Genomic DNA, 101,708 nt, shown 5'->3' on the forward strand with positions numbered 1-101,708 from the left:
TGACAGCAGTAGCCACTTTGCAGTGAGGTGGGAATTTAGGGGCCAGAGAACTGGACTGGGACCCATGAGACCTTGGGAAAGTCACTTCAGCCCAGATCCTCCATGATCTATTTAGGTGCCTAAATCTCATTGTCATCAGTGGGAGTTAGGTACCTAAATATCTTTGAGGATCTGGGCCTCGCCCCAACGGGCCTCAGTTTCCCCATCTGAAAAATGGAGATAATGATACTGACCTCCTCTGTAAAGCGCTTTGAGAGCTATGGATGAGAAGAGCTAGAGGATAGTGAAGAACAAAAAAGTTCTGTGTGGGCCAGACCTTCTAGCAAGCTCATTTCCCTATGGCAAAGAAAAGCAGAAGGGTAGTCAAGAACATGTACGCTCATTGGCTAGCCAATTTTTTCCTATTATTCACGTGGGCCTTTAACACAGAGACAGACCTGTTGCTGGTGTAAATCAGTGTAGAGCCATTGACCTCGATGGAGCTATGCAGGTTTACACCAGCTGGGGTTCTGGCCCATGGCTTCAAACACAAGGGAGATAGAACACCTGTAAAAATAGGAAAATGTGACCTTAAAGCCACAAATTTTGGCAGATGGACTGAGAGAGAAAGATGGGGGACAGGGCCTGGGACTATTTTTGGCCTCCTCCCTCTCTGGGGTTTTGGTTTTTTTTTTGTATTGACTAGATTTCAAGTTGATGGCACCTCTTAAATTATCTTTGGTTGTTTTTTAATTGGTGTAAAATTCCTGGGACCTGATCTTAGTGATCCACCTCTGTGCTTGGGGCATGGACAAGTTTGGGTGTACGGGGGAATTTAAGGAGGCTTTAGGCCATCTGGAAAGGCCTCATTATCTGGAGACAAGCAGGGGTTTTCTCTGGCCCCCCCATGTCAATTACAAAAGACTGAGGCCCCCTCCATGGGGGGGATCCTCACGGGCTCCTTCCTCCCACTTTAAGGCCCCTTAAATCTGTCAGAGCAGGGCAAAAATATTTTAGTTTAACTGGCCATCAGCCTTCTGAAGTGATGGCCAGGTGCTGAAAGAGGGCAGGCTTTGCCAAAGCCCGAGCAAGTAAGGCCATGTCTACACTACAAAATTAAATCGATCTAACTTATATCAGCATACAGCTACCATGGTAATTACACTTTGCTCCTTGTATCAGTGGTGTTTGTTCTCACCAGAAGCACTTGTATCAATTGTACTGTCAGTGTGGGGCATTGAAAGGCTCCTGAAAGCCAGTACCAGTCGACATAAGCAAGGCAGTGCCTTCTACACTAACACTGCATTGATCTAACTACAGCAGACTTGACTCTCTGCCACTCGTGGAGGTGGCGTTATTAAGTCAGTGGTAGCGAAATTTAACTGTAGTTAAATAACTTTACTTATGCCGACGTAAGCTGCCATACATTGATGTAACTCTAGTGTAAACCAGGCCTTAGGAACACAAATCTCACTGAAAGTCACTTGGAGGTGGAGTGAGGTAGGAAAATCACTTGGAAGACAAAGGCCAGGTCTATACTACAGTCTTCCACCAGTCAAAGAATCACATCTCTTCACATCCTGGACTGACAGAGCAGGGGCAGCAGCGTCTGCAGGGCCGGTGCAATGATATTTTGCACCCTAGGCAAAACTTCCACCTTGCGCCCCCCCCAGGCCCCCGTAACATCGGTTAATTGAGGGGCAAATCCCAACAAGCCTTTGTAGACCCCAGGGGCCAGTCATGCCCAGGGACTGCTCCCCAGACCAGGTTCCCCCCTCCCCGCCCCCTGAACTCCCCTGGAGGGTGCACAGCCCCCCCCAGCCCTCCCCACCCCAACCCAGCAGCCCCCACCCCGAGTCCACTCACTGGCTTTGCCGGGCTTGGGCTGCTGCAGCAGCTCTTCAGGTAGGAAACACCTTCTGGGGGCTCCTGCAGCAGATGCATGCGGGCAGAGGCCCCCGTGCGCCCCCCCCCCGGCTCCTCCCTCGCCACTCTCGGGCTCTCTCTGCGGCTCCCAGGAGTGTGAGCCGCTGCCGCCGCTGCCCCTACCAGAGCAGGCTCAGGGCCCTGTGCCCCAACAGCAGCTCACTTGCCCAGGAGCCGCAGAGCCCAAGTGGGGGGGCACATGGGGGCCTCTGCCCGCATGCATCTGCTGCAGCCTGCAGGAACCCCCCCAGGGAAGCACCTGGCCACAGCCTGGGCAGGAGAGGTGGGGGGCACGGCTGCTCCCCGCAGGCGCTACCACCGCCTTTGCAGGGCTCCTGCCCCCCTGCACCGCGCCGGCTCCTCCATGGCTGCGGTTCACAGCCCCCGCAAGCAGGACACTCTGGCTCTCCGGTGCCTCCAGAAAGCGGCTCCTCCCTGCTGAGTCAGGGCACTGCTTGTTGGTGCCCTCAGGGCCGTCCTTAGGATTTATGGGGCCCAATGCAGTATTATTAAACTGGTGTCCCTATGCCTGACGGCAGGGGCAGGAGCGGAGGGACAAGGCAGAAAGAATAACAAGATGCCCGGTGTGCCTCACGGTGGCAGAAAGTCACAGTTTCCCGCAGAGACCCCTGTACCCTCTCCCTCACGCAGAATAGACATGCAGAAGGTACCTAATTAAAAGCACTAAGAACATAAGAACGGCCATACCGGGTCAGACCAAAGGTCCATCTAGCCTAGTTCGCCTAGTGGTTGCACCGACCCTGAGCGTCTGTAAAATAGCCAGTTACACCAGCAAAACTGTGCTTGTTTTATACAGACACAAAGCACAGCTTTGTCAGCATAGCTGCATCCAGACTAGGAGCACTTTGCCAGGACAGTAGACCAGTAACGCACTCTGTGAGTACAATCATGGTCAGAGGTGATTTTTGAAAACTGTTTCCAAAATACAGAGACCTTGTCCCTCCTAGGAAGGGTGTGTCAGCATAACTAAGGTGGCAACCACCCCAGGGGAGATGCAGTTTATACCTGTTCTCAAGCCGCTATAAATCTAGAAAAAGGACTTTTTTTGGCCAGTGTAATTGCATCTACACTAGGGTTTTTGCAACACAGCTATGTGAACAGAGGGTGTGAATCCCCCCTGCCCCAAACACACACACTCCATCCTCACCAATATAGCTATGAGAGCACAATTTTCATGTGCAGAGAAGCCTTTGGTTTAAACTCAGGCAAAACTCCCAGAAACATCATCTAGAGTTGGATCCAGTAAAGACATCAGGGTGCAACCCTTTGTGAGCAAATCAACTGGGAATTTCTGACAGCGGCCTTCTGATGGGGACCTCTAGCTGTGCTGTGCAAAGGAACGTACACAGCACCCTTGGGGAACGGCACAAAGGCGCCGCTCTTGTGAAAGCCACAGAATTGAAAAATCAATTATTCGGTTACCTCTAATCCCTCTCTCTTCGCTGCCCTACATTCCTTTTAGAGCAATGCCCCACCAGCTGAGACCCCTCCTCCTTTCTAGGGTGACACCCCCACCTCAACCAGCCCAAGCCCCCTAATTCAGTCCCCACCTCCAGGGTGAACCCCCATCCCAGGCCCCTCCTCCCTCCTGGGGGGACACTCCCTAGCTTAGTCTCAGCCCCTCTCATACCAGCACCCCCTATCCCAAGGCCCTCCTCTCTCCTGGGGGGACACCCCCTAGCCCAGCCCCTCTCATAGCAACTCCCCACCCAGGCCCCGCCTCCCTCCTGGGGGGACACCCCCTAGCCCAGCCCCTCTCATAGCAACCCCCCCTCCCAGGCCCCGCCTCTCTCCTGGGGGGACACCCCCTAGCCCAGCCCCTCTCATAGCAACCCCCCCATCCCAGGCCCCGCCTCCCTCCTGGGGGGACACCCCCTAGCCCAGCCCCTCTCATAGCAACCCCCCATCCCAGGCCCCGCCTCCCTCCTGGGGGGGGACACCCCCTAGCCCAGCCCCTCTCATAGCAACCCCCCATCCCAGGCCCCGCCTCCCTCCTGGGGGGGGACACCCCCTAGCCCAGCCCCTCTCATAGCAACCCCCCATCCCAGGCCCCGCCTCCCTCCTGGGGGGGGACACCCCCTAGCCCAGCCCCTCTCATAGCAACCCCCTATCCCAGGCCCCGCCTCCCTCCGGGGGTGACACCCTCCAGCCCCGCCCCCCCGGGCCACGCGCTGTGTTACGGCCCTGTTGCCATGGCGGCAGGACCGGATATAGCCCCGCCCCCTCCTTGCTGCGCAGCACGCGCGCCCTCGGACGCACGGGGGGGTCTAAGCGTAACGACGCACGCGTCGCCTTGCGTGCGGCCGTGGCGCGGCGCGTGTCACGTGAGAGGGGAGCCAGCCCGGCGCTGGGGCGGGCGAGGGGCGATGCCGAAGTACTGCCGGGCGCCGAACTGCTCCAACTCGGCCGGGCAGCGCCGGCCGGGCGGCGAGCGCCTCAGCTTCTATAGGTCAGTTCCGCCTGCGCGCGGCGTGACGTCAGGACACGTCACGCGCCGGTCCGTGATGTCACGCGCGGGGCGCGCTCGCCCCCCCCCCCGAACAACGCGGGCTGGCGACGGGAGGGGAGCGGCCGAGCCCGCGGGGGAGGGGCTATGAGGGGACAAGAGGCGTTAGAGGGAGGCGGGGGGCAGGAGGCAGCAAGGTGGGGGAGGATTGTGGAGGGGGCAGGAGGCAGTTTGGTGAGGGGGCGGGACACTGGGGGGCAGGAGGCAGTGGGATGAAGGGATGGGACACTGGGGGGCAGTCTGGGGGGCAGGAGGCAGTGGGGTGAGGGGGCGGGACAGGGGGGCAGTCGGGGGCAGGAGGCAGTGGGGTGAGGGGGCGGGACAGGGGGGCAGTCGGGGGCAGGAGGCAGTGGGGTGAGGGGGCGGGACACTGGGGGGCAGTCGGGGCAGGAGGCAGTGGGGTGAGGGGGCGGGACACTGGGGGGCAGTCTGGGGGGCAGGAGGCAGTGGGGTGAGGGGGCGGGACACTGGGGGGCAGTCTGGGGGGCAGGAGGCAGTGGGGTGAGGGGGCGGGGCAGTGGGGAGCAGTCTGGGGGGCAGGAGGCAGTGGGGTGAGGGGAAAGACCGTGGAAGGGGCAGGAGTTGGCAGTGGGGTGAGGGGGCTGGACATAGGTGTTCTGAGGGGCAGGAGTTGGCAGTGGGGTGAGGGGGTGGGACATAGTGGGGAGCAGTCTGGGGGGCAGGAGTCAGTGAGGTGAGAGGGTGGGACACAGTGGGCGGTAGTCTAGGGGGCAGGAGGCAGTGGGGTAAGGGGGAGCACCATGGAAGGGGCAGGAGGAGGCAGTGGGGTGAGAGGGCTGGACATGGGCAGTCTAGGGGGCAGTGGGATGAGGGGGAGCACCGTGGGGGAGTAGGAAGCAGCAGGGGAGCAGGAGGCAATGGGGGATGGTCTGGGGGCAGGAGGCAGTGGGGTAAGGGGGAGCACCATGGAAGGGGCAGGAGGAGGCAGTGGGGTAAGAGGGCTGGACATGGGCGATCTGGGGGGCAGGAAGCAGTGGGGTGAAGGGTAGCACTGTTGGGGAGGGGAATGGGCCGTTCATGGAGCAGGTCATGGGCTGTATTAGAGTGGGGTGTTTGTCCGATGTGATCATAACAGTGAGCACCATGTGACATATGTTAATGGAGGGAGTGGAATTCCCCTCCCCCAGTAACAGGATGGTGCTGTCATATAGGTATGGGCCATGTGGTGGGTGTTGCCAGGTGCTGTATGTTACTTACAGGGAAGGCGGGTCCTTTATGTAACAGCAGTGAGTGACAGGTGTCATATGGTTACAGGGATGCTTACAACACTGGGTGTAGCCATGGTTAATAGGTGCTAGGCACTGTACTGTATGGGGCAGGGAAATGCGATATGTAAGGAATGGGGCAGGGAAATGCGCTGGGGAGCAGACTCTGTCACTGCATCTGTTTTTATTGGTGTCTGGCTGAGCCCATGCACCTGCTCGCCTGGGGTGCAGGGGAGGAAGAGCTGGGTGTCAAACATTTGGAATGTAGTACTACCCTGGGGTTGATATTCAGGCCCTGCCACCGAGTCCTGATGTCTGCTGGCACTTCTTTAGTCACTGGTATCTGTTTGGATATTTGATAGAATGTGAGCCAAGAGCAGGAGTCAGAATTTTTAGGTCATGTTCCTAGCTATGCTGGTGACTCACTGCTTGAATTTGGGCACGTCTCTTCGTCTCTGTCCCTCAGTTTCCTCATCTGTAAAATGGGAATCATAACACGGACCTGTCTCAAAGGGGGCTGTGAAGCTAAATCGGTAAATGTTTGTGGGTTCCTTGGTGATCAGAGGCTGAATGTGGCCATGACAGCATGAGGTTTGATTGTCACTGAAGACCTCTTCTGATGTCCATGCAGGTTTCCCTTGCATAACCCAGAACGACTCCAACAATGGCTCTCTCAGATGAACCAAGAGAAGTGGGTACCCACCAGATACCAGCATTTATGCAGTGAGCACTTTGCTCCGTCATGTTTTGAATACAGGTGGGGGGTTCGCTATCTAAAGCCTGATGCTGTCCCCACTATCTTTCAACTGTCCGAAAAACCCCTGGTAAGTCTCTGGTCATCAATTGATGTGGGGACTTTCCAGTGTGAATTCAGTGGGGGATGCTTGGGACAGGGTTTTACAAAATAGCTGACTTGGGGGGGAGCATGGCTGAGTAGCTAGTGTCGAGGACTGAGCTCTCTTCCTTACTCTGGGAAGGAATTATCCCCATTTTTATAGTTGGGGAAACAGAGACACAGAAGTATGCTGGGACTAAAAGTAAGGGTTTCTGAGTTATATTCCCAGCCCTGGGAATGGGGTCTAATGGCTAGAGCAGGAGGGACAGGAGCTCAGCTCCTGGGTTCTATTCTCAACCCTGGGAGTGGGGTCCAGTGGTTAGAACATGGGGGACTCAAGGCTCCCAACTTCGTTACTGAATCTGTGTGACCTTGGACAAGTTTCTCCCCCTCTCTGTAGCCTAGTTGTCCCATCTGTAAAATAAGAAGAATGATATTGACTGCTTCCTGAGGGGACTGTGAAGCTTTGAGCCCCTTGGGGCTAGCTTAAGGCACCGTGTTTATTTCTTGTGCAGATCTGGCAAGATGATCAGAAACCGGCCTAGTCACTGCCAGGTTGCCTGCCTATACCTGCCTGCTGGTTCAGGAGGCTATTGACAGTCTGTCACTCCCAGAGCAAACAGCTTGAGAGTAAACAGCTCTGTCATGTGACTTAACGAAGGCTAATAGCAATGGAGGAAATAATTGCCTAATTGGAACGTAGGAGGGGGAGGGGAGGAGCATGTGGGTCTGTCTGTCTATGCATGCTTGTGCAAGATGTTGGAGAGGGGGCTGGACTGACGATTGAGGGACAGGCCTTTGATAGCACTTTAAATCTGGGCAGTCCCTGCAAATCCTGGGGAATGGGGCCTGGGCATCAGGCCTGTTGGAAAACCTAAAGCCACTTTGCACTGTTCTGGAGTGCAAAGGGGCCCGAACGTGAACAGAAACATTGGCTTGAGCCTCCCTCTTGTGTCAGAGGCTTTCCCAGCTGGCATAGAGCAGGTGTAAGGGCCCTGCTTGTAACACCTTGCATGGGGGTAGATCAGGGTATGGCCAGAGCACACAGTAGAGTGTGGGGGGAGGGTCAGAGGGGCAGCTAGAGTGCGCTGTGCTGTGTCCATCCTCTGCTCCCCAGGGCCCATAAAAAAAGAGCATAGCTTAGAGCAGCCCTGAGGCTGCCATAATTTACCCTGGAAGCCAGCTCTCCTGCAGCATAGGTGAATGCAAAGAGAACTTATAGCCACCTCTTCCCCCTGCCCCAAGCAGGGCAGGTAATTGAGCCCCCTCACCTCTGCATTGTCTTTCAGAGGCAAATACATGTTGTTTCTTTGGTGGCTTGCAGAAAAGGGAGAATCCTGCCAGGCCTCCATGTGAAACACAGGCCAAGAAGCTAATTGTTGAGAACAGCATGGACAGGACCTCGCAGGGGCCACAAACCGTGGCAGCCCACCCCACTCCGGACACACTGGAAGCTCTCGCCATAGCTATCGACCCGGGTCTGTCCTCAGCCCCGATCTATGTGGAAGCCCAGCCCTCTATCTCGGATCTGGACCTCCATGCCCTCTCCTCCCCTCTGGTCGGGGCAGTGAACCTGATGCCTCTTGTTCAGATCATGGAGCCACTCAACGCTGTGGCACTGGCCATGGCCTCGCCCACGGAGGGTGTAGAGTCCATCCCCATCCATCTCCCAGGCCAACCGTTCCCTCCTGCCATGGACCAGCGTGTGGATTTCTCCGTGGAGGCCTCTCCGGACTCTTTTGTGACGGACGTGCCCGAGCAGTTTGCCACAGAGATCATGGTCTCTTGTGAGGACGCTGCTGTAGTGGACCAGCCTGAGGGCACCTTCACTGCTGATCAGCCGCATACCCTAGTGGCCACGGTGGACCCACAGGAGATTGCAGACCAGGGCACCCTCTTCATTGAGAACGTGTCCATCCAGCCCCTTCTGGAAACTGACCCTTCCACCGCAGCTGTCCTCAGCTCCCTGCAGGTGTCGACCACCCAGATGGTGGCGTATTTTGAAACCATCCCCACTGCGCCGGTGGTGTCCTCCAGCACCACGGGGCCGCTGACGTCCAGTGCGTCTCCTCCCGAGACCGTGTTGTCCTCGGCCTTGACGGTGCCCATAGTCTCAACGGTGCCCATAGTGTCGAACTATGCTGCCGGCTCCCTGGATGATGACGACTCCTCCACCATCGAGGTGGAGCTCTGTGCTGAAACCCTGGAGGAGCAGCTCGAGGAGCACCGCTACCACAAGAACGAGCTGACCACCCAGCAGCTGGTCGACCTAGTGATGGGCCTGCAGAAGAAGGTCAAGGTGCTGCAGCAGCGACACCGGCGTCACTGCACCAAACTGGAAGCCATGGAGGGCGTGGTGGAGCAGCTGAGGAAGGAGAGCCTGGTGTCGGATGAGAAGCTCAAGCTGCTGGAGATGGTAGGTTGGGCGTGTCTAAGCTCTGTGTGGCTGTTTAAGGGTACGTTCTGATGCTTGCCGGGTCCCTCACCACTAGTTGCGCTTAGCATGAGGGGGTCTTGTCTGTCCCTGCTGTGGGTCGACTTCCTTAAACTACCAGCCTCTGGGAGCACAAGCACTGCCTTCCAGGCCTCTGGAGGCCCCACTCTCTCTGTACAGGAAAGCGATAGGCTCATGCCCCCCGCCAAGTCCTTGCCGCATGTCTAGCCCTGTTCCACTGAACACTGACAGAACTTGTACATCTGTTGTTCCTAAGGGAACAGTATACTCCAGCTTGTAAGATTCAACTCTGGGTCACCACTTTAGCGTACACACACGCGCACCACACTTAGGTATCTATATAGTGAAAACAAGAACAGGTTCAGCATCCAAGGACAGGAGTTCCGGTGATAGTGGGTAAGAATATTGGGAACGGTTACATATGAAACAAAATCATAACACGCTTTCTAGAGCTGATATTTAATAACACAAGACATTCCCGTATCTCCTACAACAGGGGTTCTCAACCTTCTTCTTTACGAGGCTCCCACAACATGCTATAAAAACTCCATGGGATAGCTGTCCCAGAACAGCTGTTTTTCTGTGTATAAAAGCCAGGGCTGATGTTAGGGGATACCAAGGAGGGTAATTGCCCGGGGCCACCACCAGGTGAAGTTGATCAGGCTTTGGCTTCAGCCATGGGTGGTAGGACTTGAGGACTCGTTCTGCAGTCCCACATGGCAGGGCTTTGGCTTTCTGCCCTGGGCCCTAGTGAGTCTAATGCCAGCCATGTTTGGTGGACCCCCTGAAACCTGCATATGACACCCCAAGGGGACCTGGATCCCTAGCTGAGAATTACTGTCCTACAAGATAGCCTAACCCAAGTCCTTTCCCCCGCATTTTCAGCCAGTAAGGTTGAGCCTCCTTCTCATAAAATCAAGCCCACTGACTGCTTGTTCTTACAGATTGAAGGAATAATGGTGGTTCATAGACACCCCCTAGAAATAGTCCTCCAAACCATTGTTTGCAAACAGGATAAACCCCGTGTGGCTTGTTTTTTCCTGTGTGCTGCTTTCTCTTTGATGTCACATCCCGCCATTGGTATTCGACAAGCCAGACCAGAGAGAGGAATGTGTCTTAGCTCCTATCTAGTGGAACTAAGGCAGGTCACCTTATACATTGCTTTTAAGAACATAATTTTTCTACAGAAACAACTCCTCAAATATCCCCTATACATCCATCTTCAGTGCTCAAGAGGACCAGTATATGACACACTTTCAGTAGACCCTAAAATGGACCTTTGGTGAACTAGAATGTAAATACCAGACTCGGGAGATCCCTGTAACCCTTATACCCTCTGTCAGTTGTCACCATGAGGTCCCTGGGGCACACGTGTATGCATACATGGGGGTGATTTGCAGTTCGTGTGGATGTACCTGTGCTAGTTGCACTTTAGAAGTCAGGATGTGGCACTGCGGGTAGCTGGAGTACGTCTCCAAGACAAACCCCTGGCTGCAGTGTAGACATAGCTGTAAGTACTGTCATGGTGGTATCTCTGCACTACACAATCTTTAAAATCCTGTGGGGCAGGGCTCTTATCCCTGTTGTACAGATGGGGAGTTGAGGCTCTGAGAGGCTTAGTGACTTGCCCGAGGTGTCGCAGGAAGCCTGTGGCAGAGCCAGAAATTGAGCCTGGGTCTCCCAAGCCCCAAGCTAGTGCTCTAGCCACCAGAACACCCCTACCTAGTGGCTGTGCCCCATAGAGAGTGCAGATATGGGCCTTTAGCTCAAGCAGTAGCAACTCATGCAGTTAGAGCTAGGGGCTCTCATATTCGATACCTACAAACAGCCTGAGCAGGATGCTATGAGTGCCTTGTGTGGGGATACAAGGGGTGAGATTTTTTCCTGCTTTGGTGGGTGGGGAACATATTGTATAGCCTATTTGTTCCCTACTCTGTACCATATGTGGGGCCAGATTCATCCAGCTGGCTTCACTCTGCTCTGTGGAACAGCTCCAGGGAAGGATGTGGCCTAGTATGCTGTCCTGAGGACTGGATGGCCCAGTGTCTTGTGGGTGCCTGTTCCTAATGGTGGTGTTGCTGCTATGGGAATCAAGGCTACAACAACTGTTGGAAGGTTGTTTCCTTCTGCCAGCCTGTCTGGCTCTCCCTGTGTGAGGAGAAGCGGGGGAGAGGTCTTTTGCAGCGAGGCTGTGTGTCAAGCTGAACCACTAACTCCCACGTCATCTTAGTCCAGAATCCATCGGGCCATTGGGACCAAGCACCTTCTCTTCCCTGCTGGGGTGATGATGGAGGCACCTTGGTAGGAGGAGCTGTGACACTTTTCAGCATTACCCAGGATGACTGGGGTTAATACTACCACCTGCTTACAGCAGGAGGACACCCTGTCTGTGCCATACCAGGGGAAACTCTCCCCAGCCACCAGCTGCTGGCAACACAGGTGCACTGATCTGAGCTCCAGGAGCCCTCTCTTTCCCAATGCAGGCTAGCAGTTTAAACACCCCACTTTGTCACGTGCAATTGCCCAGTCCCCTATCTTCTGGATGCCTGCAGTGTGTGCCAACTTGCTGCCTGTGTGGAAGCAGTTGCACCGCAGTTCACTGGCTTCTCAGTTCAGCGCTCTCCTTACACACGTGCCACAATAAAAATAAAAAAAAAGGTCTGGAATCGACCATTCGGTATCTTGCTAATAGGGATGTAGTTGGTGAAAGGGTCATATCTTGCCGGGGGTGGGGGTGAGGAGAATCAAAGCCTGTGACTTCACCCTCATTGACTTCAGTGAGGGCAGAGTCTGGCCTTGAGTTTGTCCCCGTTTGGAAGCAAAGAAGCTTTCCTGATGGAGCTGCTGCAGTCCTGGTAGTGCTCCCCCTGCTGGACACTCAGGTTGTTTGAGTCCCACCACCCTGGGCTTTGTCGTCTTTAAAATTCCAGGCTGGGTGGTCCCCGACTCTTGTCTTTTGCTTCTCGGGCGCACTCCTTGGGCACAGGCAGAAATGGCACCCCATGGTCCAGCTGCCCTAGGCCCCTAAGAACAGTGCTGACCCCTCACAAGGCACATCCCTGTTGCCCAAGCCCACCCTCTCCCAGAGCGCCAACCTGGTGGCCTCTCTGCTGCTGAACTCCTCGGGGACATGTCACCGTTGACATGCACCATACAGAGGCTTTGCAAATAGAGATTCTAAAACAATCACTCTCTGCTTGAGACGGCCCAAGAAATACACAGATCCAGACAAAACATGCACACCTCCTCACATTCCTTGCATCAGTTTCCTTACCTCTCTGAAACGTTCTTTGGACTTAGATCAGAGTAGAAAAGTAAGTGGCACCTTTTATTGACTTCTGGGGCAGGGACACGAAATAAAATAAAAATCAGGTGTCGAGGACCCTCCTCCTGCAATTCATGGGCTTCTCTTCTGAACACTAGTCTCACTCTCTTTCCTCTCCAGCAAGCTTCTCTGACCTCAAGTGGTGCTGCACTCAGAAAAGCTGTCCTCTGCTATGAAAGTATGTCCCTTTTTCTCCTCTCTGTAGTCTTAGGGCTTGTCTACATCACAAAGTTGCAGCGCTGGTGAGGGGGTTACAGCGCTGCAACTTAGGAGGTGTACACATCTGCAGGGCATCACCAGCGCTGCAACTCCCTGTTTGCAGCGCTGGCCGTACTCCCGTTTTGTCTCGGGTGTAGAGGATCCAGCGCTGGTGATCCAGCGCTGGTAATCAAGTGTAGACACTTACCAGTGCTTTTCTTGACCTCCGTGGAATAAGCAGGTATCCCAGCATACCTGAGGAAGCCTCTGGTAATCAAGCTGGTCTCCTTCCCCGGTTTGCTCTCGCGTTCCCCGAACCCCGAGCAAGCAGGTCTCCTTCCCTGCCGTTTGCAGGGGGGTTCGGGGAACGCGAGAGCAAACCGCGGCGAAGCTGGTCTCCTTCCGCGGTTTGCTCTCGCGTTCCCCGAACCCCCGAGCAAGCAGGTCTCCTTCCTTGCGGTTTGCAGGGTGGTTCGGGGAACGTGAGAGCAAACCGCGGCGAAGCTGGTCTCCTTCCCCGGTTTGCTCTCGCGTTCCCCGAACCCCCCTGCAAACCGCAGGGAAGGAGACCTGCTTGCTCGGGGGTTCGGGGAACGCGAGAGCAAACCGCGGGCAAGCTGGTCTCCTTCCCCGGTTTGCTCTCGCGTTCCCCGAACCCCCCTTGAAGCCGCCCAACAGCGCTGCAGTGTGGCCACATCTAACACCACTTGCAGCGCTGGTTGCTGTAAGTGTGGCCACTCTGCAGCGCTGGCCCTATACAGCTGTACTAATACAGCTGTAACAACCAGCGCTGCAAAATTGTAGATGTAGACATACCCTGAGTTCATATGGCTTAGCAGTAACATCCAGCTTCTTTGTTTCTCCCCTTCTGGGAAATTCCAGTGCTCCAAACCCAAGGCCCTGCAGAGGTGCTGGAGAAAGCCAGTCCTTCTAGCTTCAGCCAGCGCCTGGTCCTGAGGCGCGCTTCTATTTGAGTGAGAGCCATTCAGGTTAATGACTCTCCATTGTCCCTGGCCTGGAAGAGATGTGCTACAGCCCTGAGAGCAAATGGTGGATCCCACATACACTGACATTCAGTGATACAGCAGTTTCATAAAACCAGCCAATACGTAGCTGCCTCGCCCTCATAGGAGCCAGTTCTTGCAAATAGCCCTAGCAAGACAGCATGATGGCCCAGCGGTTAGGATGCCAGCATGGGATATGGGAGACCCAAGTTCAATTCTCTGTGCTGCTACAGACCCCCATATGACCCGGTATCTGACAAGCTTCACAGCTCTGTATCTTTCCCCAGCCCCATGAGAGGCTGTTAATACCTTGTGCCATGGAGATAGGGTTGCTCAGAGCCGCTGCTGCAAACCTAAGGAAGATGGTCTTTTCATTGACTAGTACCATAACCTTCCATGCCTAATAATCTTTTGTGGGAGTGGCTTGTGTCAGTCCATAAGTGCCAAATTAGCTATGGTGTTGGGTTCTTTGTTAGCACATCTGTTCCAAGGTCTGTTCGGTCAGCCACCAGGCTCGGATGCAAAAAGATTCACACACAGCTCTTGTTTTAGAAGGATTTTAATTGTTAACTTTGAACTTTCCCTTCCTTCTTAATTGGAATTCACTCAGCCGGTTTATTGTTCTTGATCATTGTAATTGAACTGGATAAATGCGCGTGGATGGAATGTATCCCGCAGTCCTCTTCAGATCGTAGCTTGAAATTGGATCTTTTCCTGCCGCTCGCTCATGCTGGTCTTGCAACCAGAGGCTTTGATTTAATTTATTGCCTAGACAGTATTGTGGGGGTGGGAAGTTGAGGGCCTGGCAGAGTTGGCTCTGTTAGGATGAGAAATTGATTATACGAGTCAGGTAGACTTATGATGTCATCTTGTCTACATACAACCATCTCTGCCAAGTGCTGTTTCCCTGAATGCAGTACAAACAAAACAGGCGTCTTCCTTGCTCATCAATCTTCATGTCTGTCCCTCCAGAGCAGTCTGTCCCCAAGAAACTCCATCCCTCTGCTTCCTGTTAGGGTCACACAGCTCCTTCCCCTGGCTCTCTTGCCTAGCCTCTGTGTCTGCAGCCAGGGCCATTCCTCCGTTTACGTGGCATAGCTCTGATACGCCATGCAGCCTGTTTCCTTGGGCAGTCCGTATTCTTTGTCTGCAGCTGCCATCGCTACATCAAGTGGCTTGATTGCTCCTTTTGTTTAGCCTAAAAGAGTGCTTGGTCACACCAATTGGCTATAGTGAGGCCTGTGATTGTGTTTGGATCCAGGATTTGCTTGCTGGCAGCCTGTAGCCCTTTCAGCATGACAGTGTCTTTATACCCCCACTCTTTCCTGGAGCATTTTGGAATAGGGATATGGGAGAGGCAGCTGAAGCAAAATTATGTCGCATGAAACACGGTCTGCTTTACCCAGGCCTGACTAAGATAATGTGGTAGTCCCTTCTAACCTTAAAAAAAAAACAAAACCTACTGATCTGTGGACCTGCAGGTTTTTCTACCAGGGGAAACTGATCAGAATAGCTTCCCGTATGGATACTCTTATTCCAGAATAGCTATAGGACTTGAAATCCATACCCTGCCTTGTTCTGGAATGACTTTGCATGTTGATGAGCCCTAAAGTAGCTTAGGCGGGGTCTGAATGACTTGTGGGCTTGACTAGGGGGGAGGCAGCATCTTTCACATCTAGGTCATCAGTTCAAGTGGAGGATTCTGACCTCTGCCTGCAATTCCCATCACAAACCAGGCCTCTTCCCAGCGGAGAGGCCAGGGAATGCACAGGCCACTGAGACTGAACTCCTGTGTCGCCCCCTTTTTCTGTGATCTGCAGGACCCTCTCTAGGGCTGAGGGGGGAGAGTTCAGCCCCCCAGGGTCTTGGCTTCTCTGCTGAGGCGGGCCCTAATTGCACCTCTGTCTCCTGCACCCTTGTTCAATAGCTACCAAACTTGTTTTATCCAGGGGCCACCAAACAGCTGTCAGACAGGAACTACTCGTTTGCTGTTCCCCGGGGCTGGATCTAACGAGCAATCTGTAGCTAGATTCAGAGAGCTATGGCCAGACAAGTCCACCAGACCATCTAGACTTATCCACTGTATCTTACAGGCTACCATCAGCATCTGTGTGCTTAACTCAGCTACTGAAATTAGACCAAGTATTGCAGCTTTCAGGAGACTAAACTATCAAGTACCGCAGGCAGTGAATAGGAGGGACCGAGGGGCCCCAGACCCCAGCAGTGACAGGGGAATGATGAAATGAGAGAGACCCAGATCATCACGCTAAGTGACCTGCTCCCCCACGCTGGTGAAAAACCCCTGAGGTCCCTGCCAATGTGACCTAGAGGGGGAAATTCCTTGTCAATCCCACATATGGTGACCAGTTCGACCCTGAGCAGCAAGAACCAGCCAGCCAAACACCAGAGGGTACGTCTCCACTGCAAGGCAAAAACGCACTGCACAGAGGCTTGGAGCACAGGTCAGTTGACTTGGGCTGCGGGGCTAAAAATGGCAGTGCAGGTGCTCAGGCTGGAGCCCAGGCTCTGAGACCAACCGCTCGCTGGGTTTGAATCTGGGCTCCAGCCCAAGCTTGGCCATCTACACTGCAGTTTTGAGCCCCGCAAGCCAAGTCAGCTGCCCTGGGCGAGCCCTGGCTCTGCGGCGGGTCTTTTATCGCAATGTTAGACATACACAGAGAGAGCAAATGGTCAGTGCCGCCTCTGAGCCCTGGCCCCTCCCGTCCTTTAAGCAGCACTGCCTGAAAACCTCCCCAGGCAAACTTTGTAACCTCCCATCTTGCTCTCCCTCAGGCTTGCCTGCAGTCCAGCGCGGTGATGCCAGAAAGCGGCAGCACAGTTGCCATCATCTGCCAGGAGGAAGACCGGGCTCTAGTGTACGCTGTTCCCCAGCTCCCAGAGGAGGGGAATGAGACAATCATCCACGTGGAAGAGCAGTAACCAAGAGACCCATGCTCTGGAGCCCTCCGCTCCCTGCTTCACTGAGCTGCACGGTCAGGGATCACCCAGGTCCTTCTCTCCCCAGCAACGGGAGCAGCAATTCCCGTGCTGCTGGCAATGATGCAGCCGCTGCGTATTCAATGGCCTTCATGCTATGGCACTTTACTTTGGTGGGGAGTGGAGCGGTGGGTTTGTTTCAAGTTGGAATGATTGTTTATAAAGGGTCTTTTCATGGGGGGATCGAGTTACTGGCTTGTCCACGTATCCACCTCCCTGAGCTGCAGGGTCCTGCTGTCACCGGGTTAATAACCTCCGATTAAAAGCTGTATGTACTCGTGTACGTGCTCTGCCTGCTGCACATAAGCTGGCTGCCTGCTTGAGTGCCAACAAAAATGAGCAGGGTGTGTATAAGCCAAGCCAACTCACCCCTTCCTAAGCTCCTGAAAACGCCTGTCAGCTTTGTTGCTGGCCCTGAGTTTTCTGCCTCTCTGGCACTGTTGGGGCAGTTAACCTAATTGTTCCTCTGGGTCATCCTGTGTATGAGCCCTCCCCGGCTGCTGCCTTGGAAGCCTACCACAAATTTCTCGGCCTGTGCACAAGTATCTGTGCGAATGGGAAATGGACTGAGCAGACTGAACCGGCAAAATTGGGCTGGAAATCTTGAGGATAGCAGTGCTTGTCCAAGATCTGGGCTGCAGAGGTTCTGGAGGGATGTGTGACTGTGTCTCAGTTAACACTGACCAGCTGCGGTGTCGCCCAAAACGCTGTCATTACAGGGCTCACCGTTGATCCCCAGGGTGCCACGCATCCTGCGTGTGCACAGTTTGCCGTGATATTTAAACGGCTTGTTCTAGGCAGTAGCGCCAACTCCAAATGTTCAAAACATCACCAAAAAATCATGAGATGATGTAAACATAATGGCTTTGGTGTTCCTTTTATTTACCTTCTGCTTTTTGAGCCTTTAGGGTGCCCAGGGCTCACAATTGGAAGCTTTCTCTACAGCCAGGAGGGCTAGAAACTTACTTTTTCTTTGAGAATGAAGGCTGCAGTCATCACATCTCCAGGAGCTGGGGCTTTAAGGAAAACAATAATTATCATGAGACTCATGACAAAATCATGGGAGTTGGCAATGCTGTGTAGGAGGCTTGTAATGCTGTAGGCTTAGCAGCTGGGGAAACGGGCAGGGCCAGTCACTTCAGGGAACATGGACACGTGCCCTAGCTCAGGGGAGAGGTTTGGGGCTGCCAGGAGCTGGGGTCATCAGAAAGCTTGATGAAGGCAGAGGAGTTGGGCACCTGGGATTTTTTTTTTTTTTGAGAGATGTGTGGAAAGATGGGGGTGTCTCCTGCCTCCCATGACTCCTGCTTTTTTCTGATCCCAGCCCATGAATGTTTAGAGCCTGATTCATGACCCCAGTGGGGGCTTTCGTGCTGGGTACCCTACCATTGCAGCCAGCTCTTGTCTCCAGCTTCCTGCTGTCAGGTTCCCTGTTTCAAAACACTGCAACTAAACAATTCTGCTGCTGTTGAGGATGATGACAAAGCTCCCACTGACTTGAGTGGGTGCAGGATTGGTCCCTGAATTGCAAAGTTATCAGTAGAGGAAAAAGCTTTGTTAGATCTAAGGAGAAGTCATCCTCCAAAGGCTTTAAAGCCAGGCTACTCACCCCACCACCACCATGTTCTCCCGTTACCGTTGGCTTTCCCTGACTAGCTGTGTACTTGATTCTTTCCTGAGGGTGTGAATAAATTCTCTTCCACTTTATTTTTTTATTTAAGTTTATTTTTAATACAGTTGTTTGCAAATGAAACAGCCGGAATCAAAGGTTGACTGGCAGCGCCACGATTGTTAAATGTGTTGAGGGGAAGGACGGAGACCTCATCGTGTTTAAATCTTGATTTGTCTCTCCACTGGAGAGATTGTGTTTGTACCTAGTAAAAAATGCTTTAATAAAAATGAATGATGATGACAAAGAAGTGGAGGTTTCCACAGTGAAAAATTCTTCCCTGGAGTGTGTCCTGCCAGCCTTTTGGGTGTATTAAAATCAGGGGTCTGATTTATTTATTTTTCCCCCCTCACGCTCTCCCAGTGTAAATCAGGAATAAGTCCACTGCTGTCAGCATGTGGAGCTGGGGCGCCAGTCCTGGGTCCTCATGACGTCTGTACTAGAGCAGGGTCTCTGAGGGCACGTTTGTGCTGCGGTTTTTGGAGCCTGCCAGCCTGGCTTGACTGACTTGGGCTGGTGAGGCTTGCTCTGGCTTTCCAGAAAGGGCTGTGTAGACAATGCTCTGAAGTTGCATCTTGGGCTGGAGATCACATCTTCAAAGCGTTCCTGCTACCCTGAGTCTGGCAGATTTGAGCTAGCGGATCTGGGCTGGGGAGCATTGCTGCTGCAGGCACCAATATGCAGTGTAGACACACCCTGAACCACTGAGCAATCCAGCCCCTCTAGGTACCTTTGGATGGCTAAGTCTCCTGCAGCAAACTCCTGCTTTTTCCCTTCCGTTTTTTATTTGAGCTAATGCCATTCCTTGCCAAAGGAACGTTCCCTAAAGCCCATTATAAATCACACCCTGAGGCCAGGTGTGTCCTGGACGTTTGAAAGTTGAGCTCCCTGTAAGGAAAACACAATCCTACCCACAAGCATATCGGTCACAACTAGTCCTTCATGTGTCTCCTTGCCACCTTGCCTGCTCTCTGCAAAATGCTGTGTGAATCTCCTTAATTTGAGCCTGCCTCTCCTTTCTGACCTGCGTTAATGAGCAGGGGAATGGTTAATAATTAAGGGAGGCCTAGTGGATAATGCACTGGCTTGGGTCTCAGGAGATGTTGGTTGGATTCCCAACTCTGCTCACTGGGTGAGCTTGGGTAAGCCAACCCCTCTTCTCTGTGCTTCAGTTTGGGGATGATGATACCTGCCTCCTTTGTAAATCTCCTTGGGATCTACTGATAAGTACCACATGAGAGCTAACAATGCCCCCCCCTCCCCCGGGTGGCCCTGCAAGTGGGACAGTTTGCCCCAGGCCCCGCAGGCACCCCCAAAAGAATATAGTATTCTATGGTATTGCAACTTTTTCTTATGGAAGGGGCCCCCGAAATTGCTTTGCTCCAGGCCCCCTGAATCCTCTGGGCGGCCCTGAACAATGGGGACATTTGGGCTTTGCCTTCACTAAGGAAAGTAGCTGAGTTTAGGGCTGGCTTTGCTAAAGTGCCAACTAAGCCTGACTTAAGTGTGTCCGCTTTTCTGAGGCAGGATAAAGCCTTGAAAACATAATTGGCTTAGCAGCCGTCGAAACCAGTGAGGCAGTCTCCACATCAGAACTATCAGCAGTCTCCACACCAGAGCTATCGTTACAGGCTCTCTGCAAACTCAGGCTCTTCTGAATTGGTAACACTCGGGGCAGCTCTCCCCTCTCAGATTGATCTTAGTGCTGGTCTAAACTTAAAAATGAGGTCAACCTAGCTATGTCACTCGGCTGTGAAAAATCTCCTGTCCTGAGTGCTCTCGTTAGTTCAACCTAACCCCAGAGTAGGCACGGCTAGGTCAATGGAAGAATTCTAGCTACCTCCTCTTGGAGAGGTGGATTAGCAACATCAATAGAAACCCCACTTCCGTCAATGTGGGAAACATCTACCCCAGGGGTAGGCAACCTGTGGCACGCCTGCACACAAGCTGATTTTCAGTGGCACTCACACTGCCCGGGTCCTGGCCACCGGTCCGGGAGACTCTCCATTTTAATTTAGTTTTAAATGAAGCTTCTTAAACATTTTAAAAACCTTATTTACTTTACATACCATGATAGTTTAGTTATATATTATAGACTTATCGAAAGAGACCTTTATTACTGGCACACAAAACCTTAAATTAGAGTGAATAAGTGAAGACTTGGCACAGCACTTCTGAAAGGTTGCCGACCCCTGATCTACACTATGGCACTACAGCAACATCAGTTACGCTCAGAACAGTTACCCTTTCTCTACCAGTGTGTCAGGCTCTCTGCAAACTCAGGGAGTCTCTGCGTCAATCTCACTCTTCACATTTTGAAGATTTCCTTTGTAAGCGTAACAGCCAAAGTCGTCTTTTTTTCCATTTATACAAAAGCTGAGGCTCTGAGGAACAACCGGGAGGTCTGGCTACACCTCCCGCCCCCAACAGCTGTTCAAGGGCACATCCTGTTCTTTGTGAAACCTGGTCCTAACAGGAACGCAGCCCTAGCTCTGAGTTGTTAGCGTGGTGCTGCTAGGTTTTTCCAGCACGCAGCGGCAGGGTGCAGCATTGCACTTCTGCAGTATGCGCTCCCACGAGAGCTGCGTATGTGCAAATTGATCCTCGCGTTGCAGAATGTCTGCGTAGAAAAGCTAACCTAACCCCAGAACAATCGGATGCTTGACTAGCATCCACTGTATGTACTTTAAACATAAATCTCCCAGGGGCATTGCAGCTTCCAAGGCACCAAACTCCATTTTGTCCAGAGTGTGTGGAAGGAAATCAGCTGATGGTGGGATGGAGTTTTACAGACGCTTTTAAGATGATTTGTAGTAATGGACGCTCGGTTTTCTGCTAGCTCCATGCCAACTCCCTCCCCTGAATTACCGGCAAAATCTTTCACGCTTGACACAGAGGATCACACACACACACACTGCGGAAATGGGCCTTCTCCAGTGAAAAGCTTTTCTCTAAAACTGGGATTGAATTTATTACCCTCTCCCCACCCTGACCTCTGAGCTTCTAATCTGATTTTGCAGATGACTCATGCCTTTATCATGGGGGGGGCAGGAGGTCAAGCTGGAGGGCGGAGGAATAAAAAGCAGCAGTGCTTCAGCAACAACCTGTAACCCCCCTACTCTGCCCACAATGTGGAGTGTGGGGGTAGTTGCCATTTTTACTGTAGATGGTCATCATTAGGTTCCAGAGTTATCATTCATTTGCGATGAATGGGACCAGCTGCCTTCCCAAATAGAGGAGACTGTTGTCGATGCAGCGGTTATATAACAGGCCTGTATTGGGTCAAACATGCTCGGAAGGTGTTCGCCGTTAGAAACTTTAACGAGCTGTTAAGGGCCATCTGTGGCAGGCAATGCCCGTGGATGGGACGGAAGCTTCAGGCCCCGCCCCACAGAACTCATGGGGTGTTTGGAATCTGGTCTGGGTATCCCATCCTGGGTCCAGAAAAGATCTTCTGCTAACAACTGAACTCTTCACCCCCTCCCTCGCCCCCAAATGATTCATAAGGGGGTGGTTCTGTTCAAAACCCCCGGCACAGCAGGGCCTCAAGCACTGAACTCAGGTCTCAGGAGCTCTAGGATTGCTTTGTCACTCCCTGTCCCAGCCAGTGCAGGATGGCCCTGTGCTGGTAGAAGAGCCACCAGAACCCCACCCCGGGGCAGCCGCATTTCGGAGGACAGGGAGTGCACCCACAGTCCACTGGGCACTTTGAGGGCCCATTATTGGAGGGGAGGCATCTCTCTCACTCAGTCACCCCCAGGACTATCCCACTCCCTTCTCTATGCCTCTCTAGCTATGCTCCCCCTTATCTTACCCCACAGCCCCAGCTCTCCTCTAATCCCTATTCCCCCTTATCTTACCCCACAGCCCCCTTCTTCCCCTATAGCCCCTATAGCACCAGCTCCCCTCTCAACCTCCTGCTCCCCCTTATCTTACCCACAGCCCCAGCTCTCCTCTAATCCCTATTCCCCCTTATCTTACCCCACAGCCCCCTACTTCCCCTATAGCCCCATAGCACCAGCTTCTCTTTCAACCCTCTGTTCACACCTTATTTTACCCCTCAGCCCCCTACTTCCCCTATAGCATGCACTCCCCTCTCAACCCCTGCTCCCCCATATCTTACCCACAGCCCCTGACTTCCCTTATAGCCCCAGCTCCCCTCTACATCCCTATTTCCCTTATCTTACCCCACAGCATCCTACTTCCCCTATAGCCCCAGCTCCCCTCTTAACCCCCTGTTCCCCCTTATCTTACCCCACAGCACCCCACTTCCCCTATAGCTCCAGCTTTCTCTAATCCCTGTTCCCCCTTATCTTACCCCACAGTGCCCTACTTCCCCTATACCCCCTATAGCACCTGCTCCCCTCTCAACCCCTTGCTCCCCCTTATCTTACCTACAGCCCCCCACTTCCCCTATAGCCCCAGATCCCCTCTCAATCCCTGCTCCCCCTTATCTTACCCCACAGCCCCCTACTTCCCCTATAGTACCTGCCCCCTCTTAACTCCCTGCTCCCCCTTATTTTACCCACAGCTTCCACTTCCCCTAGAGCCCCAGCTCCGCTCTCAATCCCCTGTTCCCCCTTATTTTACCCCACAACCCCCTACTTCCCCTATAGCCCCAGCTCTCCTCTAATCCCTATTCCCACTTATCTTACCTTACGCTACTCCCCCTACAGCCCCTATAGCCACAGCTCCTCTATCAACCCCCTGCTCCCCCTTATCTTACCACACAGCCCCCTACTTCCCCTATAGCCCCTATAGCCCCAGCTCTCCTCTATCCCTATTCCCCCTTATCTTACCCCACAGCCCCCTACTTCCCCTATAGCCCCAGTTCCCCTCTCAACCCCCTGTTCCCCCTTATCTTACCCACAGCCCCCTACTTCCCCTATAGCCCCTATAGCCCCAGCTCTCCTCTAATCCCTATTCCCCCTTATCTTACCCCACAGCTCCCTACTTCCCCTATAGCCCCTATAGCCCCAGCTCTCCTCTAATCCCTATTCCCCCTTATCTTACCCCACAGCTCCCTACTTCCCCTATAGCCCCTATAGCCCCAGCTCTCCTCTAATCCCTATTCCCCCTTATCTTACCCCACAGCCCCCTACTTCCCCTATAGCCCCATAGCACCAGCTTCTCTTTCAACCCTCTGTTCACACCTTATTTTACCCCACAGCCCCCTACTTCCCCTATAGCATGCACTCCCCTCTCAACCCCTGCTCCCCCATATCTTACCCACAGCCCCTGACTTCCCTTATAGCCCCAGCTCCCCTCTACATCCCTATTTCCCTTATCTTACCCCACAGCATCCTACTTCCCCTATAGCCCCAGCTCCCCTCTTAACCCCCTGTTCCCCCTTATCTTACCCCACAGCACCCCACTTCCCCTATAGCACCAACTCCCCTCTCAACCTCCTGCTCCCCCTTATCTTACCCACAGCCCCAGCTCTCCTCTATCTCTATTCCCCCTTATCTTACCCACAGCCCCCTACTTCCCCTACAGCCCCTGTAGCCCCAGCTCCCCTCTCAACCTCCTGCTCCCCCTTATCTTACCCACAGCCCCAGCTCTACTCTAATCCCTGTTCCCCCTTATCTTACCCCACAGCCCCCTAATTCCCCTCTAGCCCCTGTAGCCCCAGCTCCCCCGGCAGCCCCACCCCCCGAGGAGGCGGGGATGCAGCGCTGATGCTGATGCTGATGCTGGTGCTGATGCTGCGGGCGGCGCATGGGCTGTGAGAGGCTCCGGACCCAGCGCCAGCGCCCGGGCACCGAGCAGACGAGGGATCCTCAGCCGCGGTAGGTGCGGCCCGGGCCGGGCCCCCATCGCCCGGGACAGAGGGGCCGGGCTGGGCCCAGCTGCCTCCGCCCCGGGGGGGTGGACATGGGGGGAGGGTCGGTGCTTATCTGGGGCCCGGCTGGGATCAGCCCCACCCCTGCCCCCATCACCCCCCCTCTGCCCCCCCACCCGTCACCCCCATCGCCCCCCAACCAACCCGCCTGTACCCCCTGCCCCCTCCCATCCTTCCCCCGTCCACCCCATCACCCCCAACCAACCCGCCTGTACCCCATCGCCCCCTGCCCCATCGACTGATCACCCCACCTGTACCCATCCCCCATCCACCCCCATCGCCCCCCAACCAACCTCCCTATACCCCATCGCCCCCTGCCCCATCGACTGATCACCCCACCTGTACCCATCCCCCCATCCACCCCCATCACCCCCCAACCAACCCGCCTGTACCCCATCGCCCCCTGCCCCATCGACTGATCACCCCACCTGTACCCATCCCCCATCCACCCCATCACCCCCCAACCAACCCGCCTGTACCCCATCGCCCCCTGCCCCATCGACTGATCAACCCACCTGTACCCATCCCCCATCCACCCCATCACCCCCCAACCAACCCGCCTGTACCCCATCGCCCCCTGCCCCATCGACTGATCACCCCACCTGTACCCATCCCCCATCCACCCCCATCACCCCTCAACCAACCCGCCTGTACCCCATCGCCCCCGACCCATCGACTGATCACCCCACCTGTACACATCCCCCCATCCCCCCATCACCCCCAACCAACCTGCCTGTACCCCATCGCCCCCTGCCCCATCGACTGATCACCCCACCTGTACACATCCCCCCATCCACCCCATCACCCCCAACCAACCTCCCTATACCCCATCGCCCCCTGCCCCATTGACTGATCACCCCACCTGTACCCATCCCCCCATCCACCCCATCACCCCCCAACCAACCTGCCTGTACCCCCTCCCATCCTTCCCCATCCCCCCCAGCCCCCCCAACCAACCTGCCTGTACCCCCTGCCCCCTCCCCTCCTTCCCCCGTCCACCCCATCACCCCCAACCAACCCACCTGTACCCCATCGGCCCCTGCCCCATTGCCCATCGACTGATCACCCCACCTGTACCCATCCCCCCATCCACCCTCATCACCCCCCAACCAACCCGCCTGTACCCCATCACCCTCTGCCCCCTTCCCCATTGACTGATCACCCCATCTGTACCCCATCCTCCTCTCATCCCTCCATCCACTCCCATGACCCCCAACAACCCACCTGTACCCCACCCCCCTGCCCCTACCCCCTCCATCCTTACCCATCCACCCCCATCATCCCCCAACCAACCCCCCGTACCCCATCCCCCCTGCCCCTACCCCCTCCCATCCTTACTCATCCACCCCATCACCCTCCAACCAACCCCCTGTACCCCATCACCCGATCACCCCACCTGTACCCTATCCCCCCTTTCTATCTCCCTCCCATCCATCCCCATCACCCCCCAACTACCCTTTCACCCCCATCCTTCCCATCTGTACCCCAGTGCCCCCCACTGCCCCTCCATCCTCCCCCAACTACCCTATCACCCCACCTGTCCCCCCAGCCACCCCATCATCTCCACCCTTCCCATCTGTACCTCCAGGGCTTCTCCTTGACCTTTCATCCTCCCCTGCCCTAACCCACCCATTCCTATCCCCATCTACCCACAGTCCTGCCTCGTGTGCCCCATTCTCCCCTCTAGGCCCTGATACTGCCCCCCCTTCGCCTCCCTCCACTCTCGTGTCCTGATCCTTCTCCCTCACCCCCAACCATCGGTCCCCTTCCCCGCAGGGCCACCCCATTTGTTCCCCTTTGTCCACCAGTCCCGTGTTTTCTGGGGCTCTTCTGCCCTGCAAAGGACTTTTGGATGTCAGGCCAGAGGTGTGTATAGGGTGGGAGTGAAGGGAGTGACCAAGGGGGCCCCCACCAAGCCCCCCTCTGCTGAGATCTGCAGGACAGGCCAATGTTGACCAGTGACAGGAGAGGCCTGGCTCACCTTTCCCCTAGGAGCCTTTGGGGGACAGGGGAGAGAGGGTTCTGAACTGCTGGGCTTTCCTAAGCTGGAGCAGGAGACAGCAGTGTATGATCTGGTGAGATGGGCAAAGGGAGTGGGGTCTCGTGGTTAGAGCCAGGACTCCTGGGTTCTATCCCCAGCTCTGGGAGGGGAGTGGGGGCTAGTGGTTAGAACAGGGGAGGCTTAGCCCTAGGACTCCTGGGTCTATTTCCAGCTCTGGGAAGGGAGTGGGGTCTACTGGTGAGAGCAGGCGAGGCTTAGCCCTAGGACTGCTGGGTTCTATTTCCAGCTCTGGGAGAGGAGTGGGGTCTCGTGGTTAGAGCCAGGACTCCTGGGTTCTATTTCCAGCTCTGGGAGAGGAGTGGGGTCTAGTGGTTAGAACAGGGGAGGCTTAGCCCTAGGACTCCTGGGTTCTATTTCCAGCTCTGGGAGGGGAGTGGGGTCTACTGGTGAGAGCAGGGGAGGCTTAGCCCTAGGACTCCTGGGCTCTATTTCCAGCTCTGGGAGGGGAGTGGGGTCTAGTGGTTAGAGCCAGGACTCCTGGGTTCTATTTCCAGCTCTGGGAGAGGAGTGGGGTCTAGTGGTTAGAACAGGGGAGGCTTAGCCCTAGGACTCCTGGGCTCTATTTCCAGCTCTGGGAGGGGAGTGGGGTCTAGTGGTTAGAGCCAGGACTCCTGGGTTCTATTTCCAGCTCTGGGAGGGGAGTCTGTCTGTTGTGATTGCAGGGAGACAATGGGCCTAAGCCCACCCATAGCTAAACACCCTCCCACTTAAGCATGGGAGAGGGACCAGTGAACCCAGGCCCGAATGAGTACTGGGGACAACAGATGAAAGAGCAGAGACAGGGGTGGGGCCTAGTGTTTAGAGCAGGTCACTGGAATTTGACCCTGGTTTTCAGTTCCCCGTTCTGCCTTGCCATGTGACGCTGCAAGGAAGCCCCTTCACTAGTCCATGCCTCAGTTTCCCCATCACAATTTTTTTTAATCATACCAAACTCACTGTGGGGAGCGGGGGCGAGCCTGTGGGGCTTAAAATGAATGGGAGCCCATGGGACAGGGTGCTGCAGAGATGCCAGGTCTGATTGTATTAGCTCTGCCCAACGGCGGCGAGTCAACCCTCGGGGGGCCTGGCGGGTTCTGCTGATTGCTCAGAGGCCTGGACATTTTTTTCCCCCTTCTCTCCACAGCCAGGAGTAACAACCCATCATGACCAAAAACGACTCAGCCGAGCTTCCCTCTGAGGAGGCGCGCCAGCCGCTGGAGTTCCAGAGCCCCGTCCTGGAGCGGAGGAAGAAACCCATCGTCCATCCCTCCGCCCCTGCACCCTTGCCCAAGGACTATGGTGAGCTCGCCCCGCCACCTGCCTGGGGGCTCGTCAATGTCTTGCTGTCACCCTCCTTTCGTTCCCCAGCCTTCCCCCAGCTTTGGATCCCAGGGACCCCCGTCGCCCAAGACAGCCGCACGGGGTAACGTTTCCCGTTGCCAAAGAGCCTCATCCCCAGAGGTGCTGAGCACCAGCCAGTGAGAGGCAGCCTGGCCTACCCACTGGGGCCATCGGAGAGTTGGGCTCAGTCCCCATCTCTGCTGCTGATCTCCCTCTCTCTGTGTGCCTCAGTTTCCCCTCCTGCCTGGTGTCTGGTTTGACTGTGTGCTCTCTGGGGCAGGGAGGAAGGGGGGCTCTTGCTCTGTGTCTGTGCACAGCCCGACACAATGGGGCCCCGATTTCAGCTGGGACCCCAGGGCATTGCCATGATGCATGTAAGAAGAGTGGCAGGTGCTCAGAACCTCTGGGGATCAGACCCCAACATCCAAATCCCTGGCTCTTATCATTAAGGGGTCTCAGAGCCCCATTTTATAGATGGGGAAACTGCTCCATGCCTCAGTTTCCCCAAAATCACCCAGCAGGGTGGGAGCAGAGCTAGAATTAGAATCCAGGTTTCCCAGGACCTAATCCAGTGGTGTATTCACTAGGCAGCACTGCCTCCCTGCATTGGCCTATGGGTGACAAGGATGTAGTTGTATTCTCCTCCCATGTGACGCTGTGTCATTCAGCTTTTAACCCCAGGGCCAGGTGCCCTGGAGTCTGAATCCTTCTACTTATCCACCATGCGTTCCAGCCTGCCCCCCGCCACAACAGCTCACCGCTGCTCGGACAGGGCCAGCTCTGAGCCAGCAATCTCCATGGCCCAGTCAGGCCCCGGTGTCTGTGCTGAGGCTGCCAGCAAGAGGTGACTGTCTGATGTCTGAGAAAACAGGCAGAGACCAGGCAAACTTGCTTCATGTAAGTCGCTGACCTGTGCGTCAGTGCTAATGGAGTTCGGCCACAGAAACTGAGGTCTGATCTGAGCAGTTAGGACCAGTTTGTGTCAGGTGGGAATATGATTCTTCCTCCCTATACAACCTGGACAGGTTATGCCGATATAGCTCCTATAGGTGGGAATAGTTATCCATGTCTGAGCCAGCGGCGGCTCCAGACACCAGCGCTCCAAGCCGCAGAGGGTGCCTTGCCGGTCCCTGTGAGGGCAGCAGTCAAGGAGCCTTCGGCAGCATGCCTGCGGGAGGTCCGCTGGTCCCGCAGATTTGACGGCAATTCGGCGGCAGGTACGCCGAAGCCGTGCGATCGAGGACCTCCCGCAGGCATGCTGCTGAAGACACGGGACCGGGGACCTCCCGCAGGCATGCTGCCGAAGACACGGGACTGGGGACCTCCCGCCGGCAAGCCGCCGAATCTGCAGGACCGGGGACCTCCTGCAGGCGCGCTGCCGAATCCGTGGGACTGGGGACCTCCTGCAGGCCCGCTGCCAAAGGCAGCCTGACTGCCGTGTTTGGGGCGGCAAAATACCTCGAGCCGCCCCTGGTCTGAGCACCTTTACGCCTGCATAACTGAACCCAGGTCTCCTGCTTTAACTAGACTGGGATAGTTAAGGCAGGACAATTTGGGTAGGGAGACAAAATCCCTAGGCTGGATTTGAACCAGAGGTTCTGAAACCCTTCCTTTGACTGCTGGGGCAGGCAGGCTGCCTGGCTCCATGGGCCTGAAACTTGCAAACAAAGTACCCACGTGAGCCCCTCTCAGGAGCAGGACCCGGTGGTGTGCCAGGGATGAATTGGCAGGTGATCGGTTTCTAAACACAGCCCAGTGACTCAGTGTTGCTAGATGCAGACATGGTGCGTCATCGGATGCCATTATTCTGGAAAGTCCCCCGTCCCCCCAAGCTGCATTTGCATGAATTTGGCTAGGACTATGGCAAGAGCAGTATAGATTTTTATTTGGGGGCAGCAGGGAGATGAGAGAAGAGCATGTGTCTCACCAGCAATAGAAATGGGGGTGGGGGTTTTGACTTTGGAGCCTTTCTTTGTTGTTATCGGATTATGCTGTGAGTATTTTGGCAAATGAGATTAGCTGTGAAATCCACGCTAGGAATATGCTGGTGCTGGTACAATAAGCTTAGGGGGAGTTTAGGGGGGAGTTTTTGCTGCGTGGATTGCGTGGGAGCCCCATTGGCTCTGTGCAGGTCTCCAGGTGCCTACACCTTGCTGTGATTAATTAAAAGAACCCAACAATTTAAAACAAAAGGTGACTGTAGTGGAAGGCTGATCTTGTTTGCCTGAGACTCAGGAGAGCGAGGCTCTGTCCCTGGCTCCGCTACTGACTCCTTGTGTGAGGCAATCGTACCGTGCCTCAGTTTCCCCATCTGTAAAATGGGGAGAATAACCCTGCCTTTGTCTATTTAGATTGCGTGCTCTTTGGGACAGGGACTGTCGCTCACTCTGTGTCTGTGCAGTGCCCAGCACAATGGAGCACTGGAGCTTTAATAATTTAGCAGTGGAAGGTGTCAGATAGATGGCCCCAGAGAGGCAGAGACATGGTTTGTTTATCTGAGAGTTCAGTTTCCAGGGCCATTTAGGCCCCTGATTCTTTGCTTGCTGTGAGCTGAGGCCCACAGACTCATTTCACCAAAACAGCTCTTGACCAGTAAACGACTGCTGGTGACTACCCATCTGGCTAGGGTTGGAACCAGTGACCTACACATCTCCGCCCAAATGGTTTCTTATGTAGTTAAGACAGTCATTTGTTTCATCATAATTATTATCCTTTGTTTTATTTATTTATTTATTAATAGTAATACTGGAATACCTAGTCATGGCCCAGGAGTCCACTGTGCAAGGTGCTGCACATATTAATGCTATTAGATGTGTTACGGTAACACCTAGATGCCCCAGCCATAGACCAGGAGTCCACAGTCCATGTTCATTTTTATTGCTATTAGACATATTGCAGTAGAACAGGAGGGAGAGAGAGCGCTCAGTGGTTTGAGCACTGGCCTGCTAAACCCAGGGTTGTGAGTTCAAGCCTTGAGGGGGCCATTTAGGGATCTGGGGCAAAATCAGTACTTGGTCCTGCCTAGTGGGGGCTGGGCTCAATGACTTTCTTGGCTCCGTTCCAGCTCTGTGAGATAGGTATCTCTCTATATATAACCTAGGAGCCCCAGTCACAGACCAGGACTCCATTGTGTCAGGTGCTGTACATTTTTTTTTTGCTGTTAGGTGTATTGCAGTAGCACCTCGGTGCCGCAGTCATGACCCAGGCCCCCATTTAGCTTATGTGGCAGGGGCTGGGCTTTCTGCTCTGCAAGGCCTGCAGCGGCTGCGCTGGGAGCGGGACGAAGTCTTAGGCAGCTGGGCATTTTTACAACATTTATCAATAATGACAATCGTGGGTATAGCCGGGATTGAAAGCAGTGGCCTGGGCTGAGCAGTGGATCCCAGGATGTGTCCTGCCAAATGGAAAGAGCAGCTGATGTTATGCAAATGGGCGGTTGGCTCAGCCTAGAAGAATTCAGCGAAGGCAAAGGAACTGCAGGGTGTGATGGGATGTCTGATCAATCACGGGGCTGGGGAATGGGACCTTTCCCATCAAGGGGGGCTGGCTCCAATCCAGCCCCAGGGCAGGGGACTGGCTGACTCAAGGGGGCAGGGAATGGGATATGGGGCCTTTGCCCTCTGGGGGGCGCTGGCTGTGATCCAGCCCCAGGATGGGGGGATGACTGGTTCAGATGGCTGCAGATTGGGACATGGGGCCTGTCCCCTCTAGGAGGTGCCAGCTCTGATCCAACCCCAGGGCGGGGGACTGGCTGTCTCTGGGAGTGGGGAATGGGACACAGGGTCTTTTTCCTCTTGGGGTCTCCAATTCCAATCCAGTACCTGGAGGAGGGGCTGGCTGGCTCAGGGGATGGAGAATGGGATTTCTCCCCTCTAGGGGTGTGGGCTTTGATCTGGCCTCAGATTGGGAAGACTGGCTGGGATATAGCAGGGACTGGGATATGGGACCTCTCTCTAGGCAGCGGGGTCGTTGATCTGGCCTCAGGGCAGGGAGACTGGCTGGCACAGGCGCTGGAGGCAGTCTGTGAAGTGGGAGCCGCGGGGGAGGATAGCAGACAATGCGGCTGCCTGGTTTGCAGAGAGATGCCATCAATCTGGCACCTTTCACCCATGTGAAATTGACTCCAAAGCCTCCCCATCACACAGCCCAGCTCTTGTGCTGCTCACAAGCTGGGTTTTATCCCCGTGTGCTGCCTCCTGACAGGCCGATCTGAAAAGCTCTCTCCTTTGTCCAAGGGCCCTGCACTCAGGAAATCTATAGCTCACCCTGGAGTCAATTAGATGATTGAAACAATTGAAATGATGTTTATTCCTCCCCAAATCAATCTGAGAAACTGAAGTACGGTTCTGCTTTTATTAGATATATGATGGTAGTGTCAGGAGCCCCCAGATCAGGGCCCTGTCGCGCCAGGTGCTGCCCAGACACGCAGTGACCGAGATCAAGGCCCCATCGCTCTGGGCACTGCCCAGGCTGAGAGAGAGATGGTCCCTGCCAAAAAGCTTCCAGGCTAAACAGACGAGGCAAACCAAGGCAGGATGATTCTCCCCCCAGTACAGCTGTGGAAGCTGAGGCCCAGAGAAGTTAGGGTCAAGTTTTCAAGCCACACTTGTGGCCAGATTTTCCAAAGAGCCGGGGTCAGCCCTGCAAAATGGAGCAGATGTTTCAAGCGAGATGAGTGCTCAACGTGCTGAGTGTTTTCATTTGTGAGGGTTATTGCTTCTGTCTAGTGCATGAAAGGGAGGGGAGCTCTCCTCTACATTTGCTTCTCTCCTATCCCACCTGTGTAAGGCAGAGTGGATAACTGAACCTAGGAGGTCTGCATGGTAGCCCACTGCCTTAACTACAAGGCTGCAGACAGGATGAGGGGCTTGTGAATGAGCTCAGGGGGATGGTGCCATGCTTAGGGGGCTGCCAGGAAAGGGTTTATTTGCTGGCAGGCGTAAGGGATAATTCTCCACTGGCATAAAATTCATGGGACCTATTGTATGTCTTTATTTTTGGTCTTTGCTAAAGTTGCTTCAGGTTTTGGGTTATAAACTCGGGCTTGAGCCTGTTGGACTGGGTGGTAAATCGCACGTTGATTTCAACAGCAACTGGCTCAACACCCCTTTCGCTCGCCTCCCGTGTCCCCACGCAGCAGCCCCGGCGCACCCGGCTTCTGTGCGGCACCTCCGAGCGGCCGCGCTCTCATCTGCAAGTGTGCAGTGTCGAGACGCGTTCCCCCCGCCCCTCGTCCATGGCAGTTCGGCTACTTCTGCTGGTGTGGCTCTCTGCATGGATGAATCGGAGCCCGGAGCGCTGCCGTGCCATGGTGCTCGCGAGCGACGGTCACGCTGGCCTGTTTTGGCCGTTGGGCTGCAGCTCAGGCAGTGTTTCATAAGAAACCGTTGCTGGGGGAGGGAAGATCCAGGCTTTGTGTTTCCCTGGCAGGCTGAGACAAGTGCCTACTGCTGCCTGGGATATTTATCTCCAGGCTGCCTGCAAAGGGGATAAATGTGGCTGCAGCCCATATGTGTCAACTGCACGGCGCTGTCGGCTCACTAGAATGTTAATCCAAAGGACCCTGTGAGTTAGGACTGAGTCAGTGCTCCAGGGTGGTACTGGGGCAGGGGGGAGCAGGGGGGAAAGGTCCATCAAAGTGTGGGAGGAGAAGCCTATAGGAGATACTCTTCTCTCTAATTAGTGCTGGTCCCTTTGCTTTGCTGCTGGGAGCAGGGTGGGTGCCTCAGTAGAGGGTGATCTGCCTTTGTATTCAGTGCTGGCCCCAGTGTGGGGCTACAGCAGGGGTAGGCAACCTATGGCACGGGGGCCGAAGGCGGCATGCGAGCTGATTTTCAGTGGCACTCACACTGACCGGGTCCTGGCCACCGGTCTGGGGGGCTCTGCATTTTAATTTAATTTTAAATGAAGCTTCTTAAACATTTTAAACCCCTTATTTACTTTACATACAACAATAGTTTAGTTCTATATTATAGACTTATAGAAAGAGACCTTCTGAAAATGTTCAAATGTATGACTGGCACGCGAAACCTTAAATCAGAGTGAATAAATGAAGACTCGGCACAGCACTTCTGAAAGATTGCTGACCCCTGGGCTAGAGGGAGCTGCACTGCAGGGCTTCAGTAGGGGGCGCTCTCCCCTTGCAGTCTGCGCTAACCCCAAAGTGTCACTAGGGGGCGCTGTGCTACTTGACTTGGTGGCTTTCAGATCAAATGCAAAACTGAAACCTGAAATCCTTCTGGTGATTCTGCGATGCTCTTTGCAAATATAGTGACGTTAGCCCATTTAGCCAGGGCACTGTGGTTAACTGCAGCCTACTTCCTTCCAGTCCCCCATGCTGTGTCAATTATATACAGGGTTTTTCTTTTACTTTCTATCCTAAACTAATGTACCATGTTGCCGTTGACCGCTGCTGCGCCCCACCCCAGAGGAGGCTGCATTGTAGCACTGATGAACGACCCCTGTACAAATATGAAAGGAGGGTTGTTTATATGTTTATGGCGGAAGTCACCAGGTGGCACTGTGACAATTGTATCAATTCTTTCTCTTAGCCTGTGAGCAGTGTTCAGTCTTGGAAGCCGTGCTGGGCTCTTTTCCGTGCTGCTGTTTCTCTTTGGAGGAGCCATTGCAAGCAGCGGGAGAACAGGGCCGCTGCTTCAGTCTCCCCAGCTCGACTCCCGAGTCTTTGGGCAGAATTGCTTCCTGGGAACCAGCCATTGGTATTTGTCCAGAAAGAGGGCAGGGGTCAGATGGGAGAGAAGAAAAAGAGGTGGTACTCTTCCAAGCTCCACCCACTAAATAAGCCCCGCCCAAGTGTGTCACCAAAAGGAGACGCTGCCAACAGCAGGTCATGCAGACGTCATAAAGGGGGCCGTGGTGCCGCTTGGTTATCTCAGCGCCTTATGCTGAGCTGCCCCTCGGTGGGGTTTGTCCCTGGGTTCTGCTAGACTCCTGGGCTCAGTGTGGCAGAGAAGGCAATTTCCTGCAATCTCCTGGCCCAACCTGACTGAATTAAGCGTCGGTATCCTAAGGTTTGTCTACATTTGCAACGCTACCGTGGCGCTGCGCTGCTGGAGCGCGCTAGTGTAGACACTACCCGTGCCGATGGGAGAGGTTCTCCTGTCGCTGAGGTTAATCCATTCCCTCGAGAGGCGGAGCTGGCGTTGCTCCGTCGGCGTGACATCGGCGGGAGACGCATTTCAGTGGAGAGACGTGCTGCTAAGGCATAGCTTTGTAGTGTAGACCAGGCACCCCGAGGAGACACCTGTTGTCGGCTGATCAGCTGTTACAGGGAGAACGAGATCAGACGCCCAAACTGGACCGGGGAGTGACTCTCAGATTCATGGCGGGGCTGGTTCTGAGTGAGACTGAGCCGTTGTGAACTTGTGGCGACAAAAAAACCGCTGGGTGGGATTAGAAGGACTGATCACTGGCCAGAGCCCTTATTAGAGCCCAGGCGATTGTCTGATCCTTGCCCTTTGCCAGGTCACTGGAAGAGCAGCGAGTGTTGCAGGAGATGCTTCATATTTTGGGTCTTTCTGCCGCAGTCACTGCACCATCACTTGATCAGCGCATCTCTGGACCGGCCAGCTCCAGTGCGGAATCGATTAATAGCCCAGGGCTGTTCTGTGGGAGAGGCTCGGCTGGTGGGAGCCAGAGCATGCAGGCGACAGAGTCGCTGGTGTTTGTCTGACTGAGTGATTGGGGCTTGTCTACATCAGAAAGTTGCAGCGCTGGTGAGGGAGTTACAGCGCTGCAACTTAGGAGGTGTACACATCTGCAGGGCACCACCAGCGCTGCAACTCCCTGTTTGCAGCGCTGGCCGTACTCCCGTTTTGTCTAGGGTGTAGAGGATCCAGCGCTGGTGATCCAGCGCTGGTAATCAAGTATAGACACTTACCAGCGCTTTTCTTGACCTCCGTGGAATAAGCAGGTATCCCAGCATACCTGAGGAAGCTCGGTAATCAAGCTGGTCTCCTTCCCCGGCTTGCTCTCGCGTTCCCCGAACCCCGAGCAAGCAGGTCTCCTTCCCTGAGGTTTGCTGGGTGGTTCCGGGAAGGCGAGAGCAAACCGGGGAAGGAGACCAGCTTCGCCGCGGTTTGCTCTCGCGTTCCGCGAACCACCCTGCAAACCGCAGGGAAGGAGACCTGCTTGCTCGGGGAACGCGAGAGCAAACCGCGGCGAAGCTGGTCTCCTTCCCCGGTTTGCTCTCGCGTTCCCCGAACCGCCGAGCAAGCAGGTCTCCTTCCCTGCGGTTTGCAGGGTGGTTCGCGGAACGCGAGAGCAAACCGGGAAAGGAGACCAGCTTCGCCGCGGTTTGCTCTCGCGTTCCCCGAACAAGCAGGTCTCCTTCCCTGCGGTTTGCAGGGTGGTTCGCGGAACGCGAGAGCAAACCACGGCGAAGCTGGTCTCCTTTCCCGGTTTGCTCTCGCGTTCCCCGAAACCCCTTGAAGCCGCCCAACAGCGCTGCAGTGTGGCCACATCTAACACCACTTGCAGCGCTGGTTGCTGTAAGTGTGGCCACTCTGCAGCGCTGGCCCTATACAGCTGTACTAATACAGCTGTAACAACCAGCGCTGCAAAATTTTAGATGTAGACATGGCCTGAGTGACGGTGTTAGGGCTTTAACGGTGGCCAGAAAACTTTGTTGGGACTTTAAGCAACTGGGTTCCGTCTTGGATCCGTGCGTCGCCTTGTGCACTCGACTCTACTAGCAACTTCCCAGCTTATCTCCGGAGGAGCAATACATCTGAGGCAGGCAGATTTGCTGGGGATCAGGCTGCTTGGACGTATCCCGCTGAGACGCACGACTCCGCCCAGGAGAGGCGATGGCTGAGGAACTGGGAGTCTAGAGCGGGTGCCCCTGCTGGACCCCAGAGGGGGAGACCCTGAACTGTAACTGACGACTCCTTCCTGATTGCGCAGGAGAAACAAACACTCTTATGGCTGCTCCCAAACCCCACCCAGCTCATTGGGCGTTTCCGTGACCTGCTCTGGCCTGGCCTCACATGAAATCGTTAACACAGCGGATGTTTAAACGGACTCACTCCTTCCTGAGATGAGGGGGGCGGTTCACACCTCTCTGAGCAATTACTTCAGACTTTGCATGGGGATGTGTTTTCTGGGCAGTCAGAAAAGCTAGCTGGTTTGCAAATGAAAGCTGAGATTCTGGAGAACAGGAGCTTTGGTTCAGAGAGGGGCAGGTCTGGCACATGGCACATACTGGGTGTAGCTGAGCCCTGGCGGATGGGGGGCCTGCATGCTGTTTGCAACCACCTCTGTCCAGGGGCTGGTGTAAATGAAACAAGGTGTGCTCAGAAAACACCCAGACTCTTCATCGCTCCCAGCTCTGCCACTGGCCTGCTGGGTGACCTTGTGCCCGTCCCTGCCCTGCTCTGTGCCTCAGTTTCCCCTCCCACTTCTGACTGTGTAGGCAAGAGCTAACAGCACAAGGGGGCCCTGATCTGTATTGGGACCTGTAGGTGCTACTGTCATACAGTCTCGGTGTGGCATGGTCTTGATTTTGAATGGGGAGTCAGGTGCTACCGCAGTGCACCTAATAAAGGGGTAGATCCCCCTTTTTAAAAACCTTCCTTCTCTTTCCAGCTTTCACTTTCTTTGACCCGAATGATCCGGCTTGCCAAGAAATCCTCTATGACCCGAAGACCACGGTCCCAGAGCTTTTTGCCATCATCCGCCAGTGGGTCCCCCAGGTGCAACATAAGATTGATGTCATAGGCAGCGAGGTGAGTGAGGGGAGCAGACGCGCATGTGTGCAGCCTGCCGCTGGGGAGAGGCACCGGGTCGCCCGCCCTGGGGACACGGGACGCGCCGGGGGGCGGGGGCTGCAGCTGGGTGGAACCGGCACATCCTAATCAGATAAGGGCCTGATTCCACTGGGGGGTCTGAGATCAGCGCCGCAGCGGGTCAGAAAACAGCCCACAGGAAATTCCGAGGCAGAGTCTAGTGGGTAGAGCGGGGCAGGGGCTGGGCGTCAGGACTCCTGGGTTCTATCTTCAGCACTGCCACTAAGTCGCTTTGTGACCCTAGGCAAGTCCATGACCTGCTTTGTGCCTCAGTTTCCCCCCTTCTGCCAAAGGGGCAGTGCCTGCCTTTGAGATCCCCAGAGCAGAGGTGCACCGTGTTGCTTCTGTTAGAAACCTCCCATCAGGCCTCCCTCACTGCACCCCCCAAGCTCCCATCACCAGGGACCTTCCCACTCCGTGCTGGGTGCTGTTCTGACCTGGCAATTAACCTGACACACAGTGGGATGGCTGGTGGGGGTGGGGAATGCGGCTTGACCAGCTCTGACCAACCCCACCCCCCTGCTCTCCTTTTCCCCTCCCCTTCATCTCCTGCCCCCACCCTCTCTCCCCCTGCCCCTCCCCTCCTCCCCTCTCACCCCCCCAGATCCTGAAGCGCGGTTGCCATGTGAACGACCGGGATGGCTTGACCGACATGACTCTGCTTCATTACGCCTGCAAAGCCGGGGCCCATGGCGTTGGTGAGCTGGCGTGGGGGTGGAGGGAGGGGGACGGGCTGCACTGTGGGCTGGGAAGGGGTAGGCTCCCTTTTGGGGGTCACCCTGTATCTCAGCTGAGGCGCGAATGGCTGAATCCCCTGGTTGGGGGACGGGGAGCTGCTGTCCTGGAGCAACTGGGACAATCTGGGGGGCTCACACTGCCCCACGCAGGCTCTGCCTCTGTGCCGTGGGCCAACCCCGCACTTGAAGGGGGGTGGCAGACGGCTCCCATCCCCCTGAGGCAGGGTCAGCATTGTGGGACCCATTCCTTCCCCGGTGGAGCAGGATCGGGGCCATTTTTCTCCTGCACAGACGTGTGGGGGGCCCCCCCTCAGTGCTCACCTCAGCTGCTGGGGTGTCTCTGCTTGGTGGCGGCGGGCAGGGTCTGCTGTACTCTCCCCAATCTGCCCCACGCAAAGCTCCCTGCTCGGGTAGGGTTGGTCGGACCCCCTGGAGCAGGGAGGCTGGGAGTTTAAAAACCCACAGAGACCTGGGGCAGCTCCCCACACTCAGAGCAATGGGCTCAGGCTCTTGGCAGACCCAGGCAGTGTCAGTTACACTCAGGACAGCTCCCCATGCTCAGAGCGATGGGCTCAGGCTCTCAGCAGACCCAGGCAGCGTTGCTGACTTAGTTACACCCAAGACAGCTCCCCATGCTCAGAGCAATGGGCTCAGGCTCTCGGCAGACCCAGGCAGTGTCAGTTACACTCGGGACAGTTCCCCATGCTCAGAGTGATGGGCTCAGGCTCTCTGAAGACCCAGGCAGCATTGCTGCCTTAGTTACACCCAGGACAGCTCCCCGTGCTCAGAGCGATGGGCTCAGGCTCTCGGCAGACTCAGGCAGGCATTAGTCACATCCATTCCTGTATTTTTGGCTTTTCCCCCTATTCGCTGTGGCTGGAGAGCTGCTTCCTTTCCAATGCAAGCCAAGCTCCTCCTGGGATCCCGTGACTCAGGGAGCCGGGGCTCCATCCTGGGCCCAGTGTGCCTCTGCCTTCCTCCAGTCTGGAGTGTGCTGCTGTTTCTCTCCTGCAGGAGCCTCAGGGGGAGGGTGGTTCCAGGGGCTGTTGTGCCAACTCAGGGGTCTGATCCCATTGCCTTTGCCCCCCACATCCCAGGCGACCCTGCTGCTGCCGTCCGCCTCTCCAACCAGCTGCTGGCCCTGGGGGTGGACGTGACCCTGCGTAGCCGCTGGACCAACATGAACGCGCTGCATTACGCTGCCTACTTCGATGTGCCTGAGCTCATCCGCATCCTGCTCAAAGGCTCCAAGCCCAAAGGTGAGCGGAGGCGAGAGGAGGGGACACAGGCCGAAGAGGGAGATGCTTCCCCCTGAGTCCAGCCGGGGGCCCCCTTGATTGCTACTGCCCCGTGGCTCTGGGGTTGCATTGCCCTGGCCCGAGCAGCCCTAGCTGTGTTTCTGGTAACCGGCGAATGTCAAAATACCTAGGAAGGCAAAAGCGACCTCAGTGGCAGGAGCGGAGCTGGGAGCCAGGACTTCTGGGTTCTAGCCAATGTTCCCTCTAATTTTTGACAGGCTGTGTGTGCAAAAAAGTTCTTCTGTGCAAATTGTTGTGCTTCTGTGCAAATTTTTGTGTGTGTGGTGTTTTGCCGTGTGTGCGGGGTTTAGGATCTGTGTGCGCACTCACACACGCACAGCTTAGAGGCAACAGTGGTTCTAGCCCCAGTTCTGGGAGAGGAGTGGGGTCTAGTGGTTAGATTGGGAGTGGGAGAGGGCTGAAAGTCAGGACTCCTCGGTTCTGTCCCCAGCTGTGGAAGGGGAGTGGGGTCTAGTGGTTATGGGGGAGGGGCTGGGAGCCAGGACTCCTGGGTTCTGTTCCCACTTCTGCCCCTGACTCATCATGTGACCTTGGACAAATCACTCCCTGTGCCCATTTCCCCTCTAGCCCTTGGCATGGGGGGTTGCAGGTCCCTTCGGGGCAGGGGTCGATGTCTCACCCTGGGCCGTGTTCACGCTTTGCCTTGCAGTGCTCAACTCAACCTGCAGCGACTTCAACCACGGCACGGCCCTGCACATCGCCGCCTCCAACCTGTGCCTGGGGGCTGTGAAGTGTCTGCTGGAGCACGGGGCCAACCCTGCTGTCAGGGTGAGAGTGCAGGAACCGGGGGGAGGGGTGCAGGAATGGGAGCTAAACTGCCCAGAGGGGAGGGGATGACCTTATACAGACAGGAGACCAGTTGGGGCAAGATGGGGGGAGCTGATAGCACATAAAAGACACCAGACTGTCAGGATATGGCCTGGAGGAGGAGGGAGGGAAGGGGGAAGTGGCAGCAAAGAGAGGACCTAACTGTGGGGATATGGACCAGGGAGAGGGGCTGCAAGCAAAGAGGGGCCATGACTCTGGGATATGGACTGAGGGGAGGGGCTACAGGCAAAGAGGGGACCTGACTGTGGAGATATGGCCCGGGACTGGGGCTGCCTGCAAAGAGGGGATGTGACCCAGGAGGATATGGACTAGGGGGAGGGGTTGCAGGCAAAGTGGGGACCTGAGTGTGGGGATATGGCCCGGGACTGGGGCTGCCTGCAAAGAGGGGATGTGACCCAGGAGGATATGGACTGGGGGAGGGGTTGCAGGCAAAGAGGGGACCTGAGTGTGGGGATATGGCCCGGACCTGAGGCTTCCTGCAAAGAGGGGACCTGATTCATGGGGATATGGACTCGGGGGAGGGGCTGCGGGCAAAGAGCGGCCCTGACTCTGTGATATGGCACAGGCGATGGGGGAGTGCACACAGGCAGCCTCTCGGGCCCTTTCCCCCCCGTCCCAGCCTCTCTCCCACTCTGCCCCCTGCAGAACAGCAAAGGGCAGGTGCCGGCCGACGTGGTGCCCGACCCCATGGACATGACGCTGGACAAGGCCGAGGCCGCCATGGTCGCCAAGGAGCTCAAGCAGCTGCTGCTGGACGCCGTCCCTCTGAGCTGCAACCTGCCCAAGGTCACGCTGCCCAACTACGACAACATCCCCGGCAACCTGATGCTCACCTCCCTGGGCCTCAAGCTGGGGGAGCGTGTGGTGGTGGACGGACAGAAGGTACCGACCCCTCGGCCCCCTCTGGGAGCTCCCCAAGCGAAGGGGCGGTGGGCAGGGCCGGGGCTTGGATGGGGGATCTTGGAGCAGAGTGGGGTGGGGGTCGGTAGGGGGCGCTCTCCCCTCGGTGCCTGCACTGACCCCAGTATGGCAGTAGGGGGCGCTGTGCTGCAGGGAGCGGGGTGGGGGCTCGGTAGGGGACGCTCTCCTCTCGGTGCCTGCGCTGACCCCAGTATGGCAGTAGGGGGCGCTGTGCTGCAGGGAGTGGGATGGAGGCTCAGTAGGAGGCGCTCTCCCCTCGGTGCCTGCGCTGACCCCAGTATGGCAGTAGGGGGCGCTGTGCTGCAGGGAGCAGGGTGGGGGCTCAGTAGGGGGCGCTCTCCCCTCGGTGCCTGCGCTGACTCCAGTATGGCATTAGGGGGCGCTGTGTGCAGGGAGTGGGCTCAGTAGGGAGCGCTCTCCCCTCAGTTCCTGCGCTGACTCCAGTATGGCAGTAGGGGGCGCTGTGCTGCAGGGAGTGGGATGGAGGCTCAGTAGGTGGCGCTCTCCCCTCGGTGCCTGCGCTGACCCCAGTATGGCAGTAGGGGGCGCTGTGCTGCAGGGAGCGGGGTGGGGGCTCGGTAGGGGACGCTCTCCTCTCGGTGCCTGCGCTGAGCCCAGTATGGCAGTAGGGGGCGCTGTGCTGCAGGGAGTGGGATGGAGGCTCAGTAGGAGGCGCTCTCCCCTCGGTGCCTGCGCTGACCCCAGTATGGCAGTAGGGGGCGCTGTGCTGCAGGGAGCAGGGTGGGGGCTCAGTAGGGGGCGCTCTCCCCTCGGTGCCTGCGCTGACTCCAGTATGGCATTAGGGGGCGCTGTGTGCAGGGAGTGGGCTCAGTAGGGAGCGCTCTCCCCTCAGTTCCTGCGCTGACTCCAGTATGGCAGTAGGGGGCGCTGTGCTGCAGGGAGTGGGATGGAGGCTCAGTAGGTGGCGCTCTCCCCTCGGTGCCTGCGCTGACCCCAGTATGGCAGTAGGGGGCGCTGTGCTGCAGGGAGCGGGGTGGGGGCTCGGTAGGGGACGCTCTCCTCTCGGTGCCTGCGCTGACCCCAGTATGGCAGTAGGGGGCGCTGTGCTGCAGGGAGTGGGATGGAGGCTCAGTAGGAGGCGCTCTCCCCTCGGTGCCTGCGCTGACCCCAGTATGGCAGTAGGGGGCGCTGTGCTGCAGGGAGCAGGGTGGGGGCTCAGTAGGGGGTGCTCTCCCCTCGGTGCCTGCGCTGACTCCAGTATGGCATTAGGGGGCGCTGTGTGCAGGGAGTGGGCTCAGTAGGGAGCGCTCTCCCCTCAGTTCCTGCGCTGACTCCAGTATGGCAGTAGGGGGCGCTGTGCTGCAGGGAGTGGGATGGAGGCTCAGTAGGTGGCGCTCTCCCCTCGGTGCCTGCGCTGACCCCAGTATGGCAGTAGGGGGCGCTGTGCTGCAGAGAGCGGGGTGGGGGCTCAGTAGGTGGCGCTGTCCCCTCGGTGCCTGCGCTGACCTCAGTATGGCATTAGGGGGCGCTGTGTGCAGGGAGCAGGCTCAGTAGGGGGCGCTCTCCCCTCAGTTCCTGCGCTGACCCCAGTATGGCAGTAGGGGGCGCTGTGCTGCAAGGGAGTGGGATGGAGGCTCAGTAGGTGGCGCTCTCCCCTCGGTGCCTGCGCTGACTCCAGTATGGCAGTAGGGGGCGCTGTGTGCAGGGAGCGGGCTCAGTAGGGGGCGCTCTCCCCTCAGTTCCTGTGCTGACCCCAGTATGGCAGTAGGGGGCGCTGTGCAGCAGGGAGTGGGATGGAGGCTCAGTAGGAGGCGCTCTCCCCTCGGTGCCTGCGCTGACCCCAGTATGGCAGTAGGGGGCGCTGTGCTGCAGGGAGCAGGGTGGGGGCTCAGTAGGGGGTGCTCTCCCCTCGGTGCCTGCGCTGACTCCAGTATGGCATTAGGGGGCGCTGTGTGCAGGGAGTGGGCTCAGTAGGGGGCGCTCTCCCCTCAGTTCCTGCGCTGACTCCAGTATGGCAGTAGGGGGCGCTGTGCTGCAGGGAGTGGGATGGAGGCTCAGTAGGTGGCGCTCTCCCCTCGGTGCCTGCACTGACCCCAGTATGGCAGTAGGGGGCGCTGTGCTGCAGAGAGCGGGGTGGGGGCTCAGTAGGTGGCGCTGTCCCCTCGGTGCCTGCGCTGACCTCAGTATGGCAGTAGGGGGCGCTGTGTGCAGGGAGCAGGCTCAGTAGGGGGCGCTCTCCCCTCAGTTCCTGCGCTGACCCCAGTATGGCAGTAGGGGGCGCTGTGCTGCAGGGAGTGGGATGGAGGCTCAGTAGGTGGCGCTCTCCCCTCGGTGCCTGCACTGACTCCAGTATGGCAGTAGGGGGCGCTGTGCTGCAGGGAGTGGGATGGAGGCTCAGTAGGTGGCGCTCTCCCCTCAGTTCCTGCGCTGACCTCAGTATGGCAGTAGGGGGCGCTGTGCTGCAGGGAGCGGGTGGGGGCTCTGTAGGGGGTGCTCTTCCCTTGGTGCCTGCACTGACCCCAGTATGGCAGTAGGGGGCGCTGTGCTGCAGGGAGCAGGGTAGGGGCTCAGAACGGCCTCAGCCTCTGGCTGCGATGATCTGTTTGTGTCTCTGTAGCTGGGCACCCTGCGTTTCTGCGGCACGACGGAGTTTGCGAGTGGCCAGTGGATCGGGGTGGAGCTGGACGAGCCAGAGGGCAAGAATGATGGAAGCGTTGGAGGAATACGCTACTTCATTTGCCCTCCGAAGCAAGGTAAACGAAGCCGGACGCCTGGGTTCTGTTCCCAGCTCTAGGATGGGAGTGGGGTCTAGAGGCTAGCGGGTGGGACTGGGAGCCCGGACGCCTGGGTTCGGCTCCTCTCTCCAGAAGGGAGTATGACTTAGTAGATACTGGACTGTACAGCTAAGCGTTTTCTGAGTCCACCACTGACTGTTGGGTTTTTTTCCTCCATCTTCTCAGGGGTTTTCGCCTCTGTGTCTAAAATCGCCAAAGCCACAGACCAGATGCCATCATCGGTGACTTCCACCCCAAAAACCCCCCGCATGGACTTCTCCCGCATGACCGGGAAGGGCCGGAAGGACAAGAAAGGTAGCGGGGAAGTTCTAGTGGCTGAAGCAGCAGGGGCTGGGAGCCAGGACTCCTGGGCTCTGCTCCCAGCTCTGGGAGGGGAGTGGGGTCTAGTGGTTAGAGCAGCAGAGGGCTGGGAGCCAGGACTCCTGGTTTCCACTCCCAGCTCTGTCATTGATTCTGGGCGTGACCTTGGCTGTGCCCCTTTCCTTCCATGTTTCATTCGTCCACATCAGGAAAGGTACTTGGGTAATTAACACTGAAGACCCTTTATCGCCGGGGGTGAGTGGAAAGAGCTGACCTGGCCTTTGGATTTGAAATCTCATCAAGGGGCTTGACATGGCAGTTGATTAATCAGGGGCGGCTGCGGCAGCATTGCGCACTGCTAGGAGATAAATCAGGCGCCCCATGGCCCTGTCCTCGGAAGGTGCCTGCCCCTCCGTGTCTGGCAGGGGAGAGGTCAAAGCCCTGGCAGGCTGGCCGGCTCTGGTGCAGCAAAGAGCAGAGGGGAAATTTGTGTGCTATTTACATATGCAAATTAAAAAGGCCCAGCCTCCCCACAAACCAGTCCCACCAGTTCTCCCCACCCATGTGCCTCGCTCCTCCCCCATATTCCAGCCAGTCTCCTCGTCACCACTCCCTGCCCTCTTTCCACCCCTCTCTCAGCCAGCCTGGGCTTGGCATAGAATAGCAGGGTTGGAAGGGACCTCAGGAGGTATCTAGTCCAACCCCCTGCCCAAAGCAGGACCAATCCCCAACTAAATCATCCAAGCCAGGGCTTTGTCAAGCTGGGCCTTAAAAACCTCTAAGGAAGGAGATTCCACCACCTCCCTAGGGAACCCATTCCAGTGCCTCACCACCCTCCTAGTGAAATAGTGTTTCCTAATATCCAACCTAGACCTCCCCCACTGCAACTTGAGACCATCGCTCCTTGTTCTGTCATCTGCCACCACTGAGAACAGCCGAGCTCCATCCTTTTTGGAACCCCCCTTCAGGTAGTTGAAGGCTACTATCAAATCCCCCCTCACTCTTCTTTTCTGCAGACTAAATAACCCCAGTTCCCTCAGCCTCTCCTCGTAACTCATGTGCCCCAGCCCCCTGATCATTTTCGTTGCCCTCCGCTGGACTCTCTCCAATTTGTCCACATCCTTTCTGTAGTGAGGGCCCCAAAACTGAACGCAATACTCCAGATGAGGCCTCACCAGTGTCAAATAGAGGGGAATAATCATGTCCCTCGATCTGCTGGCAATGCTCCTACTAATACAGCCCAATATTGGCTGTCTTGGTAACAAGGGCACACTGCTGACTCATATCCAGCTTCTCGTCCACTGTAATCCCCAGGTCCTTTTCTGCAGAACTGCTGCTTAGCCCGTCGGTCCCCAGCCTGTAGCAATGCAGGGGATTCTTCCTTCCTAAGGGCAGGACTCTGCACTTGTCCTTGTTGAACCTCATCTGATTTCTTTTGGCCCAATCCTCCAATTTGTCTAGGTCACTTTGGACCCTCTCCCTACCCTCCAGCGTACCTCCCCCCTCTACCCCCCAGCTTAGTGTCATCTGCAAACTTTACAATTCATCCCATCATCCAGATCATTAATAAAGATGTTGAACAAAACAGGCCCCAGGACCGACCCCTGGGGGCACTCCGCTTGATACTAGCTGCCAACTAGCCATCGAGCCGTTGATCACTACCCGTTGAGCCCGACGATCTAGCCAGCTTTCAACCCACCTTACAGTCCATTCATCCAGCCCATACTTCTTTAACTTGCCGGCATCTCCTGCTGTGGGCTTCTCCCCCTGCTCCCTCCACGTCACTCACTGGAGGAGAGAGGAAAAGTTGAGGATGGGGAGATGGCAGAATTAGCTTACAGACGGGCAGGGTTTCAATCACCACTCTGGCACCTGGCTACCGGAGGTCTGGGCAGCCCTGGGCTTGTCTCACTGCCTTTCCCTCAGCCCTCAGGAAGAAGTCTCCCTCCGTGGGCAGCCTGGACCGAGAAGGGCTGAAGATCGAGATCGGGGACCAGGTGCTGGTGGCGGGGCAGAAGCAGGGCATCATCCGGTTCTATGGCAAGACAGACTTTGCGCCGGGTAAGGGAGCGGCCGGCGGGAGGGCAGAGCTGCCAATTGGTGGGTGGAAAAGTCTGTAACAGGGTCTTTTCGCTCTGGCGTGGGAGTCTGGTGCTCGTAGAGCCAAGGCTCCGGGGTTTGAGCTCGCGTCTCGTGCTGGGAAATAGACTGCTGACGGCTTCTTATCCCATCGCCAGGTTACTGGTTCGGCATTGAACTCGACAAGCCCACGGGGAAACACGATGGCTCGGTCTTTGGGGTCCGGTATTTCACCTGCTCCCCTAAACATGGAGTCTTTGCCCCACCTTCCAGGGTCCAGAGGTACGTTTCTCCTGGCTCTAGCTACGTGTGAGCATGAGCGATTGCCTTCTAGGGGCTAGCCCCACTGAGGGATCTGCTGCTACTTTAGCACAAGGGTGGTGTAACGGGTTGGGACTCACCACCTGGCGCCTCTTGCTGGTGACTCCAGGAATTAGCTCTGTCCGGCAGAGCGCCCCCTCCTGGTGGCGTCCCGTTCATCTTTCCACCCTCCGTTGGCATCTCTGGACCCGCATTGCTCCCTGCTCGGCGGCATCCTCTTCGAGGCCACTGCCCTCCAGCAGTGCCCCTTCGTCCATCTGCACCCCCTTCCTGGGGTCAGTGATCAGCAGTCCTACACCCCAGCCATCACACCCTTTGAGTCCAATCCCTCTTGTCAGGGATCTGGCATAGTATAATGGCCGCTCCCTACGGCCAATGGCTGGGTGTACTGCAAGGAGGGGAAGGGGGTGGGGAGACCCAGGCCCGCCCTCTGGGTCCCGGCCCAGGGACCCTCTGGCGGCAGCCTCGCTGTCCTCCTCCTCTCCCCTCATCTGCCTGCTTCCCTGGGCCGCTTCCCTGATGGCCTCTTGCACCCGCTGGGCCCTTCCCTTCTGGGCCTGCAGCCTGGCAGCTATGGGCTTAAGCTCTCTAGCCTCCCTGAGCCCTGACCAGCACTGCGCTGTCCGTGGTGGTAGTCTCTACCCTTAGGCCTGGTCCACACTACACAGTTAAATCGATTTAAACAGCGTTAAATCGATTTAACTCTGTACCCGTCCACACTACAAGGCACTTTAAATCGATTTTAAGGGCTTTTAAAATCGATTTCTGTACTCCTCCCCAACGAGAGGAGTAAGCCTAAAGTCGATATTACTATATCGATTTAGGGTTAGTGTGGACGGAAATCGAAATTATTGGTCTCATTCCTTTAATGTAGCTACCCAGAGTGCACCGCTCCGGAAATCGATGGTAGCCTAGGACCATGGACGCACAGCACCGAATTAATGTGCCCTAGTGTGGACGCATAAAATTGATTTTATAATATCGGTTTTATAAAACCGGTTTTAGTAATTTCGATTTTATGCTGTAGTGTAGATGTAGCCTTGGAGACTGACCTTCCCCTCTCAAAGGCCTTGGACAGACTGACTGCGCCTTTCCTGGGCAGCCTTCTTATAGGGCTGAGCCTGGCCCTGATTGGCTGTCTCCATACCGGGCCCTGATTGGCTCACCACAAGCCCTTCCGTATTTGGCTCACACTCACAGGGAGTGGGGCAGTGCGCCCCACTACAGGTGGGAATCTGTGGTTGGAGTGCTGGGTTCAAATCCTGCTCCTTGAGGAGGCGCGTGTGTGAGAGTACGATTTCCTGAAGCTTCTGACAGCTCTGATTCTAACTGGCAAGGATGAGACAGCCTTCAAATCATCCTAACGAAGCCCCTTTGAGTGGCAGCTATTCTCCCCGGAGAGCAACGGGCAAACGTCATAGAAGTGGCTTCCCCTGGATTATCCGCCTCCCGTTTTTAAGAGGCTTTGGGATGGATCTCAGGCCTCGCCTGTGTGGAGGGTTCGCCCTGATCCCAGTCACCGGTATGCGAGCAGCCTTCCTTGCCTATCTCCGGTGGTTGGAATCTGGGCCACTCCTTGGCGTCGGTAAGGTCCTGGCTGTGCTGTGAACAAGCCTCTCTTCTCTGCCTTTTCCCTGTCCCTCCCTTGCAGGATCGGCGGCCCCAAAGACTCTCAGGGAGATAGCAGTTCGGTGAAGAAGGTGCACCAAGTCACTAGTAGGTATACTCTGGATCTTCTGCCTATCCCTTCCCGCCAGCGACGGGAGGGACCAGGGGCCAAGCCCACCCCACCTGTGACTCCATTGGCCTTGCACGGGGGTGTGTGTGTGTGTGACTTAACTAGTGAGGCCACGGGGACATCCAGCAATTCCATCTGTACCCAAGTCATGGCCCCATGGAATCTCTCTTCGGTGCTTATGTGACCCCCCCCCCCCCGCCAGCACTGTCCTCTCCGAGCATCTCACAATCGTTAGGGTGTGTTTAGCTTCACATCGCCCCTGGGAGGCAGGGCTATTTATCCCCCTTGCACATATGGGGAAACTGAGGCACAGACTGGCAAAGTGACTTGCTCAATGTCACGCGGGGAGTCTGTGGCGTAGCAGGTAGTGCTCCAACCCCTGTTCCACACTCCCCTCATTCTGCCAGGGCTGTTCCCCCAACACACACAGCCCTGGATGCAGCAGCAGCCCTCCCTTGCCTCAGCCTGCCACCCTCTCTCTCCTCGTTTTGAGCCCTAAGCCCCATCATCTCCGTGATCCTTTGCAGCCACCGTGCAGGGAATTGAATCCATGCCACCCACATCCCAGGTGAGCACCCTAACCATGAGGCCTGTGCACCCTCCTGGGTTTGTCGGACTGTGATTCCACCTGGGGTTGTTAGAGGGCATGGGTGGCCCCCGGGGTACAGTGACTCCATTTAAAGTGACAGCATTCTCCCTTCTCTCGCAGTGTCACAGCCAAAGCGCAACTTCACAGCAGTCAGGACCCCAAAAGACATCACCTCAGAAAACTCCATCTCTAGGTAAGGCGGGGAAGGAGCTGGGGGCAGGCGGGTGTGTGTGTGTGTGACCAGAGCTCTCTCGTCTTGGCTTGGGTGGGGAAGCAATCCCCACCCTGAGTCCAAGACACAGAAATGACCCTCCGCATAGCCCCCTTCCTGACACTCTCCTGGGTAAGTAACATGCACCTGAAAAGCAAGGGGGAAAATTCCCTGTAGCATCCCCTAGAGACTCCCAGCTTAGAACCAGAGCCAAAGGAAAAGAGAGAAACACCATTCCCTGCGCTGGAAGCTGTTCTCGGACTGGGGCTAGGCAGCCAGATGATCCGTGGGTCCCTTCAGCACTTTAATTTAGGGGGTCCCGCTCAGGCCCCAAGCAGAGTACGCTGGATGGAAATAGCCCTCCGGGAACCGCCCCATTGCTGGCCCATGTGGAGCTGGTGTAAGAGCCAAGCTCCCAGTGTAGAGCATGGGTTGGGGCATAGCTGGAGCACCCTGTGCTGTGGTTATTCTCTGTCCACCAGGGCCCATAGGGGGCTGATTGGGGGTGTGACCAAAGCACCCTGCTGTTTCTGTTCTCTGCTCCCCAGGATCCATGCGGGGGGGGGGGGGCGGGAAGCTCAGGAACGTCAGGGGAGTGAACTGTGCTGTGGCTATTCTCTGCCACCAGGCCCCCTGGGGAGCAAACAGGAAATGAGAGCAGCCTCAGAGCTAACTTACTGCTAGAGCAGCCCCGAGGCTGCTCTGACTTTACAGTGCAAGGACCCTTTGTGCTAGGGCTGTACATTTTTATTGCTATTAAATGTATTACGGTAGCTCTCAGCCACCCCAGTGGTGGATCAGAACCCCACTGTGCTAGGGGGCTGTAGATTTTATTGCAATTAAGTGTATTACGGTAGCACCCCCAGTCATGGAGCAAGACCTCATTGTACTAGGTGTTGTACATTTTTATTGCTATTAGGTGTATTATGGTAGTGCCTAGGAGCCCCAGTCACAATGGCACGAGGTGCTGTACAGTTGTGTTGCTATCAGGTGTATTACGGTAGCGCCTAGGCGCCCCAGTCTTGGACCGGGATCCTGTGGCGCCAGGCGCTGTACATTTCCATGGCTATTAAGTGCTGTACAAACACAGAACAAAAAGCCAGTCCCTTCCCCAAGAAGCTGACACGCTGCCTTCTCATTTCCTCTCCCCCCCGCTGCGAGCTGCCCGGCGAGCGCTCCCCACCTCTCGTCTCTTTCAGATTACTCTTCTGCTGCTGGTTCCCCTGGATGCTGCGTGCAGAGATGCAGTCCTAAGGCCTCGGCACGCGCCTCTCCCGTCCTCCGCTCTGTCCTCCGTTCTCCAACTAACCGAAAGAAAGACTGCTCTCCCCGTTGGGCTCTCATCCCCTCCCCGCCCCCTTGAGTCGCAGTTCTAGTGAACCCCAGTGCCTTGGTACCATTGAACGTCGCCCCCTATAGTCCGCGAGAAAGGCTGCACTAACCCCCCCACCCCACCGCGGGTATGCACCCCACGCCCCGGGTAGACTTGACATGGGCTCGGAAGCGCCCCTATTTGATTTCTCCCCCAGGGCGCAGTGGCGTGAACACAAAGCCTCTTTGGTACAGATTTCCCTCTGGTTTTATTGCTCTGAGCCTGACGCTCGGGGTAAGGCCTATCAAGGATCCCCAGAGCCTGGCCCTTTGAGTTGCTCTCCAGCTAAACTTAATCTAACCTGGCCTCTCTCTACATCTCTGTAGCAGTGCAGACAGGGTCAGGTTATAACACTCCGACTGTGGAAGTAATGATCCTCCCCAGCTTAAGCTGCCTTTTTCTCTGGGAATCATGTAATGCTCACCTTCCAGGATCAATGCTATTCGATTGCTCAGTTCCTTCCAGGGAGGAGATCTGGCTTATAGAAACTGGTCTCGTGTTGAACCTTAAAGAGCAGTGAGATTTGGGGGGACCCTCCTCTCTGGAAATAGTGCAGGCCCCCTTCTGAGAAAGCCCCTGTCCCCTGGGATTCACTCTGGGGCCCACTGTTCAGTTACCCTGGGGCAAAATCAGTGCATGAGTGTATTTCTAAGGTACATCAGCACTTACGGAGATTGCTAAGCATTCCCCTTGAGACACAGCTGCTCCAAGGACCAACTGATGTTGGCTTCAAAGGTTGGCGCAGCCTGTACCAGGGTCGGGGGTCTCTTAACACAGCGGTTGCCTGGTGTTCCTCCGTCCCTCTTTCATTCCAATCGATTTGTTCCCCTCTGTGCAATCGCTCTTTATTCGCAAGCAAACCTGCCGGGCTTTTTCCCTTTTGAGCTGTTAAGAAAAAAAAAATTATATTTTTAAAAGAAAATGACCCTTAATAACTATCTTAAAAGAAAAATTAGCCATGGATGGCATGTTGATGTTCCCCACCGAGCCGAAGGTCTGTCTAAACGTGAACGTTGTTCTGTTTAACTCTCCCGGTTAAAGCAGTCCAGTCCCAGTCCAGTTAAAGCAGTACTGTGGATTTATACTGGTATCAAGGTGCTTATATCAGTCTAGTGGAGAGGAAGGGGAAGAAACTATACTGGCTACGAGACACCTTTATCCTGGTATAACTAAACCCTACACAGGGATTATATCAGTGTAACGGTATCAGTAAAAAACCCGCACCTCTAGCCCACACACTTGTGCCAGCACAAAATCTGTGTGTGGAACTGGTGTAAGGGAATGAGGTGCCCAGTTCTGTCCTAGTGACAACCCCAGCCTTGGTAAATAGCCAGCTTTGATCCAGTGTAACCATGCAGTTTATAAAGGTGCCTCATCCTGCGACAGCATGTTCCCCTTTCTGTGTGGGAATAGCTATCCTGGCGTAAGCACACTGACCCTGGTAAAACTGTGTCCACACTAGAGGGGAGCTGTACCACGTTAGCTGCTCCGGTCTAGTGAAAGGGGTACAGTGTTCGGGGGCAGGTCTCAGGAATGCTGGGAAGCCGGACGCATTTGGGGTGTTGACAACTGCCTCTGAGCGGCTACTTTTGGGAATGGCGGAGAGCTCCCTGTCTGAGTGGCTGGGCTCTGCTCCAGACAGCAGAAAGTGCTGCAGCCTGCTCTCGTCGGGAGGAGACCTACAGAGAGTTGGCTGGGTACTGCCCAAGACAGGGCGTGGGTCATTGCTAGAAACCAGGAACAGCTGCATAGAATCTATCCCTCCATCCATCCATCCCACTGTATCCTTGGATCCATCCGTCTTATCCCTCCACCCATGCTTCCTGACCCCTCTATCCTCCGATCTATCCATCTTCTCCCTCCATCTCTCCATTCTTCTCCCTCTATCCTCAGATCTATCCATCCATTCTTATCCTTCCCTCCATCCTCCACCGCTGCTGCCATGTCCCCTAATGTCACAAACTGGGAAAGCGGGAGAAAACAACTGGTCAACCTGCTTTCTCTGGGGTGTCCTGTTAGTAAGCAGAGGTAGACTGGTCCAGTGGGTAGGGGTGGGGAAGCCAGGACTCCCGGGTTCTATTCCTGACACTGGGAAGGACAAGGGAAAAGGAAGCCCATTCACCTGTTCTATTCCTGACACTAGGAAAGGCGCACTGGGCAAAGGAATAGAAAGGCAGGACTCCTGGGCTCTGTTCCTGGCATTGAGAAGGAGCATACAACTGACACTATGGGCAAGTCCCCGTGCCTCTGTGTGCCTCAGTTTCCCCCATCTACAAAATGGGGATGAGGATATTGACCCACCTCACTGAGGGGTCATGGAGCTTGAATAACGAAAAGGCTTTGAGCCCCTCAGAGTGGCAGCTCCTCCTGGAAACACGGCGCAGTATCAAGTGGTGAAAAAAGGACCAGTGTCCTTTAAAACCTCCAAATGGCACTGCTGCTTGTGCACCAGGCCGGAATTCTAACCACCATCTCCAAATCCTCCAGCCTTCCTCCATGTCTTTCTGTTGCATTTTGTGAGAGCTGGGAAAAGCTAGGACTCCTGGGTTCTATTCCTGATGCTGGGAAAGGAGCCTTGGGACTAGGAAGCTAGGGCTGGCCCCTAAAGCTGCCCCCACACGCATCACCATCCCTATCAGCTGTTATGAGTACTAAACACACGCATAACCTCATCCTCTCAGCTTCCTTTCTAGCCCAATAAAAAGACCCCCCGCTTTCTCATTTTCTTTTTACTAGCAATAAACCCTCCCCCCTGCAATCGCTCAGCTTCACCCTGGTCACGAGGGGGTATCCTGGGTCTTCCTCCATTTCATCCAGACCCTGAGTCACCTCAGCTGGGCCTGTGTTTCTGATGCTAACTGTCGTTGGGGACCGGTGTCAAAATACTAACCTGGCCCCAGTCCGGCTCGAACTCCTGTGCAGTGGTCCCCACCATGGCCTCAGTGTATGTATAATAGAAATCACACGTCGGATGGAGTTTCTTTAACACTATTTTTAAAATTTGTAACCCATTCTCCTTGTAAATTGTTTAGCGAGTGGCTTGTTACTCCCGCTGACGATCTCGCTGTTAACTTTGCATGCCTTGTCCCTTTCCCCGTCCATCCAGGATCTCTGGAAAACTCAGCATGAGAAGAAATCAATATGCTTATTGCTTATCTGTCATTAATAAAGAGTGTTTCTATGTGCATTGTGTAACAGGTCTCTGGCTTTAGGGTGACCAGACAGCACGTGTGAAAAATCGGGACAGGGGTTGGGGGTAATAGGCACCTATAGAAGAAAAGGCCCCAAATATCAGGACTGTCCCTATAAAATAGGGACATCTGGTCACTCTATCAGTGCTTGGTCCCATCTCCCCCACCAGCTCATCTTTGGAAGTAATATGAGGAGTGGGAAGGTGGCATCTCAGGTCAGCGGGGCATTTAAAACTAAAGCCTCTGCAGCGTCTAAGTTTAGGATCCGCTTTTTCTCCGCAACCATGAGGGCTAGAAAATTAACTTTAAAAAAATAAATAATTTGAGATTCTCGCGGTGGCTTAAAGATGCCACCTCCTCTCTCTTTCTGGAGTATGGACTTAATCTCTCCTTCGATCCGCTCCAGCCCTGCCTCTGAGCTCACCGCTGCCCTTCCCATCTTTGGAAGTAAGGCCCCACCTTTGGAATGCTGGTCAACCCCAAAGTTTCAGGGATTGTTCTAGGCACCAATGAGCAGAACTCCACTGATTTGGGGGTGGGGGAGTGGAGGGGACACAAGGCCCCTATTGGAGTTTAACGCAGCCACATCTTCAAGCCCCTCTGCAGCTGGCTGCAGATTGCAGCTATTCGTGCCTTCCAGCACAACAGCCCCCCATCTCGGCTCTGCCTATCCTCCCAGTAGAGCTGATATCCTGAATGACTTATCACGCAGACAGAAAGAAGAGTGATAATGGGGAGGGGATGAGTGTGCACACACAGCCCTTGCCATGGGGCAGAAGAGGGTGCACACAGAGCTGCTGGCATAGGGGGAGAATGGGAGACCCTGGTATAGGAGGAGGAGAGACTGGAGGGCACACAGAACCCTTGGCTGGGGGGATACTGGGCAACAGTGGGTGGATCACTTGATGATTCCCTGTTCTGTTCATTCTGTCTGGGGCACCTGGTATTGGCCACTGTCAGGAGACAGGATATTGGGCTAGATGGACCTTTGGTCTGACCCAGTATGGCCGTTCTTATAACCCTATTATGGGGGGAATGGGAAATGGGGGACACAAGCCCCTGGCATGGATAGGGAGAACAAGACAATGTTATGGGAGGCAGCCCTGGGGAGGAATGGGGGGCACGTAGAGCCCCCAGTCTGGGGGGGAGGAGAATGGGGGCACACAGAGTCCCCAGGATGGGGGCTGAAGGAGAATAGGGGGCACACAGAGCCCCCAGGATGTGGTGGTGGGAGAATGGCAGGCACACAGAGCCCCCAAGGTGGGGGTGAAGGAGAATAGGGGGCACACAGAGCCCCCAAGGTGGGGAAGGAGAATGGGGGGGACATGGTGTGATGTAGGGGGGGGTAGGTTGCAGGGAGCCCCTGAAATAGGAAGGAGCATGTTGGGGGGAGAAATGGGGGGGTCCAGTCCAGAGAGCACCCAGCTAGTGGGAGTGGTACCCCCCGTGCCATGCTGGGTAAGGGGTGTTACCCCGGAGCCAAAAAGCACCCCGCACCCTGGCACTGGAGGGGTGACCCCAGGTGGGGTGGCACCCTAGGGAGCGGGGTGGGGGGGGGTGCTGTGCTGCTGCGGTACCCGCGGGCGGCGTGAGGCCACGGGGATGGGCTGATGCGCCCGACCACGTGGCTACGCTTGGCCAAGGGGGCGGGGTGTGTGACGCACTCGCCTAGAACCTTGAGGGTTCCAAGGCCCGCCTCCGCTGCTAGCTCATTGGCTGCATCCGGCCCCGCCTATTGCACGAGCCGATAGCTCCTTACCCCTCCGCTGATTGGTTCAGCCGCGGCTCCTCATTGGGGGCGGGGACATCGAGCGACAGGCAGACGGAGGAGGTTGTGCTCGGGCCTCAGCAGCGGGGCGTCTTTCCCGTGAGCCTTTGCGACTTGCCAGGTGGTCCCCTGGGTTCTCCCTGCTGGGGGCCAGGACTCCTGGGTTCTCGCTCCCTGGTGAGGGGGGGCTGGGAGCCAGGACTCCTGGGTTCTCTCTCCCTGGTGAGGGGGGGCTGGGAGCCAGGACTCCTGGGTTCTCTCTCCCTGGTGAGGGGGGGCTGGGAGCCAGGACTCCTGGGTTCTCTCTCCCTGGTGAGGGGGGGCTGGGGGCCAGGACTCCTGGGTTCTCGCTCCCTGGTGAGGGGGGGCTGGGAGCCAGGACTCCTGGGTTCTCGCTCCCTGGTGAGGGGGGGCTGGGAGCCAGGACTCCTGGGTTCTCGCTCCCTGGTGAGGGGGGGCTGGGGGCCAGGACTCCTGGGTTCTCGCTCCCTGGTGAGGGGGGGCTGGGGGCCAGGACTCCTGGGTTCTCGCTCCCTGGTGAGGGGGGGCTGGGAGCCAGGACTCCTGGGTTCTCGCTCCCTGGTGAGGGGGGGCTCGGGGCCAGGACTCCTGGGTTCTCGCTCCCTGGTGAGAGGGGGCTGGGAGCCAGGACTCCTGGGTTCTCGCTCCCTGGTGAGGGGGGGCTGAGAGCCAGGACTCCTGGGTTCTCGCTCCCTGGTGAGGGGGGGCTGAGAGCCAGGACTCCTGGGTTCTGTGCCTGACTGGTTGGGGGTGGGGGGAGTTAGGACTCCTGGGTTCTGTTCCTACCTCTGGTATGGCGGGAAGAGGAGTGGGGTCAGAGATTAGTGTCTTGGGAGTCTGGACTCTTGGGTTCTGTTCTTGCCTCTGCCCATTTGACACTAGGAGAAGTTGCTTCCTCTCTCTTTGCCTCAGTTTCCCTGTACATAAGATGAGGATAACCCTGCCCATAAGCAGAGTGGGGATTGCAAGGGTTGGTCATTCACAATGCTAAAGCCTGTGTGTGCTGTAGATCAGTGGTTCTCAACCTTTCCAGACTACTGTACCCCTTTCAGGAGTCAAGCCCAAGCCCCGCTACCTGGGGTTCAAGCCTGAGCTCTGCTGCCCGGGGCTGAGGCATGTAATATAGCTTTACAGGCTCCCTGTGGCATAGGGCCCTGGGCAGTTACCCTGCTTGCCACTCTCTAATGCTGGCCCTGCACTTGCAAAACTCCTAAACCCTGTGACCCATGGGGGGGAGGTGACCCTGCCAGGTTGAGAAACACTGATCTAGATGAGTTGACATACCCCCTGGAAGATCTCTGCGTTCCTCCAGGAGTGTGTGTACCCCTGGTTGAGAGCCACTGTTGTAGAGTGCCAACCTTTCCTGTTGGAGCTCTCCCTGCAGCTTGGAGACCCCTGATGGTCTCACTTCTTTTTGCAGTGTGTGCCTGGCTAGCTGTCAAGTAGGTAATAGTGCTTCCTCTGCTTCTTTTCCATGGATCTGCAACAGTTCCAGGAGGGGGACCCAGAAGACTGGCCCTTCCAGCCATCGCAGGCCCCTTTTTTGAGATGGAGGAGCCATACGCCAAGATCCTGGCGCTGGAGACATTTCGTGTAGAGCAGGTAACCAGGCGCTGAATGTAGCTGAGAGGTGGCAGGAGGGGGAACTGGGGGTTTTACCTGTTTGTTTTGCACTGGTGCAAAACCCTAGCGTTCCTTCGAGAGAGTTGTGATAGTCTGGTTTTACCCACTTAGTTGTTGGAGCATTTGTAAGAACCATGGGGCCTTGAAAGGTGTGTTGGGGTGGGAGGGAATATTTAGCATTATCGCAGTGGAGATATGCCTGCAGGTTTTGCATCTGTTCTGGTATGGTCTGGTGCTGCTTTGAGTTGGTGGGGGGAACTTGCTTCTGATTTGGCAAGGTTTGGGTGAAAGCCAGAAGAGGGGATTTGGCCAAGGTTTATTTCAGGTTGTCGAGTATGAGTTAGAATTGTTTAGTGTTACCCTGTAGGGCTTCCGGTGTGGGTTGGTAGGTGACAACTAAAGGGGTACGGTTGGAGGGGGTTTCGCTTGGGATATTTGGGTGGCCTGTTCCAGGATACGATCTACTTCTCTGGTGGAGTGTCCTTGTTTGGTGCAGGTGGTTTTAAGTGTGTTAAGGTGTGTATCCTGGACTTTCTCCTTGGAGTTTATTCTGTGGAGTCTGAGTGCCTCGCTACGGAGAGTACAGATTTCTTGGTATGTTTGAGGCACTTACAGGATCGGTGAAGGCAGATGTGTTGATCCGTGGGTTTCTTGTAGATAGTTGCCTGTAGGGTTCCATCGATGAGGCGGATCGTAGCATTCGGGAAGTTGATACTGGTGCAGGAGTGTTCTGCAGTTTGATAGTTGGGGGGTGGTGGTTGATGTTGTGTTGGAAATCTGTATGGGAGGTCAGGTCATCTGTCCAGAGGTTGAAAATATGAATGTGTCTCAGGTACATCATTGGTTCTGTGGTGCCTTTGTCCAGAAAATCTTCCTCATGGTGGCCCATGAAGACATTGACGTATTGGGGAGCCATCCTAGTACCCAGAGCTGTGCCCATGGTCTGGACAAAGGGGTGTTGAATGAATAATGGTTAAGGGTGAGGATGACATGGATGAGTTTGGCGATTGGGGTGGGTATCTCAGTGTTGTCTGTTGTCTTGTAGATATTTGAAGCAGGTGGCCATGCTGTCATTGTGAGGGATGTTAGTGTGGAGGGAGGTCTCGGTTACTGTGTCTGGGCAGCACCTGGCCCCTGTCTCGGCTGGTGCTTCTAGATTCTGCTGTCATAGACGTAATAATGTTAAGCTTCTCCCTTGCCTTGCCCTGGAGGGAGGCCCGTTCGGTGGGTGGGAAGTGAGTTCCGGCTGCGAGGTGCGTTCAGCCATTGAGTTCTCTGCTGACATGGCCCACACCTTTGGGATGGGTGATGGGATCAGAAGGGCAATTAGCATGGATCCTACTGGTGGTTTTGTGTAAGGGGCACCTGTCCTGCTGAGACCCAACAAACTCGTTGCACGGAGTTTTGCAGGGGTGGCCTATGGCCTAGTGGATAGAGCATTGCGCTGGGACTTGGGAGACCAGGCTTCTGTTCCTGGGTTGGCCACTGGCTTGTGGGGTGATCTTGGGCAAATCACATCCCCTTTCTGTGCCTCAGTTTCCCTTTCTATAAACTGAGCAAAATGATACTGACCCTCTTTGTAAAGTGCTTTGAGATCTACTGATGAATAGTCGGTGATGGTGTTAGTAGTATGTTTTAATTGCAGGTTCCACCAACTGTCTATTATATTCCAAACTTTATCTCGGAGTCGGAGGAGACCTATCTGCTGCACCAAGTATGTGAGGTTTTTATTCGGGTTTGTTATTCCCATGGCACGACACGCAGTGCTTGGTGGACGCTGCTCTTCCAGTGAAGAACTTCCTGGTTGACTCAGATAAAGGCAGGCGGTTTGGCTGTTAATATCACTTCTCTGCAACGAAGTTCTCGGTCCCAGACCCCGAGTGCACAGATATACGCAGCTTTTGTAGATCCGACATCCACATGACACCCCCCGTGTAGTAGAGATCTTAAGTTCATGATATGTGTTATGGTAGCACCTTGAGGTCCCAACCAAGATCAGAACCCTACTGTGCTAGGCGCTGCACAGACCTGGACTAAAGACCTTGCAGCCTCAGTAAGCAGGACAGATTGTTATGCCTATTTTACAGATATAAGCATGGAAGTGCCTTGCCCATGGGGTCTGTGGTGGAGACAGGAACTGAACCTGGATCTCTTGAGTCCTCATCAGGGTCTTAACCACAAGACCAGTCTTCCTCTAAATATTAAGAGTTCTTGGCCCCATCGCCCACTCCCTGTGCTTCAGGCCCATCCTTACTTTTCTGCTTCTGTCTCTCCCTCCGCCCGCCCGCCCCTTGGACAGGCTCATATAATGTGATGCCCCTGGGTCATTAGCCTGGGCCCTGGTTCAATTCCCTCCTCTGCCACAGACTGCCTGTGAGGTCTTGGGTGGGTCACTTAGCCTCAGAACCTCAGTTTCCCCTCGTGCCCTTTGTCTGCCTTGTCTATTTAGATTATAAGCTCTGCCTGGCTGGGATGGTCTCTTTCTCTGTGGCTAAGCAGTGCCTGGCACAATGGGGTGTGGTGGGGTAGAGCTGGCATTCCTGGGTACTAGTGTAAATAATACTTTGTGCCTCCCATATCATTTCTCTGTAATGTGCTTCCCCTCTCAAGCAAAGCCTTCCAGCATCTCATCCTGTTCCTGAATTCACTTCCTCAGGTTTATGCTGCCCCCAAACCCAAGTGGACCCAGCTGTCTGGAAGAAAGCTGCAGAACTGGGGTGAGTTCTCTCCAACCCCATCGCTGGCGCTCAGGCTTGTGGCCCCCCAGGTGACCCCCACTGCACCAGGGACCGTTTAGTGCATGGAACTGGGGAATTCGCTTCCGCTGATGGTCTAGTTTGGGCTCAGTGCAGGATCTGTATGTGTCAATTTTGCCCTTTGGAAATCACGCCGAGCAGCCTGCATCAGGGAGGGAAGGAATGTCATTTGGCTGGCTGCAGGATTGAGGAGACAAGATCTCTCCAAACCTGGCGGCGGACCCTGTCTCAGTTTCCCCACCCTCGTGCAAGGCCCCAGGCCAACTCCCTAGCAATGAAGCTCCCACCGGTGTTGGTTTTCAGTCCCTTTCCCCAAGAACATGTTTATTGTTCAAGGTCAGCTCAACATCCGTCAAGTCAAGTAACCCAGGCCTCTCGTAAGGGCTAAGGCTTTTGCTCATTGGTACCCCTGCTTAGGTTTTTCCTGGTGTGGCTGGATGTGGATCTCCTGCAGCAGCCTCTCCTTGTGTAAATGGAGCTCGATTAGTGGCAGGTGGGAGCGAAGCCCAGGTTCCTCACTGGGACCGCATGACCCAGATTCCTCCACCAGTGTTCTCCAAAGATGTCTCTGGCTTGCGTCCTTCCCTATTGACCCCACTGTGTGTCCGGGGTTTAATCCGCTTCCAGGCAAAAGCACCTCTGGAGGGTGGTGGGAAGTGATCCGCAGCGGGAAGCAGCAATGACTGAAGGGCAGCTAGTTGCATGGGAGTTTGCAGGGGGATGTAGCATCAAAGAGGAGGATATAGTGGTTTTGGGGGTAGGGGGGTGCATATACACCCCCAAATGTGACTGGGCCGGGGAGCTGAGAGTCAGATCTGGGGTAAATGGACTCAGGGATGTTACATAGCTTGTCAGCTCCTTGGCACTGTACAGCGCCTGGCACAATGGTGGCTTGGTCCATGACTGGGGCACCACAGTGCTACCATAATATACCCAATAAATATGCCAATTGCATTCAGTTCTGGGCACAAATTGGAAGGGAGTTCAGAGGAGAGCAGTAAAAATGATCCAGGGGCTGGAGCACCTAAGTGACAACCAAGAGGGAAAACAGGGTGTTACTTAGAGGACAGAGCACTAAGCAGGAACTCGAGACACCTGGGTTCTATTCCCGGCTCTGCCGCTGGCCAGCTGGATGACCTTGGGCAAGTCACTTGGCTGCTCTGTGCCTCAATTTCCCCATGTGCAAGTTGTAAAGCGCTTTGAGATCTGCTGATCTGCGGAGCTAGGGGCTTGCTGGTTGCAGGCATGAAGGTGAAGGTGGGAGAGGAATTGCTTACGGTGCTTAAGCCAAGCCTGGCTGAACGCCTGGAGTGTGGCCTGTACGGGGTGATCCAGCCAAGTGGGGTGGGCGGGGGATGTCACGTAACACTTGCTTAGTGCTTTTCAACCATGGATCTCCCAGCGCTCTGGGTGAGATGGGACCAGCTGGATCTCTTTCATCGCCAGCTCCTCTCTGTATTCTCTCCCTCCCAGGAGGGCTGCCCCACCCCAAAGGGATGGTACCGGAGAAGCTGCCCGCCTGGCTGCAGAGCTATGCCGAGAAGATCTCCTCCCTCGGAGCGTTTGGAGGGAAGCTGGCGAACCATGTACTGGTGAACGAGTACCTCCCTGGGCAGGGGATCATGGTAACTACCCGTGGGCCAGCTGCTCCGTTACTCAACTTTAGGGTGGCTCCTGCCTTGTGGGGGCAAAGGAGGAGGGACAGACACAGAACCTGATCAGAGGCATGTCTTTGGGGGCAAATCCTGCAGCAGTGGCAAATCCTGCTGGCTGGAGATTTCAGGGGGATGGAGTCTAGATAGCCAAGACTAGGTTTTCCCAGGAGAGTGATGGTTAGCGCGGGGGCAGCCTGGGAGTTGGGATTCCTGGGTTCTATCCCTGGCTCTGGGAAAGGAGTTGGGTCTAGTGGTTAGCGCATGGGAGGGGAGTAGGAGTCTGGACTTCTGGGTTTTGTCACCAGCTCTGGGAGAGGAGTGGGGTCTAGTGGCTAGACTGAGGGGCTGTGTGTCAGGACTCCTGGCTACCAATGTCGTCTCTTAATCCCAACACCTTTCGATAGCCCAGACCTCGCTTTGAGAGAGCAGATTGCTTCCACAGCCATGTTTCTGTCTTGGGAGTGGAGCAAGAGCACCAGTGACATGCGAGCACAGGGCATGTCCACCCCGCCCACACTCCTGGCTTTGCCACGTGTGCTGGCTATGAAGTTTGGTGACGTCAGAGAGGCATCTTCTCAGCAGCAGGGCCTGCGGGTGACGGGTTGGTCCACGTGTCTTTGGTGTTAAGAGCCGTGTCTACCTGCATTTCATGCTTGGTACTGGAGAGGAGAGCTGAGGGGTGTGTGTGTATGTGTGTGATCCTTCCCTTTTCAGTCTGACATGCCAGCTCCCTCTAGCCTCATGAAGATGGACCTCTGTACTTCCCCACGGTCACCACCATCAGCCTGGGATCACACACGCTGCTGGACTTCTACCATCCCATCAGCAGGGGGCAGCACGCGGACAGCGAGCAGGTGAGCACAGAAGGAATTGCAAACAGAGTCAGGTGAATAACTGATTTGGTTTCTTTTCCCCCCTTTGGTTTGGTGGCAGTTCTGAAAAATCAAAAACAAATTTGGCGTGGGTCAAACCAAATCTGGAATTTGTAGGTGAATCGTAAAAGTTTGTCTGGAGTTTGTTCCAGAGCGGGAATTTGTACCTGGCTGTCCTATGTGTGTAACCACTGAGCTGGGCATTATGGGGGTGCTAGTGGTGGTGGCAGCAGCAGCTCCGCTCCCCCCCCCCCCAATTTTATGAATGGCCAAAACTACTCGCAACAAATTTGCCAATAGTTTCTGATTGACTAAAATCTCATCTTTTGTTGAATAAACGATTTGTCTGACAACGTTTCCTCAGTTCTGCTAACAAGTCACGTCTAGATGTGCCTGGAGCGGTTTCAACCAGTCCCTGAGATCCGCGTGTCTGAAAGGGAGCTGAGAAAATGCCAAGAGTTCTCTGTTTGTACTTTGAATGTCGTCACTTTCCCGCTTTCTGATTTGTCATTCATTAGGCCCTGATCCTGTCGAGGCGGAAACACATGCCTGACACCTGGGGAACAGAGGGGAAGGATGGCCAAGTGGTTAGGGAGCTAGCCTGGGCTTTGGGAGACCCAGGTTTGATTCCCTGCTCTGCTAGAGTCATCCTGTGTGACCTTGGGCAAGTCACTTATCCTCTCTGGGCCTCAGTTCTGTAAGGTGGCGATATTATTTGTATTACGGTAGCGCCTAGGCGCCTCAGTCATGGACCAGGAGCCCCCATTGTGCCGGGAGCTGTACATTTTTATTGCTATTAGGTGTTTTACGGTAGCGCCTAGGAGCTCCAGTGCTGAACCAGGAACTCCCCATTGTGCTTGGAGCTGTTCAAACCTGGAGCAGAAAGGCAGCCTCTGCCCCAGTAGAAGCCCCCTGCTTCCTGTGGAGGGTTGTGAAGGTAAATCCATTTCTGACTCTGAGGTGCTCAGCTGGTGCCCTCATTGTGGTATCGAAGGACCTGAGCTGGACAGAGACTGTTTGTTCACTCTGTGTATTCAGCGCCACGGGCAGTGGAGCCTGATCAGCGGATTGGGATAACCAATTCCTGCTTATTTTAATCTGAGGGCCAGATCTCTCTAGCAGCTTTGAAAGTCTCTGCCTGAGGCGCTACGGGGAAACCGATAACCACAGTTGTGTTCCCTGCGGTGAGATCCCTGATGTGCATGAAGCGAAGCCGGGGCAGGGCTGGTCTGTGCACGGATCTTGTGGTGCTTTAACTCATCTGGCTTAGAAACTGCTACAGCAGGACACACATACACCTCCCTTCTCCTCTCTCATACAGTTTATGGATGATGCACTTATAGGTGCGCACGCATGCACCCCCGGCCCACCTTATGGGAGATCACAGAATCAGAGGACTGGAAGGGACCTTGAGAGGTCGTCTAGTCGAGTCCCCTGCACTCCTGGCAGGACTAAGTATTATCTAGACCATCCCTGACAGGTGTTCGTCTAACCTGCCCTTAAAAATCCCCAGTGATGGAGATTCCACAACTTCCCTGGGCAATTTATTCCAGTTCTTAACCACCATGATAGGAAGTTTTTCTTAAAGTCCAACCTAAGTCCTCCCTTGCTGCAATTTAAGTCCATTGCTTCTTGTCCTGTCCTCAGAGGTTAAGAACAACAATCTTTTTCCCTCCTCCTTGCAACAACCTTTTGTGTACTTGAAAACGGTTATCACGTCCCCTCTGTCTTCTCCTCTTCAGACTAAACAAACTCCGTTTTTCCATCTTCTCTCGTAGGTCATATTTTCTAGACCTTTCATCATTTTTTGGCTCTTCTCTGGACTTTCTCCAGTTTGTCCACATGGACGTGGGTTCTCTCCCCAGCTCTGGGAGGGGAGTGATTTGTAGTAGTTAGAATGTGTGGGGGAGGCCTGAGAATCAGGACTTCTGTTCCTAGCTCTGAGAGCGGAGTGGGAGTCTAGTGGTTAGAGCTGGGGGGCAGGGCAGCTGAGAATCAGGACTCCTGGGTTCTGTTCCCCAGTCCTGCTGCTGACTCACTGTGGTCTTAGGCAAAGCCCTGTCTGTGCCTCCATTTCCCCATCTGGAAGATGGGGGTGTTGCTCTCAACATCCAGGGGAGGTTGTGTGGCTTAAACTACTAACGTCCTTCGGGTGCTTTGAGATCCTTCCTTCCGTGGAAGCAGCTGCAGAAAGGGCCAGGGTTTCATTCTGAATATGCTCCTCTGTCCTTTCCCAGGTCCCTGCGCCCCAGACAGAGGAGCAGCGCCACTTCCTGTCTCTGCTGCTGGAGCCACGCAGCCTCCTGGTCCTGCAGGAGGACATGTACGTCCGTTACCTGCACGGGATTCAACCCACCACCTCCGACACCGTCACGGAGAAAGTGGCCAATGTGGCGGCCTGCAGCACGGCACTCGGGGACGAGCTGCTCCGGGGAACCCGGGTGTCGCTCACCATCCGCCACGTCCCCAAGGTACTGAAAATGGCCATTTTCCTGGGCAAGGGGAAGTGAAGGGAGAAGTTTGCTTTCCTCCCCCTTGCCCAGGCTCGTGCCTGAGAACGGTTCTGTGAAACACACAATTAATGAGGGGATCGGGAGGCCCGGACATGGAAGGCTGTGGAGACCTCATCCTGCGGCACGCTGAGAGAACGGGAAGAGCTGAGCCCGAGAGCGTCTCACCCGCGCGGGAGGAGAAGAGCAGCCTCTGGGGTCATCTGTATGAAGGTGCAGAGACTTGGACAGGATGCAGCATTGCCTAGTGGTTAGAGTGAGAGGCCAGGGTGTCAGGACTCCTGGGTTCTATTCCTGGCACTGGGAGGTGAGTGTGGGGTCTAGTGGTCGGAGCAGGGGGCCTGGGAGCCAGGACTCCTGGGTTCTGTTTCCAGTTCTGGGAGGGGAGTGAGGGTCTGGTGGTTAGAGCAGGGGATAGGAAGCCAGAACTCCTGGCTTCCTACTCTCCATGCTTGCTCCTGCCTCAGTGTGTGACCTTAAGGGACTCTCCCGCCACCTCCCGGTGCCTTAGTTTCCCTGGCTGTGACGTGGCAGGGGTTGCTATCCGTTGGCAAAGCACCCTGAGCGCTTCAGAAGCACACGGCCGGCTCGCCAGCTCCTACCTATGTTCAAACACATTCACTGAAACTCGGTGAACTCTAATAAAGGCAGGGGCGGGTCATTCCACCTCGCTGGTGGCTCCTTGCTGCTGCTTGAGGAATCGGTTACGTTTCTGCTTCTGAACTCCCTTGTGCCGCTGTGCCTGTTTCCCTGGGCTGAGATCTCGGCTCAGCCGGCCGCTGCCCCTGCCTCCCATACACACCTGCGCGCTCTGCCCCTGCCGTAGCCCTTGGGTGTGTGGTAGGTGAAACCATGCGTGTGATGTGGGGGTAGGATTGGACATTAACTGCTGCAGCTAAGGGCTTCTTAAGCCACCTCCCATCAGTGGTGTGCTTTCTAAGCTGGAGCCAATGGGGAACTGGAGTATGGTGCTCAGTGGGTTGAAGCGCCTCCAGATGGACGGGAGGTGGATACCTGGGGTCCAGTGGGGAATCCAGCACAGAAACCAGGAATACCAGGGGAATCGGTGGCTGGCGGCTAATGGTATTTAGGTGATTTTGAGCTTTGGGTGCAGTCTTGGGAGCCAGGACTCCTGGGTTCTATTCTGGACTCTGGGAGGGGGGTGGGGACTCCTGGTTAGAGCAGACGGGGCTGGGAGTTAGGACCCCTGGGATCTATAAGCCGGGGTCAGGACACCTAGGTTCTATGCCTGCCACTCACTTGCTCTTGAGCACTGAGCGAGTCACGTCTTTGCTGTGTGCCTCAGTTTCCCCACCAGTAAAATGGGGAGAAATGTCGTACATCTATCTCCTGGGGAGGTTATGAGGCTTCATTCACAAACGTACGTAAAGTGCTGGGAGATGCACCGTGCTGCTCCGAGAGCCAGGTATGGAGGAGCCAGGTCCCCAGCTGGTGTGAACAGGCCATTGCTCCATTGGTGTCCGTACGGATTTTCCCCCCTGGGAATCTGGCCTTTATTGCATGAATCCGACTTTCTTAATACCTTTGGAGGTGAGTGGCTAAGAACCTGTATTGGCCCATCTGTGCACCCTGCCCCCTCGGTTTACCTGCGCGCCGGTCATACTCGGGTATGAAGGCCGTTGGGTAAGACGTTGGAGTGTGCTGCTTGCTGTGGAGAAAACGCAGTGCCCCATGGCTGGAATGGATGAGCTCAGGGCCACAGCCGCCTCTCCTCTCCTCTTGGCACAACCAGCAGGGCTCGAAGAGGCCGTGGATGGGTATCCTTGATTGCACTCTTTCCCCCCGCTCTGTGGATGCAGCAGAACCAGCTCTGGGATTTAGCACTTTTGATTTATTTGGGGATTGGTCCTGCTTTGAGCAGGGGGTTGGACTAGATAGTCTGTGATTCTATGGGAGGAAGGATGGTGGGGTCAGGGCACTAGCCTTGGGCTCTGCGTTCAAATCCTAGCTCTGCCGCCACCTTGTGTGACCTGAGCCAAGTCACTTAGCTGCTCTGTGCCTCAGTTTCCCCATCTGTATACTGGTGGGGTAATGCCACTGTTCTACCTCACAAGGAATTGCAAGACCCTCGGCTCATACAGTGGTGGGCACTATATACAGGGCTGGATTTCCAGTTAGGCGCCGTGGGGCACCAGAATTCTAGGGGTGCCTTACCTGTCTAAAACTCTTTGCAACATGAAGATCAGCTGTGGAGGGGGGTGTGTGCTGAAGATGCTGTGCCTGGGGACATGGAAGGTGTATCATGCTATAGAAGCATGATAAATTGATTAGCCTTTCCTGCCCTGATGGGGATTCCCTGTCTTGTCTGACATCTCCCAGGAAGTCAGGCGTCGCCCTGAACCTTATACATCTACAGTGGTCTCGGCTCCTTTCGGTCGTCTCCTCCTCTGGGATGAAATGGGGCAGAGGGGAAGGTCTATGGGTCTCTCAAGGTCCGGTTTCTAGCTTGGAGATTCACAAGTGTGAATGAAGGGGAAATTGCTCAGTTCTCATAGTCTGTGGCCAGAAGGGACTGTCTGTTTTGTGTTTTATGCAGCACCTAGCACAATGGGGGCCTTGTCCATGGCTGGGGCTCCTTGCCTCTACTGTAATACACCTAATATGCCTGGCACAAATGAGTCCTGGTGTGTGAGTGGGGCTGTATAGGCTGTTTAGCCCAGGCCAGAGAGTCCCACCCAGCCGTTCCTACATCCAGCCCCTTTCTGGTAGTCGAGCTAGAGTGGATTAAATGCCATCCAATCTTGATTTAAAGTCTCGAGTGATGGAGATTACTCCCCCAATCCCCTGTTCCTGGGTCAGTAGTTCCTATGGTTAATTCCCTCTCTGTTTAAAAATGTGCATCTTGTTTCCTGTCTGAATTTGTCCAGATCTATATCAGCCTTTGCTGCTTTACAGAGCCCTCCCCTCGCAGAAATCTGCCGCCTGTGTAGGTACTTATAGACCAGGATCAAGAGGCCTCTTGACATTCCTTTGGATAATTACTCTTGAGCTGCTCTGTGCAGCATAAATGGCCCTTAAAGTGGAGGAAGCAGCCTTCTCCCACCCCCACCCCTGCAGGGGACTTCTCTAGCCAAGGTAGAACAAGCATTAGGGCCCAGAATTGTGGCCTAGAGGGTGGCTTGGGGGCACGGCTGAAGCACACTGCGCTATGCCTATTTCTCTGCTCTCCAGGGCCCAGTGAGTATGGGAGTTAGAGCAGCCTCGGGGTTGCTCTGACTGTTGCTGGGAGCTGGGCAAGGCCCAGAATGTGGGGAGAGCAAAGGCGGTTTCAAGCCAACTCTTCCCTCTCTCCCCACATCCCTGCCCCAAGTGCAGGAACAGGAGAGATGTGAATCCAGCCTGAAGCATGCTGAATTCTGCATGCTTCCCACGGTTGTCTGCGCTGCATAGGGCATGGGTGCAGCTCCGCCCCATCAGCCTGGCTCTTTCCTTGCTTCCATGTTTCATTAGTCCAGGGAGCGACATCTTTTGGCAGGCAGGCTCTCCCCTGGTCCCTGAAATGACAGAGAATGTTTTCCTAACGCAGCAGCTAGATCCTCCCCATCTGTGGAAAAAGCCCATAGGAGACTGCAGAGATAGCGATAGAACTTGGGAATTCCTGGCTCCCAGCCCTCTGTTTGGTCCACAGACCAGTTGGTACGTATGCTCAAGAAAACCTACAGTGTTCCCAATGTGTGCCTTAAACTGCTCAATACCTACATAACCACCTACTCTGATCCAGTGCACCAGGCTCATTGGCTGTTCACAGACGAAGGTTATTGGAAGATGATTTTGGCGGGGGGGCAGTGATCTCAGCGCCCAAGGTGATGGGGGTGGGAGGGTGATCTCGGTCAGGGTCTGGGCAGCGCCCAGGGTGATTGGGGGTGGGTGATTTCGGTCAGAGTCTGGGAAGCACCCAGGGTAATGGGGGATGGACCTCGATCTCGGTCAGGGTCCGGCAGCGCCCAGGGTGATTGGGGGAGGGGACAAACCCCGATCTCGGTCAGGGTCTGGGCAGTGCCCAGGGTGATTGGGGGTGGGGAAGTCCCGATCTCAGTCTGGGTCTGGGCAGTGCTGGGGGCAGTGGAAGCTCCGATCTCAGTGGATTCTGGGCAATACCCACTGTGATGTGGGCCCTGATCTTAGTTGGGGGTCTGGCTGGCAGAACTGCAAAAGCAAATGCCCGGGCTATGAAAGTCGTCATTGAGTTCACAACAGGACTTGAACTCAGGACAATGAAAATCTACAGCACAGTGTGCTACCTCTTGAGCTAAAAGGGTAACTCCTTCAGCTGTTAGCTGTAGTAGGCTGCTACCCTTCCTGTCGCTCCTACACGGGGCTGCCATGCCTGCTGTGCTTGCATATTGCAAAGTCACTTTTTTTGTTAAATCAGCTGTCTTCCCACAAACATCTCATTCAATGTCCCTCCAACTTTCCAGGAAATTTCCTTTGCAGGTACAAGAACCTGCTTCTTAATTGTCAGGCAGATCGGCGCAGTGAGAGCACAGTTAAGAGGGGTGAGGTTAAAAAGATCCTACCTCTTTAATGGTAAGTTTCAATAGTTTAATGTGACAGGATTAGAGTCTCCATTGTTTGGTTGTAATGCAACCAGGGTTCCTTCTCATCCCTGCTGATGGGGACGGTCCGATTAAACCCTTTGGGGAAATCCCAGTGCTTTATAGAGCTATTTGCTTTTCTTCTAATATCTGCCATCAGCCAGCCTGTTTGTGAAGGAAATTCGACCCCTAAAGCCTTCTCAACTCCCTCTAGCCTGTAGGGCTGAGATGGTCTTGAGGCTAAAAAGCAGGATTCTGACTCTCATATTTCCAGTTCTGTGCAGGGAAAGTGTGCGTTAGATCAGGGGGACTCTCCTGGGAGAGCTAGGACCCTTGGGTTCTATCCCCAGCTCTGGGAGGAGAGTGGGGTCTAGTGGTTAGAGCAGGGAGGCAGGATCTCTGGGAGGGGGCCAGTATGGGAGACAAGACTCCTGGGTTTTATTCCTGGCACCTCATTTTCCCCATCTCTAACCTGGGGCTAGTGCCACCACACTGAGTGCTTCCCTGGCCCCTGTGCCGCGCCCTGACCCCAGAGAGATTGCATTTCCCAGCACCTCTTTCCCTCACCCCTCATTAACAGAGAGCAGGCCATGTCTGTCTGGTGTTGGCAAGCCAACCATTGCATTCGGTTCCTCTCTGCTCGGGAGGAGTCTGCAAACAATGAATTGGGGTAGGGGTTGTAACATCCCAGTGTAAATCCCCACCCTGGGCTGAACTGGTTAAGACCTAAGGGCCCGATCCTCTCTGAAACCAACCGAGCTGCTTTGCCTGTGCCGGATTTGTTTGAGCAAGCCGGGTTGGGCTGGGCTTCTGCTCCCATTTACCTGTCGGGGGAAGGTCAGGTTACTTGGCACCTCTCCACCCTCCTTCTCTGTCCGTGCGGTGCTGCCTTTGTGCCATTCTCCCAGCCCAGCACACCTGCTCCGAAAGCCAGGGGAGAACCTGGACTATAGCTCGCCGCCCATCTCCAGACAGGTGGGGAGATGCTCAGCCGGAGGGGGGGGGGAGGAGGGTGTCTCTGACTCACCCAGCTGCCCTGAGGGCAGGGTGGAGGAGGGAGCGGGACCTGTTAATGATTGATCAGCGCTGGAGATGCAAAGGGTCCTCGGTTCTGGGTCGAACTGCAGATCCAGTGGGCCCCGGAGGATTAGAATTAAGCTGCTGCTTATCAGGTATGTGAGGGCAGCCACTGGGCGAGGCAGCTGGCTGGAGCGCCTGGCATTACTGGTGCCACAGAGCGAGGCAACTGGTGCTGATCTCACCTGGTCTCTGGGCTGCAAATTTCCATCTGTCAAAGCAGGGGGGGGGAGGGGCGGGATATTTAGGACTCAACAGTCAGGTTATTGAAGCAGGGAGTCTGTGTCTATGTAGCGCCCAGCACATGGGGTCCATGCAGCGCCTCACACAATGGGGACCCCCTCAGTCTTCGTTGGGGGGGTTGTGCTGTGATGGGTGCAGTGGGGCCCTGAATGGGGGCCCCTGGTCTCAGTTGGGAAGGATCTGTGCTGCACCTAGCACAGTGGGGACCCCGGTCTCGGATGTGTGTCTGTGAAGGGGTTGTGCTGTGACAGGCACAGTGGGGCCCTGGTTATAATTAGTGTCTGCTGCGCCTGGCACAATGGGAGCCCCTGATCTTAGCAGGGTGAGGGGTCTATCACAGTGAGGGTACCTCGATCTTGAGTAGGGAGGGGTTGTGCTGTACCTGGCACAATGGGGCATCAGGCTCAGTCGAGGATCCGTGCTGTGTCTGCCGAACTGGCCGCTGGGGTGGGGAGGTGGTACCACCATAAACAGCAGCAATGGAAACACGAGGCTCCGTTCTTCCCAGGCAAAGCTGCCCCTGACTCCCCTGGATTTAGGGGGTGCTGGGATAAGAGATTCATGGCTGAGGAAGCTTTACCAGGAGCTGGATCTGAGGGGCAGGTGTGCACTCCACGGTCAATATTTATTCTGTCGTTTTAACCCTGGCTGCCAGGTTGAGACGTGGCCCGGTCGATGACAAAGTACAAAGTTTGTGGCTTCCATGGGGTTAACAGTATATCCCTGCCCAGGGCCGGGGAGCAGTGTCACGGCATGGACTCGGAGCACAGGCTTAAAGGGGCATGCTGCCAAATAGATCTGGCAGAAAATACGGCTTCAGCAACTCAGGATCGCGCCCAACGGTACCTCCTCCTTTGTATTATCGTAGCATCTCTAGATGTGCTAGGAGCTGTACGTGCAGGATGAGAGGCTCCTTGCCTGAAGAGCTCACTGTGTAACCAACATAGCGTTAGCCCCACTTCCCAGATAGGGAAAGTGACTCGCCGCTGGCTGAGCTGGGACTGGAAGGCAAGTCTCAAGGGCCCAATAACCACATGGCTCTTTGTTTCCTGGTGGCTTTGCTGGCAGTCCTGGATGCCCAGTGCTGGCAGGAGCAGGCCCTGCCTGCTAGAAGGAGTTTCACGCTGATTTTTAGCTTCAAAGCAAATGTTGGATTTCAACCTTCTGTCTCTGAGACCCCAGCCTAGCAGCCAGGGGCGGAGCGTCCCTGTCTGGATGGGTTGACTGGTGTAACTTCACTTGCCCTGTGATGATTATTCAGCACTTGCTTCTGGTAACAACTGAGATGCACTTGGTACAGTCAGGGCCGGCTCCAGGGGTTTTGCCGCCCCAAGCAGCCTCCCCCAGCCCACCCCCCAAAAAAAGCTGCGATCATGATCTGCGGCAATTCAGCGGGAGGTCCCTCGCTCTGAGTTGGAGTGAGGGACCCTCCACTGAATTGCTGCCGAATACCTGAAAATGCTGCCCCGTTCCGGAGTGGCCGCCCCAAGCATGTGCTTGATAAGCTGGTGCCTGGAGCTGGCCCTAGGTACAGTGCAAACACAAGCCCTGAGCCTGCAAACAGGCCCTAGGAACAGACCCCGGGCCCTTCTGCTGAGCACCATTAACTGCAAGGTCCACGGGGGGCAGGGCTACGCTAGGAAATTAGGTCTGCATAAGGGTCGCTCAGGGTTGTGAGAAATTCACTCCCCAAGCGCTGCAGTGAAACTGAACTAAGCCTTGGTGCAGACAGTGCTAAGTCAATGAGAGAAGTCTCCAGTCAATATAGCTCTCGCCTCTCAGGGAAGCGGGTTACCTACGCTGAGCAGAGAAGCCTCCTATCGGTGTAGGTAGCATCTCCATTGAGGTGCTGTGTCGTGCAGCGGCAGCATTTGAAGTGTAGACTTGTATCAAAGCTCATCCTATTTGGGGCAGTGACTGTGGCTCACTCAGTGTCTGGGCGGCGCCCGGCCCGATAGGGCCCCGATCTCAGTCACTGTGTGCCTGGGCAGCGCCCGGCCCGACGGGGCCCCGATCTTGGTTGCTCCAAGCTCCACTGTAATATAAAAAATAACCTTGGAACAATCATGCTGTCTCGCTGTGAATTCAGCCGCCACCCATAGCACAGGGGACCAAGTTGCCTTTCAGATTCAGAGAACTGGCGTCTGGCAACTAGAGCAAAAATAATCCGGTTTCCCTGGTCGCTGCCTTCCAGGGCTCGGCGGCGGGATGGAAACATCTTCCTGAAATGCTCCTCATCTTGCCCCACTGAAAGAAATTTGTGGCAGCTCAGCAACCATCCTTCTGTCTTCCCACCTTGGAATCTAACCTTGACCAGCAAAGGGTTTTGGTAAGAGAGGGCTGGGGAGTGAGAAATAGCCAGCCCTTATTTCTTATGCTTCAACAGATAAACTGCATTTCAGTTTCTGGGGCACAGAAGAAGGGAGGGGGGAAGGTAATTACAATCCCTAGTTCTTATCAGGGGTAGACCTCAGAGTGCTTTACAAAGCAGGGCTGGATGGGGAAACTGAGGCGCACAGCTGCAAAGTGGCTTGCTCACGTGACTCTGCCTGCCTCTGTAATCGCCACCCAGTCAGAATAGTTGATACCACTTCTGAGGGCCTCCTGCCTGCCTGGCCATTTCCTAGGAGCTCTTGGACCTTGTCTCCCACCCCCTGCAACCTTCCCACGTTCTCTCTAAAATAGGAACAGCCACAGAATCGGGGTCAAAGTCCAGGGTCGGCAGGATCCAGGATTTCCTGCTGGAGTTTGCAAAGAGCAGGAATTTCCATGGACGTGGGGGCCAGGGTGGATCAGAAAATCCCAAGCGGTTCCACTTTATTTTGTATCTCTGTGGTGACTAGGGGCTCTGCCCTGCCAAGACAGTCCAGCCCTGGAGAGCTTTCAGCCTAACAAGACAAAAGGCAGGAGGAGAAACTAAGGCACGGTGAAAGGAAACAAGTGGCCTAAGGTCCTTGGCGGAGCCACACCTGGTTTTCAGTAGCCAACAGTGAGGACGCTTTGGACTCCATAGCAATGCTGTGAGATCAGGGGATGTAGGGGGCTTCAGGAAGGTAAAAAGCTGGGGGTCCTGGCAGTCTTATGTGCTGGGGAAGCTGCCTGCAGCACTGGCCGCATACACAGGGGACTGGGAAGGGCTGAAGGTTGCCCTGATTCTCAGCTGCCCCGATCCTGCATTCAAGGTATGTCTGGGGAGAGGTGGCTGTGGGTCTCCTCTTTGCATCTTGCCCAGCCACAGCCCCCATCTGCCCCTGTGGGGCAGAGAATAGCCGGAATGCAGTGTGCCCCAGCCATGCCCCGAGCCTGCCCCCCTATGAGCCAGCCACACCCCCAATCCACCCCCTATGGGCCAGCCACAGCCCCCATCTGCTCCTGTGGGGCAGAGAATAACCGGAGCGCAGTGTGCCCCAACCACGCCCCCGATCTGCCCACTATGGGCCCTGTGGGGCAGAGGGTAGCGGAGTGCAGGGTGCCCCAGCCACTCCCCCAATCTGCCCCCCTATGGGCCAGCCATGCCCCCGATCCACCCCCTGTGGGCCAGCCGCATCCCCCATCTGCTCCTGTGGGGCAGAGAATAACCGGAGTGCAGTATGCCCCAGCCACGCCCCTGGTCTGCCCCCTATGGGCCATAGGGGGCCAGCGAACAGCCACAGCCCAGTGTGCCCTGGCCATACCCACAGATCCAGCCCCTACACCAGGGGCTGGGCACAAGACCTTTGCACTAACTCCATGCCAACTGCAGGCGGAGGAGATGGATTTTCAGGGGGTTGTTTCCACCCCAGTGTGGCACAGGGAAGCCTCAGCATGACTGAGAATCAGGGCTCACTTCGGCCATTGTTGGCTTCTTTGCAGGCTTACAGCCCCCCATGGGGCTGGGGTTCAGAGTCGTCCCCGGGCGGGATGGGGGGTGGACTCTGGATCCTTCTGCATTTTTTTTTATTTGTTTTTAATTATTTTTTGCTGCCTCTTCAAAGGTCTGGAGCATGTTTGCAGAATTCTTGGTCTGTTTGCTCAAGATTTAAGGACTCCTCCAGCAGGTTCATTTTCCAGAGGGTGGTAGTACCATGGAGTGGGAAAGGCCCATCCAGACAGGACATGCAGGGTGATACTGAAAGCAATCTCATGTCATGTTTTATTATGGGGCAACGCAGGAGGGTAGTGGGTGGACCCGGAGATGCTGGGCATCAGGACTCCTTTCCCAGGTTCTTTTCCCAGTTATCAGAGAACAGGGGTGTCCAGTGGTTAGAGCAGGGAGGCCTGGGAGTCAGGACTCCTGGGTTTGATCCATAACTCTGGCAGGGGAGTGGAATCTAGTGGGTTAGTCAGGAACTGAGTACCAGGGCTATAAACTGCCAAGCTTATAGGGGCCGGGGCGCAGCTCTGTGAAAAATGAAGCACTGTGGAGGAGCCCTTCTAAAGCGTTTAGCGTAAGGGGCAGTGAGGCAGGAGAGTGCTGGGTTCTAATCCTGGCTTTGCCCCTGACTTTTTGTGCCCTCGACACGTGGCTGAAGCTCACAAGACGACGGGCACACGCCCCCCTATTAAGGTGCCTGGGTGTCATCCATCCCCGTAATCTGTCCATGCCCCTCCACTGTTCCCTTAGCCAGCCGTGCAATGCTGGGCAAGGGGGAATCTTTTCCTGCGCCTCTTAGCACTCGCCCAATACCCCAAGGCCAGGCTCCAGCTCGCCAACGAAGCAGGTGGCCTGGAAACGGCTGAGCAACAATCAAGGGTGGGGCGAGTTATGGCCTCCTGAGGCATAACAAACAAATCACACGTTGGTTGGCACAAAAGCAGCTAAGGAACAAACAAGGGAACGGGGAGGAGGGTGGTTGGCTCAGCCCAGGCTGGAGCATTGGCCTGCTGGGTTTGGCTTTCGGTTCTGCTGGCTGGCAAAGGAGGAGGCAGATGGAAGGCGGTTCCCGCGGGCAGCAGCAGATCCCTGAGTGGTCAGTTTTGTTTCGAGGCAGGCACTGTGGCAGGCAGGCAGCGCTGTAGGAGCGAGATTTTTGAGCCAGTGGGGAGGTGGGGGCCGCAGGCTGGAGTTTAGAGCTGGCACTGATTGGGGGCTGGTGAGACCACTGCCCGTCCCGCTGCCCAGCACTGTCTCCTTGTGTCCCCCCTGGGCGGTCTGTCTCCACCTGTCTTGTACTCAGATTGGCAACTATCTAAGGAGTGGCCTTTTGTACAGCACCTAGCACAATGGGGTGCTGGGGCGTTGCTAGCATGCCCTCTGCCCTACCATAATACACCCAATAGCTGTCAAAAACCGTGTCTGGCACAATGGGACCCCAGTCAAGGACTAGGATGCCTAGACGCTACCGTAATGCACCTAATAGGATTGCAAATGTACACAATAGGCAAGGGGGAATCTTTTCCTGCGCCTCTTAGCCTGGTCCATGATGGGGTGCCTAGGCACTACCGTAATACACCTAATAATACTAGTGTTGCCCCTTTGGCCTGAGCCCTTTAGATAATATTTGGGGATCTTGCAGGGTTATTTCCATTAGGAGGAAAAAAATCAGTGGTCACCAGGTGTTTGTTTACATAGAATGTGCTGAAAGTCCCGTGTCCCTGAACAAAGTAGGCAGAAACAGCAGCAGGCAGCTTCCTCGCTCAGAAATCCCCATGTCTGCCCATCCAGTGGCTCTGTGCCCAAGAAGCCTGTCCCTCTTCTACTTCTACGGGTCATGCTTGTAATTCTTGCTTCAAGACAGCAGTCAGTTGCTTGCAGGGTCAGGAAGGTTTTCCTCTCCCTCCCCCCTCCCCCCGCCCCCCGATGCACAGTTGTAATCTGGGGGTGGAGAGGGCAGATTTCACCTTCCTCTGAGGCATCAGGGATTGGCCACAGCTGGAGATGAGACACTGGATGGGGTGGACCAGCACTGGGGATGTTTTTAGATGCCTGGCTGGTGGGTCTTGCTGACATGCTCAGGGTCCAACTGATGCCCAGATTCAGGGCCAGGAAGGAATTTCCCCCAGGTCAAATTGGCAGGGACTCTCACTTAATCAATTTTCTGCCATGGTGTGGGCCTCATGCCCTGCTGGCCCCTGGGTCTCTGCTGGTCTCTGCCTACGGTTTGCAGTTTGAGCACAGTCGAGTTCCGTGTCTGGGTGTTTGAGTGGAATGGAATGTCCTGTTGGGTGCTCTGCAGGAGGTCAGGCTCGATGATTTAATGCTCCCTTCCAGCCTGAAAAACTGTTTTGCTGGCGCTCTGCCTCTGCCAGCCACGTCCTACAGCCCGTCTCCTCACCCTTGTGTTGGCAACCATCAATCCACTCTCTGACTGAGTCTGCAGGTCCCCCTGATAGTCAGCAGCTGCCTTCACTACCTTAGGGGGCTTGGAGGACTCCTCTGGTTGGTCCTAAAGGAGGGTGCAGGCCAGGCCGCTTTGGCTTTAATGAGATCTCAGACGGTCGTGGGATGCAAGGCTCCACTGCTGGCTGACAGGGGTCCCTTTCTGCAGACCAGCCGTAATAGCACCAGGAGCCGTTCCATGACACGATTCCACAGCCGCTGAAACTAGACACGTTCAGACTGAAAATAAGGCGTCGATCTTTATGGTGAGACTAATTAAGCATTGGAACAATTTACCGAGGGTTGTGGTGGATTCTCCATCACTGAACATAGGAATGGCCATAGTGGGTCAGACGAACGGGCCATCTAGCTCAGTATCGTGTCTTCTGACAGTGGCCAATGCCAGGTGCTTCAGAGGGAATGAACAGAACAGGTGATCCATCCTGTCGTCCACTTCCAGCTTCTGACAGTCAGGGCATGAGGTTGTGTCCCTGACCATATTAGCTAATAGCCATTGATGGACCTATCCTCCACGAACTTACCTAATTCTTTTTGGATCCTGTTATAGTCTTGGCCTTCACAACATCCCCTGGCAATGAGTTCCACAGGTTAAGTGTGCATTGTGTAAAGAAATACTTCCTTATGTTTATTTTAAACCTGCTGCCTATTGATTTCATTGGGTGACCCCTGGTGGTTGTGTGATGTGAAGAGGTAAATAACACTTCCTTATTCACTCTCTCCGTACCAGTCATGATTTTTTTAGACCTCTCTCTCATCCCCCTTAGTCATCTCTTTCCTGAGCTGAAAAGTCCCAGACCTTTTTTCAAATTGAATTGACAGTTTTTAAAGCAGGGCTGGGTATTTTCCGAAGAGATCTGGCCTCGGGATTATTTTGGGGCAGGACTTTGATGGTGTGAAGGCCAAGACTATAACAGGGTTTAAAAAAGAACTAGATAAGCTCACGGAGGATAGGTCCATCAATGGCTATTAGCCTGGATGGGCAGCGATGGTGTCCCTGGCCTCTGTTTGCCAGAAGCTGGGAATGAGCGACAGGGGATGGATCACTTGATGATTCCCTGTTCTGTTCATTCCCTCTGGGGCACCTGGCACTGGCCACTGTTGGAAGACACAACACAGGGCTAGACGGACCTTTGGTCTGACCCAGTCTGGCCGTTCCTATGTTCTCTGGCCCGTGCTAAGCTGCAGGTCACACTCGTTGGTTAGAATGGGCCCTGCTGGCCTTGGATTCTACAAGGCAGGATCTCCAACAGCACAGGGAACCAAGGAAGCCAAATTAAAGGGGCCTACGCCCTATTTTGTTTTTTTTTTTTTGCAGGTAGGGATACCACCACGCGTCTGGGTTTTCCTGGACGTCGCCTCTCTTTTTTGAGGCTCCGTCCTCTGTCAGGGCGGATTTTTCAAATAGCAACGTCCAGGATTTTTGTAGCACAGATGTCGCGTTTCAGAAAGAGCCCCGCTTGGTCCTCTCCCCTGCATCCACAGCTGATTGGTCCATTCCCCGGCAGCCAGGGCCGGCTCCAGGCACCAGCGCAGCAAGCAGGTGCCTGGGGTGGCACGGCCGGCTCTTCGGCAGCAGGTCCCTCAGTCCTTCTTGGAGGGAAGGACCTGCCGCCGAAGAACGAAGCGGTGGTGGTAGAGCTGCTGCCAAAGTGCCACCAATCGCGTCTCTCCCCCCCCTCCCCCCGCCACTTGGGGCAGCACAAACGCTGGAGCCGGCCTTACCTGCAGCCATAGCTGCTGGATCCCGTCCACCCCGGTCCCAGCTCCCAGTCCTGGAGAGGGGGGGATCCCACAGAGAGGTGCTGACTAACGGCTGTTGCTGCATCCTAGGTTTGCACCGGCCACCATGACAGGGAGTGACACTGCCCCCCCACCTCTAGTGAGTACACCCCCCCCCCCCCCCGGTCAGTGTCCTCTTTCTGGTAAGGTTATTTGCAGGGCATCTCATCTAGCCACCTTTACCACACTCTTTCCACTGCCTCCTCCCACCCTATGTTCAACTCAGGCTTCCCAAGCCACATTCCTGGGTCCAGGTCTGCTGCTGATTTGATGTGCTGCAGCCAAGCCATCTGCAAATGCATGGCTCCCTGACCTTGCTGGCAGCCCTCTTATGCAGCCAGAGGCTGTGCAAAGTGTCTGCAAAGCTGCCGTTAGCCCAGCCACCTCCCCCACGGAATACAGGCCCTGATTGTCACTTACCTCGTCTGTCTATGTGGGGGCGCGGCTGGTGGCTTTAAACTTCCTTTGTGTTCTCTGTATTCTTGGCCCTGCCGGGCTCTTTTGCAGCGGTTAGAGCAGCCTCGCAGCTGCTCTAAGTGACTGGGGGGCAAAGAATAGTCACTGTGTTCTGACCATATCCCCTGATCCGCCCCAGGGGGTAGAGAATAGCCTCCGTGCAGTGTCCTCTGGCTATGCACCCAATCTGCCCCCTATGGGCACTTGGGGGGCAGAGAACAACAGCAGTGCATCCCAGCCATGCCCCCCAATCCATCCCTTTGGGCCCCAGGGGGGCAGAGAATAGTCCACACCCCTGATCTGTTCCTTATACCGTCTCCATACTGCCTGGGGAGCATGTGGGGAGGGGGGAACAGATTTTCAGAGTCTAGTTTCCACCTATTTCGAAGCTCCTCAATGCAGTGATACCCTTCCCTCCCCCCTTCGGGAATACCTGTGACCCAGGGGCCTCCCAGCGTGGCTGTAATTTACGAGAGCAGAGCGTTCTCCCCCGGGGGATGGCTGGATTTTCTCTGCACCTGTTGCCCTTAGGAGTTCCTGCCTCCCCAGCAGGGCCCCGCACCTGGGTTCCGGGCGGCCCTGCCGTGCGGCTCCCAGCGCTGAGAGTGGCAGCCCTGTTACTCAGGTGAGATCTGTTTGTGCCCAGACAGGATTGGCCGGACCCGCTCCCAGGAGGGGCAGTCATGCGCCCCCCGCCGATGCCCAGGGTTTGTCCAGATGCCCAGGCATCCCCAAGACGCTTGCGGGGATTGTGAAGGGGGGAGCCGGAGATGCAGAGGGACAGCGTGGCCCAGAGCTTCAGCCCGGCTCTTCTGAAATCTCAGATGCTTTCCGTGTGCCGAGGAGAGCCGGCGCCCGATGCGGCCAGCTGCAGCGTCTGCACAGCCTCCGTGGAGAAACGGATCAGGTGAGGCTGAGATCCAGGCTCTGGTATTTGGGGAGCGGGAAGATGCCGCCCAGTATCAGGGCATAGCAGAGTGTTGGCCTTTCTGTGTCTTACCACCTGCAAGATGCCCAATGACCCACCTCTTCCCAGAATCCTTTGAGGATGCAAAGGAGTGTGGGGATTTGGGTCCTGGGGTTACTTTTTTGGGGGGTGTGTGTCATTTTGTGGGCAGCAGGAAAAAGAAAGGATGAAGGGAGCTGGGAGTGGGGTTGGGATGTGGGGGGAAGAATAAGGGGGGCTGGTGGGATGCAGTAGGGGGGAGAGGAGTGGGGTGGGCTCTGGTGGAGTGAAGAGGGGTGGGGGCTGATGGGGGTGAATCTATATCTTCTAGAGATGCCAGATGTACCCCGCGGCTGTGCCACGCTGCCAGGCCCTTGGCTTTCCCTGTCCCTGGTCAGTTACAGTCGCTCTTTTGGCGTGGCAGGGGAGCAGGTGTCGCTGGCGTTCATGACATGGTGGGTGGCGACAGGGAGACGGTGTGCCAGCGTGGGGGAGCTCGGATCACCATGCGCTGTGAGGCTCCTCTCTGTCTCCCTGCAGGACCGAGCAGGCCTGCCGGCTGCATGAGCGGGTCCTGGACTCCCTGTCCCGCTTCCAGGACTGGCTGCGGGCGGCGGAGCTGTGGGCCGCCTCCCCCGCTTCCTCCCAGGTGCTCTTTGCTGTGGCCAAGGAGGAACTCAAAAAGTTCGAGGTGAGGATGGGAGTGAGGGGAGGGGCAGCGTGGCCCAATGAATGGAGCACTAGACTGGGACTCAGGACGCCAGAGTTCTATTCATAGCTCTGCCACCCTCCTGTTGGGCCAATCCCTGTGCCGCTCTGTGCCTCAGTTTCCCCTCCCACCTTTTATCTATTTAGACTTGAGGCAGGGACCATCTCTTGCGCTGTGTCTCTGTGGCACCCAGCACAAGGGATGGGGATGTAGATGCTACCGTAATACACATAATAAGGCCCAGCATGATGGGGCCCCATTTCTGGATGGGGATGTCAGTGCTACCATAATATACATAATAAGGCCCGGTATGATGGGGCCCCATTTCTGGGTGGGGATGTCGGTGCTATTGTAATATACATAATAAGGCCCAGCTCAGTGGGGTCCGGATCCTAGATCGGGACATTGGTGCTACCGTAATATACATAATAAGGCCCAGCTCAGTGGGGTCCGGATCCTGGATCGGGACGTCGGTGCTACCGTAATATACATAATAAGGCTCAGCTCAGTGGGTCTGGATCCTGCATGGGGATGTCGATGCTACCGTAATATACATAATAAGGCCCGGCATGATGGGGCCCCATTTCTGGGTGGGGATGTCGGTGCTACCATAATATACATAATAAGGCTCAGCTCAATGGGGTCTGGATCCTGCATGGGGATGTCGATGCTACCGTAATATACATAGTAAGACAAGGCGTGATGGGGATAGTAGATGCTACTGTATTACACCTGATAAGGCTCAGCTTGATGGGGCCCCAAACTCCAAGAGGGTTTATAGACGCTACCATAATACACCTAATAAGGCTCAACACAATGGGGCCTAGATCCTGGATGGCAACTGGAAGCTACAACCGTAATTAACCTAATAGGGCTCAGCATGGTGGTAGTGTAACACACCTATTAAATAATACTGGAAGAAAGTGAATGATTCCTTCTGCGCAGTGATGTTGGCACAGCCAGGGTAGGGCAGGGTCGGCAGGAAGTCTCTTGAAAGAGATCTCAGGGGAGACAGTAGCAGAGGAATCTTTTTGAGTTGTGTTTATTGAAATCCTTTTATTTCAAAGGTGGCAGGAAAAGCTGAATACACAGAAGATAAAACAAGGGGAGCATTTATAACCCCCCCCCAGTCCCTCCCCTTGGCAGGAGGCTAACGAGGGCTCCAGTTTCCATAGTGCTTCAAGGATCTCGGCAGCCCGTTGCAAACATTTCATTTCGTCTCATGTTTCTGCCCCTCTGGCCGGGCCTTGTTATTTCCATTTGACAGATAGGGAAAGAGAGATTAAAGTGACTTACCACAGAGTTACATAGTGGAGAACTGGGAACAGAACCCAGGAGTCCTGCTGCCAAGCTCCATGCTCTAACCACTGGACCCCACTCCCTGGGGAACAGAACACAAAAGTCCTGACTCCCGGCCCCTTGCTCTAACCACTTAGACCCTACTCACCTCCCAGCGCTGGGAATAGAACCCAGGATGTGCTCTGCAGAGCAGCACAGTAGGGGGGCCAGTAACACATGCTCACCAGAGGGTAACAACTGCAGGACGTGAACACTGCACAACTGCTAATGAATTGATCCTCACAGCCCCCTCTCACCCCAAGATAGGGGAAAATTATTCAAATTTTACAGATGGGGAAACTGAGACACAGAGCGACGCGGCAACGTCTATGGCAGGGGTCAGCATTCAAGCCAGTCCTAGTCCAGGGCTGCGACAACAAGGCTGCCCTTCCTCACCAGTTCTGGTGTCCCTTTCTCCCTCCAGGTGCTGCAAAGGCAGATCCAGGAGAAGTTGCACCATCTGGAGTCCTTAAACAGGCAGTACCGGCAGCTAGTTCAGGCAAATGGCATCAGTTTGCAGGGCTGGCTCCGGGCCGCGGTCCAGGAGAGCAACCAGCGCTGGGACAACCTCCAGAAACGAGCTGCTGCCATCCTCAAGAGACTGAAGGTACCAGCCAGCCGGTCCCTGGGAGGGGCACTGGCACGGTGGGGAGGCATCTCAAGGCACCATCTTTGTGTCCAGGAATAACAGGCAGAGAAATGTGCCCGTGGTGTCTCCCCCTGCCAATAATATTTGGGTGGGGAAGGAGGCAGCATGGATGTATAAATCTGCCTCTTGTTATACTGGGGATCCCTTACTCAGCAGGGAGACCCGGACAGTGAAACGTTTCAGATCCTTCGTTGGTGTGAATTAGAGCAACACTGATTTACACAGGAGGGGGATTTGGCCCAGAAAGTGAAATTGATCAGGCCCTGATTCGCGCCACTCGGCTGAGCAAAAGTAATTCTTCAGGTCTACTCAGTGCTGATTAGGCCTCAGCTGGAGGATTGTGTCCAGTTCTGGGCACCACATTTCAGGAAGGATGTGAAGAAACTGGAGAAAGTCCAGAGAAGAGCAACAAAAATGATTAAAAGTCTAGAAAACATGAGCTATGAGGGAAGATTGAAAAAACAGGGTTTGTTTAGTCTGGAAAAGAGAAGATGGAGAGGGGACATAAGTTTTCAAGTACATAAAAGGTTGTTAAAAGGAAGAGGGAGAAAAATTGTTCTTTTTAACCTCTGAGGACAGGACAAGAAGCAATGGGCTTAAACTGCAGCAAGGGAGGTTTAGGTTGAACATTAGGAAAAAGTTCTTAACTGTCAGGGTGGTTAAGCACTGGAATAAATTGCTTAGGGAGGTTGTGGACTCTCCATCGTTGGGGATTTTTAAGAGCAGGTTGGACAAACACCTGTCAGGGATGGTCTAGATAATACTTAGTTCTGCCATGAGTGCAGGGAACTGGACTAGACGACCTCTCGAGGTCCCTTCTATGAAAAAGATCAAAGTGTCAGTAAGTCAGGGATACCACGCAGGCATCTGATGAATTAGTATTATTATTGATTCACCCTCTGTATCGTGATATCACCCAGAAGCCACAGGCATGGACCAGTACCCTGTTGTGCCAGGCGGCGTATGAACACCGAAGAAAAAGTCTGTCTGCCCCCAAGAGATCCTTGGGCTTAAGGCAAAAACAAAGAGGGATGTGTAAAAATTACCAGTCACTTCTGCAAATGTGTCAAGAATACAAAATCCTGGCCCTTTATTATAATAATAAATAACCTCCAGCATCATTAGCGTTAGGCAGAAGGACACAGAAACGTGAATTTTCTGATGTCCGACTTCCTGCTAAACCTGCTGGCTCTGTTTGATTGTTTGTTTGTTTGCTTCTCCCCCCCCGTCCCCCCAGTATTTTGTCAGCCAGCGGGAGGAGTTTGAGTGGGAGCGGGAGACCGTGCAGGTATGGCTGACGGAGCTGGATCTGCGGCTCACCGATGTGGAACATTTCTCTGGGGGCAGCTCGCTCGAGAAAATGATGGAGCTGCAGGTAAGATGAAAATGTCCTTTTGTGAAGGATTAGGAATCGCAGGGCATGTGTAGATCGTACTGGCCCCTTCCAACTCCCAGATGCATCCGTGCAATGCACCCGTCTGTGCAACCTCATCTCAGAATGCTCTCGCACAATGTGCGAGAGGCGCTGGTCTGCTGGGAGCAGGGTGAGGGCTGAGTAGCGGGTGCGCTCATCTTCGAGTTGGTGCCGCACGAGGGGCGCTATGCTGCAGCAAGTGAGGTGGGGGGCTCAGTAGGGGGTGCACTCCCTTTGGAGTTGGTGCTGATCCCTATGCCCCAGGGTGGCTCTAGGGGGTGCTGTGCTGCAGGGAGCCAGGTAAGGGCGCAGTAGCAGGTGCTCTTCCCTCTGAATCTGTGCTCACCCCAGTGTGGTGGATAAACAGCTGCCACATCCCACCCCAGAGGTGGCTGCATTTCTGCACAGGGAGAAGTGACCCTTGCATATTCTTCCCCTACTCCCTCTGATGGGAAGCAGGGAGGGCTCATAACTCATGAGCTATCAATTAACGTCTGTGATGAGCTTTGAATGGGAAGAGCAGTGAATGAGCAAAGTGCCCTCATTGTTCTGTGGCCGATTGTTGGCAGGCGGGTAGCACCGGTGAAGTGATAGCGGAAAGCGCATGTGCAGAGACGCATGTGTACACAGGCACACACCTGCTCATCTGTTTACACAGAAAATGTTGGTTCACCGAAGGGGAAATTTTATTTTTAGATAATGACGTACGGCTGAACTGGTTTCGGGTGACATGTTTCACTTAACCTGTCAGGTGCTGAGATGCCAATATATTCAGAGAAATGGTGGCAATCGAAGGGTTAAAAATATACGTAGGCTCAGGAGGATCGCGTGTGTCTTTTTGTCAGGGGTCAAACCAGGCTAGTTCCAGCTTGGGAATATTTTCTCCCAGGGATGCTCTAGCCTCTGCCTTCCAAGGATCTCCAAGCACCTTCATAAATTCAGCGAGTCGATATCTTCCTCTGAGTATTATAGGTGGGGAAACTGAGGCACAGAGAAGGGACGTGACTCTGCTGAAGTCTTACAGGGAGGCTAGCTAGGAATGGAACCCAGGAGTCCTGACTTCATGTCGCCTCCTTCAAACACAGGCTCAGACTTGGAGTCGTGTAGATCAGGGTAGGTTCGGTTGGTCCCATGTGTCTATGGGGAAGTGAACTCTTCAATATAGTGTCATTTTTGGGCCTCTCTCTTTCTGCGCACGCACAGAGCAGGGCTCATCCCCACCAGCAGGGGGCAGCAGACAGATACCCCACCCCTGTGATCGTAAACGTTAAAAGTCCATAAGCGACAAGGCGGGTGGGTTTTCAGAGAGGAAACTGAAATATTTGCTGTGATTACCTGGATCGAAGTGCTGCGCAGGGATGGATAGCTGCAGGCTCCCTGTATAAAACACCTTCCTTCGCCCTCGGGAGCTGGGGCTTGGGCCTAAGCTGTGACCCCTTTCACCTCTAGGTCACCAGTTCCCAGCGGGCCGTGGTCAATAGGGATTGAAACTTGATGAGTGTTTCCCCTGGATGGGCTATTTGTCGGCCTGTGTGAGATGAGTTTGCCGGGCCTCAGGCCAGTAGAAAACTAGCTCTCCCTTTCTTCCAAGAATCCCTAGCTCTTTCCTCAGCAGACCTCAAAGCGCTTCCCGAAGGAGGCAGTATTGTTCGCCCCCTTTGACAGATGGGGAAACTGAGGCACCAAGTGGGGGCGTGGCTTGCCCCAGGTCACCCGGCAGGCTACATCTCCTGAATCCCAGCCCAGTGATCTCATTCAGCAAGCCATATTCCACTCATCGCTCTGTCTGTGTCTGGGTGGACTTTGTCCTTTGGTTGAAGGCACCAAGCAGTATTAAAATATCCCAGGGCTGATTGGTCTCCTGAATCCCTCCCCTCGCCTCCAGCTCTGTGCACTGGGGGCAGGAGGGAACAGGTGCTGATGTGCATTACCAGCCCTCCGCTTGCTCAAACCGGCCAGCCTCTGCGTGGAAACCTGTGGGAACGCCAGATCGTTACCGAGATTAGCTTATCGCTTCCAGTTAGCGATCACACCTCTCCCTGGGCCGCTCGACAGCACGTAATAAACCCAATGGCTGAGCTGCCGCAGCCCTGCGACCTTGGGTGCCGAGCCGCTCCGTTCTGGCAAGCTCAGCAGGGTCAGGAACTGGAGGGGCGACCACGCCCTGCAGGTGTTGGGATCGGCCCTTCATTTGGTCTGGCCCTTCTCTCTGGGGCAGCATTCAGACGGTAGCACTAGGGGGCGCTGTGCTGCAGGGTGAGAGGCTCGGTGGAGGGCTCTCTCCCCTCTCAGTGCAGCAGTAGGGGGCGCTGTGCTGCAGGGAGCAGGGTGGGGCTCAGTTGGGGGTGCTCTGCAGTGCAAACCCCAGTGCCCCAGCATGGCAGTAGGGGGCGCTGTGCTGCAGGGAGCAGGGTGGGGCTCAGTTGGGGGTGCTCTGCAGTGCAAACCCCAGTGCCCCAGCATGGCAGTAGGGGGCGCTGTGCTGCAGGGAGCAGGGTGGGGCTCAGTTGGGGGTGCTCTGCAGTGCAAACCCCAGTGCCCCAGCATGGCAGTAGGGGGCACTGTGCTGCTGGAAGTCTTGTAGGTCAGAGATAAATCGGAGGCCATGCCTGCTAAGATTCCTGGGACAGTTTGCACGGAGCAAGGAGGGTCCAGCCCCATTGTCTCGGCTAACGTCTCCCCTCTGTCCCAGGAGTTCCAGGAGGCCGTGCGGTCCAACGCGGAGCGGCTCGACTGGCTGCTGGTGTCCGGCGAGCGGCTGATCCAGAGGAGCGAGCCGCAGGATGCCGAGATCCTAGAGGAGGAGCTGCAGGAGCTGAGCTGCTATTGCCAGGAGGTCTTCTGGCGGGTGTCCCGCTTCCGCCGCCGGCTGGTCAGCATGAGGCTGGTACGTGTGGGGCGGAGCCCGTGCCATGGGGCACGGCGGCTCAACCATCACCGGGCACCTGGGCTCTCAGTGGCTGTGCAGGGTCAGCCCTGCCCAGACTATGGATGGGAGATTTACCAGGAAAATCCTCCGGGCCACTGCTGTGAGGGATTCATTGTGGGGCAGTGCTGCCTTCAGTCAGTGCTGACTGTAATGCCCCACGATGGCACTAGGGGGCGCTCTTCTGCAAAGAAGGGTAGGAGCACAGAATGGGGCAAGCTCCTCTTGCAGTCAGTGCTGGCCCCAGTGTGGCACTAGGGGGCGCTGCGCTGAAGGGGGTGGGTTTGGGAGCTCAGTAGGGGGCGCCCCCGCCTTGCATTCAGTGCTGACCCCAGTGCCTCAGTGCGCTGTGCTGCAGGGAGCGGGGTGGGGGCGCAGAGGGGAATAGGCGCCCGTCAAAATCAGCTGATTCCAACCGGCATGCTGCAAGAAGCAGAGCAGGGGGCTCAGTGAGGGGGGCTCTGGCCAGACCCCAAGGCCCAGGTTTGGTGGCAGAGGCTGCCTTTGTTGTACTGGTGGGGGGAGAGGTCTAGGCATCGGGTATTCATTGTGGTGTGGTTTTTTTGGCAAGAGTTGGGCTACGAAATGCCTGGGTCGTGGCCACGTTTCTTTGTGAACTGCTGTGATTTTACCTTCCTAAGTCCCCCCGCCCCTGCGTTTTCAGCTGGTCAAAGGATTCTTTGCTGTTTCTCCTCAACTGTTGTGCAGCATTGCTCTGCAGCTGTTAAATGGCTGCTGGGTGTTCCGCTCCAGAGGTAGCTGCATCTCAGCACTGGGTGAGGGAGCTCTCTATAAACAGCTGCCACGCCCCACCCCAGGGGCAGCTGCATCTCAGCACTGAGGGATCCTTGTATAAACAGCTGCCACATCCCATCCCGAAGGTGACGGCATCTCTGCCCTGAGGGAGGGATCTCTGGATAAACAACTACAGCTGTACCCAGAGAGCTAGATGAGGTGATTTCTGAGTATCAGTTTCCAAAGTGCATGAGGATTGCCAGGTGAGATATTATAATTTACAAGTTCGTGTGTGCTTCTCTGCCCTCTCCTGGTAGAATAAAAATGGCTTGAATGTGTCATAGCCCCTGTTCTGCCAACAGTGACTGGGGATTCTCCTTTAGCTCAGGTGTATTGGAGTTGCCCCCTGCAGAATCCACTGCAGGAGGGTTAGTTAAAGGCTACTGAAGGCCTAGGGAGCCGCTGTCTCTTTCGTACTGACCTTCTCTGCTCACCCACCTACCAGGTCTTTGAGGACGAGTGGCTGTCAGACCGAGACACCGATGTGGGGTCTGACTGCTTCACAGACGTGTCCCCGGAGCCTGAGGGAGAAGCCAGGGGGCCCCCTCCTGCCGCTTGGATCTACCAGTCCACCCCACACAAGGCTCTCTGCTGCCGGCGCCGCCATCCGTTCGGGGCTGCCTGCGGGGGCAGCCTGGACCTGGAGTGGGACCCCTCGGTGGATGTGGGCGGGTCCACATCTCATGACGAAGAGGATTCATCGTACTGCAGTGCCGTCACGGGTACGGGCTGCCATGGGTCACGGGCCCTGGCTGCCCCGAATTGCAGTGGTGGGGAGAGGAGTCCTTAAAGGGGCAGAGCCCTCCCAAACTGCCCCAGATGATGGGTAGGAGGTGGCTTCTCACCCCCCTCCCAGAGCACAGACTGCCCCTACCTCCTTTGCCTTAAAGGGGCAGTCCCTTAAAGGGGGCCAGCCGAGCTGGGCCAGCCCAGCAGTGCTGCAGCAGCTCCTGGGGGTCACGGGGGATCTTTTAATGGGGCAGATACCACCAGCCGCCATTCCCTCTCTCCAGGTGTGGGCCAGTGGGAGGAGCCGGGCCGGAGGTGCAGCTGCCAGCTGGGCATGCCCGCCAGCTGGCCGGCTGGATGTGGGAGAGGCACCGGCCACGAGGACCTGAATGTAGGTAGCTACCGGAGCCCATCCCAGGGGGCTGGGCTCGATACAGGGATCTGCTGGCCTTAAACCCTGTGAAAGTATGAGCAGGGGCTTCCTGGGACCCCTCTGTAAACGGCCCGGGGGTGTGTGGTGGTTTCGAGTGTGATAAACCATCCCCATCGGGGAGCATCGCAGCAAAATCCTGGAAGGGGTTTTACGCAGCAGTGGCCCCAGGGTGAGGGAGGGACAGCCGAAGTGGGGGGGCCCAGTCCCAGGTCGCAGGGCCACCCCACCCAGTCACTCCACCCAGCTCTGGTCAGGGGGGAATGCTTCCCCTCCCACCCCAGCTCCTCTGCTGATTTCAGGTCCTCAAAAGGGCAGGAGAGGCATGGACCCCCATGTTTAAAAAGTGTATGCGGGGGACAATCCCCTTTGATCCCCCCCCCCAATCGCTGGTACCTCTGCGGTGGCCCGGGGGTTCCATTAATCCCCAGCCCTTAGGCTTGTGTTTCCTCCCTCCCCCCATAGGATCCATCCATGTCACGTTTCCCCCTCTCTGCATTTCATTGTTATCTGCTTTACAGCAGCAGCCCCCGTAGTGAAATTCCGGGCCCTGCACGGTAACTGAGATCGGGGCCCCATGGTGCAGGCGCTGCCCAGACACAGTAGCTAAAATCAGGGCACCAGACCAGCTGTACGTCCGAGAACTCAGAGTGGGATTCTCTCTGTTTGAGAGGTGGGGAAACTGAGGCCCGGCGAGATGAAGTGACTGGTGCAGGGTCTCACACAGCTGGGACTTGAATGCAGGTTTCCTGAGTCCCAGCCTAGCACCTTAACCGCAAGGCCGCTGCAGCCTCTGTCTAGCTCGGTCAGTAGCAGGGTGAGCTTCTCTTGCCTAACACGATCCCCTGCTGCTAACAGGCTTCACTGGGAACCAGAGACAAGGTGATGCCCTCTTGTATTTGTAAGAGGGAGTGGCGTCTAGTGGTTAGAGCAGAGTTGGCTGGGAGCCAGGATACCTGGGTTCTATCCCAAGCTCTGGAAGTGGGGTCAAGTGGGCTCCTGGGTTCTGTTCCAAGCTCTGAGCGGGGAAGGTAGGTGCTGGGACTCCTGGGGTCCTGTTCCCAGTTCTAACCCTGATTCACTGTGTGATCTGGGGCAGTGTCCCTCCATTCCCTGTAACCCAAGCATGCGACTAACCCTGTCTGCTGGGGAGGAGCTGTTGGGGTTGATGGAGGAGGCTTTGGCCAGCGGGGGCTGAGCATGGCTATCATTAACAGGCCGTTCCCTTTCGGGGGGAAACGCAGGCGCAGCTGGGCTCCCAGGACGGGCCTTGTCTCTCCCTGGCAACCAGAAGGAAAGTGGAAATTGTCTGCGCCAGTTCTGGTAAGTGACTCAGTTCCTGGCCCGTCACAGTCCAGTCCAGCTGACCACTGCCTATCAACTACCAAGAAAGCCCCTAGGTAGCTCCCACTAGCTAATAAGGGGAGACACGTGAGGTCATAAGAAAAGATGCTGGGAGTGGACAACGGGATGGATCACTCGATAATTGCCCTGTTCTGTTCATTCCCCCAAAGTACCTGGCACCGGCCACTTTGGTCTGACCCGGTATGGCTGTTCTTATGTTCTAAAGCTATATAAATAACAGGAAATCTAAGTTCAAACAGGAATTAATTTATGGCCGTTCTCTGGTCCGCGTGCCACAGGCCAGACTAGAGTAATTCAGGGGAGTGGACCCCTCCAGCCTTGTGATCTCTGAACCTATGGGGAAAAAAGTCTAATTTTTTGGCAAATCAAAACACGGAGAGGAAAAATCTTGTTTTGAGTTGGATAGCGTGTTTCATGTCTGAGCCTTGTTTAAATTGTTTGGGGTTTTTTTTAAAGTGAAATCGAAGGGATTTTCGAAACCCCAAGTCGTTCAGAGTGAAAGAAACCAAAAAATTTTTTTGTTTTGAAACTGTTTGGGCTTTTTCAGAGTTGTGTGTCTGGTTGTGGTTTGGTTTTTGCGACACGAACAAGTCGGCCAAACCGTCACCGATTTGCAAAACGTGCCAAATCTGCGTCTGTCACCGAAAACTGAAACGCTTCTCCCAGCTCTAGTCCTGAATAGACTCCCCCAGTCTGGCTGGAAACAGACCAGAGGGAGCCGGGTGATTCATAGATTCTGAGGCCAGAAGGGACCATTCCGATCAGCCAGGCTGCAGCCAGCCCAGATCTGGTGGTTGAGGTAGAGCATCTGATCTTGGTGGAGAGCCGTGGAGAATCCCCCGTGTCTCCTAAGGGGCTGCTCCAATGGTTAAATCTTAGTTTATCCAGCTTCCCCTCCCAGCAGCTTGATCTCACTCTGCCTGTCTGTTCTCCTATAAAAGTCTTCTGCTGTCAGATCTCTCCTCCTGCGTAGGTACTTACGGTGAAAGGAACGTTATGCACCAGGTCAGGGCTTTGGTCCTTTATGGGCTTGACTCTGGCTTTTGGGTGCCTGTGGCCCCGGCGCTATGGCTGTGGCATGGCTGGCATGAAATGAGCTGTGTGGGCTCAGCGCAGTTCAGTGCGGGACGGCTTTTTGCAGCATAAAACAGCCAGGCTCAGAACTGGTGAAAGATCCTGCGCAGCCAGCCCCCGAGATCCGTTTCTCAGCCACTGGTCTGGAAAAAAGTCGCTTCTGGGGATGAGCTCGGTCTCCAGGGCCCCTAGAGTTCTGGGCCCCTCTGCTGGAGGGGCAGATGGGGGAGACACTTGACTCCCCAGGAACTGGACTGAGATCTGACAAACTCATTTCACGGTAGGGAGCCATGAGCTGTTAGCATGTACCAAGGTGGGATGGTATCAAACGAGCACCTCAAAGGCAAAGGACTTCATAGTCCACGCCACTGGCTCCGTAGCTCCCCATTATTAACTCCTTCGGGCCACCTGCTGATGACCCCTGCATTACTTAGCCGAGTGCCTCTCAATCTGTAGCACACGTATCCTCTCAACCCCCTAGCCCCGTAAGGCTGGTATCTCCATTGCAAAGAAGGGGAAACTGAGGCATGGAGTGGCTAAGTGATTTGCCCAAGGAGCTTGTAGCAAAGCAAGGATTTGAACCCAGCCCTGCTGTCTCCCAGGTTGGTATCCTAATAACCGGGTCATCCTTCCTCCCCTCCCCTGGGCTGATGTGTCTCTTGTAGCCCTGCTGCCCCTGGCAGTCACGCCCGCACCATGCTCTCCCCTTAGGGAATGCCCCTCAGTGGGGCAGCCGGCATCCCCAGGGCCTGGCACTGGGGGATGAGGCCTGCCGCCAGAGAGAGACGGTGGGCTTTGACCCTGAGCGGATTGAGAGCTGGCTGGGCCAGACCTGCGTGGAGCAGGGCAAGCCAGAAGCGATGCAGGTGAGCAGTGTTGCACCCTGGAGGGGGAAGGGGAGTCTGGGGCCAGGCACCCCAACCTACCGGCACCCCCACATCCCCGGTGCCTGTGGGGCTTAGCTCTCTCTGGCCCCAAGCTCCTGCTGTGGATGGCAGTGTTGATCAGGTGGTCTGGGGTCAGCCCCATGACCTCTGCAGCGATGGGGCACCCTAGGGGGAGCTGATGCAAGTGGGATTTGGGCAGGGGCGGGTCTCCCCTCTGGTCTCATCCTTGCCCCTGGGCCGAGTGTGGGTGGCTGCAGCGGCGGCTGGGAAAGACAAGGACCTGGTTGGCCCTGCCAGTCCCAGCACCCGGCCCCAGGCAGGCCAAGCGGCTGGAGTGCCCCCATCAATAGGGCCCCCATCAGTAGGGCTCAGCTGGGATGCCGTCCGAGTCCCCAAGCTAAGCAGGGACATGCCTGGCCACTCCCAGGAGGGGAGGCCCCCTTGGCCTGCGGATCATTCGAGGAAAGCTATACCCGCCCAGCTCATAAGCCAAGCATGGGGCTAGACACAACTCCTCTCCCTCGTGCTGGGGTAGGACCCAGGAGTCCTGACTCCCAAACCCCCGCTGCTCTAGCCCACTAGATCCCCTCCCTCCCAGAACTGGGGATGGAGCCCCTGAGTCCTGGCTCCTAGCCCCCTGCTCTAACCACTAGACAGCACCTCTCCCGCTGTAAAGTTTCCTTCCCCCACATGAGTTAAGGAAGAAGGCCCCACATGTGTTGGGCTCAGGGCTGGTAGCTCGGATGCACTGGCCATAGCTCAAGGGGGGTGTTGGGTCCCATCCAGCCCTGACTAACGGCCCCCTTCTCCGTCCTTCCTTCTGCAGCCCTGCAAGAGGAGTCAGGCTGGTCCCGGCTTTGAGGATGTGGCCGTCGTCATTGAGAAGGGGTAGGGGGCTGCTGCTTTGAGCCAGAGGGGTAGGAATGACACAGACAGATGTCCTTTGCCCCATCCCTCCCCTGACTGACCCCCCCCAACCCCAGGCCTGGCATCTCCCCACTTCCCAGCCCTGCCTTCCCCATGCCTGCTTTCCTGGGAGTGGGGCAGGTTAGCACGTTGCACCAGTGCCTCCAGCTGTCTGTCCCAGTTCACCACCCCATGGGTTCTTGCCCACCTGCAAAGGGTTAGGGAGAGCAAGAGCAGATGTGCCCAAGGGGTGCCTGGAGCAGTCTGGGTTGCCCGGTTGGCCTGGGCGAATGAGGCTCAGACGTGAGGGACAGAGATGGTGCAGGGTGTGGACCTCTCAGCGGACCAGCCCAGACTTTCTAGTGCCTCCTCTCCTTGTATCTAGCTAACCACCCATCCTTTCCAGCCCCTGCCAGACCTGCCCCTTTCCCACACCCTGGTACAAAGGTCTCCATACGCATTTCTGGCTGAAACAGCTGCCAGGCTTCCTGCCCACTCCACTGGCTTTGGTGTTCACCCCTCGGGAGGGGGCTTTGGTCCCCCAGCTAAGGGACAGAGCAGCGCAGAGAAAGGGACGCTGGGAGCAGCGAGTCCCATTGGAGCTGATTCTGGTTTCCAGTGGCAGGGAGTTCCACAGTTCATGCTCCCCTTTTCCCTGGGGCTTGCAGGGTGGGGGGTTGAGCTGCAGTGGGTTCTCCTATGACGACTCTTCTGTTTTTCCGCCCACCCCCACATGCCAACTCCAATCCTGGCATCTCTCATAACTCCAGGCCTATGTTGCAGCCCTTGGCTTTCTCAGATCAACCTCGAGTGGGCCCCAGGATCCTGGTCGGAATAAAGAGGCTGCTGCTCTCTGCAGCTGGGCTGCTCCTGCTGCTCCTCTTCCTGGCCGGCACCTCCCTTCTCTCCCACATTGAAACGCCCTGCTACACCCGGTCCTTCCATTTCATGCTGAAGTACGTCAACGGGCCACCTCCTACGTAAGCGTGCTGGGAAAATGCCAACGAGAGCCCACGGTTTCCTCAGTGCCGGGGGCAGCTCCAAGAGGTAGGGGGCCATTTCCCACCATTCAGTGCCGCCCTCGGGTGGATTTTCCTTGGGCATCTGCCATGCCAGATACCAACCTCCCAGCATTCCCAGCTATGCAAGGAGCCTGCCCAGGAAAGAAGCACTTTTGGATCCTTCCAGAGACTTCGGAAGAAGCTTATCAGTACTTTGAGACCCCCAGAGCTGACCCACACAAACCCAGAAGCTTACGGCAGAAAGGAACCTCATGAAATCAGCTGGTCCCACCACTGCACCGATCAAGGAACCCTTGTGGTCGTTGTCCTCGCTCTGCCAGCCCCCCCCTTGGCAGGTCCACCGCTCCGCAGGGAATGGGGCTAGTCGGAAAATTCTCCATCGCAGCTGTTCTTCAACAGCAAATCAGGACTCAACCCAGCAAAACCTCCTGGGGGAAGTGGCTGCTGCTTGTGGAAAGTTCTGACTTTTTGTTCAGAATCAAAGAACCACCCAAAACTCAGAATATCTCAGTTCAGAAATCTACCCAGGTGCCTCATGGGAGTTGTAGTTTGGGTGATTCTCAGCCCCTTTCTTTATTATGGGCTGCTCTCCCCAGCCAGCCTACATCTCCCATGATGTACCGACACATCTCCAAGAGGCAAGATGATGGAGCATGATGGGAGATGTAGTCTGGCCAGGGAGCCTAGCCCATAGATGAGAATGGGGATGTGTGAGAGCTGAACTACACCTCCCATAAGACACCTGGACAGCATGTACTGGGTACTGTCTTAGTCCCCTAGGGGACTCGAACTGATGCGGCTGTAGCCTTGAAGATAGATCTAGTAACTGGTACCAGTGGCACTGTATGAGAGGATGGGGGGGAAATCCATAGCAATGGGTGGTTCCTGGTGCACCCGGGCCTATCCAAATCTGTGTCTGTGTGAATGCCAAGTTTAAGTAAATGTGTTTTGAAGTGAATTTATTCATGTGTCATGAAAATGGTTTGCTGGGACCTCAGACCTTTGGTCATTGCCCCTCCACCATACAGCCACAGAACAAAAAGCCCCCCCCCCCACTGCCACAAAGCATTGCCAGTCAAGCCCTGCCCATGTCCCATGCCTTTATGGGGCCCTGATCTTTCCACAGCAGGGCAGGTGCTGGTAGAAAGGATAGCCCAGGGGAGAGGGTGCCATTCTTGGACTTTGCAGACAGGGGCATGTGGGTGAGTCATTTAGCCTCTCCCTGCCTCAGTTTCCCCTCTGTGCAGTTGTGAGGCTAAATGCAATTGTGAGGTGGTCAGATATTGCCGTGAGGGGGGGCTGTGAGAGTCCTTTGGTAGACAGATAGCACTTACTCTAGTGAGGCTCAGGGAGTGCCATTACCACAGGCCTTGTGCCTTCGGCAAATACTCACACTTCCCCGGGGTTGGTGCAGTTTCTCCCCTTCCTCCTTGTGGGTCTCTTTCTGTGTGCTCCCCGCATGCTGGACCTGCCCAGCCCCTTGTGTCTAGCTCAGCCCATGCTATGGGCCCTGGGGAGCAGAGCAGAGCCCCTGCACCACCTATGCGTGGGGTCTGGGAGCACAGCCCGGGTAGGCGCCCTAGATGGTGGGGAGTCTCTGGGCCGTGCCTTCCACCCTGTTTAAGGCCCCTGTGCCCTGCCAGGGTGGCACACAGAGAGGGAGCTGTGTCTGACAAGGGAATTGAGCTGGGCCATATCCGACATTTATATGGCTAACGAGCCTCCACAATAAAAATACACACCTGGGAAACAAACCCTCCTGCATCAGCATGTGAATCAACCTCTAACACAGGTGGGTCAAGGGCAAACCTGCCCTGGGGCCTGCTTATTCCATCACTGGCCCCCTGGGGGCGTCCTGCCACCCTCTGACACAGCAGGTGCCTCTGCCCGTGGGGATGGGAAGCTGGGTGCCAGGAGAAAGTCCTGGTTTCTGGGGGTTTTGTCAGCTCGTGCCAGGGAAAGGTGGTTTCCAGAGAGCTGAGAGCTGGGGCTGGGGCTGGGAGCCCATTGCCTCCTTTATGGGCTGCACCCGGGGCTGGCCTACCCCATCACTGGGCCTGAGGTGACTGTGGGGGTCACAGTGCCACTCAATTTCCTCTCACCAGCAGCTTTTTCTCATCATGACCCCCGTTAGGAGAGGAGGCAGGGGGGAGTCAGGATGCCTGGCTGCCTTTCCGGGCTGACTTTGCCACTGATTTGCCAGGTGGGCCAATGGTGCCTCAGTTTCTCCATGTGTAAGATTGTGGGGAGGTGATATGAGTGATCTAAGGGAGGCCAAGGCATTTAATTCACTGTGGTGGGAGCGCCCTGTGTGGATGGTGACAGGGAGAGGCGAAGGAGTGAGTGTCAAACCCAGAGCAGGGTCTTCATCTGAGATAAAGCCGGGGGGGGGGGCATCTTCTGCCCCAGGGCCCAGAGAGCCAGAGCCCTGAGGCTACTTTTGTTCTTGTGCGTTTGTCCTGTCTCGGTTTCTGGACAGATAATATCAGCCTACAGGAGACTCAGCGGATTATAAGGGTTCGAGTCAGGGGAGGGGAAGAGCTGGGAGTCAGGACACCTGGGTTCTATTTTGAGGGCAGGGAAGGGAGTGCAGCGGTTAGACTAAAATCCCAAGCGGTCCTGTTCTAAGCACTCCCCTCCCAGCGCTGGGGAGAGAATGCAGGTGTCCTGGCGCCCAGCAACCCCGCCCCCCCCTTTAACCACTAGACCCCACTCCCCTCCCAGCGCTGGGTAGAGAACGCAAGTGTCCTGGCAACCAGCACCTCCTCCCCCCCGTCCTAACCACTAGACCCCACTCCCCTCCCAGTGCTGGGTAGAGAATGCAAGTGTCCTGGCAACCAGCACCTCCCCCCCCGCTTTAACCACTAGACCTACTCCCCTCCCAGCGCTGGGTAGAGAACCCAGGAGTCCTAGCACCCAGCACCCCACCCCCCCAGCTCTAGCCACTAGACCCCACTCCCCTCCCAGAGTCCTGGCTCTGACTCCTCTGCTCTATTAGCCCATAGCGCCCAGGCATCCTAAGCCCCACCCCCCCCAACCCCAGCCTGCCCCAAGCATCCCCCAACCCCAGCCACATAGCGAGGCCCCAGCTGGCCCCCCCCACCCCCCGCAGGCAGGTTCCCATGGGAATGCTGGGTGGGACGGGGCCGGAGAGAAGCACAGGAGCCAGGAGCCCAGCGCCCACCCTGGCCCGATGCTGCTGCATCTCTGCAGCCGGCCGGGGGCAGGTGCCAGCTAAGCGAGGGGGCTTGTCTGTGCTCCCCTGGTGCCAGCCTGCAGCGAGCCGGCCCGGGGGGCAGCCCCGGGGGCGCAGAGGAGCAGTAGAAGCGGCCGAGATCGTAGCAGCTGCCATAGACGGCGCGGGCAGGCAGGTGGCGAGGAAGCAGCGAATGCCCAGCTGGGCGGGCAGCGAAGCGAGCCCGGCGGACATGCAAGGGCTCCGGTGCTCATGAAGGGTGGTGGCTTGGCCAGGCCAGTGTTCCCCCCTCCCCCATGTCCCCCACCTTCTCTCACCCTTTGGTATCTGGTTGTTGAGTTTCTGTACTAATTACTGCTAATAAAAACACCTTCCTGCTCCAGCTCAGCTGTGTCCTTGCAGCAGGGGCAGCTCTAGGGGCCGATCATCCAAGCCAGGCCCAGTCAACATCCTTTGGAGTCATAACTGGACCTTGGTCATGGATGGAGTCAATATTATTACAGATGAGGAAACTGAGGCACAGGCTGGGACTGGGACTTGCCCCAGGTCATGCAGGAAGGCAGTGGGAGAGCAGGGATCGAGCCCCCGCTCTCCTGCATCCCATCCCAATCCAGTGCACTTGATAACTTCCCAGCTAGGACCAGAACCCAGGCCTCCTGCCTCTCAGCCTAATCCTGCTCTAACCGCTAACACCACTCCCCTCCCAGAGTTTGGGATAGAACCTGGGAGTCCTGGGTCCCAGCCCTGCTTTCCCTTCCAGAGGTGGGAACAGAACCCAGCACCTAGGTGTGTTTCCTATTGCTAATAGAACAGGGGAGCTTAGCAATCAGCACAGAAACCCATGGGGGGGGGGGCGGGGGGAAAGGAAAGTTACAGCTGATAAGCAGGGTCACCAGGAGCAAAATCTTTGTTCCTCCATGGGGCACCCTCCTTGGCACCCCCCCCCCCCGAGAACTCCGTGCCCCTCTCCCCACCCATCTGTTAAATGGAATTGGTCACATTCAGAACATGGTCTGACTGACTCAAATGCCACCCAGCTATCGAACCCTGGGCCATTCCCAGCAAACAAACCAAACCAAACCATCAGCACGTAGGGAGCCTGACTCACAGCAGAGACGCAGGCTAGGCGGCAGCAGCTAAGCTGAGATGAATTTCATTAAACTCCTCCTCTGGCCGCTGCTTTTTGGGGCTCACAGACACCAGCTCGGGGACTTGGGAACCAGCTCTTCCTTCCAGCATGGATCCCGCGATTAGCCGGCGGAACTCCTTGCCACTGAGGCCCAAAGGACTGGGCTCGTATACAGATAACGAACAGCCAGAGCTAGTGCGATGAGTGAGAAATAACCGAGACTGAGCAATGCTCATGGGCCAGGGAATGAACCAGCCTCTAAGCAACACCCTCAGCAGCTGGCTGGAGCTCCTCAGCAGGACACAGGCACCTAACTCTCCTCTGCATCAGTGGGAATTAGGCACCTAAATCGCCTTGGGGATCTGGGCCCAGGCCAGCTCTGCTCCCCCCTGCCAGTTAGCTGGGGCTCCATAGGGTGCTGGGGTAGGGCAAGTTTGGCTGGGCACAGCTCAAGAGGCTAAGAAAGGTGAGGAGTTGAGGCCTGGCTGAGGCCAGCTGCTGCCCCCCACCCGGATTCTCTCCTTCCACTACCCCCCACTCAACTCCCCTGCTGTAATCCTTCCCCTTGACTAATAACTCCATGCCCAGCCCCCAGGCTCTGAGCTGGCCCCACTGCGCCAGGTGCTGTACGAACAGCCCAACGCAGGCCCCCCTCTACGGTGCTGGCCCACAAAGCAAGCAGGGTCTAGGTGGAGTTCTTTGAGGATATGGCCTGGGTCTGTGCAGCACCTGGCCCAATGGGGCCCCTACCTTGGCTGGGGCAAGGCCCGTGTCTACGCAGTAGCTGGCCCCACAGGCCCTGCCCTCGGTCAGCGCTGCATATATAGGCTACCAGCCCTCGGGCAGTGTCTTTCAGCCAGACGCGGAGACCCTGGGCTCCCAGCGGGAAGTAGTGTGGACGAAATTTCACTGCCGAAATTAAAAGCACACAAAGACGATTTCGAATTGTGACGTCTTTTTACCATTAGTGGATGTAACACAAACAGAGTCCCCTCCCGGCAAAGCAAAGCAATACACCGTGCTCCCCCGAAATCAAGCTTCCTCCTCCAAAAAATGGCCATCGATGGGGGCAGAATTCACCCCGCCCGACAGCCAGTAAAGCATTTCACAGTTTTAAAATTAAAGTCAGCGGGCGTGGGAGCCTCCTGGCACAGCCAGAGCTGCAAGGAAATGGGGAGACGGGAAAAGGAAGATCTCCCGGAGAGACACGAGATCGGGGACAGATCTGGCTCCAGGCAGGTGAAATCAACGTAAACACAAAGCGGCTGAGAAGGCGTCGCTGCAGAAGATGTCAAGCATGTGGGGCGGGATGCAGGTCGGTGTGGAAAAGGCAGGCGAGGTGGAGTGGGACTAGCAGCCCTTAAAGTAGGTCAAGCTGGGGTCTGGGGGGTGCAGGCTGGCATGTGGGATGCAGAGGCTTATTGAATTTTGATGGGGAAGGGTTCTGGGGTTATAGGGCGAGGAGATGGTGGAGCGATAGGGCGAGGACATGCCAGGCTAATGGAGCGTGTGTGTGGGTTATAGGAGAGGATGTGCCAGGCCATCAGTGTCAATTTCTAAAGGCTCACAGAGGAGTCACTCCATCCCGATAGCCTGGGGAGGGACCTGATTCCACCACTCCCGCCATTTGGTGGGGGAAGCCAGACTGGGGCAGCGCCTGCGGGAGGGATCGGGGAGTCGTACTTGCAAGAGGGGGCTGCTCAACGGTCCGGTGGGCGGGTGGCCCCTGGCTGGCTGCCACTCACGGGCTGCCCTCAGTTCTGCAGGGGCCCCCTAGGGGCACAGGGATGGGGCAGGTTTGGTTGGGCTCCAGGGCTGAGCTGTGTAGTATAGTTAATATCCTGTTGGCTCAGGCATGAGGAGAGGGAGTTTGGGGAGACGGAGTTTGGGGAGGGGCGGGGGGGTCTGTCTGCAAGATCAGACAGCCCCGCTCCTGCCAGTGGAGGGCAAAGCAGCAGGCGATCGATTTTCCAGCTCGCTGGACTTGTCAGCACGACAGTCACCAAACAGCTGCTTAGCCGGGCGACAGAGCCAGGTGGCCCAGTGATGCCGGGGACCGGGTGGGCACTGCAGGCAGGGTCGCATGGGGGCTCCGGGTCCCTGGTCTTTACTCTTCCTCCTCCTCCCAGTCCGAGCCAGGTCCGGGCTGAAGTAAGCACCAGGCACGTGTTCGCCCTGGCAATGGGCACCGAGTAGTGACTCTTGTCAGTTTCAGAACTGGGGGCCCCGGCACGGGCCAAGCGTCTCTCCCTCTCTGGCCGCAGGGGCGTCAGCAGATCTTGGATAGGTCTCTTGGCGCGACCGCTGTGCCGGCCGGGAGTGATGTCGGAGAAGAGGGCAGCAGCTCTGGGGCGGGAAAGCCCTGGCACTCCATCTGCCTCGGCGGGTGCCCAGTTGGCAGAGAAAACCCTGAGTGGCCCCCGCTGGAGTCAAAGAGGCTCAGGGAGGACGCGCTGTGCCAGACACTGCCCATGGCAGCAGCTGGGATGCCCGCCGATGCCAGGCCACGGTGCAGCCACCCGGAGAATCCCAGGTTCAGTGTTACCGCCGAGCCAGATCCCAGCATGCATCGCAGTGTGGCGGTGTCCCCTCCCCAGCGCCCGGTGTGGATGCACATGGCACGTGGGTTCTCTCAGGCTCTCTGGGCTGGAAGAGGAAGCGTCCCAGTCTTGGCAGCAGAATGCGAGGGGTCTGGTGCTCCCAACCGATGCCAGCTCTGCCTGTGCAGGAGCAACGCTGGAGGAGAGGGACAGAGACCGTCCCAGGATGCAGCAGGGTACGGGGCAAACCTCGCCTGCAGCCCCAGAAGAGCCAGACGTTCTCCCTACCCTATTCCTGCCCCCATCACTGCCATCTGCACCCAGCGTGCCTCTCACCTTCCCTTACACACCCAGCCCCCACACAAAGCTCCCAGCCTGCCTTCCCATATAAAAGCACCCCATCCCACTTAGATCGACCCCCGAGCAGACACACCCGGCCTTTAGACACCACCCCTGAAAGACAGGCACCCCCACAAGAACCCCAT

At 55.8% G+C, this 101,708-nt stretch overlaps 4 protein-coding genes across 23 annotated transcripts; all 4 read left to right on the plus strand.

Annotated features, from left to right (window-relative positions):
- The first annotated feature begins 4,253 nt into the window (after positions 1-4,253).
- Positions 4,254-18,391, plus strand: THAP8 (THAP domain containing 8). Its single transcript, XM_050928519.1, has 4 exons — positions 4,254-4,375; positions 6,290-6,482; positions 7,818-8,909; positions 16,269-18,391. Exons 1-4 carry the CDS (start codon positions 4,293-4,295, stop codon positions 16,413-16,415), a joined length of 1,515 nt encoding a protein of 504 aa, XP_050784476.1. The 5' UTR covers positions 4,254-4,292; the 3' UTR covers positions 16,416-18,391.
- Positions 18,392-23,832: 5,441 nt separating this feature from the next.
- On the plus strand, positions 23,833-53,529 carry CLIP3 (CAP-Gly domain containing linker protein 3). 2 transcript variants are annotated; one of them, XM_050928514.1, is made up of 14 exons: positions 23,833-23,930; positions 27,169-27,323; positions 36,972-37,111; positions 37,776-37,869; positions 39,006-39,167; positions 39,877-39,995; positions 40,701-40,937; positions 43,555-43,690; positions 43,898-44,026; positions 45,959-46,093; positions 46,270-46,393; positions 48,084-48,148; positions 48,880-48,952; positions 50,170-53,529. In XM_050928514.1, the coding sequence occupies exons 2-14, from the start codon at positions 27,188-27,190 to the stop codon at positions 50,222-50,224; spliced, it is 1,605 nt and encodes a 534-aa protein (XP_050784471.1). In that variant the 5' UTR covers positions 23,833-23,930; positions 27,169-27,187; the 3' UTR covers positions 50,225-53,529. The 2 variants fall into 2 exon arrangements, with proteins under 2 accessions (XP_050784471.1, XP_050784472.1); XM_050928515.1 differs by lacking the exons at positions 23,833-23,930; positions 27,169-27,323 and adding an exon at positions 34,234-34,396.
- Positions 53,530-55,335: 1,806 nt separating this feature from the next.
- On the plus strand, positions 55,336-65,438 carry ALKBH6 (alkB homolog 6). 14 transcript variants are annotated; one of them, XM_050928638.1, is made up of 7 exons: positions 55,336-55,400; positions 56,812-56,924; positions 58,591-58,659; positions 59,602-59,662; positions 61,175-61,326; positions 62,094-62,210; positions 64,466-65,438. In XM_050928638.1, exons 2-7 carry the CDS (start codon positions 56,871-56,873, stop codon positions 64,736-64,738), a joined length of 726 nt encoding a protein of 241 aa, XP_050784595.1. In that variant the 5' UTR covers positions 55,336-55,400; positions 56,812-56,870; the 3' UTR covers positions 64,739-65,438. The 14 variants fall into 14 exon arrangements, with proteins under 14 accessions (XP_050784595.1, XP_050784607.1, XP_050784594.1 ...); XM_050928650.1 differs by having other exon boundaries at positions 55,337-55,422; positions 62,071-62,210; XM_050928637.1 differs by having other exon boundaries at positions 55,337-55,422.
- Positions 65,439-65,534: 96 nt separating this feature from the next.
- LOC127037052 (nesprin-2-like) lies at positions 65,535-95,316 on the plus strand. 6 transcript variants are annotated; one of them, XM_050928500.1, is made up of 14 exons: positions 65,535-68,395; positions 69,178-69,286; positions 76,805-77,178; positions 79,815-80,075; positions 80,655-80,805; positions 82,586-82,768; positions 84,048-84,185; positions 86,917-87,111; positions 88,391-88,667; positions 88,959-89,065; positions 90,349-90,427; positions 92,255-92,409; positions 93,257-93,318; positions 94,107-95,316. In XM_050928500.1, exons 4-14 carry the CDS (start codon positions 79,939-79,941, stop codon positions 94,318-94,320), a joined length of 1,698 nt encoding a protein of 565 aa, XP_050784457.1. In that variant the 5' UTR covers positions 65,535-68,395; positions 69,178-69,286; positions 76,805-77,178; positions 79,815-79,938; the 3' UTR covers positions 94,321-95,316. The 6 variants fall into 6 exon arrangements, with proteins under 6 accessions (XP_050784457.1, XP_050784453.1, XP_050784452.1 ...); XM_050928496.1 differs by lacking the exon at positions 76,805-77,178 and having other exon boundaries at positions 90,322-90,427; XM_050928495.1 differs by lacking the exons at positions 65,535-68,395; positions 69,178-69,286; positions 76,805-77,178 and adding an exon at positions 69,696-70,269 and having other exon boundaries at positions 90,322-90,427.
- The last annotated feature ends 6,392 nt before the right edge of the window (positions 95,317-101,708 follow it).

This window comes from Gopherus flavomarginatus, chromosome 18 (genome assembly GCF_025201925.1).
Source record: "Gopherus flavomarginatus isolate rGopFla2 chromosome 18, rGopFla2.mat.asm, whole genome shotgun sequence".
In the NCBI taxonomy this organism is placed as follows: Eukaryota; Metazoa; Chordata; order Testudines; family Testudinidae; genus Gopherus; species Gopherus flavomarginatus.

What these genes read in the sequence shown, in the direction of transcription:
- CLIP3 (XM_050928514.1), top strand. Translation starts at nt 27,188, where the DNA reads ATGACCAAAAACGACTCAGCCGAGCTTCCCTCTGAGGAGGCGCGCCAG. An exon ending in AGCCGGGGCCCATGGCGTTG is followed by an intron (nt 37,870 to 39,005) that starts GTGAGCTGGCGT and finishes CCCACATCCCAG; the next exon opens with GCGACCCTGCTGCTGCCGTC. An exon ending in CAAGACAGACTTTGCGCCGG is followed by an intron (nt 46,094 to 46,269) that starts GTAAGGGAGCGG and finishes TCCCATCGCCAG; the next exon opens with GTTACTGGTTCGGCATTGAA.
- THAP8 (XM_050928519.1), top strand. Translation starts at nt 4,293, where the DNA reads ATGCCGAAGTACTGCCGGGCGCCGAACTGCTCCAACTCGGCCGGGCAG. An exon ending in AACTGTCCGAAAAACCCCTG is followed by an intron (nt 6,483 to 7,817) that starts GTAAGTCTCTGG and finishes GGTGGCTTGCAG; the next exon opens with AAAAGGGAGAATCCTGCCAG. An exon ending in AGCTCAAGCTGCTGGAGATG is followed by an intron (nt 8,910 to 16,268) that starts GTAGGTTGGGCG and finishes GCTCTCCCTCAG; the next exon opens with GCTTGCCTGCAGTCCAGCGC.
- ALKBH6 (XM_050928638.1), top strand. Translation starts at nt 56,871, where the DNA reads ATGGAGGAGCCATACGCCAAGATCCTGGCGCTGGAGACATTTCGTGTA. An exon ending in AGACATTTCGTGTAGAGCAG is followed by an intron (nt 56,925 to 58,590) that starts GTAACCAGGCGC and finishes TTTTAATTGCAG; the next exon opens with GTTCCACCAACTGTCTATTA. An exon ending in AGACCTATCTGCTGCACCAA is followed by an intron (nt 58,660 to 59,601) that starts GTATGTGAGGTT and finishes TCACTTCCTCAG; the next exon opens with GTTTATGCTGCCCCCAAACC.
- LOC127037052 (XM_050928496.1), top strand. Translation starts at nt 79,939, where the DNA reads ATGCAGAGGGACAGCGTGGCCCAGAGCTTCAGCCCGGCTCTTCTGAAA. An exon ending in AGAAAATGATGGAGCTGCAG is followed by an intron (nt 84,186 to 86,916) that starts GTAAGATGAAAA and finishes CCTCTGTCCCAG; the next exon opens with GAGTTCCAGGAGGCCGTGCG. An exon ending in GCAAGCCAGAAGCGATGCAG is followed by an intron (nt 92,410 to 93,256) that starts GTGAGCAGTGTT and finishes TTCCTTCTGCAG; the next exon opens with CCCTGCAAGAGGAGTCAGGC.